Consider the following 136636-nt stretch of genomic DNA (forward strand, 5'->3'; position numbering starts at 1 on the left):
CCAGCGCTGGCAGGGGTAGGAAAGCGTGTGGCACACATCGTGCCTGCCCTACTTTCCTCCTCATGTGATGATGCAGATGATGATGCACTCGCGATGCATTTTTTAAAAACCCAAGTCTGTCTTGAGGATTGAACTCTGGAGATGTTTTCTGAAGATGATGCTGGAGATGTTGGAAAACACCATTTCCAGGGAGGGCTGAGAACCAGCTGAAACCAGTCCTCTGTGGCTCTCTGAAGCTTTTAATTAGACAAGAATTAACACCCTGGGAAATATTTGACTCTTAACAAGGGCATGTCTCCGTTTCACCAGAATTAGCATCACCTGGACTCCTCCAGCTCAGTAACATCCTCCAGTACATATATCTGCTTTCCTCTTTCCCCACCTCTCTTAATGCCTTGATATTAACAGGGCTTAGAAGCTTCCTAGGGCTCTCAACCTCCTTTTTATCTTTACACAGAGCATTTGAGGCTCAGGGAGCAATTTGGGTGGAGAGAGCACTGTTACAACAGGGACTGTGCAAGGCTGTTGTTATCCTCCCCCCTTTGCCCCCCATCCTGGGGCCGTGCTGGTGGGCACCCTGCCCCAGGCTGGGGGAGGGACCGCAGAAGAGCGAAGGATGGTGCTAGAGACGGTGGGATCTGCTCGGTCTCCGTGGCCTTTATTATGTCCTGTGCAGCATGGAAAATGAGGAGGTTTTTTTAGAATCACTAAAATTATTTTCCTTCCAGCAAGCAGCCCACGGGGAGTACGCTGGCCTCTCCAGGCAGGGTGGAAATAAAAACCAGATCCCTCCCAGGTCAGTTTTGTTACTAGTTTCCACTTTTACACACAATGCTGATGCACATTAGCAAACAAAGCAGTCTGTTTCATTTTTCAGTTAAATATTCACTTCTGCCACAACTGCCTGCCCTTCAGATGAGCTGGAAGGCAGTCAGACACTGAACAGGGGTGGGTTTTGGGTCCACCTGGCAGCCCGTTGTGTTTTAGAGCATCTCTCGAACAAGGTTTTGAACACGCGGTGTTCTCTGTGTGTTGTTTCTGCCCGCGGTCCCCCAGCTCCGGGCAGGCTCCATGGTCCCAGGACTGCGGCGTTTCTCCTGACAGGCTACTGGTTACACAGAGACCATGAAATTTTAACCAAGTGCTGCGATTTGCCAAGGCACGCTGCTGTTCGGCGGTGGAGGAGGAGGGCACGGTGGATGGGCTGATGAGAGACAAATGAGGGAAGAGCTTTAGGCTGACACATTATAGGAAGTTGAGATGAGCTAATTATTTCACTAAAACGATCTCTTAGGGGGGAAAAGTACCCCATATTTTCTTTTACTGCATTTTGTTTTTCCTCTTTCCTAGCCCCACGATCTTCCCTCAAAGACATCACTGCGAGCGAGCACATGTGTTGGCGCCGATGATTTATTCAGAAGCCAGGTCGGCTCTGCCTTCCACTCTGATGGTCCCAGGATCTCAATATTTTATATGGAAATCTCCAGCTATCTGCCCCTATTTCTGGATAAAGCTGCTTGTTTTGTACACTCATCTCCGGGGTGCAAAGATGTAATAGGTGCCGCGCTCCTCTGCTGCTCCAAAGTTTTTTTTCCTGAGTTTTCTGGATGCTTTCGAATCTCTCCTTCCCCTCGGTCCCTCCAGCAACCCGGCCCGTCAGCAGTGTGACAGAGCATGTGACGAACCCGGAATGGCACCATGTCCCCTGCCAGTGCCACCGTCCCCGCTCTGTGCCTGCAATTCATCCACGAGCCGCTTCTCCAGGTGACAGCCGCGGCGCGGCGGCAGGCTGCAGCCACCCGAGCTCGTGCCTGGAGTTCACTGGGTTTTGCCTGGCAGCAACCCCACCTTCTCTTTTGGGTGAAGAAACTCTCTTTCCTGGAGCTGAAGAAATGGCCGTTTTCAGGGAGTGCGCAGGGGGTGGAGGGCAGATATTTCTGTGCTGAAACGTCTTCAAGGATTTGCTCGGTCTGTGGAAAAGCGTGGCGTATCGGGCTCCGGCATCGCAGGCAGCGATTCTTTCCCTGCCCAAAGCCACAGATTTGCATTTAGTATTAAAAACTGTTCCGAGGAACAAGACAGAGAAGCGTGTACAACCTAATTCCTCCTAGGGAGAGGGTAATAGTCTTGATTAATATTATTCTCCATGAATGGTTTCAATCAGCCTCGCAGAAACACTTGGCAGCGGTGCCGTGTGACTCCTTACCGGCGATGAGTTGCCCGAACTCCATCCAGACTTTGGGAGGGAGACCTTCACCGGGTGAGGACGTCTGATGGGATGAGTTGGTCTCTCCCCCTAAAAACCAGCACAGCCCTGTCCCAGAGGGAAGCACCGGTCCCGGCGGGAGGAGAGGGGATGAGACGGTGTCTCCCAGGGCTCTGCTCACCTCGGGGCAGAGCCTTCTTAAGTCTGGCTGAAAGCTGGGGACTTTTTAATGTTATGGGATGCATTGCTTCAAAAGCAAACAGAAAAGTCTCTTTTCAAAGGCAATGACAAGCCCACCCCTAATCCTTGGTCTCTCAGGCCAGCTTTTGAGCTGCTTGGCACTTTTTTAACTTTTTGACCCCAAATTTGGGTTTCATTTGAAAGGAATGAGGGATGTCAACCAGCTCAAAGACGGCAAACCAGACCAGGAGGTTCAACGAACTGCTGTTCTCCCCTGGAAAATATCCGAGATACGGGAGAGCGGGGTGCGCGGGTGAGCGAGGATGCACGTGACTGATTTCTGCTCCATATTTACATCCCGCTGCATCCCACAGCATCCATATGGAACAGGGCCGCTAGCGAGTGAGAAGAGAGCTACCAGAAAGTTATGGTTCTATTGGAGAGAATAAAGGAAACAACCGAGATAAATCAATTTCAAGAGGGGGAAAAATTCATATCTTTTACTGCTCTCCCAACAAAAACATAAACCACAAACAAATCAAAGGGCTGGAAGTGCTTCCAGTCCGGGACATGACCTGACTGAACAGCAGGCTTTAATATGGAAGGAGCTCCCACGAGGATTAAACTGCTGATAATAAATTATTGAGAAATATTAGGCGACAAATAGGCCTGACGCCAGATTGATTCACAGCGGCGTTCGCGAAGAACAAATGTAAAAAAGCTAAAAAAAAAAAACCCCACCCTGAAAGCGAAGCAAAGCAGTGACAAGACTGTGAACTTTGAGCCGAGAAAAAGGGGGCAAAAGCCTCACCCAAAGGTTCTTTTGGGGCACAAAAGAGACCTGGGCAGAGGCTCGTGTTCACACGGGGGATCTTCAAATCCCTAGGGACAAACGGGCAGCAAAGCCCGGCTGGGAGTAACTCAGTGGGGAGCAAAGCGGGGATTTTCCTCCATCCTCATCCTCTCTACCGTGGCCAGCCCCAGCTTTGCTCCGCAGGTGGCTGTGCCCAGCTCTGGGTTCTCCTCCGTTTGGCTGCAAAAGGAGGAGCAGGAAACCCACCGGGCGCCCGCGCTGCCGAGCACGAGCATCCCGGGGCCGCGGGAGGGAACAAAGCAGCCACCCGCAGACACAGCCATTCAAGGCGGTTCGATGAACTTAATTTAATTTTTTTTTTGTTGTTAATGCTATTAATCACCATAGGCACACGTCAGGAGCCTTATGCATATTTAAACTGGGCCAGGAGCCGGTGATTTCTCGTATGCAATTTCCTCATGTTAATAATGTTTCCATTAGCCATATTCAGGAAATCTGCCATTTTTTGTCCCCTTCTGGCCCGTACTTTTTACTTTTAATTATGACCCAGTGTCAGCTATTGAATAGGTTGACGTATTTGAAGCGTCTGCAGAGATTTCTTTTTAATAATGCAATTTCTTGGCTGTAATAGCCCTATAACTTGCGTAATTAATGAACCACACAGGCAGTGTGCTCTCAGATGCTGCCCATTCATTTGCAGCAAAACTCACTGGTGGAAAAGATGCTCCAAACCAGGAGAGATCCAGGAAAAGAAAAATCCGACAGGGACTGTTGCTACCCCTTTCCTTGGAAGAGCAGGGCTGAGTGTCACTGCTGCACCCTTGCAGATGATGCTCAAGCTGCGAAGCGGGGTCTCGCCCCTGTCCCCACCACTTCTTGCCCGAGGGGATGGCCCCATTTTGCTTGGGGGTCTCTCTCCCCCCTCAATCCCATTGCCCCTCAGTGCTGCTGCCCTGGCAGCACCGTGCCCCCCGGGGGATGGCAGCGGGGGGACCGATCGGAGGGACACGCTGGCAGGGCTGCCCGACTGGTTGGGAGCAGGCTGGGCTAACCATGGAGCATCCCCAGGAGAAGGGAAGGGCGTTGGGCTGTGGGACCCAGCCTGCCCAGCAATGATCACCAGCCCCTGTCACACAGTGTCCGTTTGTCCGCAGAGCTGCTCGGAAAAATTACCCTTGGTACACGAGGAGATTCCAAAACGGGGCCTCATCCTGCCCCACACACAGCCCTGCCCAGCCATGCTCCCAGCTCTGCAGGAGCCGGGGGGCTCAGCGGAGTGATGCCCCGAGCTCAGGCTCCTGCCATCAGCCCCTCGTGTCCCCTCGTGTCCCCTCGCCTCATGCCAGAGGCATCCCTGGCTGCCACCAGCCCTGCATGAGTGAGTGAGTCAGGATTAAATGATGACAACAGTCCCTCCTGGTTTGAAAACCCATGGATCTGGGCTTCAGGGAATTATTGCCCAGGGGAATCTCTAATTCATGGATGTCCCAGTTGCCTGATTGCACTGTGTTGTGTCACAGTCAGTGATACATGCAGAGATTTGGGGGAGAACTGGGGTTTTTTCCCTTCTCGATAGCCTTGGTCCCTTGGAGCACCGCTGTTTGCTGCTCTCGGTGCTGCTTGTTTCGGAGCTGGTTTACATTGCCCCAACAGAAGCTCTCACCGAGGAACTCGTGTAAGGAACAGAGCGAAGGAAAATCTATTGCTGAACGTATCGATCTGTATATTTTTTTGAGTCGAGGCAGGCTGAGACGGCGGCAGCTGCTCTCGACGTCTGCAGTGCCAGGGGCTGCCGGGGAGAAGGCGAGAGGGAGAGGGGCACCGGCAGAAACAGCAGCCTGCCAGGAGGGGCTGGGATGCTGAAACGCAGCGTTTGTCAGCCTCTGTGTCCCCGTCCCCATCCCTGGCCCCTTCCCCATCTCATATGTACAAGGCGTCACTGAGGGTCTGACGGGTACATCGCATCCCGGGCAGCCCCTTAGCCTTCAATGACAACCTGAGGCCACCTTCCCCACCCCCCACCACTCTGAAAATGAAGGGTCAAGAAAACAGGGCAGCAGAAAAAGCGCATCATTCATTAGAAGCCGACTCCACCGTAGCAGGATTTATCATTCATTTTGTACTGATGTGGCCGTCCATTGCGCTGATGGGATGCAAGGAATTTCACCTATCACTTTGCTACTTAGAAAAATATCTATAAAAGCAAGCAAGGCCCAAAAGTGAAAGGTCTGGGGGCTCGGAGGGGCTCCCGCTGTGCCAGGCAGGGCGGTCTGGGCTATGGGGCTGGGAGCTGCCAGCGCCGATGCTCCCTGCTGTATCACACACCGGTTCTCTGCTTCTCCCGTTTTCCTCCCGACCGCTCAGCCGTGTGAGACAGCTCATTAGAGCGGCCGCAGATTTCAGCAGAAGAGATGATCAAGTTGTATGGGGAAAAAAAAATAAACCATTTTAAAAGTGCCTGGTTTTGGTTCACAGCTGTCTGTGGCGTTAATAACATAATCGCAGCCCGTCTCCCTGCTGCCCGGGCGCGCTGGCTGGACGGGAAGGAAAAGTTTGCCTTTTCCAACGTGGCGCAGCCACATCTGGGGCAGGAGCTGCAGAAGCAGCTTTGGGGAATAATACTGAGGTTTGACTTATGGAGAGGAAGATTTGGGCCAGAGCTCAGGATATAAAAATCTTTCTTTCTCTCCAGGGCACCTTCAAGTCTGTACAAGGGCCTGGGAGCCAGAGCCTCAGCTGTACAGCTCGGCACGGGCACGGCTCGGAGCGGAGCCGGGCTCTGCCTTGGCAGGCAGCGACGCGGCGTGTTTCTCGGCTGGCTGCCTGGGCAGCATCGGGGAGCCGGGCTGGTGACACCTCTTGGCTGTCACAAGAGGCTGGGATGTCCTGGATTAATTTTTAAAATGTGGGGGAGGGAATCAAGCAGCTACTGTTGGCTCAGGTCTTCTTCACCGCCTGGATGCCACAGAAGTCCTGGGGACATTCAGCCAAGGCTTGCACTGCCATCAGCACTGAAGTCACCAGCCAGGGGGGACACAGCCACCACCAACCAGTGCCACGGGTGCCAGCGCTCGTGGGCTGGTGCCTTCCCTGGCACTGCACCCACACCGGCACTGGGAAATGCTGTCCTTTCCCAGACCATCCCTCCCGCCAGCTCTGCTCCCAGCAGATGGGTAGAAAAATTCTGATAAACACATCAAGGCTGAGGAGAGGCCAGGAGAGACACTGCCGGGCCCCTCCATCCCACCGGCCCCGGCATCCCCCCAGGCTCCCGCATCCCGCCATCCCCAGCACCCAGCCCACATCCGCGGGTCTGACCAAACATGACAGCAAACGTAAAATCAGTCTTTGGGGAACCAGATGGGGGTTTTGCTGCAAACAGCCATGAATCAGCATCCCTGTTCGGAGCTATTCGTGTCTAACCTGCCCTACCTTCGGACACTCCATGTTGAATTTCACGGCAGGGAACACATCCTGTGTGTGTTACTAAACCACAGCAGCCAAAAAGCACATTAAAAAATGTGCTCTCTCTTCTTGTTAGCAACCGAATTTCAAAGGGGAAATGTTTTGCTGTAAGATAAAAAAATAGCCCCATTGCCTTGCCCGCATGGTGCCCAGGGAGCGCTGGCTGCCCGCTCCTCGAGGACCGTCCTCGCCGTGGCAGCATCCGATGTGCCGAGTGGGGAGGAGGGGGATAAATCCCAGCTTCACCGAGCAGCTGGCTCTGCTCAGGGCTGATGCTGAACAGGGAGCGAGAGGGGAAATGAAGAAGGCCCTGAGAAGCCCAAAAGGTAATTAAGGTAACACTTATTAATATTTCAAGCCAGTGCTGTGCCTATTACAGCAAAAGGCCTGGCTGAAGCCGGGGAAGTGACGGGAAAGAGCTTGTCTTGTTGCATAACGGCGCATTATGGGATCAAAGCAATAAAACTTAAGAAACCCGCTGAAAGCCCTTGCAGGGCAAGGGGGGATGGCGCCTCTGGAAAAGCCTGGGAGAGCAGAAAATAAAAAAGCTGCCAGTTCTTGTTAGACATGAATAATCACAGAGAAAAATTCCCCGCGATCCTCTCAGCGCTTTGCTAAGTCTCCTCCAGCCAGAGGAGCCGGCGTGGGGAAGAAGGCTGCTGCTCCCGGGCTGTGATGGGTTTGGGGGCCATCAGAAAGGAGCTCGGCCCCAGCTGGTGCAGGAGGGGGCCGGGGGGTGGGCAGAGCTGGGGGAACCGGCCAGCAGCTCCCTGGGACCCTCTGTGCCCCCCAGCATCCCCTGCGGACAAGGAGCCCCTGGGGCAGCCCAGCCCTGAGCAGGGGTTGGAGGGGTCCAGCAAAATATCGGGGTTGGAGGTGCTTGGCTAATTATTGGGGTTGGAAGAGCTCACTTAATTATTGGGGTTGGAGGGGTTCAATTCATTATTGGGGTTGGAGGGGTTCAATTCATTATCAGAGTTGGAGGAGCTCAACTAATTATCTCTCGCAGTCATTGCTATTCCAGCAGCAGCGGTGAGGGGGGCTCAGCTCTCCGGAGCAACCCAATCTCCGTTTTAATCTCCACGAGGAGGGGAGGGGAGGGGAGGGGAAATGTGGCTTTGCCTCTGTTTTAAAATTTTCCAGCAATCTCCCGGTCACTGCTGTCGGCGCAGGTTGCTCGGCTCCTCCGACACCCCCGGGGAGGGGAGATGGCAGCAGGCCCTGGGGGTCCCCAGCCCCTGCTCGGTGCCTGTTCCCAGGACTGAGCCCCTCCCTCTCCCTTCCGAAGGCAAGAACCCACTTCGCAGAGGAGCAGAAAAGCCCATGAAGGCCCAGTGCCCTGGGCTTCCCGGGGCCACTGAAGGTCCCTACGGCAGCAGAAGGTCCCGTCGAAGGGTTGGGGCTGGCAGCAGAGCCCAGCATTTCCTGGGACAGGGCTTCCCCACAGGCTGTCCCAAAAGTCAGTCTCAGCCTCCTCTGCGATGCTCTCGACGCGGGCTGTCTTCCAAATATTGGATTAGCAGAGATGAGAGCAGGGACTTGCCGAGGTGTGGAGTGGATTACAGACACTTCAGTGCTCTGGTACCCAGTAATTAATGTCCTAGATCTGCCAAGAACACATCAGCAAATGTTTGCCTCTTAAGTAAACAAACTAAATAAATATTAATTCCCCATTTCATGCGTCTCTGTGCGATAGTCCCTCCACAGATGGGCTGGGGACGAGGGATGCCTACACCCATACTATGCCATACCATGTGCTATGCAGAGCTGTGAAATTCCCAACTTGTCACGATTTATTGATGCCAGAGATCTCCACTCACCTCCTCTGTGATTTCCCCGAGCAGAATGATTCCCAAATCAAATTGCAGCATTTTCGATAGCACCCGCTCCCCTGAATACATAAGGCAGGCAGGATAGGCGAGGAAAACAACACAATCGCAGTGGAGAAATTACAGGATGGCTTCTTTATCTGTGCTTCAAACCACGGGGCTGGTCTCTCCCAGCTCATGAAAGCAGCACGGTGCTGCAGGGATCAGCACCACCAGCCACGGGGAAAGAAATGCGGGAGGAAACCAGGGAGGCTTGGAAAGGGCTGCAGATGGGGGATTTTCTGGGGGAGTCTTTAGGATTTAAAATACATTGAAAGCGTATAATATAAGCTTTAAGGGCTGGCAAAATGGTGTGAGGGAGCTAAGTGATGGCCGGGAGCCAGCAGCCCCTGTATTCAGGGTCTTCTCCCAACCCCAGCCCCAGCTGGGCACAACAGTGTGAAGGATCTGGCCTCGCTGGCCCTATCTACATTAGACGAGCAAAGCAGAGAGCTCATTTTCCTGCTGCGCTGGAGATGATACCCAGAATATTCTACTTGGATCCCTCCAGCCTCCGTGAAAACCAATTTCCCTTATGCCAGCAAAAGCGGGTTTTATTAACAGCAATTTGAGCTCTCCGATAAATCTCGGCAAGGCATAATTTCTCCGCAAATGGCATGTCCGCATTGTTACTACGTCCGCCGCTCCTCGCTCTGAACCATTTAGGACAATACTTACTTGATGGAGTCTATTAAGCGGGATATTTTGGGATGTGCAACAATTGCTGTCGCTAAGCCTTCTCGCGGCTGCTCATTTACCGGGCAATGGCCCCGCGCACCGGAGACGGTGCTGGCCCATCCATCTCGGGTGAAACCGCCTCGTCTGCGGGCTGGATGCTGCTAGCACCGCGTCTCCGTGTCCTGAGCTTGGGAAAATGTAGTAAAATGGGAGCTGAGTTTAGTGGCGAGCGGCTGGGGTGGAAGCCGGCGAGGCGGGAGGTGCGGTGAGCATCGCCGGGACCTTGCGGGCACCACGAGCATCAGGCAGGCAGGGGGATGTGGAAAAAGCTCCTGGGTCCCACCATTGTTGTAGGAAATCTGGGACCCACCACAAAGGGTGTTTCGGGTGGAGGAGAACAGAGGCTGCTGCAAGAGCAAAGATTTCCACCCATTTATTTGCAAGCCAGGGGTTTAGGGGAGGGGTTGACTGCTGAGACGGCACGGCAGAAGACCTGCTGCCTTGTGAAAGGGGGGAATGTGGGCAGCGTAGGATCCTGCAAACCTCCGCTCTGCAGCCAGACAGTTCCCTTCCCTTCCCTTCCCTTCCCTTCCCTTCCCTTCCCTTCCCTTCCCTTCCCTTCCCTTCCCTTCCCTTCCCTTCCCTTCCCTTCCCTTCCCTTCCCTTCCCTTCCCTTCCCTTCCCTTCCCTTCCCTTCCCTTCCCTTCCCTTCCCTTCCCTTCCCTGGGTGGGGGTGCAGCCCCTCAGACCCACCCGAGCTGGCGGGAGGTGATTGCTGCTGCTCAGCCCTTCCCCAGCAAACCCAGCGCTTTCGGGAGAACAGGCGGGCCGCTCCAGCAGCGCCCATATATCTTTTTTTAATTTGAAGAACGAACAGTTTCCAGGAACTGCTCCGAAGTTAGAAACAATATGATGCTGCTGGTGAATAAGTCATGAGAGCTGGAGCCTGAATCTCCATATTTATGTGCACACTCCCTCATCCGGGGGGATGATTTATAGAATTTATACAAGTGAGAATAATCCGACGCCAAACCACAGTCGTCAGAGCTGCTCTGCCATGGATCCCGCTCGTCCCCAGGCTGGGCTGCGCCCCGCAAAAGCCAAGCTGCCACCCCGGGGTCCCGCTGCAGGGCTGGCACCCACCCCCCAGTTTCAACCTGTCGCCCAGGTGGCTCCGGGGACACACGGTCCCTGTGAGCCCTGCCCTCGAGTCGACGGTTTCCACCTCCCAGTGCTGCCAAAGCCACCAATGGGACCTCTCGAATAAGAGAAATTTAAAATACTGCCTGCCTCGGATATCTCAGAGTGGGAAGGCAGCAGAGATCTGTTTTCACATACTTTCCACACCAACAGTTATTATTTTTCCTTTTTTAATTATTGAAAGTTTCTGCTTCAAGAAGCTCTCCTGTTCTCAGAGAAAAAAAAAAATATTAAAAGGGCCTTTTGCTAATCTCTGCCTTTCAATGTGTGGCAGGGTTGTGCAGTTATCCTGCGGAACGCTGACGGCAGAGCACCCCGCCACCTCCCCGCTCTGTTCAGCAGCAGCAGACAGTCCCGTGCCTTCGGGGTCCGCCTGCCACGCTCCCCGCTACGAGAGAACGCCAACCTAATTAAATCGCAAAATTGCAACTGGCACTTTTCCTTTATTTTTCTTCTTTTCACTCAGCGCTCGGCTGTGCCTTTAATTACCACCTTCAATTATTTCTCACTTCAAGGCCCAAGTCCCAGTTCTGAAAATCCTTTCGCTCCAGTCAAGGGAAAAAATTGTGGAAGGCTGGGGAAGACAAGCTTGGGTGCAGACTCCCCAGGCACCAGTTTAACTTACGCATGTGCTTAAGTGAAGTGCCAGGGTCAGAGCTTCTCTGTGCCTCAGTTTCCCCCAACCACCCACAGCTGGGTCTGCCCCTGGAGCTGGGTTGGTCCTTTCTCGAGGACCGGAGGCATCGGCACCATCACCGCTCTGCGAGGACATGGGCATCACCTCTCTGCGGGGACCGGCACAAGCACCTGGGACCCTGACTGGGGGGCACACAGAGCCCCCCGGCCCCTCCTGCCCTCCCGGCAGCACGGGAGCCAGCAGCAGCCCATTGGCTCTGCCCTCCCGTCCCGGTGCCAGCAGCAGAAATGCCCCCTCAGAGCTTTTCCCCCTCCGAGTGCTCCCCAGGGCCCTGCTGCGGCGGCTGCAAGAGGGGAGCTTCTAGCCAGCAGTGAAGGGTTTCCCTGGAGAAGGGTTTCCCGAGCGGGCGGCTTCACAAGCGCCCCAGGCAAGAGAGATCTCACCAAGATCACAAAAACATCGAGAACTTGGTTGGAGATCAAACGCCTTCCCAGTCTGCTTTCAAAGACGGCTGGGGTAGAGCTAAGAGCCTGGGCTTTCTCTCCCAGCAAGCGTCCTCCTCGCCTCCATCCTTCTGAAGCACCTCCACGCTTTCATGTCTCCATCAGTGCCCCCTTCCTGCGCTAGCAGGCCCGGCCAGAAATATCAAAAAATGGAACTAAAACCTCTCTGCGACACTTGGGTGCTCTGGAGCCAAGCCCTGGCAGCTGCCAGACCTGCCCGCGGGCTGCCTGTCCCTGCACGGCACCCAGAGGGATGGGGACAAGCAGCACCATGGCACTTTTGGGGCAGCTCTTGCTGCTACCCAGCGGTGGGTGCCCGGACACTTGGGCATCGCGGGATGCTGAGCGGCAAAGCCAGCGCTGGGGAACCATCGGGATCCCAAAGTGCCGGGGTTCCCAGCTCAGAGCTCCTGTGCTGGGGAGCAGGGCTGAGCACAGCCAGTGCCTTTGGGCAAGCATCTGTCCCGGAGGATGCCCCTGATGCCCCTGATGTGGGTGTTCGGCGTGCCGAGCCCCACGGGTGCGAGCAGAGCCCACCCGCTCAGCGGCGAGCGGTGCCTCCGGGCTGGGCTCCAGCCTCTGCACCTCTCCACCTTCCTGCACCTCCTCCATAGAGCTAGACCCCCCCTGTCCTAACTCCTGCCTTTGGGCCCTGCGGGTGGGCAGCTTCTACCTGCTCCATCTCTTTCTGTAAGATCTGCGGAGGAAAAAAAGAGGGAAAAAGAGCTTGCACAAGGAGCGGAGAGGAGGAGGGTGCATTTCCCGGTAATGAGTCCTTTGCATCAAGTGAGGAAGGGGAACTACGGAGGATTAGCACAGACATGAAAATTAAGAGTCAGAAGTAATTAGAAGAGCCTGGATCACTGCTTAGCCCCAGAGGAACCCCTGATAACAGTGTGGGTGCTCATTAAAGAGATATAATGAGGACTCTGAAGCCATTGATGAGCCACTCTGCATCCGCGGCACCGCAGTCTCTGCACAGGCAGCTCCCACTCCTCCGTCTCCTCTCGCAGGACCCTTCGCTCTGTGGAGCTGGGGCACAGACCAAACCCCTCCCCAGCCCAAATCCTGCAAAAGTCTCATCAGAGGCAATGGGAAACGAGGAGCAAACCTGGAGCATCAGCATGGCGGGCCGTCTCCCTGCCCGCCCTGCCCCGCACAGCTGCACTGAGGGGACTCCATCTGCATTCTGCTTTTCGCTATGAGATGCCAGCACTCGTGCGATGGGTTTTGTGCGTGGGGCAGGCGCAGTGAGCAGGAGCAGGGGTTTGTGAGCTATTCCTCGGTGCGTTTGCTGCCAAACTGCACTCAGCTGCAGCAGCCCAGCTCATCCCCCTGGGCAGGATGTGACCCCAGCTTGCTTGGGGTAGCGGTCCGCCGGAGCCAGCCTTGAGGATGGTAACGGGGCACGGTGTGGGTCATAAGCCCCAAAAAGTTGAAATATGGAAAAGTCGCCTATGTGGGGCCATTTTGGTACCTGCCAAGAGGTCCGGGCAAGGCTGCATGACCTTGGGGAGCTGCCGTGCCCTGAGTTTGGTCTGTGCGGCTTGGAGATGCTTTTCGGTGAGGCTCTAAGGACGGAGCCATAACCCCGAGGGCAGCCCGAGCCCTGGCAGGAGCAGGCAACGCGTGACAGAAATAATCAAATGGGCCCCACTCACACCCCAGCTGGACCTGACCCTTGGGCTGCCAAAAACTGGCGGCACAAAGATGCAATGAATTGTTGGAACGCGTGATGAAAACCCTTGAGTGAGCTTGAACTCAACAGGGTGTTGTGAGGATTAATTAATTTATGTCCAAAAGCACTTTGAGGGCATCAGATGAAAGAGGTTACTACAGAAGTGCAAAGAGAACCTTTATCCCACAAGATGGAAGCAGGAACAGCCCCGGCCACGCTCCCTCTTTAAAGAGCACAGGCTATTAGCACAAAGGCCAGTGATGAATACTAGCTATTTTATTTTTTTTATCTTATGGAAATGATCCTGCAGCTCCCAGTGATGACACATCATCCTGGCACAAGAGGGCATGGAGGGGGAGAAGCTCCTGGTGAAAAACAGAGAGCCAATTATTTCTTCCTAAAAGCCTGCAATGAGCAAATGTCTGGACCAAAATCCCCCATCTCTGCAATGCCCTGGGGATGGTTTGTCTCTGCTCCGGCATCTCACCGAGCTGAGGTGGGGCATCTCGGGGGTCCCCCGCCACTGTCAGCTCTTTGAGAGGGGAGAAAAGGATCCCTCGAAAGGCGAGGGGCAGTTTGGTGGGGCTCTGCCTTGCTGGCACCGGGCAGCCCGGGGGAGCCAGGCTCAAGCCTGGCCCCACAGCATCCCAGGGTCCCCTGAGCTCCCGCAGTCCCTTGCCGCCACGTGCTCTGCTGAGACCACCAGTCGCTGTCCCTTTCTTTGTGGTTTCGAGGCAGAGAGCTGTTTTGGATTCCCTGGGCTGGAGGCAGCGGGTGCCACTGCTTGGGAGGTGCCGGGAGGTGTTTGCTGGGAGACAGCAAACGGTCAGAAATTGGAGGTTTCCTGCTGGAGTAGGAAAAACGGGTTGGAAATCAGCCCTGGTCCCATGAGAAGTGTTGTTTTTCTGTGCCCTTCCTCAAGCCGGTGGCTGTCAGGGCAGAATCAGGCCCTTACTTTTGTGGCTGTAGAACTAGGGAACTGCAACCTGCAGGACAGATTCCTTCCCAAACGACCTCGGAACACCCCCTGGGGAATTAAAACCAGCCCCATGCCGCAGCCCGAAGGTGCACAGCCCCCTGTGCAAGCCCTTGCACGGCTCGGAGGGGTCAGCAGCACCCATCCTGCCCTGGGTGAGGAGGACTGGGGACCTCGGGGTACGGTGGAGCTGGCGTGGGGACAAGGACGGGGACAGGAGGCACTGCGGGGCGGGAGCTGCACAGGTTTCTCGTTACACTGCTGTTGCAGCAGAGACATGTTTAATTGCAGCTCCACGGCAGAGATAATTTGTAGGTATGAATGTCGTCCTCGTGGGCGTTAATTTTCGTCGTCTGTTTATGTGAACGGCACGAGCTTCCGCTCCCAGGGTGATGCTTCCCGGCTGCCGAGACGCCGCGGCGAAGGCACACATCCAGCTGGGAACAGCTCGTCTTTGCCAGCAGAGACCACCCCAGCCCACCGAGGCAGCAGCACCACGGGGCATCTCAGGGATGGATCCTCCTGCTTCTGCTGCATCGGTGGGAAGAAGCCCCCCAAGGGCAGGTCTTTCTGATGCCTTGACCTCCCGCATTTGTCGGAGCCAAGCTGGGCGCAGCGTGGCCCTCCGGCACCCCTGCACAGCACGGGTCCGTGGGTGGGGAGGTCTTGTGGATGCAGTTGCCATGGAAAAATAAAACCCCTCGTCGAGATTCAGAGGAAGCTGATGAAATAATGAACAAGTAACAAAAATGAAAGAGGAGGATTGTGGTGGTGCTTCTGCTCTGGTGCCCAAGGTGGGTAACTGTGGAGGGGAATTGACCCTGGAAGCAAAGCAATGGCAAAAGCAGGGAAATAAATCCCATCTAAACCTGACCTGGACCATGTTCTTGCTGGGACTGGGATTTTCTGAATTTTGTTTTGCTTTCTGCCCAAAAAGCAGAAGTGAGAACTCCAGGAGAACCTGTCTCCACACAACAGGGAAAGCAACAGCCTGGCCCTCATCTGACTCAGGCTCGCAGTGCAGGTGGCGAGGGTCGCTGGCCTAGGATGGGTCCACAGGACAGAGGATCCACATGGCTCTGCAGGACCTGCAGCAGCATCTGAGGCAGAGCCTGGACATCGTGCAGCTGCGAGCTGGGGGCACACAGGGAGGACCCCTCAGTTGTCTGAGGAGGCTGGGCACTGTCACGGAAGGACTAGTGTTTAGAAATTATGAACATCCCGATGGCAAAATGCATCAACAGGAACATAAAGGCTCAGCCTTTCCGAGGGCTCAGTGCTGGCCTCGGGCAGGGCGCTGGCTGGACACCCCATCTCCACCGTTAGCCGAAGGTTTCTTTCCGCTCTGCCATGAAATACAGCATCTCTGCACCAATTTATGCAGCATTGCAATATGCTCCTTCCGTCTCCTCTAGACACCATTTGGCAGATCTGTGCTGTGAATGTCACAGCAGTCGTTCATAATAAGTTCTCCCACCATCCCGTCAAGTTCGATGAGACGGGCGTACCATCTGCTGGAAGCCGTGCCGCCATGTGCAGAGCCGCATCCCTCCCTCGCTACAGAAACCCCAAAACCCTTTCCTGGGCTCACTCAGCCTGTCTCGGGGCATTACAGATCTGCACTTGAGCAGTCCTTGCATTTCTCCCAGGGGGGGCAAGCGGCTCCTTTTTGTCCCCCCTGTAGACGCCCCTCATGTCTGCAGCGACAGTCCTGTGGGTGAGAAGGTGACCAGGTCTGTGTCTTGAAGAACCTTCTCCCATGTGTCTTTAGCACTCAGCCCTAACATCATCTTGCAGGGTAAAACATCAATAGGATCATCTCCATCTACAGGATTCTTCCCTGAAACAAGTAAGCGGCAGCACTTCAAGCCGTCATGGAGAAGAGACACTGTAATCTGATTTTCTCAGGCAGGAGCGTGTCATTCGCTAGGGGAGAAAGGTTTGATCAGCTCTGCTGAGACAGGCGCTCTGCACAGAGCAAGCAACCTCTGCAAAAGGGGAGCCCCAAACCTTGCAGTGCCAGGGTGAGGACATCTCACCCGGAGATGGGCTCAGCCCCAAGCCCATCACCTATCCGGGCTGCTCCTGCATCCAGCCATGCCACCCCTGCCAGCCTGTGCCACGCCGAGGACGGCATCCCCAGGGACGGCGGGCACGGAGGGAAGGGGAAGGATTTGAACCAGCAGCGGCTGAGGTTTTATCCCAGATTTGAAAGGCAGATGGGGCAGGGAGCAGCGAGAGGAACAGGGCAGCCGCTGTTATTACAAGGTTTTCCAAATTCTTTTCAAAGCTGTTTCGAAAGTGTTCCTCGAAGGAAGCACCTGAACAAGAGAGCTGCTCCTTGCAGGAGTGCTGGGCATCGCCGAGGCAGCCTCCCTTCGCTTGGGCTGCACAAAGCGACGACAGCAAGGTGATTCGTGCCTGTGTTTGCGCTGGGGGTGGGAAGAGGCCGGGCTGGAGAGGCAATTAGTGCAGGAGAGAAAAATCTCAGGGCTGTTTAATACAATTTTGTTGTTGATGCTGCTGCGCTCAGCGCGAGCTGGGAAAGGCCAGCGTGGTCCTTGCCCCTGAGGAGCGCACGGTTCCAGCAGCTTGGATAATGAGAAAAAGTGCTTTCTGAGGGAAAATAAGTGAAATGCTTTCTTTTCTGGTGAAGCGCTCGCTTCCTTTAAGCTGCTTGCAACTTTTTTCCTAATTAAAACATATGAATAACGTCTTCCAGTGCTTTTTGATACTTGCGCTCTCTAAAAGTATGATTTGGATCAATGAAAATGTCCTAGGAGCTCATCGTAACATCCTTGCTCAGCATTATTTTCACTTGAAAGAAACCCAAGAGGAAGAAAGGCTCGTGGTTATGGAGGAAGGATTTTCCAAAAGGGCTATTTGCCACCCTGGAAAAAAGAGCAATAATAACCTCACTCCAGCGCTTCCCATCGAGGCTGATTTGCATAATTAACACTAAAATAAGTCTTCATTGTGCCCTAACGATTAGGACAGCTTGCAAAGGGAGCCTGGTGAGAGCAGAGCTTCACCCAAGGCAAACCGGGTCCCTATGGAGATGTCCCCAGGTCCCCGACACAGAACCGTGGGTCCCTGGCAGAGCCAGGACCGACTTCATGCCTTGTGATCACCTTCCCCGAGCACAGCCAACGCCTGGCATGCCCAGGCACTCATGCGGTGCCGAGAGCAAGGCTAACAGCAGTTAGATTTCATTTTGCCTTGAAAATACGCTTTAATCAAACCTTATTGGATTAGCATCGAAATCTGAGCATTGCTGGAACGGAGAGCTGCTGCTTCTCCACCACTAAGTCCTCCTGGCTTTTCAGATGGGTTCTGCTTTAAACATGCCTCCCACCCGCAACAGTTCTGCTCAGAGCTGAATAATTATGAAAAGGGACTTTGATGCCAAAGAAATAAAAAAAATGAAAACTCAACCCCAGCCCCCAAACCTGCGCAGACTCAGCCGCACTCGCACTCCAGCGTGCTTGGTATCACGAGGGTTTTATTCCCCCCCTCCCCAAATGTCAAAAATGGACTTAATGAGAAGTTCTCCTCTTACAAATGAAGCAGTAATCTGTCAGAAGGGAAAATCTGCTGTTAACTTAGTCAGAGCTCATCCCCTGACTCCTCGCCAGCCTGCGTTACGGCTCGCCGGGCGGCGGGGCCGGACTGCCATCTACAGCGGGCGGGGGAAATAAGAAATCCAAAATCCTGCTGCGGCTCCAGGCCCTTCCTTCCCTGCGCTCATCCTTCCCGCTGCTGACCTCGCTGGAGACAGAAAAGGCCTGGATGGGTTTTGGGGTGCTTCCCAAAAATTGGGGTGAGGCTTCAGCTGGCAGAGCAGCAGGAATCGTGGCAGGGATGTAGGGCAGGTCCCCAGCAAGTTAACCAGCTCTCCAGCAAAAACACCCTGACTTTCAACAAGAGTCTATTTTGCAACCCATGCTCACAGGAGAGACTTCTAGAAACACGCCGGTGCCTGTGCCGTGGGCACGGGGAGTCCTGCACACGGCTTCTTCACCGGCGCAAGGAGGAGTCGGGGCGCGGGGCTCTGCTCCGGCTGCGGCACCGTGGGCGGCACGGCAGAACACACCCAGGCGAGCTGGCGGTGCGGGGAGGAGGTGATCCATTCGAGAGCCACGCTATAGCAGCTACCAGAAAGATCCACGGGAGAACATATGGTGTGTTTTTAAATGCACCCATAACATTTATTTAAAATACAGGCTCTAAAGCTTGCCAGCAAAGCTTAATAGGAGGAAACCTTTCTTTATGCTGGAATCTCTCCTATTGTTTCACCCAAATCATTAAGCTTATATTTATTTGGTTTTAGCCTAAACAAATAGGGAGTATCACATGAGAACTGCGCCTAGGATTCCCCTTGCATCCGCAGGGTCCCAAATCCAACCCGCTCGGCTCGCCGATGGCCGGGCTCCCCTGCTCATGGGGGCTGGCAAACGCAGCCGAGCTCCCTCTGCCCTCACACAACCCCCGAGCCAAGGAGGTGGCTCTCCCACAGCGGTGGCCCTGGAGGAGCCGGGCATCCCTGTGCATCCTTCTCACTGCTATCGCCTGTGTCAGGAGGCGGAATCTCCCGGCGGGACGGCGTGGTTCAGCGTGTGCCAGCCTGGAGCTGCCCGTTGCCGGGGCCGTTCTCCTGCCCAGCCCTGCGGGTTTGGCAGCCGCTGCCTTCCTCGCCTGGAGATGAGTCAGGGGATGGCGCGCCAGCAGGGTTTCTAACAAAAGATTATGATGGCATCGCGGCTCCTCCGGCCAGCCTGCTTCACACCCAGCGTGAATGGAAACAGCCTGACTGCCGCAAGGCACAGGGTCACCCCCAGGATCTGTCCCCTCTCCTCCGCCTTCCGCTGCGCTCTGCCAGCATCTCCCCCGGGCACCGCCGGGACCTGCTCTGCCAAGGACGGAGATGCCAGGAATAGCAGGAGACGGATTTCTCATCCCCTCGGCTCCGCGCAGCCCTGTGCCCGTGGCTGGCAGAGCGATGATGCTCCACAGGTACCTGGCGCAGACCCTCGGGTGAGTGACGCAAGTGGAGCTGTGCCCCCCAGTGCCCATCCTGCCAGCGGCAGAGACTGGGAAGGGGTGGCAAGGAGCGGGGTGCAGACCCCAGAGCTGGCTGTACCCCACGGTCTGCTGCAGGGGCTGGGGTCCAGCCACGTCTCGGTGCTTTTCTGGTGCTCAATGGCAGTTGCACCATCTAGAGGAGAGACGGCTGGTCCCAGAGCAGAGCCCAAGTGGAGTGGGTGTAGGAGAAGCATGAGCACAACAGCCAGGTCATGAGTGAGCTGCAAATCCTTCAGCGAGGCACGGTGTGAGCGATTCCAGGGTCTCACAAATGAGCCCAGATGGCCCATTTTTCCCGGAGAACGGGAACATGGGGAATAGGATTCAAAGATGCCGGCACTGCATGCTTTACATGTGACTGATCTCTGCTGGCTGCAAAGAACAGGGCACGAGAGAGGAGAAAAAATGAATTAAAAATCCCCAGCCTGCAGTCAAGCTGATCACACACCCCCAAGCCGGGAATCAACAGCCCTGAAAGCAATTTCATCGCTCAGCTGGACCTGTATTACTTCTCTCTCTCTGAACAGATGTGCCAGTGACACTCGTGCGAATGGCCACAGCGGAGGTGTGAGGGGGTGATGATGAGAGCCATCCTCCCGCCCCGGCAGCAGCGCTGCTCCTCTCCGCGCTCCCGGCTCCCCTTTCCGCAGGGTGCCAAGGCCAAGCCGCTGCCCCGCACTCCAAATGAGCAGCAGGTTTCTGCCGACGGCAGCTCTTCCCTCGCGCTGGAGAATTCTCCAGAGCAAGATTTGGGGACGAAACCATCAGGGCCAAAGCCGCGGGTATCCGGAGGAAAAGGAGGCTGCACACCGTGGGCTGGCTGTGCCCACAGCCCCCGCCAGCCGTGCACACAGCAGCTCCCAGGACCAGGGGACTGCCCTCTGCCACCCACCAGCTCGCCCACCCACTGCCCCGCAGCAGCCAGACCACCCCATGCTCTCACTTGCGTTGCCCTCGCACGGTGCGAGAGGGCTTCACCCTCTTTTGCAGCCTCCTGCAGCAGAAGGGGATGTAGGAGCTCCATTCCCACAGACTTTTTTTTTTTTGTACCCCTCAGGCGCCTGCAGATTGTGCAAGTCACAAGGAAACGTTGATCATATCCCAAATACAACCACTAACACATCTCAGCTCTCAATCTGCCTCGTTTGCTGACACCCGGTTTTCTCCTCCTCCTCCCACGAGCTCCTCGCAGCCGGTTCCTTCCTCCCGGTCTGCAGCACGTACGTCTGCAAGCTGCTCCGGCTTTCCCGTCCCACGCACGGCTGCGTGCACAGCTCGCCCAAGGCGGTGCCGGGAGCCCGGGGCGCTGCCTCTGCTCCTTCCCTTCCATGCTCGTGGGTTTTCCGAGCCTCGGCCAAGCCGCGTGGTGGGCAGGGAAGCCTGGCCGAGGGTCAGATCCAGCCCCCACCCTGCACCATGCAGGGTTCAGTAAGGAGCAAGAAAAATGCAAAGCACATCAGGTAACTGGCTTTTTTCTTTTTTCTCTGATTCTCCCAGTCCAGTCAGGGCAGCATCAGGTATCAGTGCATCATTGGAGCTTCTCCGTGAGCCGCATTTTGGCTGAAGGTTTGCAGCCCCATGCTGTCACCTCAGCTTGGGAGCTCCCAGCCTCCCGGTGCCATGCAGCCATCTGCCCTAGGGGTGCTGGACAGATCGGAGAGGGTTTGGGTCGTTCTCCTCGGCGCCCAGACCACTGCCGGAGGATCCAAGCCCAGGATGAGGAAACACTTCAAAAGGGCTGTCCATTAAAGCCAGCAGCGCAAGCCCCATCCAGGAGACAGGGCCTCTCTGAACACCTTGTTTTTCTTAACTCTTACCAGAAGGACAGGATTTGATCTCCTCCTCTGTTTCCAAAGCTGTGATGGATCTGTTGCACCAAAGGTACTTGCGGTGCCCAGCCAACTCTCCTCCATCCCTGACAGCTCTGCAGAACGGGAGGGTGAGTCTGGCACTGCACTTTTAGTCCAAAATTACCATCACTGGAAATATGCCATGGCCCTAAAAGCTCCGTGTAAAAGCAGAAGCGCACGTGGGAGGGGATGCGGAGTGTGTGCAGCTGCGGCTAGCACAAAGCTAGGGTGGTCAGGGTCCTGCCCCCCCGCCTCTCTTGGCTGGAGCACTGGGAGGTGACTTTGCCCCGCAGGGAGAGCAGAATGAGAACTGGGGAACAATAAATACTTAAAATAACTATTCGCATGTTTGCCAAATGCTGCTTCAACCAGCCTGAAACGGCTCTGGGAGGTCCCTTCACCCTGCAGAGCAGCAGGGAGGTTTTCGCTCTGCGTGGCTGCTCTGCTGAGGGTGGTTTGCTCCGTGCTGGTTTGCTGGAGAAGAACCCCAGTCAGAGGAGTGCACAGACGCTCTGGCCCAGCATGTTTTTTCAGTTTGACGAGAAGTCAAAACAGTAGCGAGCTTTGGTTTGATCCAAAACTCGTTTAAGGAAGCATTTTGACCACTGAACCAAACAGCATCTGCTTGCCAAGCCTTAATCAAAGCCTGCTCATGGAAAGCGTGTTGTGTAACTGCAAATGCGCTGGAGAATGAGCCTTGCTGTGCTCCGCGGCCCTGGCCCCCACCTTCCCCACTGCCCTCCCCAGCGCGACCGGGCAGGCAACGTCCCGTGCTGGCAGCGGGGACTCGATGCCCTCCTCGGGGACCTCGGGGACACGTCGCTTCCTTTGTGCCGCGCTCCAGTCGGAGACTTTGAACCCCTGCCAGCTGCCCTGTTGCGAGTGCACCGCAGAGAGGTTTCACTTGTTTGCAGCCAGAGAGTCCATGGATGCTAAAAATAGAGTACTCCTCAAAGATGATCTGAAAAGCTTTCCTACGTGTGAAGATGCCTTTTTAAAACATCGCCTTAGAGCTAATGGGACGGCGTTTGGGATGGCTCTGCCGGGAGCCGGGAGCTGCTCCGCAGAAGTCGCCCGGCAGTCCCCCGCCTCACGGGTGGCTGCAGGGATGCTCCTGAGCAAGCAGCCGGTCAGGAAAGGCGCTCTGTAAATGCAGGACATGGTAACTGCAGATGGACAAGTCCTTGACCGTGCTGAGACTCTCAGCCGAAGAGTTGGAGGAGCAGTAATGAGGGGAGCTGGAGTGCAACGTGCTTTCTTTTCCTCCCCCAGCCTCCTTACAGCTCTCAGCAATTGCAGCGCAAAGTCAAAGCAAAACAGCTTCCTTTTGAAATATATCACGAGTGCAACATCTCCATTTCATCATGGCTTTTCTTCATGTAGAGGGGCAGATATCTATCCCACTGTGCACCTTTGATCTTGCCCTTTAAATAGGCCATTTTGAAGCTCACAGACCCATTTTCATCACCTTCCACCTTGGCTCATGGCACCTAATGCCTGTGTTCATATCCCAGCTTGTGGCTGAAATCAAAGTGTGGCTGTAGGAAACTCCACACACGGCTCATTAAAAAGAAAAAAAAGACTGACTTTCTGTCTCTGAACGAATCCTTACATATTCGTCAGTGCTCTCAAACCCTGAGACGCAGGAATCATTCGAGCTGTGCCCGCACCTTGCACTGCTGCTGCTGGCATGGCTTGGCACCCACCCTCAACACTCAAATTCAACCCTGACAGGATGATGGACAAGGGGGAAGGAGGCCCGTCACCGCTCCGGCAGTGCCTCGGTGACCCTGCAGATCCGAGAGCAGAAGGAAGGAGCTGTTGCAATACGAAGAGCTGACCTGAGGAATGCAATTGCATGGGATCTAAAATATAAATGCACTGCAAAACCCTGCAGCATCGGGGCAGGAGTTGCTGCCTGTGAATGCTCAGCCTGCATCCCCGGATGAGCTGGTGGAGGAACCACAGCTAGTAAAGCCTGGACCAAGGCCAGCAGAAAGTCCCCATTCGGTGGCCCAGTGAGCACCACACCACCCAGTCTGCCCTTTCTGGGCAGGACCCATGGGCGAGCGTGCAGCGGGCACCCCAGACAAGCCGCGCCGGCTGCTGGCTTCTCATACTCGCCTCTCTTCTCTGCGAAGTCCTGGAAGCTGGAGGAGACTGTGCCCATGATAACAGTCTGACACCTAATGGGCACCAGCAGAATTGTGACAAGAACAGGCTCCGGCTGGAAATGTCCTCATGGGAACACAGGCAGCGTGGCCTCAGAGCAAAGCTCACCCAGCTGGACAGGAAGGGAAGACTTGCGTAAAGAAAACTCTTAAGAGCCCACATGGCACATTTCCATGTTTGTAAACATGAAAAATTTATAATTTAACCTAGATAGGAATGAGCTGTATGAAAATTATTAAAAGGCTCCACGTACAGAATACGAGAGGTGCCGTCATTTCCTTTGAAATTCCAGAGGTCTCTGCCATATGACAGCAAGGAAAGGTCAGGGTTGCAATTAAACCTCTTGAGGCTAAATTGTATTTCTCAGGTTGTATTCTCACACCAGATACACTGGGAGTTATGACTGCAAAGGGACATCCTCAAAACCAGATGGCTGTGGTCCACAAAGACTTCCACCTACATTTTGTGTAATGGTCAGCAATGAATGTGAAGTTCACCAGATTTGACTCAAAAACACTAAATGTATTCTGTAACCATGACCCTGTGCTGTACTTTCCACTGGATGCGTTTCATGGAGATGGAGCCAGTGGGCCTCCTTTCTTAAAAAAATCTGGCACCCAAAGGTGATTTACAGCAATGGTGTTTTCTAAGGCAAGAGACAACTGAGCTTCCCAGGACCCAGCTCTACTGAGCACTGCCCTCGGACCTCCTCCTGCCCCAGACGCTGCGTCCCCGGGCAGCACCCAGCCCAGCTGTAAGGAAGCTCACACCACCTCTGCTCCATTCAGAGGGTAAATAGAAACGTTCAATCTCCAGCACTGTTTGCTGGCAGCTTTCACAGGCATCTCTGCTCCTTTTTTTCTAAATTAGATCTTTGTATTCTAACTTCACGGCCTCATGAGTCTCCTTGTCATTTGTTAAATAACAATTACAATCTTCAATTTCCCACGTTACTACATGATCCAGTTGTACTCCATCTAATACGCCACCCCCGATCGGACTGCAGGAGCTGAACGGGGCGGGAGGACGTAGGAGCAGGGCCACCACAGCGACCTGCTGCTCCAAGACCTGCGGTCACCCAGCATGTGCCTTGTGCTCACTGGGCTCGTAGCACGAGCAGATCCACGGCAGAGGGAAGCAACTTCTCCAGCCCCACCTGAGCCCTGTTCCGAACCAGAGGCAAGCGGCCCCCTTGATTTACTTCAAAGCCAACGCTTGCACTACTTTTTTCCAGAAAGGTTTTGAGTCTCCTGGAGGTTGGTGGAACCACATGATATACGGACATCCGATCCTGACTGAGCTTAAGGTTCAGTCTGGACTCCATCCACCTCCTCTCCTTGTTGCTTCTTCCACAAAAAAATCAGTGGTCACAGCACGATTTCACTTTTGTGGATTGGTTTTGCCCCAAAACCCAAAGACGTGGTTGGGGAATGCAAAACTGTCCCCAGCAGAGGAAAGGGTTTACAGAACCTGAGGCTATCGACGTCCCTCGTGTCCTAGACACGGCTGTGCCCTCGGCCAGCACCGGTATGACTCATATTCCCACCGAAACAGCAGCGCGGCAGAAATGCCTGGTGTTCTAACACGGCTCCATGTAGGAACTGTAATTGGCCACGAAGCCACAGGTTACCTGACGACAAGATGATCTGCGAGGTGAGTCCTTTTATTCTTACTATTTTGGTTTTAATCTTCTCCTTTTTCTTGCTGGAAAAAAAAAGCAAGCCATCACCTGAGCTCTGGTTTCAGCCTCTGATAACCCACAGCAGTGTTTGCCTCTAATGTATCCCGAGCCACCTATAATGAGCGGCTGTTCCTACCCCCTGCAATAAGCTGCAAATGGGATGAGCAGATCCTGAGGTCGGGGAAGATGTTTCATTTTGAAAACATGAATGTTTCCCTGCCATTCCGGCCATCCTAACAAGGGGTCCAATTAGCGCTCGTGACTTTGTCATCTGTCCAGCGGGGACACAGGGATGGGGAGCGCTGCTCTCATTTCCGCAAAGATCATGGATCAGGAAGACAAATCATCCCTAATGGGACCTCGGGGAGAGGCTCTGCTCTTCTTTCAAATCAAAGGCTGCACATGGAGGCAACTTGCTCTGCAGAGCCGTAAAATGCCACCTCCGCTGGCAACAGCAGAGCTCGCCAGCAGCAGCCAGCCTTCCCCCTTCCAAGCAACTGCATGTGCACAAGAACTTTTATCAGGCTTCTGGCCATAGCTTTGACTTTTATTTTATTTTTAAAGTGCATTCACATGTAAATTGACTTGGCCTGAGAGGATACATGAATACAAGAGCCCTTTCTTTCCTCTGGAGTGCTATTAGGAGGAATATGGTGAAAGGAGCACAGTTTCCTCACCTCCAGGCTGCAATTCTGCAGCTAAGGAAAAGCAAGTTCATTGTTTCTTTCTGCACACAGATGTTGGCTGTGCTGTTTTCAGCAGTCTTGTTGAAGCAAGCCATTTCAGAACACAAAAGCATATTATATATTCCAGGGACAAGAACACACAGGCGAATGTCTTATTGGCTTTGTTTTACCTACTGTAAGAGCAGGAGATAAATGAATATGAGTGTCTGATGGTTTGAAACCTGGTCAGACCTGGTTTGGTAGGTAGCGGACTCCTGGGAAACGAAAAAAACAGGACATGAAGTTGGAGTCCAGGAAAGGGCACAATTCCTCAGGGAATGAAAACACGCACGCTCCCCAAAACAAACATCTCTGGGGTGGAAGCAGGTGGAGATCTGTTCCACAGCACTCGGCTTACATCAGCCCCACATCTTGCGATGTGTTGCTGCAGAGTGAGCACAAAACCATCTGAACAGCCTCGCAGCTCAGAGCCACAGCATCTGGCACCCACCCTGCACCGATACCGGGGACAGGGACAGGGCAGGTTCAGTCTCAATGCATTGCCAGCTCCAGCAGCATCTTCTCTTTCTGCAAGGACAGAATGGGTTCACCTCAGAGCCTGGTTAAATTCTCACTGGTGTTCAACACTGCATCAGGAAACTATCTTCCAACTCTTCAGGTGAACTTCTTCCGAGCTGTGCTGCAGTGCTGTGACGTGCTGTCAAAGCTACGGCAGAAACAGCAACATCAGCCAAGCAAAGTGTCTGGAGCTTTGAATGACAAGTGACACAGAAAATGATTAGTTGTATGCGATGCGGATAACGGGCCTGATTCTGACATCCACTACATTCTCATGCACTGGCAAGAATTCTCCTTACGGCAGAGGAGCCCAGAGAGGTGTGAGCATGGTCTGCACTGCCACGAGCTGCCACCCCATTTTCCAGCCTGGGACCCTTCATATCTGCTGTTCCCCACTGCTCTTCACTTGACATTTCCCAGCCTGAGCATTTTCCCTGTGATTCTGGCAATGCCCAGCCAAAAGGTGCTGCTTTCCTCCCTAGCATCACATGTGTTCAAGAACCAAGGGGGGAAAAAAATGCACTGGCAAAGAGAAAACAGACAGCACTTCGGGCTAAGGCACCAGGTTCTCGTTTGCCAGAAACTAAGGATGGAAATGCTTGTGAAGATTCACAAACCGAGTTACGACTCGCTCCATGCTTTTTAGTGAACAAGCGGGTTGAAATGGGCGCCCCGAAAGCACGGACTCTGCAGCTTGGCTCTGCCCTGGCAGCACAGGGATGGCGGGACGGGGATGGCGGCTCATCCTCGGGGAAAGCGAAACACAGCACCAAAACTTCACCCTTTCTCCACACAAAAGCTCCAACACCCTGGTAACTCCGGGAGCAGAGGCACCAACCGCTTCAGCCGCTGAAAAACCCGGGCCTCGGCTCTCTTGACCCCCCGCTCCAGCTCCGCATCCCCAAACGCCGTGGTGGGAGCAGCCAGCAGCGGGCTTCGCCGACGTTTTGAGCTCTCCCCGCTCTTGGCAGCCCCCATCGCACCCCGACAGGAGCGTGAGGAATTATTCCCCTCCCGTGCGCTGTACTCGACTCCGGCCTCAGCAGCAAACGGCGCGAACGCCCGGGACGCGTCTTCCCAAAGTCCCTGCCGGGACAGGGCTGCTCAGCGTCGGGGCTCGGGGCCCAAACCCTGCCCCGGGTCCGCAGCAGGGCCCCGCCGCACAGGTCCGACGGGTGCCCGCCCTCCTCCCCAGCCGACGTTCCCCCAGCAGCCGCTAACAGAGCTCAAGGCTTCGGCCGCGCCTGCCTTTGTACCCCCCGCCCCCGCCCCGGCCCGGCCCCCTCCCCGCCCCGCCGCTCCAGCGGGCAGAGCCGGCGGCCGCGCAGGGCCGGGCGGTCGCTGCCTCCCGCCTACCCCGGCGGGGCCCTGCGGCGCATGCCTCCCGCTCCCCGGGGGCAGGGAAGGAAGCGCCGCCCGCCCCTGCACCAGCGCGCCGGGCAGCGGCCAAGCGGAGCCCGGCGGAGCGGAGAGCCCGGGGCCGGGAGCCGCCACCCCCTCTCGGCCTCCCCCCGCGGCGGCAGGTGAGCGGGGCGGGGCGGCGGCGCGGCGGGGCTCCGCCGAGGCTGGAGGCCGAGGCCCAGGTCCGGGCCCGGCGCGGCCGGCCGAGGGCGGCGGAAGGCGGGAAGGGGGAGCCATGGCGGCGCGGGCAGGGCCCGGCCGGCCGCGGGCAGCGGGCGGGGCGAGCTGCGGCCCTGGGCCCGCGCGCGCGCTGCCGGCCGTCCCCCGCCGGTGGGGGGGGGGGGGAGGGTCCCCTCACGCACCCTCTGCGGGTCCCCCCGTTGGTGGGGGTCCCCTCATGGCCCCTCGCAGAGCTCCAGGGGGTACCCCCCGCGGGTGGGGGCTCCCCCTCGTGTCCCCTTGTGCCCTCTGCGGGCGCTCTGCCCAGTGGGGGTCCCCTCATGTCCCCTCACAGAGCTCTGGCGGGTACCCCCCCGGCGGAGTGTCCCCTCATGTCCACTCGTGCACCCTCTGTGGTAGCCCCTGTGGGTGGGGGTCCCCTCACGCACCTTCTGTGGGTGCTCTCCCCCGTGGGTGCCCCCTCATGTCCCCTCACGCAGCCTTTGCGGGTGCCCCCGCGGGTGGGTGTCCCCTCATATCCCCTCACAGAGCTCTGGAGGGTGGCCCCCCGGGTGAGTGTCCCCTCATGTCCCCTCACATCTTCTGTGGACGCTCTCCTCAGTGGGTGCCCCCTCATGTCCCCTCACACAGCCTTTGTGGGTGCCCCCACCGGTGGGTGTCCCCTCATGTCCCCTCACAGAGCTCCAGAGGGTAGCTCCCGTGGGCAGGGGTCCCCTCATGTCCCCTCACACCTTCTGTGGGCGCTCTCCACAGTGGGTGTCCCCTCACGCAGCCCTTGTGGGTGCTTCCCCAGTGAGGGTCCCCTCACATTCCCTCACACCCTCTGGGTGTCCCTTCATGTCCCCTCACACACGAGAAGGCCAATGGGATCCTGGGATGCATTAGGAGGAGTGTGGCCAGCAGGTCGAGGGAGGTTCTCTTTCCCCCTCTACACTGCCCTAGTGAGGCCTCATCTGCAGTGCTGTGTCCAGTCCTGGGCTCCCCAGTTCAAGAAAGATGAGGAGCTACTGGAGAGAGTCCAGCGGAGGGCTACGAGGATGAGGAGGGGACTGGAGCATCTCTCCTACGAGGAGAGGCTGAGGGAGCTGGGCTTGTTCAGCCTGGAGAAGAGAAGGCTGAGAGGGGACCTAATAAATGCTTATAAATATCTGCAGGGTGGGTGTCAGGAGGACGGGCCCAGACTCTTTCCAGTGGTGCCCAGCGACAGGACAAGGGGCAACGGGCACAAACTGAAGCAGAGGAAGCTCCAGCTGAACATGAGGAAGAACTTCTTCCCTCTGAGGGTGACGGAGCCCTGGCCCAGGCTGCCCAGGGAGGCTGTGGAGTCTCCTTCTCTGGAGACATTCAAGACCCGCCTGGACGTGGTCCTGTGCAGCCTGCTCTGGGTGACCCTGCTTCGGCAGGGGATTGGGCTGGGTGACCCACAGAGGTCCCTGCCAACCCCTGCCATGCTGTGATTCTGTGATCCCCTCATGTCCCCTCGCACCCTCCGTGCATGTCCCCTCCTGTCCCCTCACGCACTCGTTGGGTGTCCCCTCATGTCCCTTCGCTCCCTCGGTGGGTGTCCCCTCACGCCCTCCATGGGTGCCCTCCGGTGGGTGCCCCCTCAGAGCCCGCACCGACGGTGGGTGCCCTGGCCTCGCGCGGTGTCGGGCTGGGGAAGTTGGTCCCAGTCTCGTGTAATCCTTGCGGGGCGGCTGCTGTCCCCACGTGTTGTGGCAAAGGCATCCGCCCCTTTCCTGGAAACCGTGGAAATAGGTTAATAGGAAAGAAGTTGTGGGGGATTTTAATGAAGCTGGGAGCTTAAGTGTGTTAATTGCGTTTCTTCAAGATAATTAGGTCTTCTGATTTCTGTCTTTTTGATCCTTAGCTGCTTATTACAAGGAAAAATGTTTTTAATTTATGTTTGCCCCAGTGAATGCGTTAGGGGCTACTTCAGAAATGTGCGTTCGTTCCCGTGTTTCTGGAAGCTGGGGTTCTGACCCGCACCGCGTCGGGCGGCGTGTGAGGTGCTCCCGCTTAGCTCGTGGCCGAGTACACGGCCGGCCGGGAGCGCAGCGCTGGATCGGCCCGCGCGGAGCAGAACTCGGCCTAAACCCTCTTCAGCTGGCGAAGGTGGACGTGAAAAGAGCGTGCGCTGGGTTGCTCCGGGGACCAGCCAGTGAGGAGGGGTGTGCTTGGTCACTGTGCTTAAGATTTTAATTCTGCAGGAATGATGTTTTGAGATGAATTATCACTGAGGAAAAGAAAATCTCAAGTGGATGTCCAGAGCTTGGGTTAAAATGTGTTCTGCTAAGACGTTCGGCGGCAGAGAACCAGCGAACGGAGCGGCAGAGGAGTTGTCAGTGGTGTGCTCAGAGCTAACCCTCTGCGGACGTCGTGTAAGGCATGCTCAGGATGACCCTGCCTTGGTCAATAAGGTTTCAAGAGTACTCTAGTCTCCTCACAAAATGGCAATAACGCTGATCCCTGAGCACGGGGCCCAGAACAGTTTTGACAAAAGCAAAATTCATCGTGTTAAATATAACGTTATGTGCTCTTTTTAAAAGTGATAAAGATTTGTCTTCCCTGGTTGTTATCTCACTCTCAGGAGCAAGTAAATGCACTTACAAGTTTTAAAGAGTTTAGAATCATTAATTCTTTAAAATATTTATCGCCACTGATTAATTTGAAACCAGAACTAGACAGTAATAGGCAGGGGCAAGGCTGGAGAGAGCCCGGTGCCACGCTGCGACCAGGGCTGGCTGGGTTTGTGGGGCAGACGGCGCGTCGGGCGTGGAGAGCCGCCCAGCTGCTGCAGCCTTTGGACGGTGGGCGCTGTGTGCCTGCCTCGTGTCGGCCAGAGACTGGTTGGATCCCACCAGGCGGTGCTGCGGGTGAAACCTTCAGCCCTCGTGGGACCGCGTGGAAGCTGTGAACTCCATGGGGCGTTCCCTGGCGTTTTCATCAGCTTCATCCTGCTTTTGCAAACTCCTCGAGATTTGTGTTTACCAAGAGCTTTTACCCTGCGGTGGGGCCAGAGTGATTGATGTCTCGGGGTTATTGCTGTGTAGCGTGTTTCACGAAGAAATACGCTCCCTTTCCTTTCTGAGCTGCCCCAGGTCCCTCGGTTGTGCGTGTTTAATGCCAGGCCAGAGCTAGTAAAGGCTGTCTCAGGCTAGTGTGTGCTTTCAGGCATCGTGCTAACGCAATTACTCTGCTCTTTGAATAAGGAGTTGGTTTGTGTTCCAGCATCTCAGGTCATGGGCAAGCTTGCTTCACATCCGCCCGTTTTATACCATGTGGACATAGCCAACATGGTGTTCATTGTCAAACTGAAAAGCTAAGCTATGCGTGGCGGGAGTTCTTGAAAAAGAGCAATTATGCCAAGAGAAACACAGGGAGCAGAGTATTTTGCAGGGTTCTCCACTCCCACCAATTACACCTTCTTATGAAAGGTTCTCTTAGAATTGTTCTTTCTCTCTTGCCGCAAAGTTAATTGCAAAACTACTCAGACAACCTTCATGCAGACGGGGATCGCAAACGCCTGTGCACTGAACTGTCGCCAGAGCGATTCTTTGTGGGTCTCGACGGTACCTGCTTAGTTAGGAGCGTGCGCGAAAGAGAGTGCGACCTTCAGTGCAAAGTGCAGGAAGAGTTTTGGAAGTGAAGATGATTACCTGAATTGGATTATGGTTGTGCCAGAAAACACTGAAAACCACAAATTATGAGTGCTCTGTCGTGTTCTTAATGGCAGTAGTGACTGATTTACCCAATGAAGTGATGTTGAGGAGTAGCTCTTGTGATTAGCTGGCACCGTAAGTCTGAGTGTTAAAAATTTGCAATTGATGTTACCAGTATTGTGACATGGAGCTTTTAGAAGGTAGATGCATAATAAAAAATATTTTCCTCTTTATTCTAGGATGGAAGAGAGATCAGTCTGAAAAACTGCTCCGTTGTGGACTTTGCTGTTGTCTGCTAGAATGTTCCTTATGAATGCGTCTCCTTTGGTAGCTCTTCAGACAAAATGGGAGTCCTTTGGATCAGCAAGGAATTGTAGATATCCCGTTTGCTTCTCTGAATCTGAAGGGGACGTCGCTAGAACCTCTGTAAGTGCAAAAGTGCAGATGATCATAAACAACCTGCAAAGTCAAGAGTCTCCCCTGGGTATGAACAATGAGTACGATTGTATTATGCAGAAGAAACAAAAGGGAGAAAAGGACACTAGTAACAGGGTCGCATCTAGCACCACGTTGCTGCGGAAGCACCCTCAGTATAGCAAGTGTGGGTGCCCTGCTGGTTTGGACGACGCTGAAGTGGAAGAGAACGTGGGCTTTGGGACTCTCTTGCTCGATTCCGATAGCGACGATTCTGTTGACCGAGGTATAGAGGAAGCCATTCAAGAGTACCTGAAAGCGAAAGGTAAAAGCGACCAGTCGTTGCAAAGGAATGCCGAGTGTTCTGAGAATATAAGCAGAGACGAAAGGTTTAAGAGAGAGTTCTCGCAGAACAAAATGGCTAGTAACCTTCTCCCTGTGAAATTTAAAGCTGAGATGCTCTCTGAAGAGTACCTGTCTGACCACCTGGGAATTGGTAAAAGGCTACAGCCTGCTTCCCCTCAGAGCATCAGTAGCGATGACTCTTTCGAACAGAGCATACAAGCTGAAATTGTGCAGTTCTTGAATGAGAAGAAGCAGCAAGAAATTAGTAAATGTGTAATTGGGGAAGATAAAAAAGATTCCCATGTGAGAGCTGTCCTAAAATGCAACAAAGAACCAACAAACAAAACAAACTGTGGTGCTATAAAACAAGGTTGTAATGCGCTCCTCTTGAGGCAGCATCCCAAGCTACAGAAAACCAGCACGCAGTCCAAGTGTTTGCAGCCTGAAATCCCCGAAGAGCCTTGTCGTTTCAGCCCAGTGAACCAAGCATATCTAGAAATGGCCACTGCCAGCCAGCCCTGGTTGGCGGAGCAACATGAAGGAAGTGGAGCTAATTACTGGGAGATGAGGGGAGCTCTTACCAACGAGAGCATGCACGCATCTGACTCAAGTAGCGATGATGGGATTGAAGAAGCCATTCAGCTTTATCAGCTGGAGAAAATCAGGAAAGAAGCAGGTCATGTGGACTGTGTCCCTTTGCAGAGGGAACAATTTGATGCGAAGGGAATGGCGGACATTTCTGCAAGTCTGACAATTAGCTCAGCAAAAAGTGCCTCACCAGAAATCCACAAAAGCCCTATAAGCAACAAGAGAAAAGAAATTAATTCAAAATCAACAGAATTAGAAAGCACCAGCAATGAATTTAAGAAGCTGTTTAAACCACTGAAAAAAGCCAGACATTTTGCACCTCCGGAAAACAAGCTTGGTGCTTGTGAGCTCACATTGCAGGCCTCCTGCAGAGCAGACACGTCTGCAGAACTCATGTGTGCGGAAGCTATCCTCGATATTTCCAAAACAATCATGCCATCCCAAATGGGAAGTGACAACAAATCGCTCGCTGCAGACTCCTTCTTTTCTCCCCAGCTTCTCTCCTCCTCGCGTTGTGAAAGTGACAGCAGCCTCGTGGACAGCGACGACAGCATAGAGCAAGAAATCAGGGCTTTTTTGGCTCTGAAAGCACAGTCAGAAAGCCTTGGAACAAAGCCTCCCAGCCTGTCGCACTCAATCCAGACGCCTTTGCCTTCTGATCAGCACAGCCTCACCGGTACCCTTGAGCCTTCTCTTCCCAAAACACTGGAGCTATCATTGAGTCGTAAAAGGAGACTTAAAAGGGAAGGCGGAATACCGAAACAGGGTGCATTAAAAACACCCGAGCAGCTGGAGACAGGACTTTTCCAGCCCGGTAACTATTCAAAATTTGCTGTGCTCCAAGAGGGGTGTGCCCCGAGCTGCCCTGCAGAACTCTGTGATGCTCAAAGGCTTGGTAGCAAAGAGACTAGGCAGCAGCAGCTGATGTCTGCCGAATTCCCCGGACCTGTTGGCAGATGTGCAGCCTTGGACTCTGTAAACCCTTTTATACAGGTTCACAGTGGCACAAGAAAGCTTGTGAAAAATACCATCCAAACTCAAGAGAGGGATGGTTCGGATGATGAGAGTAGTTCTCTCGATAGTGATGAGGACCTTGATAGCGCTATCAAGGACCTTTTACGGTCTAAAAGAAAATTAAAGAAGAAGTCCAAGGACCAGAAGTCTCAGTGCAAGAAGAGAGTCAGATTTAGCGAGACAGAAACTCAGCTGCTGGATGAGTTTAGCAGCCTCCAGCAAAGCGAGTGGAAATGTAAAAATCCTGTGTTACTGAAAAGCTGCCTCTCAAAAACTAGAAAAGCTGTGAAAGAGACTGCAGTCAGAAATCCTCCAGACAACATAGATGTCAAACTTACAAATGAAAAACCAGAAACCGTGAAGAACGTAGAGTTGAACTTACAGCTTAAAAAAGGATGTAAACCTAAACCAGTTTCAAACCAGCATAACCTGCACGTAGCTAAAAATAGAAAATGTACTTTTGCAGCTTCATCAGACGCTGATGACAGCAGTTCAGTGGACAGCGATGACAGCATTGAACAAGAAATCAGGAAGTTTTTGGCAGAAAAGGCGAAAGACTCTTCTAGCAATTCAGAGATACAAAAGGATGATGCAACGCTGGACCTACTGAGAGTGACCAAACAAACTGCTAATAAAGGGAAAGCAAAGCAGCAGCCGGTTGAAAATGAGACTGACCTCATGCTGGGTCAGAGTGAAAATGCTGAGGTATCTCAGCAAACCGACGAGTTGAAGAACTCTCAGAGAACGGAAGGGAAAAGTGCAATGTTACATGGCAGTGGGAAATCTGCTTCCCCTGCAGAGAATGTTCATACTACTGGTCAGTCAAAAGCTAAGCAAGGAGGGGTGGGGGTTAAAGGTGTTGCTGGTGGTGAGGTATCGGGAAACACAACAGGTAAAAAGGATGTCCCTAATACAGAGCCTGTGCAGAAAACACCTGCACCTAAAACCGGCAAAAATGAAGGCTGTAGAGCACGAAAAGTAATTAATGCGAAACCTAGATCTAAAAGAAAGAATACCTTTCACCTAAAAATTTCGAGTAAATTTATTGCAGGTCTAAAATACGCTCGGGACAGGCAGAAATCCATGCTTTTGAACAAAAGGCAGAAAGCAGAGCGTTTGCTCGCCCAGAGCAGTGCGCAGGGAAGGGAGGTGGCTTCCCAGGATACAGACGCGCTTAACCGGGGAGGAGAAGCCCCCTTGCCGAAAGGTGAATGTGGTGGGGAGAGCGCAACAGTGATAAAAGAATCCAGTTCTGCTCAGAAGCTCGCTGGGGAAGCGTCGAGTCCCCATGTAGCAGAAACCTGTGGAAAACTGGAGGCTGCTCCTTTGTGTGTCAGAGAGGAAGCAGAGGGTTGCAGAAAAGCGAACGCTTCAGGAGAGCAGACAGACTCACGCTCCAGTCTCCTCTTGCAGGAGAGGAGCGTGACAGCGGTCAAAGTAGATAAGGTTTGCAGAGGAGCATCCAAAGCTGAGAACGCACAGATGTGGATCGAGGAAGGAGATATCCGCAAAGACACCTGGGCCGATTCAAATTTAGATCGCCCGCGCCCTGAACACGGTGTGGCAGTGGTGAAAGCAGATAAAGTTAGCAGAGACACGTCTCAGCAGAGTATACACGCGTGCGGTGAGGGAGGGGATCACCTGCAGGACAGGAGGCCAGATCCGAGTCTGGGTGGCCCGCTGCAGGAGCTGAATGTGACAGCAGTAGCAGTGGATACAGCTAGTGGAGGGGCATGTACAAATAACAGTATGCAGACGTGCGTTAAGAAGGAAAAAGTTACCTGCCCGGACAGTGACAGGCAGGGAGAAATTCAGATATCCAGCTCCACTTTGGAAGGAAAAATACCTGCCCTGCAGAATAGGGAAACTGCTTGTGAAGTGGACCAAGGGCAGGGAGTTTCAGACAAAAACTGTGCAAAATTTACTGATGTACCTGCAGGGGACTGCCCAAATTCCCTCTTGAAAAGACCAGTTTCAAATATGTAAGTACACTTTTTTTTACAGTAAGAGTCTTTTTAGAAAATAACTATCGTTGTAATTACCTTGATAAAACTTGAGACATGAAAGGGGAGACAGTGGGATACCGATACCTGTATATCGTATACACACTAATGTGAAAAATGCTTCTATTTAACAGGGATATGGTAGATAAACATACATAGTTTTTATAGAATTTTGTAAATTATTTAAAGTGCTCTAAGTAAATATTTTTTGTAATGATTTTTAGGGCTTGCATTACTACAGGGTGCTGTAGTTGCTGTAGATAAGATACTGGCTAATCACGCTTTAAATTATGAGGCCTCTACTCACGTATCGAAAGGAAATATGTGTGCTCACGGGATATATTTGGCAATCTGTTGAGAGATCCTAGGAAAACACAGCATTTGATAGCGGTGCTGTGCTTTTGAAGTAGATTACCTGGCATCTGCTCACATTCGAGCTGCCTTAGGACAATCCTGTGTAGTGGTTTTGTGCTGGGGTCTCGGTTCTCCCACCCCAAGGACTGTTGGGGGAGTTCGGTAAGGAGAACTCCAGCGAAGCCAGCGCAGCTGTGGGTGTGGAGATCCATCCTCGACGATACAAATGCAAGTTCAGGTGAATGAAGTGGATCGGTCCGTCTGCACGTCCTTTGTAAAGCGATCTCAGCGGCTGCTGAAAGTCCCTTTCGAACACCCGCTAGCGGATGATTCAGAGCACATTTGCAGTTCGAGAAGAGTGAAGGAGCGTGTCTGTGGAGACAACGTGATTTCTGCGGATTCCGCTAGATTTACGTACCGTTGGACCTGCAAGGCTGAAACAATTCCTCGTTATTCTCAAGTCTAACTTTGATGCCCTGCAGTTACCCAGCGATGGCTTTTGGTTTTCTAAAGGAACTTTCTTGAATTGAGTGCCCTTACTTTCTTTTCTCAAAAGTGGTTTCTAAAATGTTATATTTCTGTGAACTTTTATTTTCATTTACAATTTCTGTGCAATAGAACAAAGCTAGATTTGCTTTAGGAAGTCCCTAACATAAACGCCAAGGATATTTTCAGCACTGTTCTTTCATGGTGGTAGTGCTTTCTCTGCCTCCATTTCCAGCAGCCAGAATAAAGCAGTTTTTCACTACTATCTTTTTATTTCTACTAACTTTAAATGGGATTGAAGTAGCACGTTCATATCACAACAAAAGTGCCCCCACACTGGTTTCACTAGAAGAACCTAAAAGGTGTGGGTTTAAGCTGTTAGCTGTTCCTTTCCTTTCCATTTGCGTGTAGCGAAGTCCTTTGAGTAGTTTGTTCTTACATCTTGTCCTGTGGACTGATCTGATACTCTCTTTATCTAGTCTTCTGCAGAACTTCTCTCAGCCAAACTACCCCTCGGTATCACTTGGTTTCTCAGTCACTTCCGCAGTCTTCCTGGCTGGCCTTAATGTTGCAAAATGGAGCAAAAGCAGTCAAGAACAGATGCAGTATCGCATAGTGTCCCCTGGTGTGATCGCATTTGCAGAATATTGGCAAACTATGGCGTAGCATAGAGTAGAACAAGTAACTGTGGCATGTAGAGAAAGAAACAACATCCTTTGTGTGTTTATACTGTTGTGCAGTTCCATTTTAAACCTGTTTATAGTGGTCACTTGACATTTCTTACTGTCCAGCCACCTTTTTATAGTCTTTGGGTTGGTTGGTTGGTTTGTGTGAAAGATCATTATGCTAGATCATCTCATTTTGTGATAGAATACCTTGGAAAAGTGTTTTTTACTTAGCTCACGTGCCTGCAGTCAGTCTACACAGGCATGTATTTTTGCCTGCCTCGATTCAGTTGCAGGATTTGGGCCTTTTGTTTGGAATAGGTAAATAGGCTGGTATTTTAAAATAGAAGTTTTCCGAGTACCTTGCTTTCAAAGGATTAAACTGTATACTTAATTTTAATAGAGATGATGGAAGCACTATGTACCGTTTGTATAAAATAAGCTGAATGTTTCTTCTCAAAGTTTTCAGTAAATCAACATTAAGACTTTAAAGGTGTCTTGTGCCCCTGTCGATGTGTCTGTGTTCTCAGTACTACTCGTGAACTGATTCACTTTCAGTTAAGATGCAATTCCGATTACTTTGTGCTTTAAATAAAACCTAATTTCAAACAGCACTTTTTTAAATTGATAAACTTAATTTGTATATAGGAAATGGTGTACATTGATAAGTTTATAATGTTTAATAAATGGGGTTCTGACCATGGACCGTGAAACCAGAGTGCTCCTATGGTTTGTGTCATCGTCTTCAGTGAGTAGCATTTCTGTTACCTTTTTTCTCTCCTGACTGTAGTCCAAAGATGTAATTAGCTTGTGCCAGTAACGTTTGTGAGTGAAGGGTGTCACCCTTGGAGACGATCACAGCGTCTGTGTTCACCGCACCTGGGAACAGGATCTCGGTTCAGCTGCTGCTCTTGCTTCTTGCCTCGTGTCGTCTTCAGCCACCCGCCGTCTGAGACGGTCATCTCCTACGTGCCAGCAGCATCTGATTTCCTTGTGACTGTGAGACAGAATCCAGATCTTTAAAGATGTGGCTGTGTTCAAGCAAATGTTGTCCTTAACAAAAAAATGAAGAAGGAGAATCTACAAAGTGCATAGACAAAAAAAGTTGTGGGTATCCTGGGGGGTGAGAACGGTGCTTGTCATTCCAGCGAAACCCTAACAGCAGTTCTCTTCCCTGGTGTTTGTGGTTGAGAAGTGGGGTGTTTCCTTATGCTTGCCCCTCTCCATTAGCAGCAAAAGGGTTAGCCAGACGGGTTCCTTGGTTTTGAGGCAGAGTTCAGCTGGCGAGATCTGTGATTTGGTTGGAATGCATGTGGTGTATCCCTAAATGGCATCCTCTGTAGCACGGTTCTGCAGCCTCCAGGATGAGCTCGTGATCCTTTCTGCCGCTATCGCTCCTGGTGGCAGTGAGCCTAGGAGCCCTTGATGGTGCAGAGATGGGATGAACATGCTTTCTTGCTCACGGAGGACGTTGTGACACCAGCACTGAGGTTCTAGAAGGCAAGGAGACTCTGAGCTAGTCTTCAGGGTGGGAGGGAGGGAAAGAAGCCTGCTGTTTCGATCTGCAGCCAGCCTGTCAGCCTGGGTGTTTCTGTACCAATAAGCTGTGGTTATTTCCTTTTACCTCCAAGTCCCCCCAGTTGTATTTTGTCTCGGGAAGTGATTTTTTGTCTCGTGAGAACTGCTGACTTGCCAGGGAGGAGCAGGCACCCACGGGGGATGTAACTCTAAATAGTGGTGCCAGGGAACACCTCTGGAATTGGTGCCGCAGCCATAGGAGGAGTGCACGGCTCCGCCGGCAGTGTCGTCATTCTGGGTACGGTTCGCATCACTCATTTGAAAAAGAGAAGTCTGGTGTCTTGGAGCAAGAAGAAATCACTCTTACACAGTACAAATTAAAGGTTGAACAGCTGAGAGATAGAAAGATTATAGTGAGTGAGAATAAATTCATGAGCAAGAGTCCCATGCGTGTGGTACCACGTTTGGGACTGCGGTACGAATCTCGTGAGGATGGCTCTTGATACATGCAGGACCAGAAGCGTGTTTTTCGTTCTGTTGATACTGATGATAACAGGCAGCCAGCCGCAGAGTAGGCACAGACAGTACGCCGCTCCCGACCCTTTCCAGCACTCCAGCAATAGGTCAGTGCCTGGAACGAGCTCCTTCTTCCGTTATTTCAACCCTCCCTCAAGCATGAATTTGATCCTTGATCTATTGCAGTAGATACAGGCATGGAACTATGAACTTAGGTCTACGCAAGCGAAAAAAGAAAGTAAAAAGAAGTTACTTTTTAATGAGTACTGGTTTATATTTTTAAAAATGCACAGTGATTTTTTTTTTTTCAGTCAGAGCACAAAACTTGCTGATTTGTATGTGAAGTTATTAAACTACTCTGTGTATTTTATTGTGGCTACTGGTAAGTGCCAGCATCCTGACTGCAATACCAGAGCTCTGAGATAGATCTGTGCTCACTCAGGACTCTGCAGATAGGTACATTGCTTTATTTTTACCACAGTGCCTATTTTCTGTGCTTCAGGACGGGCAATCTTAAAGGATCCTCAGGGGACCGCAAGGACTACCTTCATTTTTTATAAACAGTTCTTTGCTGCTGTTTTCGGAACATGTGTTTTGACGTGTAGCTGCTTTTTGTACAAGGAAGGAACACACCATCTCTGCCGCCATTTCTTTTATTAATGTATGTGCTTTTGAATTTTTCAGACCTTTAAGAACAGCAATTTGCCTTGGTTTGATAGTACAGCCTCACACCATTTTATCTGCAAGTGTGGGGAGTAGAAAGTGACTGTTTCAGGTAGATTCTCTGTGGTAAAATGTGTCATCTTTAGGATGATACTTTGAATTTGTCATCTTCAGGATGAGATTTTGAATTTGTACAGGATGAGATTTTGAATTTGTACCGGTATTTCTTAAAAATTAAAAGGAAGCGTATTGGGTCTCACACACCTGAACAGACAGGTCAGTGTTTCTTAAGCCCACTAAAATAGGGAAATGTAGGGAAGTAAACACAAGGAAAACATGTCTTTGTTGTAAGGTGAACAACCTGACATGAGGGCCCAGGACACTTCAGAGGAAGAGCGTGCGGAAGAGACGAGGAGGTTTTATGTGCAAAGCTCTGCGGTCCTGCGCGCGGCGGCGCGGAGGCGTCTCGTGGGCTGCCTGCAGCTGAAGCCTGCCCGTTGCTCCCTGCCCGGCGAACCCCAGTGGAAGCCAATCGGCTAACCTTACTCCAGCATGCCTCGGGATACAGTCTGTATCAGGGTGACGTAAGGTGCACGGCAAAACTGTGCAAAGGAACTGGTTTCAGTTTAATAAAACAACAAGGGAAGAAATTAAGGCAAGGAAGAAAGGAGGTGGGTGGTTTTAGATGAAGTATGAAAACAGGTGGAAAATATGTGACAAAACCCACTAAATTTGTATTTCTAAGAGGCAGTCTTATCCCTAAATTATTCCACCTGCAGAAAAATCTGTGGATAGAAGTATATGTAAAATTGTCACAACTGTTTATATTAATTCGGTGCTTTATGTTATTTTTTGTTTCAGGAGAAGAAAGGGAAGTTATGATAAGCTCAAGGTATTGTCTAGCGTCTAACAGAAGAATAGCAGTGAATGGTAGTGTGTCGCTTATTTATTTTCATCTGTTAACTATTTTAAAAGTTAACTTTTCAGGCCTGTTTCTGCTTAGTATGTTTACTTGTTCCAGTGTATCGCTGTGTTTTCAGCAAAGGTGAATTTAGCCAGCGGTTCTGTTGGAGGTAACCAAGTGCACTGCAGTGAGAACTGGAATAGTTTGGTAGGCGTGGTGGAGATCTTGCTGGGGGGTTCAGGAAGATGTAGCTACGCTGGGGCTTCAGCGGCTGCAAACAGCACAAGCACAGGCCTGCTCAGCTTTGGACTTCAGATTTTTGCTTAATGACGTTACTAACTATGTAGAATACCTCTGCCTTGCAAGTATGTTTAAATATATTGTCGTCGTGCTTCCTGGGCAGTCTATAAGACTACAGAAAAATGACACAAATAGGGAATATTTCTAATGTAAAAAATATGGTTTGCAGTGGTACTTGGACACACTATTACAGTCATTTTTTTATTTTTAGGGTTTTTTTAGCAAACAGCTAGAATAGTATTATGTTCATTTTCAATATATACCATCAGTTATACCTGTAAGTTAGGACCATTTCTCATCCATAAACAGACTGGTTTCTCTTCAAGACTAGTTTTTAAGCAAAATGTGCTAAGGTGTTCCTTTTAGTTTCAGTTTCACTGGCTGTGTAACTACAGTTGTTACAATAAAACTTAGCAAAACATCTTCTTTTTGATTAGTTGTCTTTATTTGAATAATTTCTTAAAACATTGTAGTTTTGAGAGGTAAGAAAGATGAACGTGCTTCCTGCAAGAAATCCAAAGGCTTAATGGATACCTCTGGAAAACACAGAATTTGGTTATTCAGTAAATAGAACAGAAACAGTTTTGAAATCTTCATTTTTAATGCTATGTGGTACCTGAGCCACGAGTTTAAAGGATCATTAGTGACAGAGAAAAGGTTAAGGGAATCTATATATATGTAATGTGTATTGTTCTAGCACTTACAACTATCTGCTGCCTATAAATGAAGTAAAATAGTCCATATGAGCTATTTAACTGACATTTAATCACATTAAATCTTTATAAATTAAGGTACTGTTCCTAATAACACTCATTCTGTAAATTAGTTATTTTCATCTAGTACCAGGGTGGCTGTGTGTGTTTTTACCCAATAAATTACTGAACTCAGCTTTGATAACACACATTTAAACTGATTTCCCCCCAAAGCTAAATCTGTGGCCTTAACTAGGTAGGAGTCCTGTTAAAAAAAGCCATAAATACAACAGTTTGGAGTTGGGGGGGGTATTTTTAGAAATGTACTGCTACCTTTAACCTGCTAACTTCGTAGCTAGTCATCACATCGTAACAGCAAGCCTCACGTTGTCAAGCTGAAAGATTTCCTGTGTTCAGGAGAAAAGTTCTCATGAAGTCCTGACCGATGTGGTTAATCGTGTGACGCACGTGTGTTAATCTGCTGCTGCTAATTGTGCCAGGTGAATTATTTTCCTGACGGTTTATACAGTTCTACTCTCAGTGGTAGCAACTGAGATTTTCCGTACGGGTCAAGCACTGCGGATGCCTTGCAGCAGGCACAACGCTAAGGCCACCGAAGGCGGCGATCAGCTGGCACTAACTGAAAGTTTTGCCCTGCGTATCTTCACAGCGTCCATACTGGGTGACCAACGCCCAGAAACCCGTAGCTGGGTGGGCTCCCAGAGCCCTCGGGCAGCGGCGTGCCGCGGGAAGGTGGGCTGCCCGGGGCTGCCCTTCCTGCTTTCGCCTTCACGCCGTTCCTGTACGCTCCAAGGCATTTTGAAAAGCAACATTAGTGTCCTGCATGTGTTTCTTTGTGAAGAAAACAGCTCCGAAACCGTGTTTTAAGTTTAGGGCTCCGTCTCAACAATACGGCTTTTCCTACCAGCTCGCTTACCCACTCAGTTCCCTGCCCGCTGCCGTTTGCTTCTGCTGTGGCATCCCAGCTCAGCGCTCAGGAGAAGCACCCTGAAGCCAAGTGCTCTGACGAGCGCCTCGTCCCAGCCGGACGCGCCAGGCACGGCTTTTAACAGAAACCTGCCTTATTCGTGATGAAATACAGTGCCAGGGTGTGGTGCCTCCTGTCAAGCTCTCAGATGAGGCTTAGCAACAGATTTAGGATAAGGCCAGTGCTGTTGTTTGCTTGCTCATGAGGTTTTTTTGGGGTTTTTTTTTTTATTGTATCTAGGCAGCCAGCAGTAAACTGAAGAGGCTTCCTAGAGTCATCATTACCGCCCCGGATCTAGCAGTGCGACGGGCCACTGGGGTTGTAGCTGGGATGGAAGTCAAGGTGATTGCAGGCAGTGATGAAGTTGCCTGGGCCGGTGACGTGGCTCTTCTCCAGCGCGGTGTTGAGCCCGTTAGCTCTGTACATGCCACCCTGGGCCAGAGTATTCGAAAACACGTGCGAGGTGACATGGAAAGAGGTCTGCAAGGGTGAGAAAAGGGGAGGAACGCGCCTTCAGTGCCAGTACCAGTAGCACCTGCCATGGGCAGAAGTTTGGGAGCAGGGAGAAGGGCACTTTATCTTCGCCTGCATCAGGGAGCAGAGGCCAAAGCTCCAGAGGCCCCCCAGGATGGTACATAGAATCACAGAATCACAGAATGGTTTGGGTTAGAAGGGACCTTAAAGACCATCTGGTTCCAACCCCCCTGCCATGAGCAGGGACATCTTCCACCAGCCCAGGGTGCTCAGAGCTCCGTCCAACCTGGCCTTGAACGCTGCCAGGGAGGGGGCAGCCACAGCTTCTCTGGGCAACCTGGGCCAGGGCCTCACCACCCTCATGGGGAAGAATTTCTTCCTAATATCTAATCTAAATCTGCCCTCTGTTAGTTTAGAGCCTTTCCCCCTTGTGCAATCACTACACACCCTTGGGAAAAGCCTCTCTCCATCCTTCCTGTCGGCCCCTTCGGGCACTGGCAGCTGCTCTAAGGTCACCCCGGAGCCTTCTCTTCTCCAGGCTGAACAAGCCCAGCTCCCTCAGCCTCTCCTCGTAGGAGAGATGCTCCAGCCCCCTCATCATCCTCATAGCCCTCCGCTGGACTCTCTCCAGTAGCTCCTCATCTTTCTTGAACTGGGGAGCCCAGAACTGGACGCAGTACTCCAGATGGGGCCAGCGCACATTGCCGGCTCATGTTGAGCTTCTCACCCACCAGCACCCCCAAGTCCTTCTCCTCAGGGCTGCCCTCCAGCCCCTCTCCGCCCATCCCGTGCTTGTGTTCGGGGTTTGACCCTGCTTCGGCAGGGGGTTGGACTGGGTGACCCACAGAGGTCCCTTCCAACCCCCACCATGCTGGGATTCTGTGATTCTGTGACCCACGGGGGGGACCTGGCACTTGCCCTTGGCGAGCTCCCCGCGGTTCCCAGCTCCGCAGCCCGCCCAGACCCCTCTGCCGGGCACCCCTTCCCCCGCGCCTCACCCGCACGGCCCAGCTCGGTTCCGCCATCACCCCACGCCCGCACCTACCGGCACCTCGTGCACCGTTGGGGCTTTGCTGCCGTAGGCCTGGTTCGTGGTGCGGTACAGGGGGTGCGGCTCCGGCTGCCTGCGGGGGGGAGAGCGCGGGTAGGAGCGGGGCTGCCGGGAGGGGAGGGGAGCGGCTCGGCCGGGCCCGGGGGTCCGCGCTCACCCGTAGCCGCGGAAGCAGGCGGGGTGCTGGAAGCGGGCGGGCAGGCGAGGGCTGGTGCGGTACCAGTCGCTGGTGCGGGGCCCGGGGCTGCCGGCGGCCTCCGGGCGGGACATGGCGGCCGCGCCGGGACCCAGCGTTGCCCGGCGACGGGACGCGACGACGGCTCCGCGCACCCCGCCCCGCCCCGGGGAGGGCTCCGGGGCCGCGGCCGGGCCCGGCCCCGCCGCGCAGGAAGCGGAAGGCGCCGCCTGACCTTCCTCCTCCTCCTCCTCCTCGTCCTCCTCCTCCCCTGCGGTTCGGAGCATGGCGGCGCGGCGGCTCCTGCGGGCGGGTGAGCGGGGCCGTGCCCGCCCCAGCGCAGCCGTGCCCGGCCCCGGCCCGCCCGGCTGACCCCGCCGTTCTCTCCCCGCAGCAGCCCCGCGGCTCTGCAGCAGCGCTCCGGCCCCGGCCCCGGCCCCGCTCCCAGCCCCGGCCCGGCCCCGCGGTGAGCGCTGCCTTCCTTCCTTCCTCCTTACCCGGGGGACTGGGGGGTCCCCGAGCCCCCCCCCGCACTGGCCTTGCGGGTCCCGCCAGGCTTCAGGGCCCTGCTCCAACCCCCGCAAACACGGCGGGAGGGAGCAGGGGGTGATTTGTGGTGGGTTTCCCTCCTCTCAGCGGCGGATGAGGAGCTGCTGTCCGAGCCCCTCGGCCACGCCGACTTCTTCAACGTGCGGGAGCTCTTCTCCCTGAAGGATCTCTTCGACGCCCGGGTGCACCTGGGGCACAAAAAGGGATGCCGGCATAGGTGGGTGAGCCCGCTCCGTCACCCAGCGCTTGTCCTCGGAGGGTGTAAGGCTCTGGGGGCTGCGCTGGGGCTGGAGGTGCCCGCACAGCCCCGCGTTCCTGCCCGGGCATGGTGGGTGCTGCCCTGCAGACGGGCAGGGACACCCGTCAGCGCGGGCACGGAGCGGGGTGTCAGGTCTGCACCCCCCGAGCCCGGCGGGGACGGGCGCTGCGCACGAGGCCCCTCTGCAGGGAGCACCTCTGGTGCGGGCTGGGAGGTTTCCGTGGGCTTTCGGAAGCGCCGCTCGACGGCTGTAGCACCCTGTCCCCGCGTCCCCCTGTGTCGCCCGCCTTCTGTCCCCGCAGATTCATGGAGCCCTACATCTTCGGCTGCCGCCTGGACCAGGACATCATCGACTTGGATCAGACGATGCAGCACCTCCAGCTAGCACTCAACTTCACCGCCCACGTCGCCTACCGCAAGGGCGTCATCCTCTTCGTCAGCCGCAAGCGGCAGTTCTGCCATCTGGTCGAGAGCACGGCGCGGGAGTGCGGGGAGTACGCCCACACCCGCTACTGGCAGGGCGGCCTGCTCACCAACGCCCACATCCAGCTCGGGGCCGGCGTCCGCCTGCCCGACCTCCTCATCTTCCTCAGCAGCCTCAACAACGTCTTCGAGCCCCACGTGGCCATCCGGGACGCTGCCAAGATGAACATCCCCACGGTGGGGGTGGTGGACACGAACTGCAACCCCTGCTTGATCACCTACCCCATCCCCGGCAACGATGACAGCCCCACCGCCATGGAGCTCTACTGCAAGCTCTTCAGGATGACCATCATCCGCGCCAAGGACATGAGGAGGCAGACTGAGGTCTTCCAGGAGCTGCGGAGCAAAGCGGCGGGGCAGTTAGAGCCCTAGGGACAGGCTGGGCCGTGCCCAGCAGCATCCTGCTCCGCTGCCGGACGGGCCCTGCGCCCAGAGCCGCAGCGTTCAGCAGAGCTGGGCTGGTTGTGGAAGGGACCCCCAGCTCTGCAGAGACCTCGCGGCGGTGGGTCTTGAGCTCAAAGTAAAATTGTCCGGAGCGGTGCAAGGAGAAACGGAGCCAAACCAGACCCAGCTCCTGTCCTCGTATGTCCCTGCTGCGAGGAGGCTCCTCTGTCCTGTGGCCTTCCTCTTCCTGAGCTCTTGATCTCACCTGAGACCACTTGTATCTCAAATAAAGGGCACTGAGATCCTCCTTCTTGCTTTCTTTGTGAAAGGGGAAGGTACGGGGGAGCCTCTGGCAAGCGTTTATGGTCACGGGATGGGGGAGTGAAGGGTGTTTCCAGCCTGGGGACCTGCGGGACGTTGCCGGCTGGGAGCAGGAGGGGTGTGAGCCTGGCCGGTGCATCGCAGGGTTATCATAGAATCCTAGAATGGTTTGGGTTGGAAGGGACCTTGGAGATCATCTGGTTCCAACCCCCCTGCCATAAGCAGGGACATCTTCCACCAGCCCAGGGTGCTCAGAGCTCCATCCAACCTGGCCTTGAACCCTGCCAGGGAGGGGGCAGCCACAGCTTCTCTGGGCAGCCTGGGCCAGGGCCTCACCACCCTCATGGGGAAGAATTTCTTCCTAATATCTAATCGAAATCTGCCCTCTGTTAGTTTAGAGCCATTCCCCCTTGTCCTATCACTACACCCCCTTGTGAAAAGCCCCTCTCCATCCTTCCTGTCGGCCCCTTCAGGTACTGGAAGGCCGTTGGGGGGGTCCCCTCTTTGTCCCAGTCTCCCACCTCTGCCACCGCCACGGGGAGTGGGGGGGACCGCAGAGTGCAGCTGGGAGAGGGGAAACCCGGCCCCTGCCGCGCCTTGTGCCTCTGTGGGAGGGCTGGGGGCGGTCCTGCAGCGTTGGGGGTCGGGCGCAGCGTGGGGAGGAGGTCTGGGCCGGGGGTCCCTGTCCCCCGTCCCAGCCCCGTGTCCCCGGTCCCAGTACCGGCCGCTCCCTGCTCTGCGTCCTCCCGTCCAGCAGGGGGAGCCCGCGGGAGCCAACGCGCTGCGCGGATTGTCCCCGCGGCGCTTCCGTCCGCCCGCCCTATATAAGCGGGAGGCGGGCACGCTGCCGTCCTTTCTGCGGGCGTTCGGCGGGGCGCGGGTCGGCGCGGGTGGGCGGCTTTCGGCAGTGGGGCCGGTTCACCCCCCCCCTGCCGCGGTCCCGTTCCCTCCCGGCGGGCTGAGGGAGCCTCTCCGGTCCCCCGAGCTCGGGGGGCCGGTGCCGCGCTGACCGCCGCCCGCTCGCCCCAGGTGCCCCTTCCCCCGCCATGTTGCGGGCCCTGATGGCGGCGGCCGGTGCCGTTTCTCCCCGTCCGGACCGAGGAGGGACCCGGCAGACCCCGCTGCGCGGGAGGAGGAGGAGGAGGAGGAAGGTGCGGCCGGGGGCCTGGGCCGTTCCCCGGGTGGGCTGCCGGCCTGTGAGCGGCCGCTCTGGGCTGCGGCCCCCCGCCCGCACCACCTCCCCGGGTGTCTGGGTCTGGGGTGGGGGAAGCTGCCCCCCGCATGGCCGCCCGCAGCCTCCGGGGGGGGAAAGGCCGTTAAAATCATCGATTCCGGCCGCAGCAGGTCGGGTGATGATCGCTTCGGTGTCGATCGGGCACGTTACCAGCTAATGTGCTAGGGTTAAGGTAAATAAGGCAGAGGGATGCGCTTCCAGTGAAGGAGGGGAGAAAGTGGGGGCTGCCACCTTTCCAGGTCTTGAGGAAAATGTTTTTTGAAGATTTGAGTAACTAAAGTGAATCTAGTCAACAAATTTTCACTGTATTTTTATATTCTTTATGTTTTTTAAGTGTTGCAGTTCACAAATAAGGTTGTTACGCAGTCAGCTTAACACTTTACTAACTGCATTCCTTTTCTTTATATTTCTTCAGCCTGGTGGAAGACAAATGGTGACGTGAAAAAGAGTGTGCGCCTTGAAAAATGAAGGGGAAGTGGTGCTTAACAGACCGGCTGTCCAAGGGAGCTTCAGCCATCTTGTTAACTCGAAGTGGTGCGTTACACTGAGTATCCACACGGGCACCAGACACCTTTGTAATGCTGCTTTCTGAGTAGGTGATACAATCTTGTTCTTACAAATACCTTATTCAGTCTTTGTGGGTGTTTTCCCAGCCTGCCACTGGTGTTGCAAAGGTGGCTGCTGTGGCATCTTTGTGTCATTAGGTGGCAGAGAGAGACAGGCTATGTTCTACGCTCGTTTGTTCTGAAACCCGTGAGCACTCAGAGTGATTGATAGCCTGACATTACTTATAAACAGACTGGTTAATAGGAGACTCTTCAGAAACTAAGCCTTCCCTGTATTTTTTTAATTTGCCTTAAATGCGAGATCCATCTGAAATGGAATAAAAAGGTGTCCTGTCTGACCTGTAGCGGATGTGCAGCAGAAAGGCTGTGTATGGCTTTCGGTTTGTTTAGCATTGAAAACCTACCAACAGGTAGGATCCTGTTGGTACGTAGACTTGTATTACAGAAGAATGAGTTGACCTGATCTGCCTAAAGCCACTTGGCAAGTTGGTGACATCACTGCAGTGTGTGCTGGCAGCCCCGACCCTTTTCCTATCTGACAGTAAAAATACTTGTGCTGTGCATTTATTTCTCCGGCTTCCCTCTCCTGCTGGGCCTTTGAAATGTCTGTTATCAGTGAAACAGTAACTGTGTAATTGGTCTTCTAAGTGTTTAAATACATAAAATAAATGCCGTGTGTATCTTCCCCTTGTTTTTCAGAGAAAGCCGTGTGACGTGGCAGACCCGGGAGGCCTTCTCGAAGAGCTGAGGTGAGCCGCGGTGGATGCCAGCTCCGCTGCTGAGCAGCTCCGTGCCCCAGCTCGTGTTGCAGATGTGGCTGCAGTGCTGTGTCTGTGTCATTAGGTGGCAGAGAGGAAAAGGCGATGTCTTTGCTGGCGCTCCGAAACCTGTGAGCGCTCGGGAAGGATGAGCAACCTGACAATTGTTTCTTGCTTTTCCTGTGGTTTGTTTTTCCTTTAATGTTAACCTTAGATCATGAAGGATGGACAGCTGTGGAGGGACAGAGTACAGAAGCTGGCCCTGCCCTTCAGTGCGACAATCATTCCCTTAATGAATAACTTGTTGATGTGACAGATAAAGACATGAGACTGACTTTTCTCCCATTGTGTTCTATGTTTTAGAAGTAAAACTTCTGTTTTACTAACATTCTAACTATGTTAAAAGCTAATTCAGGTTTCTGGTATATCGTATCTTTTACTGTCATGGAGGAATGGCAAACTCCAGGATTTATTCTAACAGTCTGAGTCCGTGGCGGTTTTGCTGCCCTGATGTGTTAATGTCATTAGGGGGCAGAGATGAAGGGGCTTCCTGTGCCTGCAGCTTGCAGCTGCTCAGAGATCAGCAGCTTGACGTTGTTTCCATGTGCGCCTCTTTCTCCAGAGAATCGGCGGAAGATGAAGCAAATTTCCTTTGAAAAACAGCTAAAATGATGCCAGTTTTCAGTGCATCAGGGGAAGGTCCTATCCTTTTTTTATTTTTCTTGCAAGGACAAATAGAAGTGACAGATCTATTCTTGAATTCTATTTTTGCCTTCAGCAATCCTTCATGGCCTGCAAGACGTCCTTGCTTGCCGCCTGTTCTGTCTGTGAAAGGGCACCTCTTGAGCTTTGCCGGGTTTAGCATTATGTAGATACCCAGAACTGCACCTGGGAGTGGAGGAGAGGGGGGAAACAGGCACTTAAGTTCGTTGTTTCCAAAGTATTGGCATGATCTAGAAACAGTTGGGTGTGGATTTAGCACATGGAGAAAACTGCACCCTCTTTCCCACACAAATCAAACGGTCAGCGAGCGACATCTTGACTTCCAAGGGCGCTGGGTAACTCTGACCAGAAGGTGCAATCAGCAGCCTTGTGAAATGAAATGCTGCTTTATAATCATGCTGGCATGGAAGAGGGGGGAGAAAAACAACCAAACCAACCAGCCCTTCTCCCAAAACCATCAAACTGAAGTACTTTTTCCTTCTTACAGTTACTTTTGAGAGCAGGATGGAGTTCTGGAACGTGCTTCAAATGCTGAAGGTAGGTATGATGTCATTTCTTGGAAACGTGTCAGTGTGTTCCCAAAACAGTCGGTGTCTGGGTAGGAGTCCTTGGGTTGGTACGTCTTGTCCTTCTGACTCTTGTGGGACATGGACAAATAAAAAAATAAAGTGCTACTACTAGTGCATACTTGCAGAAAGAACTTAAAATTCAGGAGTTTTTTTCATCTTTTTTGCTGACAAAGCTCTGCTTCAGGTGGAGCGCTCACAGGTTCCTTTATTCTGCTCGTGCAGTAATTTTTGTAAGCAGTCTTAATCTTCTGATGAAGTTTTTTATTTGCTTCCTCAGGCTGCCTTTCTCGGCTCCCAGAGCGCATCCTTTAAAGGGAGGCCGTCAGATTATCCGGACAGGCTCTCGTGCCTCTGTGGTCTGACACAAAACGCTACTGAATGTTTGTCACAGATGTGCGAGGTAATGAGATTGTGTCTTGGGCATAATGAAGAAAATAAGATTTATTTCAGTAATCTGAGCAAAGAGTTAAAGTTAAAACCTGAAGTGTCTAACTTAAAGTCCTAAACTGACTTCCAGTAAGTGCAGCAGCGGAGTGCTTCACCCTTTCCCCAGACACAATATGGCTTCCTTGTGCACCGTGTGTAACACAGCAGACAAAAAGCAAAAATGTAATTGGGCACAATGTGACTATTTTTTAAGTTGTTTTCTGCTGTGTTTATGTGCCAGCATGATGGCAAAGGAACTTGACCTCCCTGGCAGCAAGCTGCTAGGGAGCGCGGGCATCGTGTCCCCCCACAGCTCTGTGTGCCGCTGGCCTGGGGTGAGGGGCTGCACGGGCACCCTGCTCTGCCGGCGTTCCCAAAGCAAGCGGTGGGAGAAGCTCGGGCTGCACACAGACAGCGCTGTGCCACTGGGAGAGGCTTTGCAGTGACTAAGAGCTTGACAAAATCTGGCAGTGCTAAATAGTGGAAAATGTCCTCATTAAGTGGGCATTATGAGGGCCAAAGGTGCCATTAACCAAGCAGGGAGCTGCTGGCTGCAAAATGAGCCATTTAATTGGGAAAAGTCACTGCCTACCAGCAGTGGCTTTGGAAAAGAATGCTAATAAGGTTGTTGGGAATACGGTTATGCAAAGAGGCATGCCTTAAGATGTGACTCTTCTGTTTAAATTTCCGGACTTCTTTTAACCCTGAAATACATATTTGAGATTTTTCATCAGACTTTACTCAGATCAAGGGTCCTGTAGGGGCAGCGAGTGCCTAATGAGTCTCTTGTTAGAACTTTACTGTGTGAGGCACAGGATAGCTGTTAAAATTTTCCTAATGGCACTTGCTGGTAACCATCTTCCCAAGACTGAGCAGCAGTCCCAGGCTATGAGTATTGCTTTACTGAACAAATTGCTTGGCTTTCAGCTGTGGAAAAGACAAATATTTTGCATTAAAGTGGCTTTGAGAGAAATTCAAAATATTTCTGCACATTAACTTAGCCCTTCACCATTTAGAACTTCTTTGTTATGGCTCTGAATGCTGGAACAAGCCCAGCTTTGCTTTCTTTGCACTATTAATAGCTTGCCTCTGCATTGAGGTTGGCAAATTCACCTTTGATTTTTAGGGAGCCTAAGAGTGAAAGACTAACCAAGAGCAGGCTCCAGCTATTGTGCTGTTAAATTATCCCTTTCCCAGACGTGCCAGAGCGCGCTGGGCCTAGCTGGAAGGTCTCCCCCCCCCCCCCCCCCCCCCCCCAAACCTTTCAGATCTAATGTCAAAGAACCTCTCCTAAATTAGTCTGGTTTAGTAGTGCCATCTGCCTTCTGTCACTGCTTTAGCTCCTGATCCACACAAGTTTGCAGGCACTCGGCCTCCACTGGCTGTGGTGAATACAGCCGGCACGAGTTAAGGTGTTCCTGTGGTTCTGGACTGCAGTGAATCGCTTTCTGAAGCTTCCCTGTGACTCATTGTAGCCCAGCCCAGCTAACGACTTCCCTAAAATTTAGTTTTATTTTATGAAGCTTTTTTATTTCCTCTGGGATGTGAAAAATCTGTGGATGGTCCCAAGACAAACCTGATGCAATTCATCAATTGGCTGGAAATGCTGCCTCTGAAATTAAAAGCAATTCTCTGTCCCGACGAGCTGCAGGGCCTTAGCTGGGGTGCTGTGCACAGCGAACAGCAGCAGGCTGGATGGTGTGAATTAACCAGTTTCTTGGTATTGGCATGTCTTGCTAACTTGTGCTGACTCTATTCAAAGTTGTCTTAACATCCTTGGCCTTTTTATATTCGCAGATCATGCCGCGAGTTCCAGAATTTCTAGCAAACCTGGCTACAGCAATAGAAATGGCTGGCAGCATCTGCTCCCCAAGATTCCTAAAGGCTCCTCTTTTCTGAAGCGTGGGTTCAAGCACAGTGCAGCCAGTCAAAGTGCGTGCGATGCTGCTCGGGGTTCTGAATGTTTGCTGCCACCCGTGTACTCAAATGTCAGGTTAAAAAACATAAGTGGTTCTGCTCCCAGGGTCCTTTCTGCTTTTGCTGTACTCCCGTCGAATAGCCGTGAGAGTTGTGATCTTGCCCTTCTCCCAGTCCTCTCTGCTCATGTGCTGTTCTCACAGCCGTGTTCTGAAGCACTGCTGTTTCAATCTGTTTGCTCTTGCTGTTAAGAAGGATTAAAAAAAAAAACCCAAACCTAAATAAAGATTCCACCTACAGTAAGTCTGAGCTGATTATTCTTGTGTATTTGTAGCACCCCAAGTAAAATCAATTTTTAACCGTTCTAGGATATAAGACTTTTATTTGTGGGTATGAGAACTGGGATGTTTTTTTTACTTTAAACAACGAAAGGCAGAAGTCTTGCTGCTTACCTCTGTCCCCTTCTAGCACAAAGCTGTGTGAGCAGCATTGGGCGAGATCAGATTGTCAGTCTTTCGGTGTTCTGGCTCTTCCTCTTTCCAGCTAATGTTCTGGAGAAGGCGTAAAATAGCTTTGCCTTTAGTCATTTTTCTCCCATATTGCAGTGTAGCTTGTAAACCATAAGCACGTGTCTGAGAACACTTGTGCTTTTTATTAGTGATGAACAAAACTCGGTGCTCTTGGGGCACTGCTGGGCTGTGCAGATAATAACGTGGTGATGAGAGTTCTGGCCAGATGTGTCTTTATTTGGGTAAAGCTCTCGTGGCTGGTTCTTTAAAGTCCAGGGGCTGTCTTTCTCCTTCAACTTCATCTTTCATCATAAATGCTTAAAGAGATTCTGATATTTATGGTTATGTGGATAAGCACAGAACAGGATTTTCCTCTTTTCTAGGTGCTCACCTGCTGCTTCATCTCATACTGCTTTGGGGGAAGGGCGCAGTGGGGATTAAGTGAATGCCACTTTCTGGACAAAATGTACTGGTGGATTTCAAACACAGAGGGGAAGGTGAAAAATGGCTTTCCTGAAAATCTGCGGAGAGGATTTGGCACGGTTGTTAGGTGCCTTTTTCTAATAGCAGAAGAAAAATTAATTTGTCAGTGGAGCTGGTTGCCATGGGAGTGCAGGACAATAGGCAGGAGCTGGGGTGGCTGCCTCATTGCCGGATCCCAGCCCTGGCTCCCGTGCCGGTGAACGCCTTCGCAGCGCTCGTACGGAGCCAGGCACGACTCCGCGGGGCTGAGCTGGCCGCCCTTCCAGCACAGAAACCTCGCAAACGCTCGACCCGACCGCTGACGGATGACGCTGGGAAGCCAGCTCCTCTGCGGGAAGCGAGCTGCGCTGGCTCCGTGCTAGAGCACTGCCGACACTGAAACCTTCCCTCCATAAATAATAGTGAGAGGTAATGATGATCCTATAGAACTAATAGGAGGAAATACTGGTGCCTCGCCTCCAAAGGGCTCATAAATTTGCAGCCATGACGCTACCGCATGCCTCCCCAGGCTGTATGTACTGTCAGATGGGTTTTTTCGTAGTGGTTGGACTTCAGATACGCACTCCACGAAGCAGTTGTTGGCAAGCGCACCGGCATGCGCTCCATCAGCAGGAGTGCGACTGCTGGGAGCAGAGCAAGCTCGGGGTAGTTTACATGAACGCTTCCTCTCTACTTGTACTTTTTAAAGGCTGTTACAATCGAGCGTTTAAAGGAAACAGACTGTAGTTAAGAGACCTGGTAGCATGTACGCAGCCAGACAAATTTCTTGAAACCTGCTGATAGTTTGCCTGGGAATTCATTTTAATAACGGAAGAAGCACTGGATTATTCTGGTATTAATCTTTAACCTCTGCACTGCAAGCTCAGCTTCGTTTTAGGAGAATTAAACCGAGAGGTTGGCTTATCCCTGCTCTAAGTATCGCAGGCGGTAGCACACGGAGCGCATTCGGTCAGCGGTCAGGATTGTTTGTGTCGTAGCCCTTTTCCTTTAAGCTGTTCTTGGCCCTGGATGCTCCCAAAGCCGACACGCGAGAGGGAACGGCCGTGCTGCCGATCTCAGACCGCGGGCGGGAGCAGCCGGGGGGGAGCCTCACTCAAGCCATGGCATCGCTGTCTGGGGTCAGGCACTTAAAAAAACGAATGAAAGACTCGCCAGGATTCTCGGCTGGGGAAAAGGCAGTTTGTCTGCTTCCTAAGTTACAGCTGGGTCTGACAGGGGATGACTCAGACACTTCAGCAGAGACTTTTGAATAGGGAAATCTACCGTTTCCTCCCTTTTAGAGCACAAGCAAGCTGGTACTTAAAAGGCTGCTGTTTCGCCATTGATGTACTGGTGTGATTCACGTAAAAGCTCTTTATTTACATCAGACGTTCATCAAAAGAAGATGTGACAAGTACAGCATGAATGATTCGCTCTCATCTCTCTGCGCTGCTTTCCTGTTAACTGAGAAACAGTTCGACGCGTCCAGCTGGGCTCCGCTTGCTTACCGCTCGCCGTGTCGTCTTCCTCCCCCAAGCCCGCTCAGCCCGGCTCCCCGTGTCCCAGCCCCGCAGCACACGCTTGCCGACTGTGTCGATGGTCCCGCTGGGCGGTGGAAGTCATGATGCTCGGTTTTCCATGAAGGAGAAGGGGCTGCCGCTATGCTCAACTCCCTGCGTAGGGGGTGTGTTTCCTGCGGGGGAGACGATGGAGAAACAGGCCTTCAGCCCTTGGACTTTACTCCAAGATTGCAGGTGCTAAACTCCAGGGCTGCGCTTCCCTCCGTTAGGAATATTTGGTGTTGGAAATCTTCTTCCAGAGCAGGGTCTTGAGGTTGTTCAGCACGAGGGAGTGGTGCACTTCCATCTGGCTGGCCAGGCCGCTGAGGGTCATGCAAGTTCGGAGCTGCTTCTGCAGCTCTTCTCTCAGCTCCGGTGGTGCTCCATACAGCAAGTAGTCCTGCAGCAACCCGCAGACCTTCGCCAGGTTGGGCTGCACCACGTCGCTTTTGCACTGCTTCATGAGTTTGTCGCACGTCGCCATGCAGTCCTTCCCGTAGGTGCAGTCCACGTTCTGCTCACAGTGACGTCCCTTGAGGAAACCTCGGATTGTCATCTCCGTCGCCACCTTCCTCAGGTTGACCATTTTGAAGTCGTATTTGTCATTGTAGCCCACGTTCTTAAAGCTGGTCTCGCAGATGTAGAAGTTCCCGTAGGTCCCATGGAATATCTCCTCCACGAACTCCAGAAGGCCGATGGAGATCTTTGCCCGCCGGGGCCACGCTGGTGCAAACCACTGGTGGACGATTTGGTGGACGACCGAAGGCAGCAGCGATTGGAGGAAGGGGGGTACATCCACTCCGTAGAGGGAGGTGTGGGGGATCTTCTCAGTGACATAGAGGTCCCCGCAGTGCCCCAGCAGCTTGGAAGTGTGCTCTTTCTCGTGCAAGGAGAGCATCAGGAGAAACTCATTGAGCTGAAGTAGCGCCCAGATGGATTTGGCCTCTGCTAAAGACACTTTCCCATCCCGGTTCACATCTGCCATGGCGATGATCCGGCTCACCAAGGCTGCGAGGGAAGGCTGATCTCCCAGGTTGGCCTGCGAACAGAACAAGAAGTGGCAGCAGACCCTTGCAGCTCTCTGCGTTCGGGCTTCGTATCGCAGAACTGAGCTGGGGAAGCGAAGACCTGAGCTCGGGAGCGGAGGGAGCAGCCGCCGCGCTCCAGCAAGTTCGGTGCCATGCCACAGCGTACGGTCGGACGGATCCAGCTCCAGCAGAATGCTACCAGCCTCAGCGCTGCTCTAGACCCAGGTGGGAGCAGGCTATGGAGAGCAAAGGCTGGGCAGCAGTGCTGCCCCACCGCTGCGGCAGTGCCAGCACTGCCAGGGCCGCTCATGGGCTGGTGAATGAGCTCTGCCCAGCGCCGATGCCACCCGCAGCCACCGTACAGTGGCCACCAGGGTTGCTGCCATTAAAACAGCTCCTCAGATGAGGAGCTACTGGAGAGTGTCCAGAGGACTACAAGGATGGTGAGGGGACTGGAGCATCTCTGCTATGAGGAGAGGCTGAGGGAGCTGGGCTGGTTCAGCCTGGAGAAGAGAAGGCTGCGAGGGGACCTTAGAAATGCCTACAAATATCTGCAGGGTGGGGGTCAGGACGGGGCCAGACTCTTTCCAGTGGTGCCCAGCGACAGGACAAGGGGCAATGGGCACAAACTGAAGCAGAGGAAGCTCCAGCTGAACACGAGGAAGAACTTCCCTCTGAGGGTGATGGAGCCCTGGCCCAGGCTGCCCAGGGAGGCTGTGGAGTCTCCTTCTCTGGAGATATTCCAGCCCCCCTGGCCGCGGTGCTGTGCAGCCTGCGCTGGGTGACCCTGCTTGGGCAGGGGGGTTGGGCTGGGTGACCCACAGAGGTCCCTGCCAACCCCTGCCATTCTGTGATTCTGTGAAAACCTTGCAAATCAGAACTCCTGTGCGAGAACAGATCTTTTTCTTGGCTAATCCAGGACTTGCTCTGTGGTGTAGGGTAAGGAGCCCTGCCCTGCTCTCAGCAGCTGACGGGGGAGCGTGGGCCGGAGGAGCTCTCATTTTGGGGGAAGGGAGGAGGCATTCAGCCTTGGTGACTCTCAAGTGGCACCCCAGGCCCGCCAGATCCCGGAGGGACCCTCCGCACTGACCTTGAGGAAGTTGAGGAGCATTTCTTTGAACTCGTCCATCGATGTCCCTCGTGTCGGCTTGTCAAAGAGGACCACGTCCCTCCTGGGCACGGAGTCTGGGCGGCCGTCTGCCTTCAAGGCTTCTTCGACGCCGCATTTGATGATCACCTCCCTCTCCCTCCAGAGCCCGCTGTACACCTACAGCAAAGCAGAGGGGACGTGGCGGAGACAGGAGGAAAACAACAGCAAGTGCAGGGAACTGGTTTCTGCTCCGCTTCGGGATGGGTACCAGGGACGGGGTGAGGAGCAGAGGTGCGGGTGGGTGGGTGGAGGAGGAGGTTTCCCAGGTTTGATGCTTGCACCCATCCCCTGCCGCTCGTTGGTTTCCCCGGCGGGCAGAGACCTACCTGCTGGGTGGGAGAGGAGGAGAGGCAGTGCTGGAAGAGGAGGCTGCGCTCCTCGCACAGGTCTTTGCACGTGGAGCCAGAAATGATTCCTTTCTTGTACTGGTCACACTGGGGAGGGGAAGGCAGAAAGAGGAGCTCAGCAGGGGCAGCTCCCTGTTCACCCAAAGAAGTCTGACAGATCCGGGCTTGGTCCCATAGCTTGTGACCTGGGGCACCCCAAGCACACGAGTAGGGGGTGTGCGACCCCCCCCAGCCTCCCGTGCTGCCACCCGCCCCATGCCCATCCCACACCGTGCCCAAACTCCTCACCCCCGTTCCTGTGGCATGGCTGGGCCCAGCACTTTGGTTTTTCATTTTACCTGAGCCCGTTTCCTCCGGCTTCACGCGAGTCTCTCGTACAAGAGACAAACACCCCGTGAAAGAGGCACATCCGACCGCAAAGCCACGCAGGCTGTTGGCAGGCACGAACCCCATCTCCAATTGCCAACAGTTTCTTTCTTTCCTGGGATTTTGAGGTTTTTAAGCACAGAGGGACTGCTCGGGGTCACCATCCCAGCATCGCTTTGGCCTTGTGCTTGGCAGCCTGTGACGTGTCACCCGCCACGCGGACCCTGGCACGGCGTGCCGGTGACTTTGGGTGACGCCTGCGTCTCGGCAGCCCTTTCGGCCGGATCAGGGCGTCTGCGAGGGAGGGGAGCTGTAGTGCCAGTGGCTCACAGTCCACCCCCTTCCAGCACCCCCAAGCTCCCCTCTCTGTGTCTTCCAAAGAAATCCCAGCCCAAAATCTCTGTTCCGAGACCAAAATATTCCTGTTGGCCCCAGAGCAAGGACATTAATGGGGGAGACATGGGGAGAGGAGCGTGTAGGTGCACCTGGGGCTGAGCAGCAGCTGTGGGCAGAGCTCCCGGCTGCAGGGAGGGTCGGTGCCCAGGGACCCCCGTGCCGCCGCTGGGACCGCGGGCGGTTTGCTCCTGGGTGCTCCTGCTGCAAGCCCAGGGATTAGCGGAGCTGCCTGGGCTGGAGGAGAGGAGCAGCGTGGAGCTGGGCGAGGATGAGGATGCACGGGCTCAGCAGCCCCTGCTGCGAAACGGGGCTGGCCCAGGTCCAGGTGGGGACAGGGACAGCCGGTGGCTCTGATCCGGTGGCTCTGATCCGCAGCATCCCCAGGCAGGAGAGGCAGCAGCTCCGCAGCTTCACAGCGAGGGCACAACAGCCTCAGGGCTGCAAACAGGAGCTGCAGAAATTCACTGCATCTTTTGTCTCCTTATTTTTTTCGGATGGGAATGAACCCTTGGACCTGCTCACGGGAGACCCGGCCAGACCCGGCGTCTGAAACCCCGAGCTCAGAGCAGGAATTAGCGCGCGAGACCCCGCGGTCAGAGTCATGCAGAAAATCAAATTAAACGATCGTCGCTGTTGTTATGGCAATTCCTGCCTCCCTCCTCTGCTGAAGGATTGATGAACGAGGCGTTTTTCAGCCAGAGCCCGGCATCCCCCCTCCTCGCCGGGGCTGGCCAGGCGAGCTGCTCCCCCCCGCCATGGGGCACACACAGCAGTCCCGGGGTCTCAGGGGGGCCCCGCTTGGCTGCCGGCCCCAGGGACGCTGTGGGGAGCAGGCTGCACCCCACTGCCAAGCCCAGGCAGGGGCAAAACACACCAAGCCAAGCTCCCACGAGGGGTCTGCTCATCACGCAGGCTGGTGCTTTCTTTAGGGCACGCCGGCAGTTACGGCGAGGGACCCATGGACGGGCTGCTCCCCTTTTTTCTCTGCCTCTGCGGAGCTCGGGGGGCTGGCGCGACGCTCTCCCTGCCCGCGGATCCTGCTCTGACATTGCAGCTTCATCTCCACAGACATTAATCTGCCCGTGTCTGCCTGGCCTGCCCTGGCCTGCTTCCCTCCGACATCTCAGTAAATTATTTCGCCGTCGCCCTGGCGGGATAAGGTCACCTCTCCTGCTCCGAGCTCCGCGTGACGCCGGGCAAGCAGCTGCCGGGAGGGCTCCTCAGCCCAGCTCCGGTGCCCCGGTGCTGCCCGCCCGGCTGCAAGGCACCGCACAGGGCTTGGGGGGCTGGAAATGGGGATCCCACAGCCCCGCTCCCCCCAGCACCCCGAACCGGGACCGCCGCAGGGGCTGCTGGCTGCCACTCACGATGATCATCCGGCAGACGTGGCCGCGGCAGAGCTCGGAGTAGGACGAGTAATGCATGTATGCCACCCAGCTGCCCACGAAGATGCCCAGCCACACCACCAGCAGGTACTTCACCTTGATGCCCGGGAGGCGGCTCTGGAAGGAAAAGAAAACACCGGTGAGGGCCAGGGCTCTGCGCGGGTCGGCGGTGGCTGGACAAGGACGAATTCTTCTATACAAACCAACCTAAGCATCGGTGAAACCTTCAGCCTTTTTTATATATGTATATTCACCAGTCTATTATGCAACTCCTGCTGCAAGTAGGTCAGTTAAAATTCCCCAAAAGCAGGGAGATTACAGCGCTGGGCTGCGAGGAGCTGGCTGCCAGGCATCCCTGTGTGGGCACACGCTGCCCTCCGCAACCTGGGGCCTCACCATCGGGGCTGCGAGGGGCTCTGCTCCCGCCCGGGGGGACCCTTCCCGGCAGATCCCCCCTTGTAAACCCCCCTGAGCACGGGAGGCTGCCAGCTCCTGCGTGGGAGCGGGCGAGTAGCGAACCTGGAAGCGCCCGGATAACGCCCTGTGCAAACATCTCGGAGGCTCACAGCGTGATTTTCTTTGCCTGGCTGCATTTTTGTCCCCTCTGACCCCGCAGCAGCAGCGCCGCTGCCATCCGGCCTCCCCGCAACACGGGCTGTTTGCCTGACCCGCGCAGCGCAGCGCAGACCCCCAGCCGCTCCGAAGGGCAGGGAATTCATCTTTGCGACAAACACCCGCTTCCCTCTGGTTTCTACAGAGAATTCCTGCTGCGCGCCAGGCCAGGAGAGCCCTTGGCCAGCGGCAGCCTCCAAGTCCTCCTCTCTCCTTGCACTGCATCGGCCGGCGAGACCCCGACCCGCTGCTGGGACAGGGCTGGATCCCAGCGGATGCGGCACCGTCACAGCCTGCCGGGCATCCTCGCTTGGGTCTTGCAGCCCAAAACCACTCCCATCCCTTGCTGGGTGCTGTCAGAATCACAGAATCCCAGCATGGCGGGGGTTGGCAGGGCCCTCTGTGGGTCACCCAGTCCAACCCCCTGCCCAAGTAGGGTCACCCAGAGCAGGCTGCACAGCACCGCGTCCAGGCGGGTCTGGGATATCTCCAGAGAAGGAGACTCCACAGCCTCCCTGGGCAGCCTGGGCCAGGGCTCCGTCACCCTCAGAGGGAAGAAGTTCTTCCTCAGGTTCAGCTGGAGCTTCCTCTGCTTCAGTTTGTGCCCGTTGCCCCTTGTCCTGTCGCTGGGCACCACTGGAAAGAGTCTGGCCCCGTCCTCCTGTCAGGGCTCTGCCCGTGGCAGTAACCGCAGGCGGTGGAGCCTCCGGCCACTGCCAGCATCTCAGCTCACCCTGACCCCGAGGAACGGGGTCTGCCTCGAGACCGCCACGCCTTGCGTGGTGACTGGAAATGCCGCAGTGCGAAGCGGGCCACAGTGCCCGGTTTGCCCATCAAGCAACGGTGCCGCTCGTTAACGCCCGTCGAAGAGCACCCGACCGCGGCGAGGACTCGGCGAAGACCAAAGGTGTGTGGCTGCTCCCGGGAGCCACCACGCAGCGCAAGTCCCCGCGGTCAGGCACGCGCCGCTGTGACCCGCGAGACCTCCCCGGCGCAGCAGCCCCCCAGAACTGCCCGGTCACCCACCAAGCCCCCTGCCCTCCACAAAGGGGCCCTTTCCATGGACCTCCCACTAGAGACACGCCTTGGGGGGGGGGAAAGCCCTGGAATGGCCAAAATGTCCCTTTTTGCTTACTCGGATCACGCTCCCGGGGCAGAAGGGGGGTCGGGTCTGCCTCCATCGTCCCTCCAAATGGTGGAAAGAAACGTGGAGGTGGGGGATGCGCTGCACCGACAGCTTCCACTGGGCTCTGGTGAGATTCTGGGTTCATAACTGGTGCAGAGGGTTCCTCCACGACATCAACCTCCAGGCCCAGGGGCTTCCCTGCCCACCACCTCGGCCACCAGCCGGTGTCACCCTCCGCACGTGCAAGTGCTCTGTTTAGTTTTAGGGTGGCTCTGGGGGACCTGGAAGTGACTTTGGGCCGGAGCTGCTCAAAGGCAAAATGGATGCAATGGATTCAGCATCACAAAATCCTGCTCCACCCCCGGGGCTCCCCTGCAGCGCCCTGGGAACGTGGCAGGGGGTGGTTGTTCCACAGCAGGTCCCAGCGGTGGGGACGGTGGCAGGGCTGGCGTGGCTGTCACTGCGCACCCCTCCCCTGCCATGGGGTACCCCAGCACAAGGGCTACCCCCAGCCCCCACCCACCCTCTCTCCAAGGCACCCCGTTTCACCCTCCCTGCAAGACCCTGTCCCCTGCCCACTGCTGCAGCCCCACGCAACTGCTCCTCGGCTGATAGGACAAGGGGGATGGCTCTAAACTAAAAGAGGGCAGATTTAGGTTAGATATTAGGAAGAAATTCTTCCCCATGAGGGTGGTGAGGCCCTGGCCCAGGCTGCCCAGAGAAGCTGTGGCTGCTCCCTCCCTGGCAGGGTTCAAGGCCAGGTTGGATGGAGCTCTGAGCACCCTGGGCTGGTGGAAGATGTCCCTGCTGATGGCAGGGGGGTTGGAACCAGATGATCTTCAAGGTCCCTTCCAACCCAAACCATTCGATGATTCTGTGATTCTAAGCAGACAACCGGTGGGGCCCAGCTCCCCCGGGAGCAGAGCTGCAGCACCCACCCAGCTCTCAGCTGTCCTGGGGTCCCACAGAGCCCCCCCTCGAACCGCTCCCCTTGGCCGTGCAGCCCTTCCTGCAGCCCAACGCTTCGCCCCAGCTCCACACCCCACTCCTGCCAGCACCCTCTGCCCCCCAGACCCCCCGTCCCGTGCCCCCTCTTCTCCCCTCCAGCGGGACACCCCCTCTGCTCCAGCACCTTGGCCAGACTCGGGGTTTCTCACCCCGTGGGTGCAAAGACCCAGCCCAGCACCCCCGGCCCCATCACCTCGCTCCCCGGAGCGCTGGGGTGGGTGCCCACCCCCAACCCCACCCCCAGCACCTCAGGGATGGGAAGAGCGGGGGGGGAAAAAAAAAACGGGGAAAAAAAAAAAGGGAAAAGCAAGGAAAAAAGCGAGCGAAGGAGTCCTCGCTGCCCTGCGCTGCGGTATCGGCTGCTTCCCGCAGCGGTGCGGGCTGCCCGGCTCCGGCTCCCCCGGCACCACGGACCGCAGCGGGGTGATGCGGCCGCCCAGGCCCCCCCCACACGCCCGGTGCCGGTCCCCGGCCCCCCGCATCTCCCCGCACCGGCCGCAGCGGGGGGGACCGCGGCGGAGCGTCCCTTTGTGCACGGCCGGTGCCGGGATGCGGAGACCGGCACCGCCGAGCCCCCCCCGGGTCCGGTGCATCGCCCCCCCCCCCGGCTCCGGTGCATCCCCCCCTCCCCGGCCCGGTGCATCCCCCCCCGCCGGCTCCGGTGCATCCCCCCCTCCCCGGCTCCGGTGCATCGCCCCCCCCCCGGCTCCGGTGCATCCCCCCCACCCCAGCCCGGTGCATTCCCCCCCCCCCGGTACCTGCAGGCCCTTGGAGCAGGGGCAGAACAGCACCAGATGCAGCAGCCTCCGGACCCTCCGCATGCTGCGGGCTCCCCCCGCGGCCGCGGGCCTCAGGCTCCGGGGGGCATGGCCGCGGCCCCCGCCTCGCCGCCGGGACCGGGGAGGGGGGGGGGGACACCCGGGGCGGTGTGGGGGGGGGTCAGGCCGAACCGCGCTGCCCGCTCCCCCCGGCCCCGCCCGGCTCGGCTCGGCGCGGGGCGGCGCACGCAGCTCCGCCGCAGCACGGGGGGGGGGGGGCGTGGGGAGGGGGGAAGGGGGGGGGCTGCCGGCCGGCACGGCACGGAGCGGCTCGGCTCGGCCCCGCGGAGACAGCCCCCCGCCCGGTCAACCCAACCCCGGAGCTCCCCATCGGGGGGTCCCACCCCATAGCAAGGGGGTCCCAGCCAGCCGGGCATCCCACCTGCAGCTCGCACCCCACCTCATGGGGGTCCCAGCCAGCCGGGCACACCATCCGCGGGTCCCACCCCCAGCTCGGGGGTCCCAGCCAGCCGGGAATCCCACCTGCAGCTCCCACCCCACGGCACAGGGGTCACAGCCAGCCAGGCAGCCCACAGCACGGGTTCCCCCCCCACAGCACGGGGGTCCCAGCCAGCCGGGAATCCCAACCCCACAGCACGGGGTGCCCAGCCAGCCTAGCAGCCCACCCATGGGTCCCACCCCCCAAAACGGGGGTCACAGCCAGCCAGGCAGCCCACCCGCAGGTCTCCCCCCCCAGCACTGGGTACCCACGCTTGGTCCCCTGGGGCCGATGGATGACCCTGGCGGAGGGGTGGTCGTGGAGATGCTGATGCCCCCAGCTCTGGCAGCACCTCGGGTTTTATTTAGAGCCCTTTGGGGCGGGAGCCTGGCAGACCCCCCGGGTGCGCAGCGGGTACCCTGCGAGCAGGGCCCGGGGGCTGCGTGCCCCCCAGGGCTGAGCCCCGCCGTCGCCCCGCTCGCTCGTCTCCTCGCTGTCTCCCACCGGACTCTCCGAGCGGAGCAGCGCAGCAGTGCCCGTCCTCCCTGTTTGCACTGCGTCTGGGCAGCGAAACCTCCCGGCAAGACAGGGGCTGCTTTGTGCCAGGCGGCCAGCAGCCAGGCTGGGACGGGCTCTCGCCCCGGGGGGCTGCGGTGCGCGCTGGCAGGCTACAGCAAGGGGGAAAGAGAGACAAAAATACGACGGAAAATGGCCTGGGAGGGTCAGCCGTGAGGCCGTTGTTAAGATAATTCCTCGCTTGCTATTAGCAACTCTGCAGATTATCTATTTGTCCCCTTTTCACAGAATCACAGAATCCCAGCATGGTGGGGGTTGGAAAGGACCTCTGTGGGTCACCCAGTCCAACCCCTGCCCAAGCAGGGTCACCCAGAGCAGGCTGCACAGCACCGCGTCCAGGCGGGGCTGGAATATCTCCAGAGAAGGAGACTCCACAGCCTCCCTGGGCAGCCTGGGGCAGGGCTCCGTCACCCTCAGAGGGAAGAAGTTCTTCCTCGTGTTCAGCTGGAGCTTCCTCTGCTTCAGTTTGTGCCCATTGCCCCTTGTCCTGTCGCTGGGCACCACTGAAAAGAGTCTGGCCCCATCCTCCTGACACCCACCCTGCAGATATTTATAAACATTTATTAGGTCCCCAAATGGCTCACATTGCTTCCTTCCATTCGAGTTTGGCTCAGAATGACCTTTGAACGTGAGCTGGTCACTTCACACCCAGCGGTTCCTGCTCTGTGCCAAGCGCCGGGTGCCCAGGGGCTCACTAGCAGCAGCCATTGCCGGCCCAACCTGATCAGCGGTGATAAATAACGAGCATCACAGCAAAACTGAACCAAACCATCCCAAATCCTGTGGCTTTTTTGCTGCCTTTTGTTTTTAACGTCGAGGCGATCCCTGCCGCTCTCGCCCCGTGACCTCCGCGCTCGCTTCCGCGCTCGCAGGCGTTGCCCGCGGTGTGGCTTCAGTAACGGGGCCAGGTTAACGTCGCCTCGCCTGCCTGCAGCTCTCCTTCATGCGATGGCCCTCTGGAGCTCACACAGCTTATTTTTAGTTTTAATTAGCCCAGTAAAAGAAAGAGCCTCTGTGATTTCTTTTTTTTTTTTTTTTTTTTTTTATAGTGCGGTTGGTAATTTGGAAAACAGCGGGGGCAGGGAGATGCATTGCTGGGTGCCCGGTAGCTGAGTGAGGATGAGGAGGGTCTTGGTGCTGCTACGTGCCCCTTTCCTTCGCAGCTACAGGGAAACTGCTCTTCTACCTCTTCCACCACCGATAAACTCCTTATTCCCCCCCAGCCTGAAGATGGTTATTGTCATGCTCGCCTGAGCCTTCCTCAGCGAGATTCACCTCCCACCGCCCGCGGTGCAGTCTCGGGAGGCTGAGAAGCGGCAGGCAGCTTTCCTGCCCTGCCCCTCACCTCCACCACGACTCCTGCCTGCAGAGACCCAGCAGGACTCAGCACGGAGATGGTGTTTGTCCTGCCAGGGCAGCTGCCTGCAGTGACGTCCCCTCTGTGCCCGCGGCACCCCGCGCTGCCCGCGAGTGCTCCCCGGCTCGCCCTCCGGCCGCAGCTCCCTGGGCCTCGAGCTCTGATTTCGGGGCTGAGCGTGGCACACGCAGGCAGAGTGAAACCCTCGTCGGAGGTGGGAAACGACGGGCCTGGGCCAAAGCTGCGGGAGGCTTGAAATGCCACGGATCTCTGCTGCGGGCTCGGCAGCCTTCAGGGGTGGATTGTCCGGAGAATCTAATTAGAAACGAGCAGACCTTCCCGAGCTGTAATACGCCAAGTAATTAAGTGATTAGTATTGATCGTTGGAATGCATAATGAGCAGTTACCACTGAATGATTAATTAATCCAATCAAAAAGAGTAATAAGAATTCTGCAGGTGTGATTATATCTTTTATTCAATGCCCAAGGGCAGCGGGACCTCTCCCCGTGGTGCCTGTCTCCCGTTTGCATCCCAGGCATGTGGAGGACCCGGCACCTGAGATGCCCATTTTGCCACCCCATTCCCACAGCCTGGACCATCCCCGTGCAAGGGGTCTCTCCCCTCCCCCAAAAGCCCCCAGCACTGCCAGGCCGGGCTCCCGGCAGCCGCGCAGCATGGAGGTGGGGAAGGTGGTTCCCCAGGAGCTGCCAGCATCCAGAAAACGCCAAACGCAGTCGGCGCCGATCTGCTCCCTGGGAATCTTTCGCTGGCTCCCTTGATGAAGTCACTTCAGTTTCTCCCGGGTCACTCAGCCCGCGAAAGCCCTGCTAATCTCTGCTAAACCCACGGCGCGCTCGCCTCTGATCACTTCCCAGTGTGCGGTGGCTCCGCGGCCACGTCCCCGAGAGCACCGCGCCCTCGGGAGCTCCCAGGGCACCCACGGCCTGGTGGCGGTCATTCACTGGTCTCTGATATTTACCTGATTACATGACAATGTCACTCAACACTGAATAAATTCTCTTGCCAGCTAGCGCTAACAGCAAAGTACAGAGCAGCCCTGACTTGTGAGCCAGGACCTTCACCCACCAGTCCCTTTGTCCCCTCCAGAGCACCCGCTGCCGCTCGCCTTCCCCTGGTGCCAGCCGTGGGTGACAGCCAGGGACAGTGCAGCCCGACGCCATCGCCCAGAGCCGCCGCTCAGCGGGGGGGTGCAGGACCCCGACATCCCACCCCCTGCCCACGCTCTCCCCTCTCCGGGCACTGCCAGCAGGATCAGCCCCGTGGCCATGAACCGGACGGGTTTCTGCCCCGGGGGGGCTGTGACGGCGCCCGGCGTTCCCAGGTGCTGCCGAGGCTCAGGAGATGACGGATCCGGGCTCTAACGCTCTTTTCTGCGCATCCTTTAAGGATTGGAGGCTGACCGCCCGCGCTTCCTGCGTGGCATCCACAGCTGGCTCCGCACAGCGCCGTCAGCTGCCTCTGCCTGCCTGCCGGGCCCTGATGGGGCTGAGCGCAGCGGTTATAATTAGAAATGCTAATCAGCTCTTGTGTTTCTGGCTTGACAGCCCTGCCACCCCCAGCACAATCTTCCCTCCAATCTGTCCCATGCTCGCCCCCTCCGCTTCCAAATCCCTGCTACTCGTAATTAAGCGCTGCCAAATTAGGGAGGGATGAAAGCTGGGGCTGCTGGGGCTCCTTGCATGCTTTGGGCCAGGCGTGCAGCCCCCGCAGAGCTACCGGGTGGTTGGGGATGGTTTGGGGGTCTCACCCTCCGTTCACCGCCAGCCCCCTGGGCTGGGAACACCCTGCCCCTCGCCAAGAGCCCCGGCGCTGAACCATGGGGCAGAAGAGCGGCAGCCGAAGGGCTCTGCTGTGGGCAGCACTGGGGTGAAAGGCAGAGGGTGGTGGCTGCGGCCAGGAGCCCGGCGGCTCTGCCAGCCTGGCGGTTCTGGAAGGGGAGCTGCTTGTATCAGGATTTCTGCCATGTGCCAGCCATGGGCTCTTCCCAGCCAAGGAGGAAAAGGAGCTTGCAAAGGGGCACGGACAAGGAGGCTGAGCGAGCAGATCCCTGCGCAGGCTTAGCTGGTTGCAGAGGTACTCATCGTCACGGCTTGCGGTAGGAGACACAGCCCAGGGGATCCCTCGCTTGCCAGTGCCTACAGACAGCCCCTGCCAGCCCCCAGCCCCTCCTCACAGCTCCCAACCCTGAGCTAGGGCACCCCTCTTTCTCCAAGGGCCAGGACGTTGCTTTCTGCCCGGGCATTTGGCTCCCAAAGGCAGGCTCGGCCAGGGGGCCATTCCTCGGGAGCAGGCACGGGGCTCACCTGGCCATGGAGCAGGCAGAGGTGAGCGGCCCCCACCGTGGTCTGCGGACACAGGCAGGCCAGCGCGCTCAGAGAGGGATGGAAACGAAACCAAGCCGCCCCTCCAGCACCCCTCTGCTCAGCAAACAGAAGCTGGTTAACAAGAGGTCGGGGTCTCCCAACTGATTTCAGAACCCACAGCATCGGTACAACACAGCTGCACCAACATGGAGCAGGAAGCAAATCTGATCCAGAGGTGCAGCCTGGACTTTCCCACCTGAGCCACAAGATATCCCAGCATCTCCAAGTGGTGCTGTACTGGGAGAAAACCTCTCCAGTTTTCAAGCCAGCCTTCATCTTCCAGGTGCTCCCAGTTTATTAACCTCAGGTGGCTGCAGGAGGGAGGCTCCTAGTCTGGAGTCTTGATATGCAGAAGAGCAAGGGTTTTTAAGAAGGCAGCAGCTGCCTGAGAAAGGAGACCCCACTGCCTTCACCTCCTCTGCCCAGGACCCCCACGCATGGCCATGCTTCACCTGGGACACGTGCCTGCTCGCCACAGCATCTTATGGCACAGGCTGGTGGTGGGCACCCCCTCCTCCCCACACAGCGAGCGCTGCAATTTCTGGAGAAAGGGAAGTAGGAGAAACAAGGAGGTGTCACCAAAAGGCAGCCGGGAGGGACAGGGCACGGTGGCTCCGATGGTGACGGACTCACGACAAAGCTCTGGCAGCACGGCAGCTGACAGGGAACCCTCCGGTGACAAGTTGGATTGGATTCATCACGACTAATTGGCTCCTCCAGTGCCGTGGTACGGGTTTCGAGCGTCGTGTGAGCGGAGTGCCGAGCATCCAGGAGTTAATGAGGATCTGACCCTGCCTGCGCAGCCACTTGAGTTTTTCCGATGCGGACAGCTGGCTTAAGAGGCCCCTTTATTCTTTACATATCAGATCAATCGGGATAGTTATAATTTAGTCCTTGTGAAAGCTTGGAGCAGCCTTTGCTGCCCAGCTAACTCAAGGGGAAAAAAAGCAAGCAAGAGGTAGAGGTCATGATGAACTATTGATCGAGCAGGCGGCGGCGGTGCTCCCAGAGATGGCTTTCGCAGAGAACTCGCCCGGGACAGTTTGCCTCTATATCTCTCGCTAATGCTGCTCCATTGATCTTCCGTGACAGGCAGCAACTACAAGATTTTTTTTAGCTGGAGTCATTAAGCGGCATTAATCAATAACAGGGGAAACAGAGAGAGAAACTGTTTGTTTCGTGGAGATATACACCCCGTGTGGATTTTAGCCCGCTGAGGTGCCTATGTTTTATGTCCAGTGCCCAGGGAGGCCTGCCAGGAAAAGAAATCACCTTCTGCCGGACTCTGGCACTTGGAGGAGATCCTGAGCTGATTGCAACACCCTGGCAGCTCCAGCCAGGCTGTGCAACAAGAGAGGACCAGCTGGGGAGTTCGCGGCATCCGATTCCAGCTACCCCAGCATCCTACCTGGCACCCCAAAGCACCCAGACCCTCCGTTCCCACACAGGTGCCCTGGGAAGAGCCTGGGTACTGATTTCTCATGCCCAAAGTACCAGGTACTGATCTGACACGTCCAAAGTGCTGGCTACTGGTTTCGCATTGCGCTTCTGCTAAACCCAGTCGCCGCCTGGCAGCGTTGCTCGGCGATCCAGCCCCGCGTTTGAGCTCAGCCCCTGCCCGGCGGCTCAGCCCGCGGTGCTGCTGCTGTAGGAGAGGCTGGGGTTCATTCCTGTGGCAGGACGGAGTTGTTTGCAAGAGAAACGGTCTTTCTGCTCCGAGAGCCCCGGGCTGCACCACTCCCTCCCGCCCTGCCCCAACACACAGTACATTTCCATCGCTCTGCGGCGGCAACACCCGTTTTCCTTCTCCCAGCAGCTCCTGTGCTCAGCCCCAGCAAGTGTCACCATGGGTGACAGAGCCCATTTTCCCTTGGAGAGCCGGAGAAGGGGGCTGGAGAGGTGCTCAGGAGCAGGACGGGCTCGCCTTCGAAGGTGACCATAAGGAGAGGTGTGTGCTGTTGCAGGCAGAGCAACGGGTGGCCCCGGGGCAAGCTCGGGCCGTGGAGGTGCCGCAGGCTCCCCCTGGGCTGAGCTCAGCTTGGGGAGTAGCCCCACGGCACAGAAGCTGAGCTGATGTTTAATTGCACTTGTGGACTTAGCTCGAAGGCCCTTCAGCACTGGTGTGTCCTGAGGTGCTGGCACACCCTGCGGCACCGTGCCGGCGGGTTTGGCAACCCAGGAACGGCAGCTGCCTGCGTACTGGAGAGAGCACGGCTCCTGCTAACAGGACCTGCACTGAGCAGGTACCAAGTGATGCTTCAGCGGGAGAGAAATGCCCTGGCGGAGGCGGGGATGGAGATCCCCACGGAGATCAGCTTCCCCTCCCTCCCTGGTTCACGTCTCGTCTCGACTCCCAAAAGCCCTATCTCCAGCTCTCATGGGCCACTGCGCAGGGGTAATTACTGCAGCTCTCTGGGGACGCGGGATCTTCATCTCTGCTGTAATTACAGCTGCACATCCACAGCGAAGGGATGAAAGGGAGCAGGAGAGCAGGGGATGAGGAGCTTGCGGGTCGGCAGGCATGCCCAGGCACATGCGGGCCATCAGCACTTGACAGAGTCACAGCCCTGAAAAAAAAAACCACACACACAGCTGAGCACCATCATCTGAACCTAGCCCAGACGGGGCGAGCCCTACTGCTGGTGGCTCCCTGGGAGGAGGGTCTCTGGTGTGGGTGAGACAGCAAGCCCCTCCTCAGTCCCAGGCTGCCTGCCCATCCGCAGCAGCCCTCGGCCAACAGCTTTGCCTTCCCTGTTCACTCCAGCAGTCTCCAGGCCACCCACCCAGCCCCTTCCACCAGCACAAGATCCCTTAGAAACAGTTTGGTTTCCTTTATTTACACCTGACATTTGGGAAAAAGCCTAATACTATTGCAACAGGGAAAAAAAAAGAAAAAATTAATTCCAGTTCTACAGCCTTGGGCCTGGAGGAGCTGGAGTGCTGTAGCCTGACGAGGTGCTGTGTCCCACGCTTGGTACACTCTCGTTTCACTCGGAGCCTCCCCTGGGGCGGTTGCTGCGATGTCTTGCAGAGAACTTCAGCTGCAGAGGGATTTCCAGCAACAGTAATGTCTTGCTGCCTCCTGTTTTTGGCAAAGTCTGGCGGGAGAAAATATAAAAACCAGTGCTGGGGGACACGGTGGGATGTGATCCTTGGCTGGCTGTGCACGGGCTCTGCAAACACCGCTCCCCAGACTCGCCGACAGCCAGCGGAGCGGTGCCCTGGCGCTCGGCAGGACTGCCTGCGCCGCGTTCCTCGTGCGGATAAGCATCGTGCCAGGTCAGCCTCGTAGCTCACGTGGGTTTAAATGATTGGTTGAGTTTTGCCAGGCGGAGATAAGACGAGCTCGGAGAAAGCAGATCTTTCAAAAGCACAGCTGAGAAGCAGGTTGAGGTATGGTAGGCGTGGTGGGGCTGGGAGGCCCAAGGCAGGGGGGTTTTCTGCGGGGTTGCGGGGGCTGCGCGGGGCCTGAAACCTGCAAAGCGCTCCCGACCCTGAGCAGCGCGGCCATAAAACCGCAGCTGGTTCCGGTGAGCACCCAGGCAGATAACACGGTTGCTTTCTCAATAGTTATTTGTAGGTGAGTAAAGGTTGCAGGAAGGAAGGCTCTCATTATCTGACACACTTCTGCACTCTGTTTCTCTCTTAATTGCATGTTCCCAGAGTCAAACTCCCCCAGGGTCTTTCTCTTTCCGGTGACCTGTGGAGCCTGTGCAATGCAGAACCCCAGCAACGGGGCAGTTTAGCAACCCCGTGCTTCTGGTTTTTGTGCCGCCCTGTTGCTACGTCACCTGGTGGGTAACTTCAAACCACGCTGAGCCACCAGCCCGGTTCCTCCCCGAGCGTTTACTCCGTTGCCACGAGAGCGCTGGCGCGTTACTACTTACAAGCACAGCAGCTGAAGGCAGGGCGACCACGGGGCAGCGGGAGCCAGCGCGGCGGCTGGGGCTCCGTCCGAAGCTCTGCCCGTGCGAGCGCGGGCTCAGCCGGAGGCTTCCATGCCACCCACACGAGGAGCAGCAGGAGGGCTTCACCTCCCACGCACTGGTGCCTTTTTAGGCTGAAACAAGTGAAGTGGAAATGGGATTCACTCACATCCTTCGCACAAACTGCCCACAGGCACCATCCTTGCCTTGCCGAGCAGCCTGCAGGTAGCCCTGCCGTGCACAGCCGTAGACACAGCACAGCCCAGACCTCTTCGCTGTCTTTGCCAGAGCAACACCTTCAGGAGAAGATTTCAGCGACGCCATCCTGCTGGAGTCAGCCCTTAGGGCAGCCTTGCTTACCAACCCAGAGAGGGCCCAGGTTTCCAGTATGTACCTCTGCCTACGTCAGAGCAAGCAGCAGCAGTGTCACCACGTCTGAGTGGTGATGCTGGGCTGGTTCAGCGGCCCTGAGCTGCACAGAGGTGAGACTCGGTGACACCAGGCTCCGAGACACCTCGCGAAGCCAGCTGCTGGTTGAGACTGGTAAAGAGGGAAGAGGACGAATCAGCGGGTGGATGGATGGATGGATAGGTGGATGGGTGGATGGGTGGGTGGATGGATGGATGGATAGGTGGATGGGTGGATGGGTGGGTGGATGGATGGATAGGTGGATGGGTGGATGGGTGGGTGGATGGATGGATAGGTGGATGGGTGGGTGGATGGACGGATGGATGGATAGGTGGATGGGTGGATGGGTGGGTGGATGGATGGGTGGATGGATGGACTTACAGACGTCCTGAAGATGTTCAATCAGACGCGTGGATGACTTTATTGTCCCCAGGTCCCTGACAATCCAGGCTGCTTTGCACCACTCAGCAGCAGGGGTTGCTGTCTCAGAGCCTGAGCAACCCGGGGCTCCGTGCTGCCCGCACTATCAGCCCTTCCCGGGGCAGCTGCACGCATGCCTTGACATGGCCAAGAATGAAGCTGGGCTGGTCGCTTCCTCCTCCCCCTGCTTTTAATGTCACCAAACCCAGCTGCTGCTTTCAACACGTGTCCCTTGGCAGGAGACAAAGAGAAGCAGGCCGCTGGGTAGAGCTGCCAGAGACGCCGTGGGGAGTCCAGGGCAGCCCCGCGGCGAGGCGGCGGGGAGCGAGACGCAGACAGACCCGGCGCTCCTTCGGCACAGCCCGCGCCTCGCAGGGGTTCCACACCGAACCCCCACCCGCCCAGCCCCGAGCCTCCCGCCGCTCCGCAGCCAGCTCAGCGCTGCTCCGTGGTGCCAGGCAACCAGCACGTCTCTCGCTCCTTCTACCCCGCTGAGTGCTTCGCTCTCTTCCCTTCGCTCACCTTCTCCCTGCACGCGTGGGAGACCTTCTCCCCGGCTCCATTTCTTTTCCAGTCAGAAGCTAGTCATCAAAAGCAACGTCACATGTTGTTTCCAAGGGAAGCGATAAATTAAGGCAAATAAAAGATAAAAAATACAGCCAGGTTATTACAAGACATCAGAAAACTAAGGCCAAGGGTAACGCTCTCAGCTTTATGACTTTTGACCGACCCAGACCCAGAAATCCTACCATCAGCAATGCTGCGTGGACCCTTCTGCTCACCACGCTTCACTGCTCGCACTCTTCTACCTTGTTGAAGTAGTTTTTCAAGGCAGCTTTTCAAGGTCCCCTCTGGGGGTGCTGGACGGCACTGGGTGCCACACGCACCCTCAACGGGCAGTGAATTTACAGCCTGCTCAGCGCTGGCTGGGTGCTTGCTCCCGACGGTGTTTCTGGACGCTGCTCAGGGTATGCTTGCAACGTGTCTCAATAATTCAGTCAGCAGTTTAAATATGCAAAACATGCAGCACAATCTAGCAAGATGGGGTTTTTTTTAAAAAGAATTTGGAAGTTCTTCATCCTGGCTGCTGGAGCTTGGGAGGGCAGGGAGGGGGTTGCCTTTTCCTCTGCCCAGAAATGGCCGCGCTTCAGGGGTGATGACGTGATCCCTGTTGCGTTACGCCGCGCGCTGAAGCTTGCGGGCCCTCTTCCATCCGGCAGTTTGTTATGATAATGTTAATGCACAGGCTGTCATCGTCTGGCAGCGTAACCGCTTGCCTTATGAAATAACCCAGCGTGACAGCTCTGCTTGCTAGCGGGCAGGCCCACGTCTGCCTTCTAATCTGGCATCAGAAATCACTCCCTTTCCCTGAGCTACAGATGAATATTAAACGTTTCATTTGCATTACTCCAGATAGTCTGCTGGAGAGTGTGGGGAGAAGGGAATCCCAGCCGGGCTCCTTCAGGAGCCCACACCTGAAGCCAGCTCTGTCCCCTCCCGTTTGCCACCGGCGCCGCGGCCGTGCTGGAATTCACATCGCAGTTTCCTAACGTCAGCCTGAGCGGATCGGCTCGCTCGATGCCCCAGTGACAGATCGCCGGTGACTTTCTTCCCGTGTCAAGAAAAGCGAAAGTCACGAGGATAACGCAGAATCGCTCTGGGCCGGCGTATGTCCAGCTGAAAAGGTCTCGGTGACTTCCCAGGCATATGCTGGCTGGCACAGGCTCTCCGAACAGCCTGTACGACGCGGGCCGGAGGGATTAATCTAATGCTGCGTCGAGATGCTAATACAATAAGGGTTCTTTGTGGCATTAGCAGGCGTCATGAGACCAGCTCTGAGATGTCATTGCCTGGCGGCTGCAGGGAGCGCCAGCCTTCAGCTCTCCAGCAGAGAGAAGGAGCTTGTCTCCCGCTTCGGGCACGAATGCTGCCGAGGGGCGGTGGAAACGCAGTAAGGCCCCTCCGTTTCGGTGACAGCACGTCTGGGAAGAGCTGCTGCTTCTGTTGTGGAGTCCAAGGGGAGCCGAGGGAACAAGGGTTATTTGGAAAGGGACCATCGCTTTTCCTTGTGTTTTCCAGGAGCTGCAAAGCTGCCGAGGCCAAGAGGATGCTTGGGACCGCGGCACCAGCGCTGCGTCGCCAGGGTTACATCTTACCCCGGTGAAGTCACCCCCGCCCATGGGACTGGGGTTTTGCTATAAAAAGTGTTGCAAAACCTGCTGAGGCCAGCAAAACAGTTTGTGTCAGTTCCAGAAGACACGCTTGCATCTCCTTTGCCAGCTTCACGCCCACAAAGCCGTTGGGCCTGATCCTGACCGAATACCAGCGGGGAAAGCTCCATCTTGCTCAGCACGTTTGTGCTGGTGCAAAAGCAGCATCCAGCACCAGCAGAGAACGTGGTGAGATGAGGGGCAGGGAGATGTGGCAAGCAGGGATCTGGTCTGAACCATCCCAACCTTGGTCAGTTGTGAAGTTTTGTGACAGACCCGAAGACCCCACACTGTGCCAGCAGCGACCCAAAGACCCCACACGGCACCATGAAGGACCCAAAGCCCCCTCATGGCACCATGTAGGGACCCCCAAAGACCCCACATGGCACTATGAAGGACCTAAAGCCCCCCCACGGCACCATGAAGGACCCCGAAAGAGGCCACATGGCACCATGAAGGACCTAAAGCCCCCCCACAGCGCCATGAGGGGACCCCCAAAGGGCCCACACATAACCATGAAAGACCCCAAGCCCTCTCATGGCACCATGAAGGGACCCCCAAAGAGCCCACATGGCACCATGAAGGACCCCAAGCCCCCTCATGGCACCATGAAGGGACCCCCAAAGACCCCACATGGCACCACGAAGGATCCAAAGCCCCCCCCACGGCACCATGAAGGGACCCCAAAGACCTTACATGGTACCATGAAGGGACCCCCAAAGAGCCCACATGGCACCATGAAGGACCCCAAGCCCCCTCATGGCACAATGAAGGGACCCCCAAAGAGCCCACATGGCACCATGAAGGACCCCAAGCCCTCTCACAGCACCACGAAAGACCCCCCAAAGACCCCACATGGCACCACGAAGGACCCAAAGCCCCCCCACAGCGCCATGAAGGACCTAAATATCCCCCACGGCGCCATGAAGGGACCCCCAAAGACCCCACATGACACCATGAAGGGACCCCCAAAGAGCACATATGGCACCATGAAGGACCCCCAAAGAGCCCACATGGCACCATGAAGGACCTAAATATCCCCCACGACGCCATGAGGGGACCCCCAAAGACCCCACAGGACACCATGAAGGGACCCCCAAAGAGCACATATGGCACCATGAAGGACCCCCAAAGAGCCCACATGGCACCATGAAGGACCTAAATATCCCCCACGGCGCCATGAAGGGACCCCCAAAGACCCCACATGACACCATGAAGGGACCCCCAAAGAGCACATATGGCACCATGAAGGACCCCCAAAGAGCCCACATGGCACCATGAAGGACCTAAATATCCCCCACGACGCCATGAGGGGACCCCCAAAGACCCCACAGGACACCATGAAGGGACCCCCAAAGAGCACATATGGCACCATGAAGGACCCCCAAAGAGCCCACATGGCACCATGAAGGACCCCAAGCCCCCTCATGGCACCATGAAGGGACCCCCAAAGAGCCCACATGGCACCATGAAGGACCCCAAGCCCTCTCACAGCACCATGAAAGACCCCCCAAAGACCCCACATGGCACCACGAAGGACCCAAAGCCCCCCCACAGCGCCATGAAGGACCTAAATATCCCCCACGGCGCCATGAGGGGACCCCCAAAGACCCCACATGACACCATGAAGGGACCCCCAAAGAGCACATATGGCACCATGAAGGACCCCCAAAGAGCCCACATGGCACCATGAAGGACCTAAATATCCCCCACGACGCCATGAGGGGACCCCCAAAGACCCCACATGACACCATGAAGGGACCCCCAAAGAGCACATATGGCACCATGAAGGACCCACAAAGAGCCCACATGGCACCATGAAGGACCTAAATATCCCCCACGGCGCCATGAGGGGACCCCCAAAGACCCTACATGACACCATGAAGGGACCCCCAAAGAGCACATATGGCACCATGAAGGACCCCCAAAGAGCCCACATGGCACCATGAAGGACCCCAAGCCCCCTCATGGCACCATGAAGGGACCCCCAAAGAGCCCACATGGCACCATGAAGGACCCCAAGCCCTCTCACAGCACCATGAAAGACCCCCCAAAGACCCCACATGGCACCACGAAGGACCCAAAGCCCCCCCACAGCGCCATGAAGGACCTAAATATCCCCCACGGCGCCATGAGGGGACCCCCAAAGACCCCACATGACACCATGAAGGGACCCCCAAAGAGCCCATATGGCACCATGAAGGACCCCCCCGCCCCCCACAGCACCACGAGGGACCCGAAGCCCCCGAAGCCCCCCCACGGCACCATGAAGGACCCCCGAAGCCCCTCCACGGCACGACGAGCGGACCAGAACCCCTCCCCACCGCGCCATGAGCGCACCCACACCCTCCCAGCACCGCGAAGCCACCCCGCGCTCCCCCCGCCCCGCCGCGCCCGGCCCCGCCCCGGCTGAGGGGAGCGGCGCGCGGGGCGGGGCGGGGCCGGGCCGCACCGCCCCCATAAGGCGGGAGCAGGCGGCAGCGGCGGCTCGGGCGGGCCGGGCCGGCAGCGGGCATGGCGGTGGGGTGGCTGCTGTGGGGCACGGCGGTGCTGCTGCTGCTCCACGTCCTGATGGAGCTCAGCCCCGCCGTCAACTTCGCGCTCCGCATCGGGTTCTACTACCTGCTGTGCATCGTGGGCTCGGCGCTGACGGCGCCCGTCTGCCTGCTCGTCAACGGCGGCCGCACCGTCAAGAACATGAGGTGGGCTGGGGGGGGCGGTTTCGGGCCCGGCGCGGGGGCCTCGGGGAGGGGGATGCTGGGGGCCCTTGGCTGTGGCCTCGCCTCTGGAGAGCCCCATCTGGGGACCAGGGGCCTGGGGGGTGTGGGGATGGCGGTAAGCGGCTGTGCTCCGGTGGTGGGACGCCTTTTGGGGACAGCTGTGTGACAGCAGGGTGTGTTTTTCATGCTCTCCTACGAGGAGAGGCTGAGGGAGCTGGGCTTGTTCAGCCTGGAGAAGAGAAGGCTGAGAGGGGACCTTAGAAATGCCTCTAAATATCTGCAGGGTGGGTGTCAGGAGGACAGGGCCAGACTCTTTCCAGTGGTGCCCAGCAACAGGACAAGGGGCAACGGGCACAAACTGAAGCAGAGGAAGCTCCAGCTGAACATGAGGAAGAACTTCTTCCCTCTGAGGGTGACGGAGCCCTGGCCCAGGCTGCCCAGGGAGGCTGTGGAGTCTCCTTCTCTGGGGATATTCCAGACCCGCCTGGACGTGGTGCTGTGCCCCCTGCTCTGGGTGACCCTGCTTGGGCAGGGGGTTGGGCTGGGTGACCCACAGAGGGCCCTGCCAACCCCTACCATGCTGGGATTCTGTTTGGGGTTTGTCCCGCTCCGGGGGCAGGGGCTGTGCCAGCCGGCCGCCCTCAGCCCGGAGCAGGGAGCGCAGCGGTTGCCTGGGGCACGTCAGGCCCTGCTGCTGTTGGGCCTTGCTGTGTGTGTCCTGGGGCTGTGGCTGAGAGCTGCCCCGCTCCAGCAGCCCGTCTCCAAGCGAAGGCACGTCTTCAGGGCAGAGCTGGGCGCTTCTGCTGGCAGCACAGGAGAATTTGGACTCCTCACTTTGCTCTCCCATAGGTATCGTCTCACCTGCTCTGACCACCCGTGCCCAGGCCAGGGGGTATGGGTGCGGTGGAAAGGGGGAGGCTGTGGCATGAACACATCTGAAGGTTGGGCAGCGTCTCGGCTGGCGAAGCTGGACTTTGCTTTGTGGTGCGGCTCCGCAGGGCGGAGGCAGCGGGCACAGGGCACTGACGTGCTGCCTGGCAGGCTCTGCCCTGCCCGCCCGAGCCTGTGGTCTGCGAGCCGCTCTGGTGCTGCGGCCGCAGGGACTGGAAACAGCAGTCTGCTCCCGGATCTCCAGCCTTGCTGTCTCCAGCCTTGGTTGCCTTGGCTCGCTCGGGAGCGGTTTTCCGATGCAACAACCAGCTTTGCAGCTAGGGGAATTTATGATGTCAGTTGCAGAGGCACTCTGGGGTTGGGTTTTTATTTTCCTCCACTTGTAAAACTTTGTAAATCCCCTGTAAACTTAAAGGAACTCTTTGGGAACAAGAATTCCTCACACTGTACAACTTCCTCACTGTGAAACTCCAAGCTGTATTTTGGCCAGACTCGCCCTTTTCCTGTAACTGAAGTCCCATCATTTCCATGTATGAGCACTGGCTGATGGTCCTGATGGTGTATGCCAGCCCTGGGGAGGTCTGTGGCTGAGGTGATCCAACGAGCTCCTTATTTCTACAACATCCCAGTCTGCTTATTTCTGCTTGGGGAAGGGGGCTGGAGCAGGACATGTGCTTGTGGACAGACAGCGATAAAACAGCGTTGCTGCCTGGCGCAGAACACCCCGTCCTCGCTGTGCTCCTGGCTCCAGTGCCAAGCTGGTGTGACTTGGAAGAGGTTGCGCTCTGTGTCTGGTAGAGATAGAGCTGTTTATCTAGCGGTGAAACCTCTTGCAAGAGCTTCCAAGCTGGTAAGCACACTTCATTAATCCTTGAAAATCGGAGGAGGCTAAAAAGGCCTCTGTCACAGGCTGTGGAGCAGAGCGTGTGAAGCTGGGGGCTGCTGGCTTTCAGACTCAGGCTGTTATGGATGCACTGAAAAGGCACATTCCCTCTCATTTCCCTGCTCTCTCCTTGCAGCTGGCAATAAGTGCATCAGATTTACAGCTCTCCGCAGCTGTGACTGCATCAAGGCAGGATCATTCATACCAGCAGAGAAGCTGGGAGTAGGACCCATCAGCTTAACCCTGTGGATGATGTGGCCAGCTCAGCAGGGCTGCCGGTCACCTGGTTCTTCTTCGCTTGCTCTGAGCTCTGCCCCTTTGCCTCTTTCAGTTGCTCAGGCCACATCTTGTGCAAGGAGACGCTAGCTCCTTGCTGGCAGGAGGAAGTTGGATGGCTGCTCTTGAGTAATGTGTAACCAGTCTCTCCCGGCAGCTGTGGTGCGGTGTGACTTGCAGAGCAGTGACCTCTTTTTTGGTTGGCAGTCAGAAGGGAGGAGAAGTGGGATTTAGGTCAGTCTGGTGGCATGGCATCCGCCATGACCTCACCGTTTGGTGTCACCCTGCCTTTCTGCTCCTGGACTGCACTCCCGTCACCTCGGTGCGGGCCCGTGGTGCTCGGGAGCTCTGCAGCCCTTGCACCTCCCCGTGCCCTTTCCCTGGGTGCGGCTCTAACCTTTGCAGCAATGTTGAATGACAGGGACTGATAGCAGTGGTGTCACTCGGCTGTGTCACCTGCGGACACTGGCCTGGCGTGAACCCCGGTGTCAAAGATGACATCTGGCTGGTCCGCATGGCGCGGCACCCCACGGAGATACGAACTGAGCAAGCTGGGAAGGGTCACGCTGACAGAGCCCTGCAGTTGAAGAGCTGGTGGCAGGGCCAGGGATACTTTTGGAGAGCAGATGCTGGGAGCTGCTGCCAAGCCAGGATGAGACGCTGGCAGGGCGCTCCCCTCCTGCCCTGGATGGCAGGGATGCTTCCCAGGCTGAGGGTGCTGCGCAGCTCTCCAGCTGGACCCTGTGGTGGGGGAGAAGCTGACACTGTCCTTTGTGCTCCTCCTGCAGGGACGAAATCTCTGTCCTCTGCCAGGGAGAAGGTGGGCCCTGAGGCAGGGCGTCCAGATGTTTGCTGGAGGGCAGGTCAGCTCCCGAATCCGCTCTAGGGGAGAGTGGAGCAGAGCTGGTGGCTGCTTCTGGGAGCTCTGTTCATGTGCAAGCTCTTCTGCCTCGTGTCCTGGCAAATGGCTGCTCCCCTGCCCAAAATAGCCCCTGTGCGCTGCCAGCTTCTGGCTGCGTCCTTTGGCCGAGTTGGAGGGTCCCCAGCTCCCACCTGTCTGGGGTGGCATGAGTGGGCCTTGCTCCCAGGGGCTGGCAGGGTCTCAGCCAGCGAGCCTGGGCTGGGTGCGCTCAGCGAGGGCATGACAGCCTGCTCTGTCGGTGGCAGGGCTGAGTGGGGCTGCTGGTGTCTCCTGCTAGCTGGGCCCCGGCCCTCGGGCGCAGAGGGAGAAAGCTGGGAGCTTTGTGGCCAGACCTGCAGGTCCACTGGTGAAGTGAACTGACAGGCAAAAGCTGTTTGCGTGGAGGTGGGTTTGCTGGGGGCACCTGGCCTCTGCCAAGCTGAGTTTGCTGCTCGCATCCTTCATTGTACAGGGAAGTGTTTCTCACCTGCATTCTCATTCTTTTTTGACCTCCTGTGGAGTGATGGCACCCTGTGTTTGTATTGTTAAGCAGCATCTTCCAGCACTGCAAGGAGCAGAATGGGCAGAGCCTTCCTTGGGTGGCGGGTGTGCAGGCCCATACCTGTGTGCTGGGCAGTGGCAGCTCTTAGAGGAGCCGCCTGAGCAGCCTGTGGGGCTCTGCTGATCGCAGGAGGAAAACATTGGTGGCATCAGAGCAGACTGAGGCCACAGCACAGGGGGAAACAAACAGCACTGGGTGTATGGGACTGGCAGCAGGAGGAGTGGTCCTTGATCCAGCGATGAAACCAGCAGCTCTTTGTCCTGGACTTGGGAGGGATTCCAGTTTGCCCCCTGTTTGCAGGGCTCTTATAGCTGCGCTAGGCTGGATTTGCCTCTTCCGAAGAGCTCGTGGTGAGCCTGGTTGTGAGCTGATGGTGTCAGCTTGCAGGAAGCATGGACCATTGAGTTGGGCTGTACGGGCTTCAGAGTTAGTCGGCTTCCCCCAGGCTTCCAGTAAAATTCCCACACTGGGAGTGGACAGGGCTTAGTGTGCAACGGAAGCACCTTGAGCATGTGGGGCCATGCAGGACAGACACCTGGGTGGACCATGGGGCAAATGAGACTGCAGGCTCTCTGTCCAGACAGAACTGCTCTTGTCTCCTTCCACCCGCCCTGGGTATAGCAGACCCTGTCACCTCCCCGCTGTGCTGCTGTCTGACTGCTCTTCTCTCCTGTAGAATCATCAAAAATGTGGTCAAGACCTTCAAGTATTTCTTTGGCCTGAGGTTTGAGGTGAAGGGACTGGAGAACTTCAATATGGAGGGCCCTGCTATCATTGTGTCCAACCACCAGAGCATGCTCGACATGATGGGTGAGAAGCTGGTGGGAGGGAGGGAGCAGTTCTCTTGCTCACTGTCAGAGAAATCCTGCTTCTGTCTCCCAGCCAAGCCGCCCCCTGCCCCGGCCGGTCTGTGCTACCGAGCCAACTGATCCAGCTCTCTGTCAGTGCTGGCTGCAGGGGGGGGTCTACCCTTGCTCTGAGGACCCCAGGTGCTTCTCAGTGCCCTTCTACATCCCTGCCCCGCTGCCGGCCTGGCACGCATGTTGGTGCCAGGCATGAGGGGTGGCCCAGCTGGGTACCCTGGGGCCGAGGAGTGAGCTGTCGCTTGAGGGGTCTTGCTGTGACCTGCAGCCACCCTGCCCCTGCCATCCTGCCATGTGCTGAGTCTCCTGCTCCGCTGATGGCAGCAGAAGCCGGCAGAGAAACAAAGCACTGGCTTGTCCCTGGTGCTCCCCTCCACACCTCGGATTGTCTCACTTGTCCCATCCAAGTGCAGGCAGGGAGGGTGGCTGCTGGGTCTCACCTTCTGCCATCACGTTAGGGCTGATGGAGATCCTGCCCGATGACTGTGTCCAGGTGGCCAAGAAGGAGCTGATGTACGCCGGCACTGTGGGGCTCCTCATCTACCTCGGCGGTGTCATCTTCATCAACAGGAAGAGCACCAGCAGCGCCAAGATGGTGATGGCGGAGGTGGCCAAGACTATGGCAGCTGACAACGTGAGTGTGACTGTGGCACTTGGCGGTGTGGTGTGCATCTGGGTGTCCTGGGGTGGCATGGACGATGTGGAGCTCCTGGCACTGGCTCACCTGGAGTTGCAGCCACTTGCAGCTCTTGGCAAGGCTGGCTAGGGGCTTGGCCAGCAGGAAGGGAGCACTGCAAGTGGATGGCTGGCGCAGGGCCTTGTTTCCCCACGTGCAGGTGAAGGTGTGGGTGTATCCAGAGGGCACGAGGAACTGCACCGGGGATTTCCTGCCATTCAAGAAAGGAGCGTTTCACCTTGCTATCCAGGCACAGGTAACGGCGCTTCGCTCCTGGGTGGGGACTCTGAATGCTTCTGCAGTGGCATTGCAGGCCAGTCACGCAGTGGTGTGGTTTATTTGCTCTCGAGTGAGCTGTGTTCTCAGCTCACAGCTGAGCTCCTCGGCTAAACCACCATTAGGTGTCACAAGTGCTGCTCAGCAGGAGCAGAGAGCCTTTTCCATCCCTGGCAGGAGGGACTTGACCCCTGCGGATGGGTGGCTGCAGGCCGTGGAGAAGCTGCCTTGTCCTCTCTCAGGACTGCCCCAGTGCTGTGGTCCCGGTGTCCCATCAAGGGCAGAGCAGGGGGACGGGTATGCTTGACCCCTGAGCAGTGCAGCATCTGTGCCTTGTTCCCAGAGCACAGCTGCAGCACCGAGCTTGCTTCTGGTGGGGGGCCCAGCGGGTGCTGCACCCCATGAACTCGCCTGGGGGATCCCAGAGCTGATGGCATTTCTCCATCGCCCAGGCTGAACAGCGTAGTGTTGGTTGTCAGTGCTCACGCTTTAGAGCAGCATCTGGGCTTCCTATGTGTGGAAATAGCTGCTCCCTCCCCGACAGCCATGTGGGACTTCTTGGTAGGTTTTAAACATCCCCTCTCTCCAAAAGGAGAAGATCTGTGAGCAGTTAGTGGGGGAGCAGACAAACAGCTCCTTGGCGTCGGACGGCCAGAGCTCCTGAAGGAGCAGCAGTGCTTGCCCCCGGTGAGCTGGGGACACTGCGAACCTGGCTGTGCTGCTGGGACCCGGGCGGTTGCTGGAAGCTGGGCCACCCTGCTCGGCTCCCAGGTGCTGGGGACTGGGTGCTGGACAGGCAGCGGGGAGGAGATGGGTGCTTCGCCTTCCCGTGCACGCTCTGCCTTGCTTCTCAGCACTGGGATCACTGAGGGGAAACTGCTTTCACTAGAAGAGGTGTTGGAGCAGGGATCCTGGGGAAGGGAGGAGGTGCCAGGTCTCTTGCTGGGTTCAGCTGGCCAAGCCCAGGGTGTAGCCTGTGTTGTGCTGTCCCCATTCCTGCCGGGGTGATGCAACCAGGACAGGGCTGGCGGCTGCTAGAAGGACAGGACGTCAGTGGAAATGGTGCCCACACCGCTGCCGCTCCCCCTGAGTCACCAGCTGTGATTGTCTGTGGGATCAGTGCTGAAATAAGGACTCTGCCTGCCCTCCTGGCTGTGTCGCTGCCTGCCTGCAGCTTCCCTGGGAGCAGTTTGCAACCGGTGACTCCTTTTCTTAGAAGCTGCAGGCACACCAGCTGGCCTGCCTCAAACGTGTCCTGTACAGCACGACAAGGCCTGTCAAAGCAGGCATCCTCCAGTGTCTGCAGGTCAGAAAATACCAGAGTTTTGAAGTCTGGCTTGGAATGAGGAGTCCCGAGAGCCAGTGCTCGCCTGAGGCTGAAGTGTAACTTGGCCCTGAGTGCCTTGAATGTCTCTGAGCCTGCGGTTGCTGGGGAGTGGTTTCCATCCCACTTGAATCCTGACTGTCCCAGCCTTTGGAAGTGGGTCTTGTTTGTGGGGGTGTGTGTGCCCTGCACAGCTGAGAGCCAGGTCAGCTCTGGTGCATGGGATTCGCTGCTTATCCCTGGCCTGCCCTGAGTTGCTGCAGTGCAAGTAACTCCTCTCTTTCCTCTTCTTCCCCAAGGTCCCAGTGATCCCTGTGGTGTATTCCTCCTTCACCAGCTTCTATAACCCAAAGAAGAATCTATTCACATCAGGTACCAAAGAGCCCGAGGGTCTTTACGGTCACTCGGAGGCAGGGTTGATGCCATACCCACATGGAGAGCTGGTTCACAGGGTGTGGGAGGGAAGCGGGGCTGGGGTGAACGGGGGTCATTGCTCCGGGAGATGTGTGGGGTCAATTCAAAGTACTTGGCACCAGAGCCGGGGCTGGCTTGACTCAGGAGAGAATGTCCTTGAACAGGGTGAGGGGTGTTTTCAGTGAAAATTGGACACTGCCTTTCCTTCTCATAACTGGCACAGCCCAAGTCATTTGGTGAGGGCTTGGGGGAAGCAAAGCGTTGCTCTACCTCCTGACCTTTCAAAGCGGGGACCTCTCTGCAGGCACGCGCAGGAAGCTGGGCATACCAAAGCTCTGAAGTCTGTCAGTACAAGCGTTGGGCAGAAAGTTGGCTTGCAGTCAACTTGGAGCAGCACCTCTCATTTCTGGGAGGAAGCCACGCTTGCCGTGCTCCCTGCCTGCAGCCAGCCAAAGGTGGGAGGGTGGAGAGCAGCAGATGGAGGGGGCATCTGGTGCAGGCTGTGCTTGGCACGGCCCTGGAGCTGAGTGGGTCCGTGGCTGTGGGCTCCCCTGCTCTCTTGGCTGGCAGGTGAGGGCAGAGCAGCGACACCAGCCTTGGAAAGGGGCAAGCTCTGCCTGGGGTGTCACTTTGGGGCACAAGTAAAATATTCTGCTTGACACAGCTGTTAGAGGGCAGGGTCTAAGCCCCAGAGCAATCTCTTGCCCCAGAGGCAAGTGCAGCCTGCGCTCTGGGGATGGGTGCCTCGAGCTCTGTGAGGGGATGAGGGCTGTGCTGGGGCGGTCCAGGGTGAGGGGAGCAGGGGACCTGGGAGGGCAGAGAATGGTGCTCCTGTGGCACGTGGGTTTCTTACAGGCTCTTCTCTTGTTCCCAGGCAAAGTCAAGGTTGAGATTCTGCCTCCAATAGAGACCAAAGGCCTGACATCAGACGATGTCTCTGAGCTCACCAACAGATGCTTTCACACCATGAGGGAGACCCTCTTCAGGTTGTCAGGCCGTCCAGGAGGGGCAAAGGGCTCGTCCTAGATGCTTCTGCAGTGGCGTCACCGTCTGGCGGTGGCTGAAGGGACCTGTCTGTTGCCAAATGCCGAAGGAACTTCTCTTCCTCTGCAGTGACTTCTAACTCTGGGAACACCATGGACTGGCACACGCGGGGTGTCGAGCCAGCGCTGAGGTTCCTCATTGAGTGGATTTATCTTATGGGTTCGTTATCTCGCAATGAAACATCTGCTCCTTTTTCTGAATTTCTCAGGCATCAAACTTGTGCTGCCAAAGGGCTCGGTGACTGGAGAGGTGAGTTCCCCCCGCTCGGGCAGCTGGTGCGGGGTGGCAGCGAGAACCTGGCTGGAGGTTGGGCTCTGCCTTGCGTGAGAATTCCTGCAGGCTCCGCTGGTGCTGGCCCTGTGCTCTCCCAGATGGAAACCACCAGGCAGCAGTTTGTGTCTGCACAGCCTTGATGGTGCTCGAACAGGGCTGAGAACTGGGTGAAAATCCAGGCTCTGTCTCCTTGGCAGCACTGCGAGCGTGGTGTCCTGCCCGGGCAGCCCGGAGCGCTGCTGTCCAGCACGGTGGATCTCACAGATGGTCTCTGGGGCAGGGCCTGTCTCCTCGAGAGACGCCCTTGGGTCACAGCAGCATCTTCTGCTGGGGCTTTGTGTTGCCCAGGTGCTCCCAAGCCAAAGATTTCACTTCTGTAGAAAGCACCTAGGGCCAGCACCCTCAGCTGGGCTGCAGAGAGGGAGTTGTGGGGCCAGTCAGCCTCATAGTGTCTCTTCGGCCCGATGGCCTTGTCTGGCCAAGTGTCCTTGCTCGCTGAGGGCTGCAGCGGTGGCGAGGGAAGCTGCGGTCTCACCAAGCCAGCGTGTGTCGTCTGGGAAGAGCTTAGCTGAATGCTGTCCAGCCGAGCTGGCTCGGTCGTCTGCTGAACGAAACCTCATGCTGGTTTCTACCATTCTGAGCCACCAGCTTGATCGGTAAAAACAACACAGATCTGTTGGAGCCCTGGGCGAACGCGTCCGTGGGTGTGACTTGGTGGCACGCTTCTGCAGGCCGCGTGTGACCTGTGCCCGGGTTGGCTCAGAGCTTCCTGGGCGCTGGGAAGCTGCGCTGCCGGTTGCTCCCCGCTGCCGTTCCGCCTCGCCGCAGCGGGGCCCGCAGTGCTGGCTGCGGATGTGAAGGGCTCTGCTGCTTGTTGTGGTGAGCGGTGGCCGAAAGATGGTGCCTGTCCCGCGTGTCTTTGTGCGGATCTCGGGGCTGCTGCTCGACAAGGCTTGTGAAACTCCGGCAGAGCCGCAGGGCTGGGTGGCTGCAGCCGTGACGGGGCTCGGCAGGCTTCAGCTCGCCCTTGGGGGAAATGGGCGCCTTCCCCCATTCGGATAAAGGGGGGTTCCCCTGTGCTTTGGGGTGACGGAGCGGCAGGGCTCCCGGCTCCGTCACTGGGAGCTGCTGGGGTGTCGGTGACCTCTGTGAGGAGCAGGGCTGGGGCTGGTGCATGCATCACTGTGACTCGGTGGCTCTCCGGTCATGGCGCAGGGTGTGTGACCTTGGGATAATCTGCCAACACAGCCTGCTTTTGCAGCGTGTCTGGGGCTGCCTCGGTGGGAGCATGGCCCTGTGGCACTTTGGGGTGACAGCCTCAACAGGGAAGGGCAGGGGGGTCCCGGGGAGCCAGCAGGCCCCGAGGGGGGAGCCTTGGGCTGGCTGGTCCCGGTGGCGTGGGGGGCTGTACTGGAGGGGCCTCACAGCACAGACTCGGGGGTCAGACCTGCCGAGGGACAGGTTGGGGTGGGGGGACGGGAGCCGAACCAGCACTGTGAGAGCGGCAGATAAGGGGCTGTCGTGGAGGTGAAACCCAGGAGGGCCCGTGGGGGGGATCGTGACATCTGCGGGGTGACTCCTGCAGGTCCCTCCCTGGGAGGAGGGAGCGGTGCCTGTGTGGGGGGGTCTGCTGCTCGCTCGTAGGGGGGTTGAGAACAATGTTCTGTGCTTGAAAATAAATCCGGTCCACCTGTGGTGGTTGAAATAAAGGAGACTCCTGGTCTTGTGTGGAGCTGGGGGAGGGGGCTGAGCCTCCAGCTCTTGCAGGGGTGGGTTTGATGACTGAGGGGGCAGGGCAGGTCCTTGTCCCCCCCACCCTCCGGTGTCCCACAGGCGGAAGGGCTGTGCTTCTGTGCCCCAGCCTCATGCTGAGCCACAGTCACGGGGGACAAATGCCTGCAGGGACCTGGCGCAGGGCAGGGGGGAGGTGGTGCCCGTGTGGGTGGGAGCCTGGGTCAAAGCAAGGCCCTGGAGCAAGCACCTTCCCCGCCACCAATGATCCCACAGCCGCTGTGTGTGCAGCAGGAGGCTTTATTTCGGTGCAACCCCGTTGCCCACGCCGCACGCGGCTGCTCCTGCCGCTCTCCCTAGCCAGGAGAGTGTGGTACCAGGTTGGCGATGTCTGCTCCGCTGTACCGGTGTCCTCGTGCTTGGGCAAGCAGTGCTGAGGGGGAGGTAGGCACGCGGGCCGCGGGCTGATGGTGCAGTGGCTCTCGGGTCCGGGAGAGACCGGCTACCCCGACAGCCAGTGTAAACACGCGGGTGTGCCAGGCCTTGGTCCCAAATCCAGGCAGGCAGAGGACTGTCCCTCCCTGGTTGCCCTCACCCTGCTGGCACTACTGTGCTGTTGATGGGAGCGTCACAGGGAAGTGTTTTCTACAAGTGAGAACAGACTCTGCAGCCTCAGGCCCGTGCAGAAGCTCCATCCTTGTCAGCGCTCCGCAGGGCGCGGGACGGTGCCTGTGAGCAGGAGCGGGTGACCGGAGCGAGCGGCTGCCAAGCGGAGCAGCAGAGAGGCAGCAGCCAGCCCCCAGCACCCGCGCAGGGAGCAGAGCAGATGCTGTGGGGATGGGCACCCGCTCCGCATCCCCAGCCAGCGCGGTACCTCTGCACCCATCCCCTGCCACGATGCCTGCCAGGGGGCTGCCCCCTCTGCCACAAGTCCTTGGCCGTTGTCCCCCAAACGCAGGCCTTGCCCCCACCTTCCTTGGGTGGGAGCGGGCAGGGGGAGCACGGGGCGGGCAGCCGTCCTGCCCGGGCCAGCTCTGTCTGCTGGGAGACGATGTCCCAGGGTAACGCGAAGTAAAAGCCAGGCAAAGCTCAGCACCGCACGGCTTCGCGTACAGCTTCTGCCCGGCTGTGCCAGGCAGTCGGGGCACGAGGTAAGGCATTTATTTTCTGCTGCTCCAGCAGGAAGGGGGTGAGATGCTGAGGGCTCGGAGTCCAGTTTGGAAGTGACCTTTGAGAAGGCGAGTTGGAAGAGAAAATGAAGGAGGTGCTGATGGGAAACCAGCCGCCTCCTGCTGCCCTGTGCCCTCCCGTCGATGACGTGGCTTCATCCTCACCCCGGGGCTGGAGAGCGAGGTCGGTGCTACGGCTGCACTCTGCTTGCTCCAGTTCCTCGGGCGCTCGGCTACAGTTCATTCTTGCAGGAACCTGAGAAGAGGAAAAACAAAACCCCAAACAGTCCACCAGTGTTGTTAGCCTGGGTTCGCCTTGTCCCTTTCCCCGGGGAGGAAGAGGCTGACTTCAGCCTCTGTGACTGTCACCCCCACGTGCTGCTTTCCCTCGGCCAAACCCCCCCCAGGCTGGCTCCATCCCACTGCCTTCGGGAGCATCGCTCTCGCCTCCCCAGCGTGCCGCGGTCCTCGCCTGGGCAGTCCTGGACGACGCGTCCCAAGGCGGGGGGAAGCCAGTGATGGTAACGCTGGCGGAGGCTGGGACCAGCCTGTCCCCAGCGCAGACGCAGCCCGTGGCTCTGTGTGACAGCAGCGGGTCACCGACGTCCCCAGCGCCCGGGGAGATCCGGGGGTGGACGGGGCCGTGCAGGGCGTGTGGTTGGGGTTTGGGGTGCTGCCAGCGGGCCGTGCACAGCCGAGCACTGGCAGCCTGTGTTGAGCTGGGGGGAATTCGGACTTGGAGGGGCTGAAATGGTGGTGGCTTAAAGAGATCCGACTGTGCCTTCGCTGGTGGTTTAAAGAGAGGATGTTTTCTAGTCCTCACACACATCCCCAGTGGCAGACAGCTGGAGAGTGCAGTTGTACCTTCGCATTCAGTCCTGAAACGCTTCACCAGGCACAGGAGGGGGATGGTTACTGAGGCCCCCATGGGCTGCCCCACCAGCCCCAGGGCTTGCTGGAGCGTGATGGGACAGTCTTGTGTCCTCCGGGGACTTTCAAGACCATGAGAGGGACAAAAACAAGTTTTGCTTGGCAGAAGTTAGTTTCAGGACTTTGGAGTCATCCCTTGGAATAAATCCACGTTACCTTGTGATACTGCCCGCATTCCGCAGTGCCGTCACTAATAACACGTACAGCGCAATACCAGGAAACTCACTCTGCTGGAACGCTCCGTGGTTCTCATGATTACCCCTTTCTGAGATGTTTTTAAGTGTCTGTTTGCAGCTACTTAGTCTTCAGACAAGTTCTTTGAAGTCTTTTACATCTAAGCCATTACTGCAAGCAGTGAACTGGGACTGGAGAGGCCCTGAAATGCCCTTTCCCCTGAAGTCTTTCCAAGCACCCTCACCACTCTGCCGCCAGCCCCTGGCCCGGCCATGCCTCCTTCCTGGGCATGTTTGACCGGAGTTATTGAATGGGAAAGCAAGCTGCAAAGAGCTGCCTGTCACGATAAAGTGTTGGTATGGTTTGTGCTCTGCTCGGAGTCAAGCTGCAGTGCCCCAGGGAGAGCGCTGCGCACGCCTCCGGGCCGGGTCTCTGTGGTGCCGCGGGGCAGCACACCACGCAAGACCCCCGCCTTCAGCCATTTCACGCATGGCAGCTCTCACCACTGCCTCTCGTCCGGGGTCTGCTGCTCAGGAGACCCTCTCTGGTCCACTGCTCGGCAAAGGACTGGTGCATAGACTTCAAAAAGAAATGCCTAAAACTTCCCAGGCTCGTAAATCTGCCAACTTCTGCACGCTCCCTAAACTTTCCTGATTGACTTTTGAGACTGTTCATTTCCTAGGAGTTGGGGGTTCTTTCCTGGGGGCTGCGTTGTAACGGCACGGCAAGGGACGGCAGCCGGCGAGGGTGCTGACCGCGAGAGGTGACCCACTGCGCGCAGCGGGCTCCCTCCGCTTCTGCCCCAGAGCCGTGTTGCCGTGCGCTGATCTTACGATTTTTGGCCGCTGCAAGGGCGGTCAGATGGTGCAGCCATAGAAACAGCTTTGAAATGAAGCTAATGGGCTGTTTGTGTTCATCTTTCATTAATTACAGGCTGCTGAGCTTGCAGGAGATACAGATTAACAGTGGCATATGTGTTACTGATCTCGCTGGCCCACATGTGAGCGCTGTGGGCAGCGTGGGTGGAGCGAAATCCTTCAACCCTGCTTCTTCCAGGCACTTACACGTCTCCAGCCGCTCCTCGAGGAAGGAGATCTGCTCGCTCAGGGAGTCGATTCTGTCCAGTTGCTGGAGGGAGTGGGACAGCCGGCTGACGGGATCTGCGCCGACGTCCTCCGGTGCAGATGGCATGAGGTTGTGGAAGGGGGCCAGCACCAGCTGGAGTTTCTGCGGGGAGATGGGGAGCCGTGAGCGTGTCCTCCCCAGCCGTGAGGACCACCCGGTGGGATGTAGCACGCCTGGGACGCACCCCACCGGGGCGGCACGCCGGCCGGCTCGCGGGGCTTTGGTTGCGTTCATAGGGCTGTGGGGCTGGGGGAGCTGCTGCGTGGGCGCTGCCGGCAGCGTGGAGCACAGCTGGGATCGCTGCGGCGCGAGGCCAGCACGGCGTTAAAAATAGAGCCGGGGCGGAGGGAAACCCTGGCTGTGCACAGCCCGGGGTGGGAGCTGGCTGAGCACGGCCTCGAGCCACGACAGGGCAGCGAGGGCAGGGCAGAGGTGCGGGCTGAACGTTCACCTGCTCCAGCGCTTCCACTCTGCTCTTCAGGTCTTTCATTTCTTCCTTCATTTCACTGGGGGGATCTGAAAAAGTGACCAAGGAAAGGTCAGTTAGTAAAAGCCCGTTGCCAGAGGTGAAGTGGAGGGTGCCGGGGGAAGACATCGCTGCAGAGCTCAGGCCAAGCTCTGCTGCTTTCTGCTCCTTTCCCAGTGAGCCCCTGGGGTCTGCCATACTGGCACCAGCCCCAGGAGCATCGATTGGATCCACCGCCTGCTGCAAGCACTGGCATCTACTCCTGCTGCTAACGTGCACAAGCCTCTCCTTGCTGCTGGAGTACCTGCAACAAGGTGGAGGGGGGTTTCAGGCAGCGAGGTGATGCTGAAAGGACAAGATGTCCAGCAAACCTGGCCTTTCGTGCCCGTGCTGTCAAACTAGTTAGCAGCCAGGTCTGCCCCATCTCGTGGTGGGCACAAAGGGTTGTCCCTGCTGAGGGCCCCGGGCAGGGGTTGAAGGCCGGTGGCTTGCGGGGCACGTGCAGACGGTGCCCTGCTCTCCCAGGTGTTTGCTGCGTGATGCCCATGCTGGCCACAGCGCATTATTACTCACGGTACGAGTTTGAAGTGTCACAGCGCGTACCAAAAGTAATAATGGGCCGTCACCAGCGATGCCCGCCGCTCCTCGTGGCTCCGGACTTGCCCTGCGGGAAGGACGATGACGACAATGGAGAGAAGAGCTGCGTCTTGGCCACTGGACACTGTGGACGGGCTCTGTCACGCTTGCGGATGGAGCAGTGGCTGGATTTGTGCATGAGGAGGTTCTTTGGGTGGGAGAGGGACCCCCGGGACATTGGGAATAAAGATGAGGGCTTCTGGCTGTCGTCCCCTTGCCTGTCCCTTCCCACTTCTGCTCCAGCCACCCTGTGATGCCGCATGTTAATCCCAGCTTCCAGCCGGGGCTGCCCCGCAGTCGGGGCCCAGGTTACCTGCTTGGCCGAGGGTCTCTGGCTGGGGGGCTGGCACCAGCGGCCGGCATGCCTTGTCGTCAGCAGCGAGGCCGAAGCCGTCCCGGCAGGCGCAGCGGTAGCTCCCGGCCGTGTTGATGCAGAGCTGAGCGCAGCCGTGGCTCTGGCCATCGCACTCATCCACGTCTGAAACCACAGGCACGGCTCAGTGAGGGCAGGGGTGGTGAGGGGAAGATAACCAGGGGCGAGGGGCACGGGCAGCTCAGCCCCGAAAGCAAGGGTCCCGCTCCCCCTGCTAGAGCTGCTCGGGGTGGGGATGCGATGGAACCTCAGACCCAGCTGGCATTTCCCGAGGGGGTCTGGCCCCCTCCCCTCCGCCCGCTCCCCCCACAAAAGAGCCAGGAACAAAAGCCGTGGGCAGAAGTGTCCCAGCTCTGGGCAGGCGGGCGCAGGCAGCACTCGGCTCTCATCCTGGATTTACAGCCGGGGTTTTGGTTCCAGCCAGCCATGGCAAGGAGCTATTAGCCTTTCAAGTGTGTACAAAACCCAGTAACCTCTCCTCACACGGGGGAGTTATTAAAGCTGTTCCCACAAAGCAAAATGAGCTGAACTGCTTCCCACGCCCGGGCGAATCTGTTTTAGGCAGTGGGAAAAATCCTTTCCCCCCTGCGCTGGAGCCGGAGCTGTCAGCAGTGTGCTCAGCCCTGCCTGGCCCAGCGTGGGTCAATGCCACGCGCTCCTCCTCTGCCCTACGGGAGGGCAGAAAGCCGGGGAGCGCCGTGGCAGGGGTTTGCACCATGCTGGTGTGCACCACGCTGCCTGTGCTGTGGCGAGGAGCATCGGGCTGCTCACACGCTGGAGAGGAGTTCGGTGCCTGGAGACCTTATAAATGCTTACAAATATCTGCAGGGTGGGTGTTAGGAGGATGGGGTCAAACTCTGTTCAGTGGTGCCCAGCGACAGGACAAGGGGCAATGGGCACAAACTGAAGCAGAGGAAGTTCCGTCTGAACAGGAGGAAGAACTTCTTCCCTCTGAGGGTGACGGAGCCCTGGCCCAGGCTGCCCAGGGAGGCTGTGGAGTCTCCTTCTCTGGAGATATTCAAGCCCCGCCTGGACACGGTGCTGTGCAGCCTGCTCTGGGTGACCCTGCTTGGGCAGGGGGTTGGGCTGGGTGACCCACAGAGGTCCCTTCCAACCCCGAACATTCTGTGATTCTGTGATCACCCGGCATCGCCTCCATCCACAGATATTTCTGATTTACAGATTTAGTCTCTGCAGTAAATGACCGTCTTAGTTTACAGCATGAGTTTACAAAGCCTGGGAGCTGGGTCAGATGGGTGTACTTTACAAGCACACAACCTCGGGCCGACCCCCGGAGCGGAATGGCTGCCCTGCAGAAGGCCCTTTGCTGGCTGCGCGGTCAGGGCAGAGCACAGCCTCTGCCCGCGCGGACCCAGCGCGGAGCAGCAGCGCAGCAAAAATGGGGACGTCAGTGCTGCACGTGAGCACTGGGACCACCAGTGCAGCCAAAGGGAGGTCAGAGCTCCCCGGGGAGCCGAGCTTCCCATCCCTTCCCCGCCGGACCATCGGGCATCGCTGCCCTGGGGCGATACGTCCGGGCGTGCGTCGCTGTGTCTGCGTGGAGGGGTGTCACGCTGGGTCCCCTCTGTGGTCTGAGCAGCACCAGGCATATGCCAAGGCTTGGCGTGGAGCCACAGTACTGGTCCCCATCTCCCACCAAGGGGTTGGTCTGTGGGCAGAGGACCTCCAGAGCCCCATGGCAGCCACGGAGAAGCTCTTCCGGCGGCAGCAGCAGGGCAGGCCCGGTGCAGGGAGCAGCATGGAGCATACAAGTCTTACAAGCAGCAGCTGAGGGAGCTGGGGCTGTTCAGTCTGGAGAAGAGGAGGCTGAGGGGGGACCTTCTCGCTCTCTACAGCTCCCTGAAAGGAGGGTGTAGTGAGGCAGGGGTTGGCCTCTTCTCCCAAGTAACCAGCGATAGGACGAGAGGCAATGGCCTCAAGTTGCATCAGGGGAGGTTTAGATTGGATATTCGGAAAAATGTCTTTACTGCAAGAGTGCTCAGGAATTGGACCAGGCTGCCCAGGGCGGTGGTGGAGTCCCTGTCCCTGGAGGGGTTCAAAAGCCGTGTAGATGTGGCACTGCGGGACGTGGCTTAGCAGGCATGGGGATGTTGGGTTGATGGTTGGACCTGATGATATTAGAGGTCTTTCCCAACCTTAATGATTCTTGATTCTATGGCTGGTACCTGTCTGGCAGGCTGGCCCCGTCCAGCCGGGCGGGCAGGCGCATCTGCCGGGGAAGGAGCAGCTCCCACCGTTCTGGCACGGCACCTGGCAGAGAGCTGCGAGACAAAACACGAGCACAGCGTCACCGGGCAGCTCTGGGGGTCCCGAGCTCGCTCCCCTACCACTGTGGACACGTGCACACACCCAGTGCACACACCCAGTGCACGCACCCCCCCCCCCCCCCCCCCAAAACACAACCCAGCACCAGCTCGGGGCCGGGACGCTCTGCACCAGCCCCGGCGCAGTGGGGTTGAGCTGGCCAGGGTGGGATGGCTGGGACGAACAGGACCTTGGTTTTGAAGCCTGCAAAGAGGCCGAGGCGCCTGCAGCCAGCGCAGCTGGGAGGGAGGAGGGCTGATGGGCAGCAGCAGGCCCTGGGAAGCCCCGGGTGCCGCGCTCTGAGCTCATCTGGGGACAGACAAGCTGCTGATGTTTTCCATTTGTTTTGTGCTGTACATCTTGATTGCCTCCTGAAAGCATTTCTCTTCCATTACTGCTGATTTATATGGAAAGGGCTTACTTGTTCTATTTATTCTCTGGTAACTATAAAGTTAATAAGCGATCCCAAAGGAAAAAGGCCTGTGAGGCAGCAGAGAAAGGCTGGGAATTAATCTGAAATCGAACCGCATTTGGTTGCGATGCCAAAAATTTAAATGCTTTCCTACAGGGAGAATCCGCCCGACAGACAGAGAGCCGGTAAATGAGAGAGCTGGCTGCCAGGGCCTCGTCCAGGGACCGCAGCCCGCCGGCCCCCGGGGCTGGGGGACAGCGAGCGCTGGCACCGGGCTGGCACAGCAGCCCCTTACCTCTGTTGCAGCTGAGCGCGTGGCTGTTGGCTCTGCTCCAGCCGGGACAGCACGGGGCCGCGGGCTGGGGCAGCTGCCTGTACGCCTGCCGGTAGGCGACCCTGTAGATGGTCCTGCAACGCAAGGACGGGGCTGAGCTGGGCGAGGGAGCATCCACCCCGAGCCCCGCATCCCGCTCCCACGCCGGCGGGTCAGACCTGGGAGTCCCTTCCCCACAGATCGGGGTAGGGGGTCCCTCCTTCCGCAGCCCCCTCGCTGGGACGGGCCCGGCTGCCTCTCGGGGTCCCAGGGGGGTGGTGCAAGCGGTTGTCCTCACCTGTAGGTGCTGCAGAGGCGGTGGCCCTGGCAGGTGGTGAGGTAGGGCTGGTAGACGGGCTGGACGTGGGACTCGGCGTAGGCGGACGCCCGGCTCTGCGGCGTCGCGGCACAGACTCGGCGGCTGCGGAGAGGGGAGCGGGTCAGGCACCGGCGAGAAACCAACCCGCTGCTGCTGCGCTGGGGCGAAGGGGCTCCCCCGATCTGAGCCAGCCCAGGACGTGGCTCCTCTCCAGGGAGGGCTATTTAAACGGCAGCGGCTAATTGCCCCGAGTGACCCGGGGGGCTGCTTCAAGCTGTTTCGGGGCAGCGACACAAAGCTGGAGCGCCACGGGCTGCCTGGGCTCTGCCTCCCCAGCCCCGTGCAAAAGGCGCTGATGCCTGCTCGTACCCTCACTCTGCACCGTCCCTCCGTCCCGGGAGAGCAGTCGGGGCCCACATTTAGGGGAGGTTTACTCAAAGCAGTTCTCCTTCCATTCATCGCCCCCCTTCCCTTAAAATCACTCACTTTCCGGGTGGATTTTTCCTTTCTGAGGTTTTTGCACTCCTGAAACGGTTGCCCCTGTGGTCACCAAGAAATTAATGACTCCACAGGAAGGGACAGGCTCACAGCAAAAAGGTAGAGGCCAGACAAAAGTCGTCCTCCAGTTTTCCCGAAATAACTGCGATCTGGTCAGAAACTTTCCCAAGGTTAAAGCCAAAGTGGTCTTGGTTAAAGATTCTTCTTGTTTTCAACATTTTCCAGCCCAGCCAGGTCAGTCCCACTGAGGAACTTGTCTGCTCGTCTCAGCCTCCCAGCCCAATTAGAAACTAGAATAAAAAGCCTGGGAATTAGCATGGACATCAGATGGCTTCCATTAACTCCAGAAAACTCCTTTCAGCCTGATTAATGCTATAGAGAATAACATTTTTAAATAGCAATTGTTTGCTTTGCAAAATTTAGATTAAAGCTATTGCTGCAGCCCGTGCGTGCGAGCGAGGAATTCAGCCTGTGGTTTTAGTCCCGACCAGAATGTAAAAAGGTTTAATGCTAGAGGAGAGTATTTAAATGTAAAAACAAACTCTGTCGAAAATGTGAGCTGTGTCTGGGGGGCGGGCATTGAGCTCGAGCTCCTTTTGGCTGGGGAAGAAACGGGAGCACGGAGCTCTGGCCTTACTCTGACCCAGCGGGAGCTGAGCTCTGCCTGCCCAGGCTGTGCTGGGATCCAGGGCATCGTGTCGGACCCGCTTCCCGGGAAAGGAAGGGGAATCGCTGGAGCTGTCGCTCCTGGGCTTGAGGGAGCATGGACTGCAGTGGCTGCAGCAGCCCAGGCAGCACAGGGCACGGCAGGCAACAACCCCCCGGCGCTCTCCATGCCTGCATCCCCTGGACAGTGCATCCTCCTTGGATGGAGCGTTTGCAGGGCTTGACTGGCACGATAGCAAGACTGCACGCTTATTTTTGTGCAAGGATGTGCTCGAAAGAGACAACAATAATTCATGAACAGCTCAGGGCCTGATTAGCTTTCAACTCTCCTCGACAAAAAGCCCCGAGTGCCTTTGTGTCCCCTGCATGGAGCTAAATGGAGTCAGGGCATTCTCTCCGAGAGGTTTTTTTGCTTCAGTGACAAAGCAAACAAACACCAGCGAAAGGCTGCCGAGCCCTGGCTGCCCCGGGAGGACTCGGCAGAGCCTTTTCCCACCTCCTCGCCAGCCCAGCAAGCCGCCCGCGCACATGCAGCCGTCTGGCTGGACAGGGCTCTCCACCACCCAGAGGGGATGCGCCTCGCCGTGACAACGGCCTCAAGTTGCGTTCATGGCCTCAAGTTGCCTCACGGGTGGTTTAGATTGGATATTCAGAAAAACGTTTTTACTGAAAGAGTGCTCAGGCACTGGACCAGGCTGCCCAGGGAGGTGATGGAGTCCCCATCCCTGGAGGGGTTCATAAAACGTGTAGATATGGCTCTTCAGGACATGGCTTAGCAGGCATGGGGGTGTTGGGCTGACAGTTGGACCTGATGATCTTAGAGGTCTTTCCCACCCTTAATGATTCTGTGACTGTATGACATGCAGACAGGCACACCGGGAGATGGGGACAAAAAGGGGGCTTACCCTGCCCGGGCAAAGCCGTCCGTGCTGGTCGTGCTGAGGATGAGGAGGAGTCCCAGGAGGAGGCAGCCGATGCGGCGCATGTCCCGTCCCTCCCACGGCACTGGGCAGCACGACCGAGTCTCGCTCTTGGGTGGGGAGCGCTGGCTCCTACCGCATGTCTCGCCTGTCAGCGGGGAACCCTGCAAGCCGGAGGAGAGCGGTGTGACCACGCGGTGTCCATCGCCAGCTCTGATGGAGCCATGTCCCCACTCCTGGGACAGAGGGACGCGCTGGGTGTGCGCAGACCCTCCGAGGGCAGCACACGGGGCTGCGGCAGGAGCAGAGAGGGGCAGAGGGGACACGAGGGACCCGTGAACCCCCCACAGTGGTGCACCCCGAGGCACGCCTGGCCCGGCACGCCGGAGATGCTCTCGCGGCACCGGGGCCGCGCGGTCGCTTGTCGAGTGGCAGGGCAGGGACCTGCGTCGCACGAAACGCGCTGCCAGTTCCAGGCAGCGAGGGCAAAACAATGCCCCGTAATTTCTTAATCCATACAGCGTTGTAAAGCTGCGTTTTCCCACCACATAACGCGCTGAAATCTGATCTTCTCTTTAAAGCACAACTTCTTGCCAGAGAAAAGTGCTGTAAGGGCCGTGTGTACCGTCTGCAGAGTCAGTACTAAGCGAGTCACGAATAAAGAGGCTTTGATTTTCTAGCAGAGGACAAATATGAAACAAGGCTGAAGAAGGTCAATAACAATATCTAATTTAAACCGGATCTAATTTAAACAAAAGAGCTGGCCTCCGGATGGCAGCAGTTAAAGGAGGAAGAAATAAAGAAACCCACCTTAAATATATGCCAATTAAAGAAAGAATCTATTAAACCTTGAGAAAGGAGTGACTTTATGGGGAAGAAAAACAAAATGAAACCTCCTTCTGAAATTGCAAATATGGTGAGCTGCAAATAATCTTTCAACAATCCCCGGGTGATGGGGGATTGGGGATCGCAGGCTCATCCCCAAACTCCTTCAGGACAATTACAAACTCTGAGACAAGCTGCTGGGGACAACTGGCGTAACCATCCCAAACCTACAGACCCTGCGGGTCTCCAAGCCCTTCGCCAAGGCACTCAGTATCACCTTGTCCTTTGTGCAGGTGAAGAAACTGAGGCACAGAGAGATGCAGACCCGCATCTGGAGAGAAACCAGCCTGGTGCCCTCCTACCCTTCAACACCAAACGTCTCGTGCGTGTTTCCACGCAGCGGCAGCGCGGCGCGAGCCGGCCGGCCGGCCGAGCAGCCCCTTCCCCTCCACACCCACCACGAGCAGGGCTGGCAGCTCTGCCAGGCTGGGCAGCGGGGAGGCTCCCTGTCACAGCAAAGCGACCGGATCCCTACAAATGCAATCAGGACCTCGCTCCGTCCCTGAATTGCGGCCAGCAGGGCCGAGGGAGGGGATTCTGCCCCTTTACTCCGCTCTGGTGAGACCCCACCTGGAGTCCTGCGTCCAGCTCTGGACACCCAACATAGGAAGGACATGGATGTGTTGGAGCAGGTCCAGAGGAGGCCACGAAGATGATCCGAGGGCTGGAGCACCTCTCCTGCGAGGACAGGCTGAGGGAGTTGGGGCTGTTCAGCCTGGAGAAGGGAAGGCTCCGGGGTGACCTTAGAGCAGCTGCCAGGGCCTGGAGGGGCCGACAGGAAGGATGGAGAGGGGCTTTTCACAAGGGGGTGTAGTGACAGGACAAGGGGGAACGGCTGTAAACTAAAAGAGGGCAGATTTCGATTAGATATTAGGAAGAAATTCTTCCCCATGAGGGTGGTGAAACCCTGGCCCAGGTTGCCCAGAGAAGCTGTGGCTGCCCCCTCCCTGGCAGTGCTCAAGGCCAGGTTGGACGGAGCTCTGAGCACCCTGGGCTGGTGGAAGATGTCCCTGCTCATGGCAGGGGGGTTGGAACCAGATGGTCTTTAAGGTCCCTTCCAACCCTTACAATTCTATGATTCTATGATTCTATGAATTCAGCAGTGCTGAGGAAGCCGAGGGTCCGGCTCCAGGACAGCAAGGGGTGGCAATGTGCCCACCCTGCTCCTACAGCGGCACGAGCTGTTCCACAGAGCTGCAGCCCAGCAGGGAACTGCAGATGCTCAAGCCCACCGCCACCTCCGTACAAGCCCAGCTTTGAGGACGTAAGGGGGATTTTGGTGATAGAAGGCCTGCAGTCCTCCATTCTCCTCCAAACACAGGGATAAATTTAATCTTCTAATGATTAATATGTGGTATCTCTGCCATCAGGAAATTAAATCTTTGTTGACCTGCAGGGAAGTTTTAAAAGCACAGTGAAGAAACCTTCCTTCTCCCCAGTCCTCCAGGTGACGTCCCAGGGACACCAATGTGCAGAGATGTTCTAAACCCCCACCGCTCAGCCAGCCGGCTTTTCCCAGGGCTGTACTGGGGCGTGGATTTTCCTTACAGCCACACATCCCCAGACTAGTGGTGCTTCTCCAGACCTCTGTCAGGCAAACTCTGCCAACCATCTCCGTCCTCCCACGGGATTCCCGTGACTGCCGTGGGAGCTTTCCCTGTGGGGAAGGCAAGAAACACAGGGCACAAGCTTAAAATACAGGCGGTTTGTTTTTTCGCTTTGAAACGGAGCGGCATTGCCCTACCTCAAGTGGTCAGAGTATCCCTCTGGGTCACAAAATTATGGTTGCTTCATAGAAGAAAAAGTTGCAAAAGTGGAAAATATGATAGCCTATGCTTGTCTTTTTTATGAGTTTACGAAAATCAATGTCTTTAAAGCCGCTGAAGATCCTCCTGCCTGTTGCCACTACCTATTCTAGTGCTCCTCGTTTAAAGCACATCACCTCAGGAAAATTTTTTCATGCTTAAGAAAAAAATAACAGAGGAGTTTTTTTCATCACTGCTTTTCTAGTCTCTCAGATGAAGAGGTGAAGCCCCACAGTCCAGCAAGTGAAACTACGTGGGTGCATCCCAGCTTGTGCTGTTCCAGTGGGCAGCAAAGTCTCCTCGGCTGGCCATGGGCCCCTCTCCCACCAGCCAGAAACGACCCCCTCACCCTCCCAAGCCTCGCCTAACCCACTGCAGCAACCAGCACGAAAACACAGCCCGTCAGCTCTGCCCATGCAACCAAGGCTGAATCTCCAGCCGACGGCAGCGGCCGGAGTCGGGGTCCGCCTGCAAAGCGGCGCGGGAGCATCCAGACCCTCGAGAGGATGCGACGACTCTCCCGAGAACGCGACAGCCGCGCTTTGCCAAGCAGCCTGGCCTGGTTCTGCAGGCGAAACCGCTGCTCCCGACGGCGAGCTGGCCCTGCTCTGTGCCCCCCCGAGCCAGACCCTCCCGGGGAGCACCGACACCGGCAGCGAGGAGGTGGATTCACCCCTACAGCCCCCCCCCCGGCTGCTCCCTGCGCAGGCTGGGATGCGGGAACCAGGCGTGGGGACGCGGGAGCGATGGAGCGGGGTGCAGGGGGGGGGGGGGGGGAACCCCGCAAGACAGGCTGCGGGGATGCAGGCACCGTGCAGCGGGGTGCGGGGGGGGGGGATCCCCGCGGGGCAGGCTGCGGGGATGCAGGCACCGTGCAGCGGGGTGCGGGGGGGGGATCCCCGGGGGGCAGGCTGCGGGGATGCAGGCACCGTGCAGCGGGGTGCGGGGCGGGGATCCCCGGGGGGATGCAGGCACCGTGCGGCGGGCTCCCGGGACGCGGGTACCGCGGTGCCGGCGCAGGGATGCTCCCCCCGGCCCGCAGCAGGCCGAGCCCCGCTCCCCCCCGGCGCTGCACCCCCCGAGGCAGGCGGGGCCCCGCCGTGCTTCCCCCCCCCCCCCCCCCCCCCCCCCTCCCGGGGCACCTCCCGCGCCGCTCCCGCCCCCGCCGCGCCGGGACCCCCGGGCGCTGCCGCTGCGGCAGCGAGTCCGGCTCCGCCACCCCCCCCTCTCCCGGGACTCACCGGAGCCGGAGCCGCCGCGGGCCCCCGCGCATTCCCTCCCCCGGCCCGAGCCGGTCCCTCCGCCCCGGCCCAGTCAGCTCCCGGCGGGGAGGAAAGCGGAGCCTCCCGGGCGGGGGGGAAGCGCCGGGGCCCGGGGAGCCTCCGCCTGCCCCCGCCCCGCCGGCCCCCGCCCGCAGCCACCTGCCCCCGCCGAGCTGCCCCGGCTCCGGGGGCGTGCGGGGACAGGGCGGGACCCCCGGAGAGGCGCGGTCCTCGCGGGGATGTGCAGGGACAGGGCAGGACCCCCTGGAGAAGCCCAGTCCTCGGGGGGATGTGCAGGGACAGGACAGGACCCCCTGGAGAAGCCCAGACCTGGAGGGGATGCACTGGGACAAGGCAGGACCCCCCTGCCCCTGCCGAGGTGCCCTGGCTCCCGGGGACATGAGGGGACAGGGCAGGACCCCCCGAGGGGCCTGGTGCTGGGGGAGATGCACAGAGACAGGGCGAGACCCCCTGAGAGGCACGGTCCTGGGGGGATGCGCTGGGACAGGGTGGGACCCCCTGGAGAAGCCCAGTCCTCGGGGGGATGTGTGGGGACAGGGCAGGACCCCCCTGCCCCTGCCGAGGTGTCCCAGCTCCCAGGGACATGTGGGGAGAGGGTAGGACCCCCCCAGAGAGGCCCGGCCTGCGTGGGGGGTCACGTTGATGTTGTGCCCCTCGTGTCGTGGCGGCCGCACTGACCCCGAGGGATGCGGGACTGCAAGGGACCCCCACCCTGGCGTCCTGCGGACTCCCCGGCAGCCCTGGCAGCCTGTTTCTGCACGCCCCGTGCTACGAGGACACGAGGTCCCCGACCCCCCACCCCAGACCAGCTCTCCTGGGTGGGCAGGGGCTTAACAGCAAGAGAAGGAGGTGCCAGCGGAGCCCCCAGCCCCTCACCCTGGGGTGCTCAGACTCCCGGGTGAAATGCTCCATCACCAGCGCAGTCACCAGGGCGAGTTCATTTATCTTGGCTAAAAAATACCGTAGCTGGCTCTGCACTCCCGAAGAGGACCCATGATTTTAAGAGCAGACATCGTCTTTCCCTGGTCACCTAGCACACCGTACTGGTCCGCAGCCTCCCACCGCGCCCTGTCACAGAATCACAGAATCACAGAATGTTCGGGGTTGGCAGGGACCTCTGTGGGTCACCCAGCCCAACCCCCTGCCCAAGCAGGGTCACCCAGAGCAGGCTGCACAGCACCGCATCCAGGCGGGTCTTGAATATCTCCAGAGAAGGAGACTCCACAGCCTCCCTGGGCAGCCTGGGCCAGGGCTCCGTCACCCTCAGAGGGAAGAAGTTCTTCCTCATGTTCAGACAGAACTTCCTGTGCTTCAGTTTGTGCCCATTGCCCCTTGTCCTGTCGCTGGGCACCACTGAAAAGAGCTTGGCCCCATCCTCCTGACACCCACCCATCCCCCTGAGCTCATTACAACAGCAAAGTCCTCCAGAAGCGGGCGATGAACTGCCGGGACAGGGAGTCTGGTTTCCAGCCAGCCCTAAAGGGTGCGTAGGGGATCCCCTGGACACCCCCAGCCGTGGAGCGGGGTGAGGATGGACCCGGAGAGACGCCCGAATTCAACACGCAGCCCCACGCAGGGTGCAGCTCCGACCCCCGCCCCGGCTGCCCGCAGGCTGCTCCTGCTAAACGCCCGGTTACGTAGCAAAGAAAACGCGGCAGTTCGGTTTGTGCCAAGCTGCCACTTGTTTTGTCGACGTTTTGCTCTTGCTTATTGTTTTTCAAATGACTTAGGCGCCTGCCCATGCGCAGCCCCAGCCTTGCAGGGGTCTGCTGTGCAAACGACGGGCAGGATACGGCCCCCCGGGAATATCTGTTCCCATCGAGCTTTGCAACTTTTTCTGAAAGCATGCAGGTATTTAAAGGAAATATTTACCACTTCGACAATAACGGCTCCAAAAGAGCAACTGAGATCGCTGGCCCCAGCCCATGTGTTTCCTCATGGGTACTGGGGCTGCTGGTTGAACTGGAGCTGTCTCGGGTCGTGCTGGGCCCTCCAGGGAAGCTGATGGGGTGTGGAGGTGTGGGGCTCGCAGGTGGACCCGTGTAAGAGGAGCATAAACTGCCTTGGTCAGATCCTCCCTGGGGAAGGGAGCAGAGCAGAGGGGAATCGGCTCTGGGACGTGCTGATGAGGATGAAGCTCCGCTGCCGGGGAGGACGGGGCACGCGGGAGCCGGGAGCCCTCCCGGCAGCCAGGGAAAGGCTGGCTGATGCTGGTGGGAGCACAGCTCCGCCTTGCACAGCCCCTCGCACAGCACAAACAGGTTTGCTTGCTCCGTCTGGGTCCAGCCTAGCGCTGGGGAATGATTTCAGCTCACTTAATCTCATAAGCACGAAGCACAGGCAGCTTTTCCCAAGAGCCTCACAGGGACGGTAATTATCTTATTACGCAGAGAGTGCTACTGTTTTTTCTGGTCTATGGGGGAGATGAACAGAGCCTGATATTCAACTTGTCTCATAATTGCATTTGGAAGCCAATGGAAAGCTTCTCCATCTGACCACACTGAAAGCACAGGATCTAATTTCACGGCCGAGACACTCACCTTATCCGTGGTGCTCCCTCATCTGTCCTGAGCAGGGGTCCTTTCCTTCTGGAGCATCTCGGTTTCTTCCTGTCAGGAGAGAAGCAGCCCGCTGTTACACTCCCCTGGTCGTGCAGGCAGAGATCAGCGCCCCAGCCCTTGCCCACGACGGACCTGGTGCGGGGTTCCCTGGGTGCCCCCAAAGGTCCTTGCGGAGTGGGGTGGGGATGGATGCAGGACCGCGGCCACGGCGTGCCTGTGTCTGCCGTTGGCACTGAGCTTACGCTGCGAAGGCTCGCTGGCATGACAGTCACGGACACCGCGGTACGGGCACTGCAGACTGCGCAGTGGGTGTTTTAGGAGCATCTGAGGGGTCCTGGTCCTCCCCTCACTCACACGGGCTGGCGATGGGGGTCACCCTGCTGTGAGCCCGGTGGGAAAGGCCAGGCAGACCTTTGGGGTAGAGCAGGCAGGGATACAAGCAAGGACCGAGCAGAGCAGAAGCCGTGGCTCCACCGAACGCAGCGCTGGGGCTTCGCCGAGCACCGAGCTGTCCCCTCCAGCAGCCTCCCCGGGGCCCAGGGCTGGAGTTTTCTGAGAACCCAAGAGAACGGGGTGGCCTCTTGCTGCTGGCACTCTCCTGGTGTATCCAAGTTCCCTTACGCTCATTTGCGATCCCATCTGCTGTACCCCAACACGGTATTTTGCCACCTTCAGTACATGCACACACTCATTTAAGGACAAAGACCCCTAACCGCCCACCAACCCTTGCAAAAGCCCCTGGGATCCCAGGTGGTGAGGAAGGGGATGGGCTCGTTGACACCCAGTGTCCCTCACGGCACTCGGCTCTCAGCTCTTGTGGGGCAATGACACCCAGCGCAGGACCGAGCACCCCACTCCTCCGTCAGAGCCTTCTCAGCCATTGGACAAATGTTCCCTAAGGGTACTGCAGTATTTTAAAATTCTGCAGTTATTTTAATTGCAAAATGTTTGCTTTTCAGTACCATTTACTTGGTCAAATCTCTGCTCAAGCAAGTGCCCATGTCAGCTGCTTAAGAGCCGCATATAACCCTTTAAAAGAGCATTTAATTCTCCGCTCATAGGGAGGGTTCAGTGTCTTATATGCTAATATTCATTATGCTGGGAGGAGATCCCCCAGGACTCAGCCTGGCAAAGTTCCCTTGAAAGCAGAGGAGTGATGCCAGTTCAGAAAGGGGGAAGATCAGATCTGTTGTCTCTGTTCATATCGGAGCGATGAGCTTCTGACAAAGGTAGCACGGGATTTTGGCTCTCAGCTGCAAGTCTGTGAATCCGAAATCCTCCCTGGACCAGCGTTTTACATGTTTCCTCCAAAGCTTTCTCCCTTGCACACTAGAAGTGTACTCCCACGACATCTAATATTAATACTTGTCTCTGGGCCAAGAAAGAAATGTTTCTGCCCAACCTCCCTCTCAGATATAACAATGTCAAAATCTCCTTTTCTCCCACCGGTTTTACCGCCGGCGTGAGCTACGAGGCACGCTGAGCGCCGGCCCGGAGCGGGTCTCAGGCTGAGCACCAGCCTGGCTGCGAAGGCGAGATGTTCACCCCCTCCCCGTTTCCCAGAGCCCGTCCCGCAGCCCACCCCCCCCCACCAAGGCAGCGGTGCCAGATCCAGCGTCACCCAGAGAGCATCTGTGGTGGCCGAGGGCTGGAGGAGCGGGTGGGCTTCCAGCCGGTCCCCTGTGCATAGGTGAGCTCGGAGGGCATGAGGGTGTCTGGGGCTGGGGTGGGGCGACTCAACTTTGCTCTGTCTCTGTAGGCATGAAAAGCAAATGATTGACAGAGAAGACTTAATAGGAGACCAGCACTAAGGTCCCCCACCAGGAAACCTCTCTTTGGGAGGAGTGCTGGCTACCCATCGCAGTAAACGGGACGTGCCCAAGCACACGAGCGCTTCCCCGGCCTGGGGCTGGAGGCGGTGAAGTGGCAGATGGAGACAGATGGATGGGGAGACAGACGGAAGAGCGACACGCACACAGATGCAAAACCCTTCAGCTACTACAAGCCAGGGCTGACCCCATACCTGCTGCCTACAATGGGCTCTCGCTGGCCTCCGCAGGGGTCTCGCACAGACCTGGAAGTACTTGCTAAAGCAATAAGAATTTTTGATGCTTCTGAGAAAAGGGAGAATGGCTTTTCCTGTTTCAGAGCAAGCTCTTCTGTTTGGGCTTTTCATAAAGCTGTTTGTAAACTTTACACTGAAGTTTAGGCTTTGGAGCAGCCCCTGTTCTGCAGAGCCCTGTGAGGAAAACGACCTCCCACTACTTTATCCTGTCCCGTATTGTTCTCGGTTGCTTCAGCTGCAGACCAGTTATCTCAGTGGAAATCTAGGGGAGACCATTGATGTCAGTGGGATCAAAGCAGGTCAAACCAAGAAAAGTACTTGGCCCATAGCTCTCGGTCTGTCGTCACCAGTTGCCCAGTGCTGTGCTTATTATGACCCAGATCCGATTCCCACAAAGTGATTTTTTTTTTTTTTTGCCTGAGGACTTCGCAAGCATAAAGTGTCTCAGGACTGGTGTGTTACAACTGAAGACGCCCACGGACACATAGAGCAGCCTCGCTGTAGCTGTGCGAGAACAAACGTGTGAACAGGGCAACATCCCGTAGCCAGGTTTATTTTCTCCTACGTGCACACAGAGGAGTTCTTATTTACGTTTAGAGGAGGCAGAAATGGCTGCTGCGTAAAAGCTGGAAAATGATTCATCTCACCCAGAAATAAACCGAATTTCGCAGCTTTCTGTGAAATTTCCCTGGCAAAAAGCAGCATTAGTCAGAGGGGATGGTCCCCCGCTCCGCTGTTCCCCCTGCGTTTTCCCAGTGAATCACTCCCCGAGGAGCGCGCGAGAAGTGCAGTGGGAAGAGCTGCGAGCTGCATGCCCGGCTCGGTCCCTCCGTCACAGCCATCCCAGCGAGCAGCTCAGGAGACAGCATTTCACACAGCGCTGGTTTTCGCCCTCACTGTCCTTCTCTATCAGGAGTCTCCAGCTCCAGAAGCCTGTGCTAAGCGGAGCTCCTCTGCAGCCGCCGCCCAGGCTACGGGCAGGACGGGCACCCAAGCATTCACCTGGGGAGAGAGGACAGAGAGTGAAATAACCTCTCTGATCGTCCTCTTCTGTTAGCAGACACCCTTTCCTTTTCTCTCTCTGTCTCATCTGAAACCTCAAGTTACGTCTTCCCTTGCGTTTCGCCATGCCCTTCTGCTGCTGGTGTGACTGTGAGTCAGGTTCGTTTACTCTAATTTGTTGCAGTTTGTAAATCTGTCTCCCCAGAGCCAGCCCCATCTGCAGCAGCTGAGTCTGGGAAACGGCTCAAATGAGTCTGCAGCCCAGATTCAATTTCTCTTCCTTACCTCTGGGGAAAACTTGTGCAGAGCTGGTAGTTCAACAGCATAGAGTGGGACTAGCTCAATCGGCAGAATGAATACTGGATCACAGGGAATAACATCCAAAATCTGCCAGAGCAGACCCGGTGTTTTCTGCCGCTGCCCAGAGGAGAGGCAGATTTTCGAGGAGGCTCAGGGTCCAGCCACCGCATCTGGGCTCCTGTCTCGCACAGCTTCCTGTGCAGTGGCAAAGCTTCCCAATCTGCTGTTAAATTAATTTTATCACTGACAAAGCCTTGCTATTTCTTCTTACGTTTGATTCTCAGCCCAGTGAATTGATTCTGTGAATGTTAGACCCTGGGAAAAAGTACACCGGGTTATTTCTGCTGAGAGCCGCTCCCCGGCACGGTCCTGCTCTGTATTCCCGCACAGCCAGCCAGTGCACCCCAGCTGCTCCGACCCACCGCCAGCCTTTCACCCCCAAAAACCCCACGTGCCTCACCGAAAGCCTCCTGCCCGCACTGTGTCACGCCACAGGCTGGGACGACGGGACCCACAGGTCCGTGGGCAGCTGGAAACAACCCGCACGCCAACCACCCAGCTCCGCGGCTGTCAATCCGAGAGGCTTCGCCGAGCTCCCGGCGTGCAAACACCGGCACGCTGCAGGCTCGGCCGTCAGCCGGGGCAAGCTTCAGCCCTGCACGAGAGCAGGGACAGTGCCTGCCCACAGCCCCGTCCAGCCCCGCGTCTCACCCGCTCCCCGGGACCGAACCCTGCTGCGGTGCGCGATGAAACCCGCACTCGGCGTCGTGGCTCGGGGTCCCGCCGCCCCGAGAGAAAGCGGCGTGGCTGCGGCTGTGCCGGGGGGCGAAAGCAGCCCCCCGGCTGGGATGCCCAGGCACTGGCTGGCTGTGCGGGAACACGGAGCAGCACCGTGCCGGGGAGCGCGGGCGGATGGGTCAGCAACGTGGAGTGGCATCAGAGGTGTTCGGAGAGCAGGCAGACGGAAAAAGGGAATGAGTTAGGGAAAGGAGATTTGCTAAGAGTTTTCAGGAGGTATTTGTGCAAGACTTTGAAGCCTTCTTCTACAAGCACAGGAGGTAAAAGGCACCATTCGAGGCCTCCGCTCTTGGAAAACAGCTTGAGCGCCAGTGGGGTGAATTGAAAGCCGCAGTGCTGCAGGCTGGGCTCCAAGCAGCCCAGCGCCGGAGACACTCCTCGGCTCGACACGTGCGTGGCCCACAGCAGAGCAGCCGCAGGGTGCTTTAAAAACCCTCCGCGCCGGCAGCCCTTTGCCAGCGCGGCGTTCAACCAGCCCCCGCGGCTCCCGCCATCGCCTCGCCCGGAGCTGGGCTGACAACCCACCCACCGCGGGGTCCAGCCCGGCGAGGACCCACCGCCATTGCCCCCGGTGCCCACACCCCGCTCTGTCCCGTCCCACCCCGTCCCCACCGCAGCCCGTACGGTACCTGCGATGCCCCGTTGTCCCCCGCCGCGCTGCCAGCAGCCCCGCCGCCGCGCTCCCCGCCGGCTCCCGGCCGCCATCCCTGCCCGGCTGCCCCGGGGCCGGGGGACCTGGGCGCCCACCTCGCACCCCCGGCATGGCCGCCGGCCGCGCACCCGCAGGAGGTGGCTGCCGAGGTGGAAGGGCGGCTTTTTATGCTTTCCTTCCCGTATAAATCAGGCCAGGGATGGACAATCCCAGACAGGACTTCCTGCGTGTGTTGTGCGCTGATAACGGGCGCCGCGAGGAGAACAAACACGGCCGCCCCGTGCCCAAGGGGGAGAGTGGCCACGGGGCGGCCCCCCCCCACCGCTGGGGACGGCCATGGGTTGCTGGAGGGAGAGGAGGCAGCCATGAGTCCCCAGGGACGTGGGGAGGGAGAGGGCCGCCCGCCGGGCTCCCCGCCTGCGCCTCGCGCCAGGCTGAAGATGGCGGCCGCCCCCCGGCCTCCCACCTCGCTGGCACAGGGCTCATTTCAGCAGCCCCCGCCACGGCCACCCCTCACTCCCCCTTCAATGGGGTGCATGGGGGGCCAGGGGGGACCATTGCAGCGCCAGGGCCTCCCTGACAGCCCATGCCAAGCATGGCAGGGCCGGCGGCCATCTTCTCAAGAGGGGGCCATGCTGACGCCGGGCATCAGCACAGCACGTCCTCGGGTATTTACGACCCGTTGGAATTTGGGTTACAACATGGCGGTCAGTCAGTTTGTTGGGCAGTTTGTCACCCCTGTCACACCGTCCCTGTGCTGGGAAAGAGCGAGGAACAGGCAGTTTGGTCCACTAAACCTGCAGGACGTCAGTCAGCAAAGATGGCATCTTCAGGGCTGGGCAGCAAAGAGGGACAGGGAAAGAACTGCTAGTTCTCAATGGCATTCTGGTGCAAAGCTGCTTATGATTTCAAATTAAATATATGTGCATGTGTGACCTTGGTTCTGGATGGCCAAAGGAGGAATAGCACGCTTTTTAATTGAAATTTGAAAATTTGATGCAGCCCGTGCTAGGAAAGGAGCCATTTTGGAACGAGGGCTGCGGCAGCGGCAATTATTTTCTCCGTCTCTCAGAGGACACGATGAGGCCACCAAGCGAGCAGCCCCACAGCTGCGGGCAGTGAGACCCCCACGGCAGCCCGCACGCTTTCCTCCCGGCCAGACCGAGTGCCCGGCGCGGGTCTGGGGACACGTGCTCTCCGGGGCTCCCCTGGAGCAGAGCCGCGTCCCCGGCTCACGCCACACACGCAGGGGCCCTCCCAGCCTGGGCAGCGCTTGTGCACAGGCTTACGGTGAGCAGAGCATTGCTCCCACCCTTATTCAGCAAAATCTGACTCTGGGCAAGTCCCCTGGGAGTTGCAAAGTATTCCTGTGTTTATTTATATAAATGCACAGCTAAAGAAAGACCCCACTTGTTGTCCTTGGCAGACAGGTTTTGAGAGGCCGTTTTCTGCCGCCCATCGCTCTCTCCAGCAATCGGTGGTTTTACACCGCGTGCTGCTTGCCACGGGCGCTGCCAGCTGCTGGGCTCCGTGGGAGAGCGTCCGTCCAGGGGAGCCTCTGCGGGGCAAAGGACGGTGTTTGTGCCCAGCTGCGCGTGAAGCGCGGGGTGTATTTATATGCGCACGCTACATTAACCTGTAGGGAGGGTCCATCTCCGGCTGGCTTTCTGCTCGGTGCTGAGCTGGGTTTGAAGCAGCAGCTCCCTATGGAAAGTTATAGGGCTTGCATTCACGCACACGCAGCCTGCGAGAAGAGGCAGCGCTGGATGCTCCTTTTAGATCAGAGATGCTGGACACAGGAAACCCAGGTCCAGAGCTGACAGCTTTCTCCACCGTCGGCAGACACACAGGCTCAATCCTGCGATGTACGGAGCCTTCACAAAGGCTCTGGGCATCCTCCTTCAAAAACGAACTTTGGGGAAAACTCTAGAGACAAATTTTATCGGTTGCAGCAACCACCACCTGGCCCTATGCCATCTGTCCTGTGTCCTCTGCCCCAGGACGGACGCAGACCATGGTGCATGGCTGGGACATTGGCCACCCGCACCTCCACGCGCACGCAGAGCCGAGCACGGAGCAGGACTGCTGTGGCCTCAGCAGCGGAGCTGCAGGAGTCAAATGGGATGTGTGGAACGCTTCCTGTTTATCCAGTCTTTCTTTAGTCGTAGCTGCTGGAGCGGGAAGCGGTCAGCAGGGGCCATACGAACGGGTATTTTTAAATTTGAATTCATGACGCTTCATCTTGCAGAGCGGCTGCTACGCTCCCGTGGAAGTCAGTGTTGGGGAAAACCTGGGCATCAGCCGCGGCTCGGTGACGGTGTGTGAGAGGGAAGCAGGGAGGCAGCGAGGGATGGAGCCGCAGGGTGTTGGTTGGTGCCACACACCCGGCCGTGCTCCCAGCCCTGCCTCTGCCTGCACCCGCCACCGTCCCCAGCCTCCTGTCGTCGTCCCCTCCGGCGCATGCCGAGGCACAGGCTCCCTGGCAGCCTCCCAGCCCGTCACAAGGTGACCTTTTCGGTAGCCCACGGTGGTGGTGGGACCCACCAAAAGCAGAGCAGGCAGCCCCAAGCTGGGACACGTGCTTTTCCAAAGGTCACAGAGCCCACTCCGCTGCTCTGCCCCAACTTAGCCACATTCAGGGCCTGTCAGGCGTGAATCGAGTAGGGGGATGGAGGGGGCTTTAGCTCCTCATTAGCCCTAGCCAATTAGTGTGACATGCTGCTCTCCTGTCAGCTGATGTGGCTGCCGTTGAACACTACCCCCTGCCCACGCTGATCCCTTTAAGTTTGGGGCTGTGTGTTTTTCAAGATCAGTTTTCCTCCATGGTTTTGCCGCAGGAACTTTTCTCTTAAGTGTGTCTTTTCTGTCCGAGTCTCAGCTGCTCCTGAGAAACTAAGTCCTGCCTGGTTTTTTTTACTGGCCCTTTTGGACTGCTCTCTGATAGCGCGCTGCTGTTCGCTGTGATGCTGCAGTCAGCCAGGTTTAATCAGCACACGAGCGAGTATCAGGGAAAATACTGTCCCACAGCAACATTTGATACTTGAAATAATAAAGTCAATTACCAACCAGCAATCAAAATCAGATGGCAAAAACTGCACACTCAGTTTGTCCGGATTTTGCCAGCACAGTGAGCCGCAGGCAGCCCAGCCGTGCCTGGCAGGGGTGCGCAGGCTGCTCGCAGAGGGATGGGGTCGGAGCCTCAGCCAGCGGAAAGCGGAGCTGCAGCCCCACAGAGCTGCTCTTGGTTCCAAATGTTTCCAGGCTCGGGCCACTCCAAATCCTTGTGTGACGACTGCTTTCTTGGGGAGCACGCTGCACCTGCGAATGGGCCCTGGTCATCAGGCAGCGGCATGGGATCCAGGTCACCCGGGTCCGGTGTCCACTCTCTTCCCGTGTTCTCCTATTTTACCATCCCTTGCCCGTTTTCTCATCGGCAGATAATAAAGGGCCAGTCCCATCGCCGGGATATTGCGCTGCTTGCTCAGCTAACATCCATGAACTGCTTTTAGATTCCTTCATGAAACCTGCTACATAAATTTAACTCCTAATTTTAGGTGTTGTGAACTTTTCACAGGGTCTAATTCTCTTAGCAGAAGAAGCAGATGCTTGCTGGAGCCTCAAAGTGTAAGAGGAAACGGTATGTCGAACCTGAACCTCTTCAGGGAGCAGGGGAGGAAAAGCAAAACCTTTTGCTGCTCGTTCTCCACTGAACCCAGGTTGCCATCCTCCTGCTTTTTCAACCTCTCGATTTCTCCAGAAGATGAAGATGCTGCACAGGAGATGCACAGGGCGCCTTTGGGGACCTGGGGCCGGGTCCCGGCACTGCTCTGCAGCGTGCCCACGCCATTGCCAGGGCGCTCAGAGCCACCAGCACCAGGGCAAGACACCCAGCAGCCAGGTTTCAGCACCGGGAGCCTTTCTTACACACCCTGTGCACCCCACAATCCCCTAGACAAGCTGCGCCCCAGTCAACCCATCCCCTCGCCGGAATTTCTTGCGAGGCACCAGGTCTTGCACCCCCAGATCTCAGGAGATCCTGGGGAGGTGTGGCACCTCTAAACCCTACCTGGCCGCTCTTCAGCCCATCCTGGGGCGAAGATGCTGCTGGAAACAACCGGTGACAGTGCTGGGCAGGGTCTAGCTCGGAGATTATGGTGTGCGTCCTGCGAGCCGGGGCAGGACCAGGGAGTTTTGAGGGTGCTGTGGGAATACCCATATAGTGCAGACGTAATTAATCAAGTTCAGAGATTGTATTCTTCATTAGCACTTCTCGCTGTGCAGGGAGAGCCTTGGGAGTCTGGCAGGCAACCACAGCCTGGCTGGGAAACAGATCTGTCTTCTCCTGGTGAAAATCTTCTATGAGAAGGAATTTTATCCGCGTTTTGCAAAGAATGTTGCAGATTTCAGAGAAATCAGAATTCAGAAAAAACTATCAGCCTCCCATTTCAAAAATTGAGTTTTCAACTTTAGAGCCCCAAAGTTTGAATGATTAGTTGAAATTGTGTTTTTCCCACTCAGATTTTCCCAAGGGTTAAAAAAAGCATCATCACTAAAAGAAAACTTCACCAGTGAGGTATCTGGGGAGGCCGTGAGCTGGGGCACACGGTGCCTGGTTTGGGATTGGGTGACAAGCTGAGATGGCTTCTGGTTGCAGAGAGGTTTTTGGGTCACTGTCCAGCCCTGTGTCCTCTGGGACCCTCCCACCAGGCACGGAGAAACAGCACTCAGGAAGGCTCTTTTGGCAGAGCTGTTTGGGGAATATCTTTTTCCCTCAGCTCTTTGATTATTAGTCTTTTCATTTTAAAGAAAGATCATAAAGAGAGGTAAAGAAAAGATGCTTTAGGATAGCTGCCTCTTCCGAGGTCTTTCCCTGTTTCAGCTTGCCTGAGGCCTTTTGTGTCTCTAGATTTTTTGTTTCACAATAAACGCTTGTAAGAGTCAGAAAGACTCCTGATTTTCAGCACTTGGGAAGCACCATGCAACACCGTCCACGGATGGCTGGACCTGCTGCCAACGCTGCCAGGACCGGAGGCTGCAGATGCCACCAGCAAGTAACTGGGTCTCTTCCCCAGGAGAAGTCAGCTTGGGCACAATTTGGGCAAAGACCTCCTCTTTGTGCAGGTCTCTTGTTCCTCATGAAAGTCTCCACTTGTGCAATAAAGACATTTCTCAAGGTGTGCTGCCACCCGTAAGGCCTCCTCTTCTTCCCATTGGTACTAGCAGCTGCTCATTAGCACCAAAGGCTAATTGCTACCAATTTGTTCATTGGATACTCAACATCACGTTGCACAAGGAGTTGGGGTTATGATGACAGAAAGCTGGAGGCTGAGCTCTATAATGCCAGCTTTAAGTAGTGCTTCCTACAGAAGATTGGCAGGTTCTTCCAGGACGTCTCCACGATGGAAATAACCCAAAGCCAAGGCTAATTGTGTGAGCAGCCAGCCCAGGGCTTGGGACACAGCCCCCAGCCAGGGAAGCGTTTATATTACATTCCTCTTCTGAACGCAGGCTTAAAGCCCTGCACGTGCTCCTGTGCTGTGTCAGAGGTGCGGGCGAACCTCAGTGCCAGCGAACTTGTGTCACCAAGGTCAGCTTGTCCAGGCCCATAAATCAACTCCAGCCAAATTAAGTCTGGCATCAAAAGATCAGCCAGACCTTACCGTAAAGCACCTCGTACATCTGTGCTTTCCTGAATCTGAGCTGTCCCGAGACGCTGCCGAGGCACTCCCACACGCATAGCTGCCAGGGACTGTGTACCAGTTACCAAGAGAGCTTGCGTGTGGTTTCCTCTGCAGAATGCATTCCTGGAAGAGTGGCGGTGGGCAGCTCCCGCGCAGGCGGGCACAGTGCCATGCCAGCCCTCGGTGCCCTCCTTCCAAGCCACCCCGCGGTCTCAGCCTCCCCTCTCGTTCTTACTCTTGACAAAGAGTTCAAGGAAAGCCTGATAAGAGAGTGGAAGAAAGTGAGGGAGACAGCGAGCAGAGACTAAATATTTTGCAAGCTGGTGTCTTGCACACAGGCAGCAAACCCTGGTCTGGGGGACAAACTCCCCTGCTCTGCAGCGGTGCGGTCTGGGCTACCACTGGGACCCCGGTGTACCCAAGGGCAGGGACGTGGCTGTGCCTTGCTGCTGCTGTTATGACAGCAACGAGGACAGAGATGGGAGAAAGCCCAGAGCCTCTCTTTTGCTAAGCCAGCTTGGTAAAGGGCTCCTTTATCTGCCCTTTGGTGCGAGATAAGGTTTCAGCGTTGTCCTTCCCGAGCAGCTTGGTATCGCTCACAGATACCTCCCCTTGCTGCAGAAAGGTCTCAGGCATTCAGAAAATATTTGAGCAAGACCGTATCTTTCTGAAACCCGTGTGCAATGGAAAGACACACAGAGTGGCTTAGATCTACACTGCGGGGGTTTCAGTGTCTCCATGTCCATGCAAGGACAAAGCACGTTTCCTCAGCTTGTTGGACTGGGCTGCAAGGGCCTCTCCCACTGCGAGTCCCTACGGAGAGCATTGTCACACACCGAATAGGGACCCGAGTGCCTGGGCTCCGCACTGGGCTAGGAAACCTTCGTGTTTTCCCCTGATTCCCTGAGGTGCAGCCCCTGCACATCCCCGCTGCCTGCCCTGGAGCCAGCTCCCATCAGCACAGAAAGTTGGGAAAACATTTTCCACTGCCAATATTTTACTCAGTTAATCCAGCTGCCTCTTTCTTGCCCCAGGAGCATCTATACAGATGGACACATTGACAATCATTGCTTTGTTTTTACTATCCTTTGACAACGGAGTTCAAATCCTAAATGTAGAACTTCGCTTGCAGCAAAGATCAAAAATATTCAGTTTGAATTCTCCCCACAAAGTAACACCAAATGATCGCACGAGTAAGAGCCACCCCAGACCTGCCTTCATTCTGAGGATGCAAAAGGAAAATGTCCTCTGCCTGCTTCAAAGCTTAACGGGTTGCTTTGGTGATACATGAACATCTTGAGAGCTAATCAAGATTAATGTTTGTTTTAAGGAGTCAGTGAGAACAGTATCTTATTGCAAAAAGACGTGTACTTTAACATCCCTGACATATGTGTCTATTTGACAAGGATGAGCTGGATTTCTCCAGGATGCTTTATCACCACCTGGGAGTTCAGCTCTTTCCTTCGTGCTCTCGCCTCCCCTACAAGGGACCTCATTTGGAAGACCTTCAGTGGCCATTTATTTCTATGAAATCCTTATGCAACACCACGAGAAATGACTAGGAGGAAAAGGCATACCACAAAAACAGAGGATAAGGAGTCGTCACTCTGACAAAAAGAGCTGTGCACCACACCGGAGCAGTTGTGCGGTTCAGGTGGTGCCCAGGCATCAACCTCCCAGTGCCTACAGCCGGAGGCTGGAGCAGCAGCTTCGTGCTGGCTCACACAACGCTGGCTTCGAGGGGAAGGCACCGAAAGGGGAAACGTTTCCCTCTCACCACAACAAAGCCATTTGCATGGCACAAAATGGTGTTTGATCCCAGCAAGGCAACTTCTTCTGGGCTGCTCCATCATCCACCAAAGTCCTGAGGGCCAAGAACCCTCCTCCTCCCTGCCTGCTGCCAACACTCCCATTCCCAGCAACTCTCGCTGGTCATTACAGACAACAATAATTGAAATTTTAAAACAGCCCACTTGCAGAACAAAACACTTGCAACTGATTAAAAGTTCTCTACGTCAAAAATACTTGGTGTATTGAAAAATGCACTCAAAGAGCCGGTTCTGATCTCATTGTGTGGGACGAAGTCCAGGGGAGGTCTCCATGGAGAAGACCTGAAGAATGGACAGGATGTTACACTAACGGCGTTCTACAGAAACAATTAAGCCAAGTAACATGCAGCTGAATAGAGCTCAGTGTCTTTTTTATAAAATTAATAAGGCGTGTAATAGATAACTGTCTCCCCACTAGTGGATCTAATACCTTGGCCTAAAAGTCCTACCCAGGAAACTCTCATGGCTTTTCTGCTGACTTCACTGGATTTCAGCAACATAATAGAGAAGTGGAATTCAGCCTAAAAGTCAGACAGTGAATGCAGAAGTCAAGACTTAGGAAAAAGATACAAAAAAAGAACTGTTGATATGTCTCTCCTCTGACACGTCGCAGTGTATCAAAATGGCCACTGCCTTTATTTTGTTTAATCACTTATCTCTGCGGGGGGAAGAGGAAATTCCCAAGCACGCATGATCGTTAAAAATATTAGCGAGGGCCTGGTGATTATTTTTGGTAGCTAAAAACTTCCTGACTGGAGGCTTTTGGTTTGCATTGGACTTCAGTAAATGTTTTAGTATAACTTTCATAAATACCCATTATACTCAGATCAGTGTGCCGTTTGCAATTCAGCTGGGAAGGGCGGGGATATGTTTCTCTTTCTTTTGTTTTGCTGTGCAGCATGCTGAAGTGCATAGCGCTACACTGAATTAGCATTTAGCTATTTTCTTGTATCCTTAAATAAAGGACTAGTTCACACAGTCAGAAATCTCTGTTTCCTTTCGGGCAGGAAAAAGGAAGTGAATGCGAGGGGCAGATTTGGAGTTTGCTTGCAAGAACAATTGAACTCCCATCCAGAGGGGAAGGGGATCTGCGTCAAGAGGAATTCACTTTTTTTTTCTTTTTCTTTTTTTTTTTTTTCTGGAAGGGAAGAGAAAATGACCTTTAGTTTAAAAGCCTGAAAGAATAAAGGTCTGAGCGTTTAGACCTGCCTGCACAAATACAGTCATAAAGGCTTTTTCCTGACAAAGGGCTCCCGCAGCCGCTTGCGCCGTCCTTCAGCAGCGGGGCCCAACTGCGAACGCTGCACCGCGTGCGCCTTTCTTCGTTATCCGAGGTGAAGGGCGTCACCGAAACCTATTGACAGTTCCTGGCTAGGAGGGACAGTCCCTGGGTTTTTTTTTCAAAATATTTACCAGCTTTCTCTTTGTCCCTCCCCAGTGCTGCCAGTGTAGTGGGTAGGGTGAGATTTGGTGGATGGGACTTAGCGGACCCCGTTGCCTTTCTCCCAAAAGTCCTATCTGTAGCTGTCTGTACAAGCAGGCAGGGCATCAGCTCAGCCTGTTACGTGGTCAAGACCTCGCGCTGGTCCCACCATTTTTGGTCCCTTTTCAGTCAACTGCAAAACCCTCTCCCAGCTTCTCTGTGAAGGGGTTGTGAACCGAGGCCTCAGGGGCTTGACTAAGTGTTAAAACATTATCTGTGTGGTCTCGTCTATGAGTCCTAACCATGGGAGTCCTCACCACTAGTTTCCTTTTTAGCAGGCCCTGAATATCCACATTTTTCTCTGTATTTCTTTCTCCCCGTTATGCGAGCCAGATTCTTAAGGAAGCTCCAGAGCTGGAGAATACAGGAGTTGAGACCTTTAAAGATGTTTAAGCACCCTGTCTTCAAGGTCTCTTAGCGCTTTAGGACATTTGAGGCAATCAGCCAAGACGAGTGCCACCATCTGGGACCTCCCCGTTACCCAGCAAGAGCAAACCTGGATGAAGAGCACTAGCTTGTAACCTGCTGGAGCCGAAGGGACTCATCACCCCTTCACAGCATCAGTCAGACCTGTGCCCAACCCCTGGCCCAGCGCTGCGTGAGCTGGTGGAGGGGTTTCTGCCCTAAACCCAGAGCTCGGGCTAACAGCTCGCATCCGCGTGCCGCAGCGAGAGCATCGCTTTCCCAGGCCCGCTTTCCCCCAGGGCCGCAGGTAACAAACAGGGGCCTGAGGGAGCGCAGGGGATCCAGCTCCAGTTTGGGTTCCCACATACTCACATAAGCTCCTCGGAGCAGTTTTTCTCCAATCCAAGCCAAATATTTGCTCAGAACATGAAGCTGCGGCTGGGCAATGTCAGCAGCAAATGTCAGCAAGTGTCAGGAGGAAAGAAACTAATTAGACAAAAAGGGCCAAATTTCTCCCGAGGGGAGCTCCTCTACATTCACTGCAGGAAGGATGAATGTGGCCTAATGGTTAAACAGATTATTTTGTCCTCTCTTGTTGCCTCTATTCTGGTAGCCTCGCTGATTTTGGCCGGAGCCAGCCTGCCTGCCCAGCGGCTCACCTGGCTCCGGTGACTTACCCCAGGGCAAAGCCACCCGGGCACGGAGCCCCCTGACAGCCCATCATGGACACCTCACAGCTGAGCTCGGATGAAATCACCTCTCGATGCTAAAGCTGCGGTTCTCCAAATATATCTTGGCAGGCTTCCACTTTTCTTCTTCGAAGCTGCCCGGCCTCAACGCGTGCAGCTGGAGGGATGCCCCCGCCGGCATTCAGAGGGACAAAACCGGAGCCGACAGAGAGCCAGAGGGACAAACACAATCGCTTCTGAACAGGTCGGGCATCGTCTCTGCTGAGGCCACTCGTCTGCAGAGCCTGGTGCTAGGCAAAGGCACATCTGGAAATGCTGTGGCTGCGATGCCTCGCTGCGGGAGGAAAGGTGTCACCCTCCAGCTCTCCGCAGTCCGGCTGCTGCCTCGCCTCCGCTGCCACTGCCAGAGCCAACATGCTTTTTTACCTTTTACTACTAAAACTTTCGGACCAAGTACCCCCAGGTGAAGCCTGAGTGAAACCTCAGGTTCTGCTTATGGGTCTGTTGACATCAAGTGAGCCGAGTTGGGCGAGCCCATCCCCATGTCCAGCTCGGGACGTCAGCACAAGGGTGGTGTGAGGGATGTACATAGCAGGCGAGGATTACAGCGCAACACACACGTGGGAATTTGCCATCCCTATGGTGTTCTATTCTTATTTCTATTCCCCTTGAACTCCCAGCCAGCACCTTGGTGCGTAACGGTAATTCATTAACCTGCAAGAACGAGGAGGTCTAAACTTTCCCCTAGTCACAGCAACAGCTCCCAGTCACACCGGTGTGTCGGGGACAGGCTCCCGGAGCAGTGCCAGCAATGCAGGGAATGTGTACACAGCTCTGCAGGAATGCACCCTCTGAGCAGCGGCTCAGGGAGAGGGAGGGCTACGGGGGGACAAGGGAAAGGCACAAAGTCCAGGAGACCCCAGAGGGCATCCCCGGGGCATGGTCAGGGAAAGGACAACACAAATCCCAGTTCACCCTGCTCGTACTCGCTGGCTTTCCCCAGCAGGGCAATCCCCATCGGCTGAGAGAAAGTGCTGTGTAACGGTCAGGCTGACGACACAGAGGCACCGCTGGTTTGCAGCAGAAAAGCTTAAACCTTAAAAAAGGTTCTCTGAAGAGCAGGGAGCTGGAATTGGGGGAGTTGGATGTGTAAGGCTGGATACCAGGAGGTATTCTGTTCCCCTCGCAGGAAGGATGGGTTTAGCAGAGCCACGGCACTGGGTTTGGGACTCCAGACCAGACTGGGAGGAAAAGCACTGCAGTGGTGGGACCAGGCAGGCTCTACGCCATGGGGATGCCGAGGCAGGGCAGATCGCGACAGGGTCGTGAGTGCTTGTGGAAGGCCAGGCATAGTGGCAGAGCTGGAAGTGCAATGAGAGGAGCCTTGAGCTCCACATCACCGACGGGGCTGCAAAGTCCCCCATGGGGCTGGAGTAAGCTCATTCCCTCTCCAGTCCTGACTTTGCCCGTCAGAAGGCAGCAGAAGTCAGTCCCAAGCAGGGCTGTGTGCAGGCATCGGGAATTCTACCCCACTCCAGGCACACGAATGTCACCCAAGTGCCCCAATGGAGAGGAGACAACTCATCTAGCAGAAACACTGAAACATAGCCAGATTTCATTGAGCAGCAAAAGGGCACTTCCCCACTCCTCCCGGAGGACCCGTGCCAGCCCTGCACGCTGCAGGGAGCCTTCGGCTGCTTTATTCATGGAAATCCACCCTGCACACCAGCCCTGGAGCTGCCGCCTCGCTGGCACCAGCCCAGAAGGGGTCTGTTCTCCGAGCAAACGAGCAGGTCAGCAAAGGCACCGCAGCCAGTGTCACGGCAGGAGCGATAACATCTAGATCAGGCAGTTGGTAGCAGAGAAATCAGGTCATTGGAGCAGGACGCCGTCACGTGCCAGCTCCTCCTGCTGCACAAATGAACACTTCAGTTTGGATCATGCATCTTGTTTTCCATAAACATACCAGATTTTGCATCCTGGATTTGCAGGAGAGAGCTGCTGGGTCAGTGTTTTGAGCTCGAGTATCAGCCTTCAATCTGAGCTTGACGGAGACTAGTCCCCGGTACAAAGCCACCCACACTCAGTAGGTTCTACATGAGCACAAAAATCGGTTGGAACGGGACTCCTGTGGCACACAGTGAACTAAATTACTCCTCTGTTACTTCTGAACTCCTTTTTCTGTCTTTTTTTTTTGCCTTGTTTTGTTTTTGATTTATTTTTCTGCTATCATAGGAAGCAGCTCAGAGACTGGCTGTGACATACCCTGGGCTAATTCAGTGGAAAGCCTGTTTTTGAAAGGAGACATTTGCCATCTTGCTCCCAGCTTTGATTTGCCTGTCCCTGCTCGCATGCCAGAGCTTATTCTGCAATGTTAATAGGAAAGTTTCTTTGCACGGAGCCAACCAGCTATTGTGCCCAAGTGATTTTGTTCAAGGAATAAAAAGCACATTCACTTTGCTTTGGAGGAGATAACATTTGTTTGATTGGTGTGTTTGAGAGCTTGGTGGGGAATACAGCAGAGAAAACACATTCTTGTGAGGAGCTATTTCAAAAGAAAAGAAACAAGAATCCAGGAGAGATAAGAAAATGAATGTTTGCAGAATCTGGGAAAGCCTTGTGCAGAGGGACGGAGACAAAGTACGAGAATGCACTTTATTTGTGACAAGCTTTCCATCCTGGGCAGCCAAACAGGACATCCTGCTTCAGTTCTCCTTCCTCTCTTTAATTAGAGTTGTGTTCAGGACACTGCCATTAATGTCGCCTCAGCATTTCCATGACAAAGCCCTGTTTTTCGCAGGACTTCAGGAACTTGGCCCGAGAAAAATCTGTTATTACCATAGAACTGCTCAGCCCGGAGACTGTGGCACATTTACAGCCTTTTGCTGTGACATTTCCATCACAGGGAGCCGACACCAGCTCCAAGCGGGGTGGCCCTTTCTGGCACGTGGGAGCAGCAGAGGAGACTGAACCCCATCTCCACAGGCAGCAGGGTTAGGGGTGTCTGTGCACCCCAGCCCACGCCCGAACAAACGTCTCGGTTTTGGATCTGAAACGCGGTGCCCCTCTGAAGTCCATAATGTCACTGAAAGCACAACGCCCACATTTCCGAATCTAGAAGTCATCACGGAAACCTCCGTGTTCAGATCATTTTAAAAAGCCTGAAAAGGAAACCGGATTTTCCAGCAATGGTATTTTCCCTCCCTGGAAGTAGGGCTACCTGGCTACAGCCCCCCTGGTTCTCAGAATCACAGAATCACAGACTGTACGGGGTTGGAAGGGACCTCTGTGGGTCACCCAGTCCAACCCTCCTGCCAAAGCAGGGTCACCTACAGCAGGCCGCAGAGGACCTTGTCCAGGCGGCTCTTGAATATCTCCAGAGAAGGAGACTCCACAACCTCCCTGGGCAGCCTGGGCCAGGGCTCCGTCAACCCTCAGAGGGAAGAAGTTCTTCCTCATCTTCAGCTGGAGCTTCCTCTGCTTCAGTTTGTGCCCATTGCCCCTTGTCCTGTCGCTGGGCACCACTGAAAAGAGTCTGGCCCCGTCCTCCCGACACCCACCCTGCAGATATTTAGAGGCATTTCTAAGGTCCCCTCTCAGCCTTGTCTTCTCCAGGCTGAACAAGCCCAGCTCCCTCAGCCTCTCCTCGTAGGAGAGATGCTCCAGTCCCCTCACCATCCTCGTAGCCCTCCGCTGGTTGAACTTGCCCCAGAAATGGAGACCCCTAAAACTCCCTCCAGACAGAGCAGGTCCTTGCGGTGCAGCACACCCTGCCCTCCCCAGCCCGGGACACGCTGCTGAAGCTTCCCGGGGCTCCCCGGGGAGCTGAGCTGAGACAAGGAGCGGCAGTGACAGAAATCATTTGCTTCCCCACTGGCTTCTTAACTGCCGCCCTTCCCCTTCGCTCAGGGCTGCCAGCTCAGCTCTCGCAGGGCTGAGGCCGCCGCCGCTGCTCCTGCCCAACCCGTGTGTCGGAGCAGCCGCCGCAGACGGGGCCTCGTCCGCCTGCTGTTTGCAACAGCAAAGCAAACGAGACCAAACTGGGCTGCAAAAGTAATCAAAGAGGGGCTGAAACCACATTGGGGTCGTGTGGGAGCTCTGGGCGAAGAACCTGGCTTCTATGATTCTGTGATTCGATAAGTGAGCTATGAAAAAGCCACTTTTGAAAGATACCAAAATGCACCTTCAACACCGGGACATCCTGGGCGAGTGGTGAAACCCGCTGTAGTGATAAACCTGGTTCCCATCGTGTTTTGCTACGCGGTATAAACTTCTTCCCTCAGGCCTCCACGGCAGAACCTGGTGTTTGCACGCTGGCTCTGAGCACAGGGGCAGGAGGAATCCCCGTCCCCGTCCCGCGGCGGGCACCGAGGACCCCGCCACGCTAGGCCAGGCTTTGCTGAAACGAAGGCAGCAGGAGAGCAGCAGAAGCCAGAGCTCAGTCTAGCCAATACCTTTGGGGCTGGCTTTGGCTAGAGGAGTGCTAAATATTATTAGCAAAAAAGAAAACACTTTTTTTCCTGGTGGAAAAACCAGTCTTTCCAACTGAAAATACAGTTGCAATTCTTCCACTCCTAAAAAGAGAGCGAACAGACGCCTTTGTTCTGTTGGAGTCCCAGGTGCATCGCTGGCATCCAGAGCGGAGCGGGCGCTGGAAGAAGCTGTAAAGCAACATTTCAGCACAGGACACTCCAAAACAGACAGGGTTAAGCTAAACATCCTTTTACCGCTAGTTTTTCACTTCCCATTTCAGGAAGATGACACAGTGGTCCTGCGCCTCGCCCTAACGCTGTGCTGGGGGGATCCCCTCCCCGTGCAGTGGTCCCCGGGTCCCCCCAGGACGTTTCTCTCCCGCAGCCCTGCGATGTGCTGCCTTCCCGCAGCTCAGGGGCACGGCTGGGATGGCTTGTCCCCTGTCCCAGGCTCGAGTGCCCGCCAGCCAGGGACCACACGCAACGCCCGGCCCTTTCCTGCCCTCGCAGCCGCCCCGTGGCGTGGGGGGCCGGATCGGGGCCGGGAGCCAGCGAGCTGCCAGCCGTGCTGCGACCAGCTTTCCTCACCCAGGGCTCAGAAGACGACTCAGAGAAACAATCTGATTTAAACAAATGAACTGAGTGAGGAAATGGCGGAAAGCAGCTGGTTTGGGGATCTTTAAGCCAACTGGAGCTCTTTGACCAATTTCCCACCCACTGGAGTAAGCCGGTTTGGGTAAAAGACATTTACACTCCCACCCTGATGAGTTGCTCTGCGTATGAGAAGCCCACCCAGCTTCTGGAGGGTTTAGCCTTGGAGATTTGGGATGCACTGGCACAGGGCTTTGCCAGTGGTGCCCACCGACCCCGGGCACCGCCGGGAGAGGCGGCCGGGCTCCGTGCCCCCACCCCGGGCTGCCCGAACCGCAGCGCAGGGCAAGGCAGGGCAGGAAGGGAGCCGGCGGAGATGAGTGTTTCCTGGCTCTCTGGGGCGAAACAGAAAAGCGCTGTCACTCAGCAGCCCCTGCAAGTGCAGCAGCAAGATAACTCCAGACACAGCCGCCATCACTTCCCCCCTTTGTCCCTGGCTTTTTTCAGGCCTTCCTGAGCAGAGATGTCCCATCTCCAAAGGAATGTCGTTGCCACCGGCCGCCCACGAAACGCCGAGTGGCCACAGTGCCCACGGCTCGCTGCCACCCGACTGGGGTGCGGGTGCCCTGGGCACCCCACTATGCAGAGCCCGGGCTGGGGGCTGCCGCAAGAGCCCAAGGGTGATGTGCGAGGCAACCCAGCACGGTGGCAACGGGCCACCACATCCCCTGGTGTCCTGGCCTGAATCACTCCTGAGTGCAGGACATGAAGGGCAGGGGGGGGGCTCAAGGAGAAATTGCCTCTTGGGAAACCAGGGCAGCCCCAGGCAAGCAGCCCTGGTGCAGAGTACTGTCCTGCACATGCCTCCGGCTCCCAGGACAGCACTGATCTCTGCCAGCCCCTCAATGCCCCCTGCCCATGGCCAGAGGGTGCTCACAGGGCGTTTAATGGCTGTGACAGTCCCTGCTGCTGGCCTGGTGTGTGCTGAGCCAGCCCGGGGTGACCCCCAGGGACTGTTGTCCCTGGCAGGGGACGCACATCGCCTGCAAAAACCCCAGAGGGACCCTTCTGATGTGAAAGGAGGGAGCACTTCCACCTCTTAAATTAGGCTATATTTTTCCCCAGGCTCATTCTCAAAAGAGGGCTCTGGTTTTGGCTCTTTGGATGCAGCTCACCCTACGACCACCTCTGTTTCTGTTCAATCAAGACCTCAGCCAATGCCCCTTCCTCCCCGGTGCGGGATAACAACAGCCGGCCGGCGGCTCGGCTCTGCCCCAGGGCCGCCGCTGCTGCTGGCCATGGAGCCAGCGCTGCATTTGCTGCGAGCCAAGGACTGGGATGGGATGGCCCCACCAGGGATGCTGCAGGATGGGGACGAGATGGGAGCCCTGGTCCCCAAAGCCTGGAACGGGCAGGGCGCTGCAGAGGAGCAGCCCTGCAGCAGATGCTTTTTCTCCCACAGCAGTGTGGGGCAAAAGGGACCTTGATAGGAGCAAGGGGGTGATGGGGCACCCCCAGACAGGGCCCTTGGATAGCACAGCGTCACCGTCCCCAGAGCCAAGGCTGGAACGCAACGAGGCTGTTGTTATTATCTCCCTCCCCCACCTCTCAAGGACAAAATAATCTAACTGTTGTAAAAACACATTTTTCACCAAGGGATTCTTCATTAGTGCTTGTTTCCTCTCCCAGCCTGTTTCCTGGAAGCAGTTTGTGCTGACAGAGGTGGGCAGGAGCCGGCGGTGGGCCGCAGCGTAGCTGCTGCGGGATGCACGGGCTGGGTGCGTGCGTGCATCGGCACACACATTCCTTCCACGCGCGATGGCCCTGGGCTGCAGCCGTGCTGGGGACAGGCTGCATTGCTGCTGGCCACCGGCTCTCCATGCCTGGAAACCCCAGGTGATGGATCGTTGTTGGAACAAGGCTTTTTTTTTTTATGTTTATCATAAAGTGGAGGCCCAAGCACCTTGCGGTCAGGTCCTGGTGTACATAGCCCAGAGCCCACCCGGCGTCGGAGCAGAGTGGGCGCTGGCACGGCATGGACGGCCAGAAGCTCCCGTTCTAAAAGCCTTTGCACAGGTGTTTACAGTTCAGCCATAAATATTTGCTCCTGACTGAAGTTTTCCCAAGCAAGCTTTCAGCCCAAGTGCAATTGCTGGTGGAGCTGGCTCTTCCCTAGTTGTTTACTTTTGGTGTTCCCCAGAGTTAAACACAGCTTTCTTCCTAGAGCAACTGGAATGCCAATATCTGTTATCAACAATCACTATAGCAAACCAATTATGGATCTTGTGGCAACCAAATAACAAAAAACGATCCTGTAACTGGTGCCACTGGTCAGGCACTGAACTCAAGAGAGCACAGGTCCTGCTCTCCCCTGTACGGGGCCATGCGCTCAGACAAGGGCTTCAGGGAACATTTAGCTGTCTGCTGAATCCCTTGTGCAGAGCCTGGGTTTTGAGGTTTTGTGGGTGCAAAGCAAAGCTCTGGTCCCCCAGGTTGGAAGACTGCAAAAACTGCCCGTGCGGTTTGGTTTTGTCTGGCTTCGGGACGTCTGCGCAAATGCTTGGGAGCCCAGAGCAGACGCATGCTGCAGAGGACACGCTAAATTAAATTATTCCCCCAAGAAAGTCTATCAGTCAAAAGCTCCGCAGTTCGCATCTTTGCTTTTGAAACCCTACCCGTGAGCCTGACTCAGCTGCCACGCACCCCAGCCCCAGAGCAAAGCCGTTCCCCACATCCTCTGAAGTAACCCAAGTCCAGACCACTCGAGCGCAGACACAGGACCAGAGAACGGCTGGCGGAGGCGGTGGGACCCCCACACCCCATGGGTGCCCGCGGGAGGGCTCACATCACCCTGCACATCACTCCCAGAATCAGCTCAGGGACCCGGCCTTTCCCTGAGCAGCTCCCACCGCGGGGTTTTGCCTGAGCGAGGGTGTCCCTGCCTCCCCCCTCCGCCTTCGGTGGCAGCCGGGGAGGAGGGAGCCGGCAGCAAGAGGAAAAGGATATGGTGCTTCTGGGAGCCGCGGCCGTTTGAAGGCTGCGAAGGGAAGCAGGCCAGAGGGTTATCCAATCTCTCCGAGCAGACATTTCCGCCTGGCACGCCCCAGCAGCACAGTCACTCCGCTTCATTAATAAATCACTAATCCCGCCCGCTGCGGCCGCCTCGGGGAGGAAACGGGAGCCGGTGCGAGTGGGGCCGGGAGCGGGGCGCGTGTGCCCGTGGCTGTGTGCGCACGGGGAGGGGTGCAGGTCACAACCAGGAGCCCCACAAAGGTCCTGCCGGGCAGGCACAGCGCTTTCTCGGCTCACCCGGCTCTGGCCACACGCGAAGGATGCTAAGCCAGGGCATGGCTCCCTGCAGTCCAGATGATCCAGCACCGCAAGCATGGGTGACAAAACCTGGAGATGGGCAGAAACCTTCCTCCTACAGACTGTCGCAAGCTCCGTTCCCCCTTCCCAGCTGCCTCTCTATATTTATAGAAAGCCGGAGGTTTCCAAGGGCTCTGAGGCTCTCCAGGACATTATTTCAGCCCTGAACAATACGAGCAGCATTATTTCCTCAGGAACACAAATATGGTTTATACAAGGGCCACTTGGCAGCTGGGTGTTTTATCAGCGGGCAAAGGCAGGGCTTTCCGGGCTGTGGGGTGGTGGCTGCCCGCAGCCCTGGTGAGGCCGTGGCCGCTCTGCGTGAGCAACAGGGCTGGTGCTCGGGTCCGAGGGGTGCACGGGCCCAAGTGGTTCTGCGAGTGGGCACCGCTCCTGCAGATGCAGCTTGCCAGGACCCAAGCAGCCGCAGGCGAGGCTATCGCAGGCAGCAATTCGGAGCTGGAAACCAGAAATCCAGCCCTGGCACTTCGCACCGCGGCGGCCCGGCAGCAGCGGGGATTTCAGGCGCCCACCGCGCAGGAAGGCATCCTGGAGCAAACCCTGCGGCTGCCGCGGCGTGTCTTTACAGAGTAAACACTGGTGTAACGGCGCGGCGCAGATGGTTGAGCGCAGATAACACGGGGGCATCCCACTGGACCCGGCCGTGTGCTGCTCCCCGTCACGGCACTGGGGCCACTGGCCACATGAATGATCCCTGGCCCTTTCTGCTTCGGCACGCACTGCAGGGAGCTGCTCCACACTGCGTGGGCTGTCCAGACTAGCAAAGGTCTTTTTTCCAGGCCCCCATCCCCGAGCTGGGGTGCCTAGGACCCCCCAGGCAGATGGGGGGCACAGCATGGGGCAAGGGCCCGCACTGTGCACACACCCTGGGGTACTGGCATCAGCAGGATACGTTTATTTTGGAGCTGGAGGAGCAGTATGTGCAATGGGCATCGCTCCCCACTCGGAGACATCCTGACCCATTCCTGGCAGCACCCACAGTGCCCCAGCCCCACCAGAGCTGGACGCAGGCATGCCAGTGGTGATGGCACACCCTGTGGCACCCAGTCCCATCTGGGGTGTGAGGACTCCCCAGGAAGACACCTCAGCTAATGAAGGAGGACAAGGGCTGCCCAGAACATGGCTGCTCAAGACCCAGCCTCCAGTAGCGTGATGCAACGCGCCTCAGCCCCACGCCTCCCCGGGACGTGAAACGCTAAATGAAACGAATTCCTGCCACCAGCGCCGTTTCCTGTTTTCCTGCTGCAACGGATCACGCTGCCCCGCAGTCCTTGACCCCGGGGACCGGTGCTAGAAAGGATGTGACAATCTGTCCCCCCGGCCCGAGGAGTGTGGGGCTGTGCCGGGGGGCTGCCCCGTGCGCCCCGAGCCCGCGGGCTGTTTGTTGGTCCATCTGCTCAGACACAATAGCTGCACGATGCCTCAGAGCAGGCACGGCTGCCAGCTTCCTCCGGGATAGCTGAGGGGGGAAAGCAGAGCCACAGAACAAAGCAAAGGCCAGCACGGGAAAGCAGAGCTGAGCCTTTGATTCAAAACCCTTTTTTTCCCTCTCCAAGTAAGACAGCAGGGTTGTCTTCTCCCTTGCACTTCCCCACAATTGCAGCTGGATCTCCTGCTTGGCTCTGGCAGACAGAGCCAGGTCGACCCAAGCTCAGGGCTTGTTGCCTTCCCTGCACGCATGGAAGGGCTTTCTCCGCTGTCAGCTCCAAACTCCCTTCCTAGCACATAATCCCCCATCACGCAGGCAAGGAGACTTGGCTTCCCAAAATGTGGAGCAGAGGAAGGTGGGATTTCTGCGGCAGCGGAGGAAAGCAGCTCTCCCAAATTGCCCCAGGCTGTGCAGACCTCCACGGACACGCGTGTTGAAGGGAACATCCCCGCCACGGCAGGTCGCTGCCTTCCACCTCCTTCGGAGACGCTCCACCTCCTGTCCCTGCTCGGAAAGGATGCTGTTGTGACTTTTTCAAGATTTCAAAGTGCAAAGTAAATGTAGATCAATCCAGAATGATGATTGTTTCACTCTCTTTTTCTTGGGTTGATGTGACATTTCAGCACTGGTTTTGTTTCATTTTCTATTTATGGGAGTGTCAAGAGGCAGAAATCCCTCCACAGACGATTCAAACCCGGGTCTCCCCAGCTAGCTTCAGAACAAGAAACTCCCCCCCACATTACTGCAGTGAGGGCAAGCCAGAGCACGAGAAACGTGAGCAGAGCTCTGGGCAGGGGGGAAATACGAGGGCAGCAGGTACCAGTCTTCAGCCAGTCTGGAGCAGACCCAGTGCTTGTGACCCTTCTTGCAAAGGGGGACTGTGACAACCATTTATTTTGGGGCTGAAGGGCAGCTTTGCAAGCACAGGTCTCCTTTTCACCCGACAGCGCTCGGCCAGACCACCCAACAGCACCAGCCCATACTTCAGAGACATCACCAAAAGCCCTGCAAAAGGGCCCAGCTCCCACAAAGCAGACATGAGGACCCTGGCCAGCCCTGCAAGACATCCTCCAGCCGCACAGGGCTGAATGCTTTGCAAGGCGCAGGTCGGCGGAGCTCACCCCTGCTCCCGCTTCGCAATCACAGCCAAAGTCTCCCCCTCCCAGCGCGCTGGGCTCACGGCTCCAGTTACAACACACTTAATCCTCGAGCCAGTCCGACACTGAGGCTTCGGGCTGACTGCGTGACCCAGTTGTGAGACAGCGAGGCCCCACTGAGCTCAGAAATGTTAAATACGTTGTAATTGGACCCCCGGTGCCTCCGCTTTTCTTTAGACGAAGAGGCCCTGGTAAGTGAATTTTCCAGAGCATTCCCATGCCGGAGTGGCAGCTGATTCTCAAACCACCCAAGACAGAAGATTTGGAGGCTCTTCCCCATCTGCCCGTGGCGGCAGCGCTGCGGGGAGGTCTGGGTTGGCCACATCAATCGCAACGTGAAGGAAACCAAATCCACCCGTTCCTGGTTTATCCCAGAACGAAACCGGAGTGGGGCTAGATAAGGAGCGAACTCCCTGGGGAAGGGAGGGGAGAGCTGTGCGCTCCCTGTTTCTACTTTTGCTTTTTACTTTTTCTGTGCCTTCAATGTCAAATCTACACAATGCTGCCAGCGTGCAGACCCGGGTGAAGGCATGCGGCATCACAGCCTGGGAGCCTCCCCCGGTAACTGTCTCTGCCTGTACACAGTTCTCAGTGACCTGGCAACGCACATCAGCCGCCTGCTGTTGGACGCCATGGAGAAGCCAGTTCTTGTGAGCACCGAGGAGGGCACTGAGTCGGTAATACACCGGCTCCGGTGTGCAAGAGGCTGCACGAGCGGGTAGTGAGGGCACTCGTCCCTGCTGCACGCCTCTGCCTCTCCGGGTGAGCCATGATCACCGAATCAAAGAATCACAGAATGTTCGGGGTTGGAAGGGACCTCTGTGGGTCACCCAGCCCAACCCCCTGCCCAAGCAGGGTCACCCAGAGCAGGATGCACATCACCACGACCAGGCGGGGCTTGAATATCTCCAGAGAAGGAGACTCCACAGCCTCCCTGGGCAGCCTGGGCCAGGGCTCCGTCACCCTCAGAGGGAAGAAGTTCTTCCTCAGGTTCAGCTGGAACTTCCTGTGCTTCAGTTTGTGCCCATTGCCCCTTGTCCTGTCGCTGGGCACCACTGAACAGAGTTTGACCCCGTCCTCCTGACGCCCACCCTGCAGATATTTATAAGCATTTCTTAGGTCCCCAAATGGTCCCCCATGATCCATCTTTACCCCGGGAGACTGGAGGCTCCTTGAAGCAGGGCTGTCTCCATGGCCATGGGGCAAAGTTCCCAGTGCTATTTTGACCTGAAGAGTAGCGCTTCCCCCAGGTCTGAAACCCTTTTGCTCTTTGCCAATGCGAGTGAGTGCTCCTCTCACAGCTGCCACCCTCTCCAGATGGGCCTTGAAGGCCATCATCACAAAATCAGCAAACTGGGGCTAGAGACTCTGAAAGATACACAGGCAAAGGAAACAGATGCAAAGGGAACCCTGTAACAGCCTTATTTTGCTGCCAAACACCCCAAAACTTTACGAGGACAAGCCCAGCAGGAGTGTGACACATCTCCACAGCCTCTTGTGGGCTTTAAAAAAAGCCGGTTTGTTCTCCTGAGGTCTCCAGACTCACATGGCACAGCCGGTGGGTCGAGCTCTTTGGAGAACGTTAAGTCAGAAGCTGCTCCCTGGCACTGGGCTGCGTGTCGCTGGCTGTGCTGGGGCAGAGGTCAGCAGTGAGGAGCACCCACGGGGGACGCAGACAAGCTCCAGGCATGTTCCCAACATAGCTGTTTTGTGCCAGACAGCAGATTCGGTAGCCACCTGCATAGAAACAGTTCTGATGCTCCTGAAAATGCCGGAGCATCTTTCCTGGGCTGTGAGTTGCATGGGACCCGAGCCAGGTCCCCCCCCGACCGACGGGAGAGCTCGTGGCTCCGCTGTGGCCGTTCATCTCTGGCCGTGGGAGGGTGGGACGTGTCCCAGGCCTGGGGTCAGCTGAGATGGGCTGCCTAGACACGATAAGCCGAGGCACTTCAGGGAGGGGGATGCTCTCGTTGTTTGCCTTCCTTTGAAGTAAAAATCCTTGGAAGGGGAGGAACACCAGAGCCTTCTCCAAAGGCACTTAATTAATTCAACTTGTCACATTAACAACATCAAAACAGGGCAACTGCAGCAGTCGCCTCCTCTCACACCCAGTGAGCCAAGAGGGCTCTGCAGAGCTTCCCCCGGAGCTGAGCTGATTGGCTGCAGCACAAAAACTTGGGCACGATGCGAAGGACTCAAGGTTGTGCCTCGATGGCATTTGTACAGCATCGTGCACAACGGGGCCGGGTCCCCACCGGCGATGCTGGGAGCCCACGGGCAACACGGGCTGCACAGGGCCTTGCCTTTTCTTTGCTCTCCAGCTTCCTCCACCTGGGAGGTTTGGTCGCCCCTCGCTGTTTCTATGTCCATGACTTTGTGCAGTGCCCTCTCCCAGGCCGCTGTCGGGGAGCAATGTAAGGACGTCCCTGTGCCCGGTGGGCATGGCTGGCCCGGCACCCCAGGCCCCCCGGCCTCTCATCGCCTCCCTCCCAGCAGCTGACCCCAGCTGATAACCTTGGAAAGTTCCCTCTGACCTGGAGGAGCTGGGAGAGGGAAAGAGGTTGACTTTTAACCCCCTCCTGTGATTCATCCTCCTCCTAAATGGGCTGAACTCCCCTCTGCTGCCTCCCCTCTACACCCAACCCATCCATCTCCCAGCTGGAGCTGGAAGACCCAGGTCCACCCACGAGCCCGTCTTGCATCAAGGAGAAAAGAGCTTCGCTTACAACCACAACCTTTCCTGGACCCACAGTTCCCTCCTCACCCTGGCCCGTTGCCACTGGGCACTGAGACCCCAGCAACAAGTCCTGGCCGCCCACCTGGCGAGGGGATGTGGGGGGCACAGCGGGTGTGACAGGGCTGCAGGCAGTGCTGCTCTGTGCTTAAACCACAGACCTCAGCCAAGCCACCGAGCGAGACAGACCCTGACCCCTTCCTCTCCCAGCCTGTCCAAAAGGAGCCAGCCAGCAGCCCCGAGCCCAGCCGGGACCTGGCGATAAAAGCCGGGCTTTGATGTGGAGGGGAAAATGAGCCGTCTGATGCAACTCCTTATCTCCCTTTTCTTCTGTCCCTGGTGTGAATGAGCAGTGTGGGAAAACGCACATTTCCAAAAGACATCCCTGGAAAGGAGGGGCTGGGCAGAGGGCTGGGTGCCCCAAGAGCCCCAGGACAAGGGTGCAGAGGTTGCAGCCCAAGCCCTCCGCAAGCCGTGCAGGGGAAGGCACTGTGTGACAGCCACCCACCCGTCATGCCAGGCCAGCCACGTCCCCGGGGCCACGCCAGAGCTGGGACACAAATCTGGGACACACAGGCTGATCAGAGGAGGCTCCAAGCGACTGGTGGGGCTCCAATCCCCCTGCTTCCTCCTGCCCTCCTCCGGTGGCCATGGCAGGATTTCGTTGGATCGTTCTCATCGAGTGCGCTAGCAAAAGCCTGCTTGTTCACGTGGAGGCAGACCTTTAACGAAGACCCTAGCATGGCTGGGATAATTATCTTGTGCTCCAGGAACCGCCCTCATTATTTATTATTAATACTGGACAGGGTGTTCCCAGCCCAAAGAATTAACATAAGAAATCCCAGCCCTGATGTTGCCAGGCGCTCCGCGGGAGTCGTGCAAAAGGGTTTGAAGCTCCTGGGACTAAATATAGACCATGATGCGAGGAGGAGGAGGAAGCAAGAGCAAGAGTCGGGAAGAGGAGACACACGTGCAGTTCCTCGGGTGGAGGGGAGCTGCCTGTACGTGCTGCCTGCGCCTGCCTGCACCCGCGCTCTCCCAGCACGCTTAGGAAGGAAAAGCACACCCCACCGTGGCTGCTCGCACGCCTGTTAGGGCTGTTTGCATCAAAGAGCTCTGATAGAAAAGCACCCGTGTCAACTCTCGATGCCATCCACCAAGGGGACACCGGGACTTTCCAGCAGGGAAACCCCGGAGCGAGGGCACGGAGGGACTTGGAGCTGCCCTGCAGATGCCACCAAAGGGAGAGGGAGAGGCAGCAGGGAGGAAAGGAGATGGGCACTGGGAGGAGGTTTCCACTCCTTCACCCTGTCTGCTTCGGAGGGGCAAAAGAGTCTGGAAATGGGGTGTGCTTTTGTGCAGAACACTCAGTGTACCCCGTTGCCCCTCCAGACAGTGCAGGCAGGACATGGCTCTCCGGGGAATGTCCTGAGCTGCTGCAGGGCTGCTTGGCCCCGGCCACTGCTGCACAGCTGGGTCCCCACCACAGCATCCGGGCTGCAAAAGGCAGCAGGGAGAGTGCTGGGGGTCCAGAGGCTTTTTTCAATGTTATTTTAAACCTCAGAAACACATTTCAGCAACCTTTAGAGGAGAAAATGTATAAAGGAAGGAGAAGCAGCATCTCCAGGTGACAGGAAGGTGGAGTGGGAGAGCCACACTAGCAGAACTCAACGGTTTAAGAGCAGTGGTTTCTTTAGGTTTACAAATAAGAAATTCAAAGTTTGAAAATGAGTGAAGCTGTCTGCTTACATGGGTCAAATTGAGACAGCAGCTTCATGGAGAAAGGGGAAGGAGGATGGATGCTATAAAAACGTTGAAACACTTTGCACCAGGGCTTGCCAATAAAAGGTTTAATTCTGGAGCTGCTAAATGTTTTATCATTTTCATATATGAAACGTGCTTTTGGGAAGCGGCGTTTTCCCTGAGAAATTGGTCCCAGCCTAAAAAGAAAGAGAAAAAATCTTTAAAGGATATTAAACAGCCCCCAGGAAGGAAAGCAAGGTTTTAAAATCATGTGGAGCACAACATTTGCAGAATGAATCAGAGAAGGAAACATGGCAGAGACTCTCTTTTCGGGTCTGAGCCTGTCTGACTTTGTTGTTGCGGCTTTTGGTTCACCTACAGAGCAGAAACATCCATTTCCCCTCCCCATGTCTCCCCCTGAGCCCTCAAGCGCAGCCCCGCTGCGGACATGGGCACGGGACCTCACAGCCTGGCAGTGCCCGCTGGCGCTGCAGCCGGGGGTGATTCCTTCGCCTTGGCCGCTGCCGGTGAAGAGCCTTCCACCAGCCCCGGCTCTCCGCCCCAGCTGAGGCTGTTGCTCTTCCAGGCTCAGCCATGTGTTTCTGTTTATCTGCTCCGTGTGCCAGTGGAGCCCCCACGTCCAGATACATTATATTTGCATATAAGCTGCAAATTCGAGTTTGATTTGGCGGGTTGGAGCCCTGGGGGCCTCTTGGCTGCCTTTGAAACAGTCGCTGGGTCGGAAAGGTCTCTAATGCAGTGAGCTGTGTGGTCTGGGAAAGGTGTTGGGGGGTAGGGGGGGAGAAGACTGGGGGAAAGAGAAAGGAAAAGGAGAGGAAAATTGTGGGGGTAACAAAGGAGAGAAAGCAGACAGGAGAGGGACCAGCAGAGCCAGTCTCCTTGGGAGGCAGAGCCCATCTCATGGCGGGGACATGGGAGCCTGCCTGGCCTGCGGTGACACAGCCGGTGCCCAGGTCCCAGCAGACACAGCCAGACCCCATCTTTCCACCTCCTTTCCCGAGGGATGTACGTGGAGCTCAGCATCCCCAGCCCGACGGCGAAGCTCCCTCCCTCCAGGCAGCAGAGACAGAGGAGGCTGTGGCCACCCCAGCCAGGCAGCGACCTCCTCATCTCGTCCTCCAGCACGATCCGATGGCGGCTCTCGCAGAGCCCCACAGCCCCCGTCCCCCCGCTCTCCCCCCAGACCGCCATGCCCTCA

General features: G+C 56.6%; 6 protein-coding genes and 2 non-coding genes across 11 annotated transcripts; 5 read left to right on the plus strand and 3 right to left on the minus strand.

Annotated features, from left to right (window-relative positions):
* The first annotated feature begins 27611 nt into the window (after positions 1–27611).
* PPP1R26 (protein phosphatase 1 regulatory subunit 26) lies at positions 27612–38064 on the plus strand. Its single transcript, XM_075439105.1, has 2 exons — positions 27612–27757; positions 31717–38064. Exon 2 carries the CDS (start codon positions 31778–31780, stop codon positions 35822–35824), a length of 4047 nt encoding a protein of 1348 aa, XP_075295220.1. The 5' UTR covers positions 27612–27757; positions 31717–31777; the 3' UTR covers positions 35825–38064.
* A 3606-nt stretch (positions 38065–41670) lies between these two features.
* Positions 41671–44804, minus strand: PIERCE1 (piercer of microtubule wall 1). The gene is made up of 3 exons (XM_075439107.1): positions 44610–44804; positions 44447–44525; positions 41671–43407 (listed from the first exon to the last, which is right to left on the minus strand). The coding sequence occupies exons 1-3, from the start codon at positions 44720–44722 to the stop codon at positions 43222–43224; spliced, it is 378 nt and encodes a 125-aa protein (XP_075295222.1). The 5' UTR covers positions 44723–44804; the 3' UTR covers positions 41671–43221.
* A 24-nt stretch (positions 44805–44828) lies between these two features.
* On the plus strand, positions 44829–46609 carry MRPS2 (mitochondrial ribosomal protein S2). The gene is made up of 4 exons (XM_075439106.1): positions 44829–44940; positions 45022–45093; positions 45264–45393; positions 45738–46609. The coding sequence occupies exons 1-4, from the start codon at positions 44913–44915 to the stop codon at positions 46288–46290; spliced, it is 783 nt and encodes a 260-aa protein (XP_075295221.1). The 5' UTR covers positions 44829–44912; the 3' UTR covers positions 46291–46609.
* A 1901-nt stretch (positions 46610–48510) lies between these two features.
* On the plus strand, positions 48511–48643 carry LOC142363684 (small nucleolar RNA SNORA17). The gene has a single exon (XR_012765882.1). It is a non-coding gene; the product is annotated as a small nucleolar RNA SNORA17 (small nucleolar RNA).
* A 569-nt stretch (positions 48644–49212) lies between these two features.
* On the plus strand, positions 49213–49346 carry LOC142363685 (small nucleolar RNA SNORA17). The gene has a single exon (XR_012765883.1). It is a non-coding gene; the product is annotated as a small nucleolar RNA SNORA17 (small nucleolar RNA).
* Positions 49347–53119: 3773 nt separating this feature from the next.
* Positions 53120–63691, minus strand: DIPK1B (divergent protein kinase domain 1B). The gene is made up of 5 exons (XM_075439439.1): positions 63523–63691; positions 60001–60135; positions 57851–57958; positions 57465–57641; positions 53120–56385 (listed from the first exon to the last, which is right to left on the minus strand). Exons 1-5 carry the CDS (start codon positions 63583–63585, stop codon positions 55573–55575), a joined length of 1296 nt encoding a protein of 431 aa, XP_075295554.1. The 5' UTR covers positions 63586–63691; the 3' UTR covers positions 53120–55572.
* A 14089-nt stretch (positions 63692–77780) lies between these two features.
* Positions 77781–87812, plus strand: AGPAT2 (1-acylglycerol-3-phosphate O-acyltransferase 2). Of its 2 annotated transcripts, XM_075439610.1 has the most exons (7): positions 77781–78005; positions 82213–82346; positions 82858–83033; positions 83236–83331; positions 84975–85047; positions 85964–86075; positions 86203–87812. In XM_075439610.1, the coding sequence occupies exons 1-7, from the start codon at positions 77818–77820 to the stop codon at positions 86210–86212; spliced, it is 789 nt and encodes a 262-aa protein (XP_075295725.1). In that variant the 5' UTR covers positions 77781–77817; the 3' UTR covers positions 86213–87812. The 2 variants fall into 2 exon arrangements, with proteins under 2 accessions (XP_075295725.1, XP_075295723.1); XM_075439608.1 differs by having other exon boundaries at positions 85964–87810.
* Positions 87813–88421: 609 nt separating this feature from the next.
* On the minus strand, positions 88422–109949 carry EGFL7 (EGF like domain multiple 7). 3 transcript variants are annotated; one of them, XR_012765872.1, is made up of 11 exons: positions 109792–109949; positions 104977–105045; positions 98449–98627; positions 96359–96481; positions 96043–96155; positions 95197–95292; positions 92951–93115; positions 91987–92051; positions 91475–91637; positions 89472–89562; positions 88422–89365 (listed from the first exon to the last, which is right to left on the minus strand). XR_012765872.1 is itself a non-coding variant. In XM_075439593.1 (10 exons), exons 3-10 carry the CDS (start codon positions 98526–98528, stop codon positions 89540–89542), a joined length of 828 nt encoding a protein of 275 aa, XP_075295708.1. In that variant the 5' UTR covers positions 98529–98627; positions 104977–105045; positions 109792–109949; the 3' UTR covers positions 88422–89539. The 3 variants fall into 3 exon arrangements, 2 of the variants coding, with proteins under 2 accessions (XP_075295708.1, XP_075295710.1); XM_075439593.1 differs by having other exon boundaries at positions 88422–89562; XM_075439595.1 differs by lacking the exons at positions 104977–105045; positions 109792–109949 and adding an exon at positions 102395–102467 and having other exon boundaries at positions 88422–89562.
* Between the last annotated feature and the right edge of the window lie 26687 nt (positions 109950–136636).

This window comes from Opisthocomus hoazin, chromosome 19 (genome assembly GCF_030867145.1).
Source record: "Opisthocomus hoazin isolate bOpiHoa1 chromosome 19, bOpiHoa1.hap1, whole genome shotgun sequence".
NCBI classification, from domain to species: domain Eukaryota; kingdom Metazoa; phylum Chordata; class Aves; order Opisthocomiformes; family Opisthocomidae; genus Opisthocomus; species Opisthocomus hoazin.

Excerpts from the sequence above, each read along its gene's own strand:
- EGFL7 (XM_075439593.1), bottom strand. The coding sequence starts at position 98,528 with ATGCGCCGCATCGGCTGCCTCCTCCTGGGACTCCTCCTCATCCTCAGC. Across the intron at positions 96,482-98,448 it reads GACGGCTTTGCCCGGGCAGG|CCGCCGAGTCTGTGCCGCGA; the intron begins GTAAGCCCCCTT and ends CCCTCTCCGCAG. Across the intron at positions 96,156-96,358 it reads CGCCTCTGCAGCACCTACAG|GACCATCTACAGGGTCGCCT; the intron begins GTGAGGACAACC and ends CTTGCGTTGCAG.
- MRPS2 (XM_075439106.1), top strand. The coding sequence starts at position 44,913 with ATGGCGGCGCGGCGGCTCCTGCGGGCGG. Across the intron at positions 45,094-45,263 it reads AGCCCCGGCCCGGCCCCGCG|CGGCGGATGAGGAGCTGCTG; the intron begins GTGAGCGCTGCC and ends CCCTCCTCTCAG. Across the intron at positions 45,394-45,737 it reads AAAAAGGGATGCCGGCATAG|ATTCATGGAGCCCTACATCT; the intron begins GTGGGTGAGCCC and ends CTGTCCCCGCAG.
- PPP1R26 (XM_075439105.1), top strand. The coding sequence starts at position 31,778 with ATGTTCCTTATGAATGCGTCTCCTTTGGTAGCTCTTCAGACAAAATGG.
- AGPAT2 (XM_075439608.1), top strand. The coding sequence starts at position 77,818 with ATGGCGGTGGGGTGGCTGCTGTGGGGCACGGCGGTGCTGCTGCTGCTC. Across the intron at positions 82,347-82,857 it reads GAGCATGCTCGACATGATGG|GGCTGATGGAGATCCTGCCC; the intron begins GTGAGAAGCTGG and ends CCATCACGTTAG. Across the intron at positions 83,034-83,235 it reads AGACTATGGCAGCTGACAAC|GTGAAGGTGTGGGTGTATCC; the intron begins GTGAGTGTGACT and ends CCCCACGTGCAG.
- PIERCE1 (XM_075439107.1), bottom strand. The coding sequence starts at position 44,722 with ATGTCCCGCCCGGAGGCCGCCGGCAGCCCCGGGCCCCGCACCAGCGAC. Across the intron at positions 44,526-44,609 it reads GCCTGCTTCCGCGGCTACGG|GCAGCCGGAGCCGCACCCCC; the intron begins GTGAGCGCGGAC and ends TCCCCCCCGCAG. Across the intron at positions 43,408-44,446 it reads CAACGGTGCACGAGGTGCCG|ACCTCTTTCCATGTCACCTC; the intron begins GTAGGTGCGGGC and ends TCACCCTTGCAG.
- DIPK1B (XM_075439439.1), bottom strand. The coding sequence starts at position 63,585 with ATGCGGAGGGTCCGGAGGCTGCTGCATCTGGTGCTGTTCTGCCCCTGC. Across the intron at positions 60,136-63,522 it reads CCTGCTCCAAGGGCCTGCAG|AGCCGCCTCCCGGGCATCAA; the intron begins GTACCGGGGGGG and ends TTTTCCTTCCAG. Across the intron at positions 57,642-57,850 it reads CCTCCTCTCCCACCCAGCAG|GTGTACAGCGGGCTCTGGAG; the intron begins GTAGGTCTCTGC and ends GCTTTGCTGTAG.